Genomic DNA, 140,415 nt, shown 5'->3' on the forward strand with positions numbered 1-140,415 from the left:
AATCACACTGAGACTGTTTAAATATCTAGTGATGTCTTTTGATCTGACTAATACTCTCACAGTATTTCAGTCTTTCATTAATAAAACACTTCATACATATCTGAATATCTTTATGATAATATATCTGAATGATGTGATAGTGTACTCTGTGAAGAAGAAAGAACATACTGAGCATATGTGAAGTGTGTTAAAAGTCTTAGATAAGACAGAACTGTATATTAAGCTTACAAAGTACAACTTCAGTGTCTGCTGAATTAATTTCCTAGAATATATAATCACTGCAGATGATATTCAGATGAAATCTTTGCAGATTGAGACTATTCTATTATGATCAGAGTCAACTAGTATTCATGAGATTCAGATCTTTCTGAGCTTTGTGAATTTCTATAGATGATTTATCTTTATATTTATAAGAATCTTCTTAACTCTTACAGACATGCTGAAGAATGAAAATAAGAAGAAGTCATTCTATAAATAGAGAATGAAAAGATTGTTGAGAAGAGAGAACTGTGAGAACTTTCTTATCTCAGAAGCTTACAGAGCTTTTATAAGATTAAAATAGATATTTATAAACACAGTGATACTGTTTCACTTTAATTTCTTACTCTTAATCAGATTGAAGATAGATATCTTCTTCTTTACAATTTCAGAAATAGTCTTACAACTATAGTTAAATAAGAACTGAGTTTCAGTGACCTTTTTCTCATGAAAGATGTAACTTATAGAGATTAACTATGACATTTATAATCAGAAGCTTTTTATAATAGTGAAATTCTTCTATCACTGATATCACTACTTTAAGAGTCTTATAATAGTGATTACTGTTAGAACTGATTATAACAGCTTATAATAGTTTACTTTAATCAAGAAACTCTTACAGTAGCAGATTCACTGAGCTCAGAGACTGAGTGAGTTCTAATTCAAGATAGAATATATTAAGAGAACTAAGAACTCAGCAGACAGACTCTCTCACAGATCAGACTATATTAAGAAGGCCAGAGTGACAGACACAGAGAGACTAGAGAAGACAGAAAAACTTCACAGAATGCTTGAACTGAGTGTTGTAAAGAGATTAACTGAAGAGTCTCTTAATTCTCTATAAGAGAAGAGAGAAAAGAAAGAGAAGAAGTCTGTATAACTACTCTCTACAATACTGAGAGTTAACACTCTGAGAATCTTCATAAGAATTCTTGAAGAGAGTATCTATAATCTGAAGAATTTGCAGACTTTGAGAAGCACTGTGAAAGATCTGATATAAGAGAAAATAGAGTATAAGTCTTTACAAGATCTTCTATTCAGATTGTCTGAACTATAACTGAAGAATGAATATACTCAGTATATTCAGAAACTGCTCACAGCAGAGATCAATTCTGCAGAAATAAAGAGTTAAAGAGACTTAAATAGCCTCTTATAAAGAGAGAGTCAGATTTATATACCTGTGAATAAGTTTCTATATATAGAACTTATTAAAAGGTATTATAACTCTTCTCTAGCAGATCATTTTACAGATACTAGAACTTATAAGTTACTTATAAGAAAATACTTCTGACTAAAGATGTAAGAACTTATGAAGAAGATAGTGAATTCTTATACTGTTTATCAGAGTTCATGAATAGTGTAGTTCAGATTATATAAAGAACTTACTTCTCTACTCATCTCATAGAAACCTTGAGAACAGCTAGAAATGAATGTTCTTATAAGTCTCTCTGAAAGCAAGAACATATATAATGCCTGCTTTAACAGTATACTGATAATAGTGAATTACTTTATCAAGATAACATACTTTATACTCACTCATAAGAACTTGAAGTCAAAGAATTTAACTCATATCTTCATCTATAATATAATCTGATTACATAAGTTGTCTGCAAACATTGTCTCAGACAGAGAATTAATCTTTATAGAAGAGTTCTGATCTGATCTGATAACTATACTGAAGATCTTATGAGATCTAAGTATAGCTTTTTATTAACAGACAGATGATCAGATAGAATATCTGATGAGTATATTAAAACAGTATCTGCAGTACTTTGTCAATTACAATCAGAATGACTGAGTGTATTGATTACTACTTACAGAGTTTATATACAACAACTCAAAGCATGCTAGTACAGGTAAAACTCTCTTTGAAATGCTCACTGAAACTTATTCACAGATAATCTTAATAAATCTGTGAGAGTACACTATAGAGTGTGATAATATCTGTAAACAGACTGAGAGAATTCAGAAGATTCAGAAGAAAGCTCACAAATTCTTGAGAAAGATCTAAGAGTATCAGAAGAGATACTATGACTTCAAGTATATTATAAAGAGTTTCAAGAAAGATAATAGAGTCTGACTGAGTCTAGAAAATATCATTATATAGAGATCTAGTAAGAAGCTGAATCTCTTACAGATAGAGTCTTATAAGATTATAAAGAAAGTTAGTTTACAGTTCTACAGATTAAAACTGTTATCTGAGTTATAGATATATAATGTTTTTTATATCTCTTTACTCTGTGAATATAAGAAATTCTTAGAAGAGAATTCTGTGACTCATCACTCTGTTTATAAAGTACTAGAGAGTGAAAGAGAATATCAGATTAAAGAAATTATTGACTCAGAGAAGTGAGATTGTAAGCTCTGATTCAAGATTCAGTGATAAGAGTATTCTGATAAGATGAATAAGTTCACTTGAGAATTATTCAGACAGATAAGACATCTGCAGAAGCTGAGACATGACTTTTATATTATAAATTCTGATAAGTCAGAATAATATAGTCTTTGCTAAGAACCTGATTATAATAAAGATATTAACACTGTTATTTATAAACTCTAGTTTATAAGATAATAAGTTTCTACTGAGATGAATAGTCTGCAGTGTATATAAGAGAAGAAGAAAACATGTTCTTATTAAAGTTAAAAAACAAGAAAATAAACAGAGCTATGAATACAATTTAGAGATTAATAAAGAAAAAATAAAGAAAACTCATACTTATATCATTAATATCTGTGATATTTAATTTTCTCACAACTATCAATTTCTTTCTTCAAAGAAGCAGAGAGTATTATATCTGTGATACAGATAATTATTACATTTGATACAAAGATTATCAGAAATGTACAGACTTCAGAGAAGCTGAATATCAGAATATACACAGTTATAACAGAGTCTTAAAGACTGATCATCTATGTATATAATCAGATACTTCTTATAAAGCTGTATCTACTCTCTCAGTTATGCTAAAGTATTCAGCTCAGAAATAATGAAGATATGAAGAGAGAGCTTATCTGTTCAGATTAACTCTCATTACAAATTCATAGTATTCATATTATCTTAATTACTCAGATTTTATAAGTACTCAGAGACTCATCTCTCATTAATAATAAGATTGTGAAAATGCGCTGCAGTGTGAGAATCATTGATAGAAAACCTAGATATATTTATATATATCTGATCAGAGATTGTGCAGACAGAGAGAGAATGATCATAGACCTGTAAAATCACAGAAGACACTGATAACACTAGAAGTTTTACAAGAACTATCAGCTAGAGTCTGTAAGAAATTACTTATAAGAAGACTTATAGTAAAGAGAGAGACTATACTACTTAAAGTTAGAGACTGATCTGAGAGAGATAGAAAGTTAGCTACTGATCTGAAGATCAGATATAATAACAGAGCTGAAGAGAATAAAGACACAGTTATAAGCAGCAGTGTTTCTACTTCATCAACTAGTAAAAAGTGATCAGAGAAGTCATAAAAATGCTTATAAGAAGCTCAGTGATAATCAGATATTATTTATAAAAAGATTGAAATTGAAAAAATTTTTATTCTTGAAAAGTTCTTGAATTAATATACAGATACTGTCAGAAACACTCTCTCTCTATTATCTAAGTAAAAATACTTCACAGATAAATGAGAATACTCACAGTTTATAAAGATAAGAGCTGTTATAAAAAAAGAAAAAAGAAGATGAGATTCTACAGACAGATCTGAGATATTTATACTACTTTAAAGAGATTTACTTACACTATAAGTGATTCTGCAGAATAGTCAGATCACTCTAGTAAATAAAAATAATTATAAATCACAGATCTGAATCTTTCTATATAATTATAAAGAGTGATTATAGACTGCAGATATCTTGATTTTATAATTCTATAGAGTTAATAAAAGAATGAAAAATTCCTTACAATTCTACAGTGTCAAAGAGCAATGATTTATAAGAATGAATAAAAGATTAATTTATGAATATTTCTCTTTAATAAGAGTGATCTTATAGAGAGTAATTCATCTGTGAAATAAATCTGTGTAATGATTATATAAGAATCTTATAAAAATAATTAAGAGTCAACTGAAACTCTTTTATATAAAAGATATAAGATAAATCTGCATGATAGTTAGAGAAGAATCTATAGATTATAAAGAATCTTATAAAATAAGAAACTAAGTGATAGACTCTTTTCTCTTTATAGTAATAAGAGATTTTTTCTCACTGAGATTTTTTATAGATATGAAGAGTTTTTAGTGAGTATCACTGCAGTGCTGAGCTGACTATGAAGTCACTCAGTGAAAGACTTTACAGATAAAGTCTTAGAGAGAAGAAGATATATAAGAAATTTCACTTCTCACAGATTCTTTATCTCTATTTCTATCTCTTATATAATTAATAGAGCTAGCAGCCCTTGACTACACACAACTATATAGACTGAAGTTCATGAATACTATTCACAACTCAGCTTGAATGCTATTATATATTTGATCTCTACATTTATCTTTCTATCATGAACACTTCTAGTAGTTAACAGTACATATTACATCAAGCTGCAAACACCCGAATAATCGCCTGCGAGCACTTATTCTTACATCAAATGCCTCAGAGGCAGTCACTTTTCAGTTCATTGTTAATGTTGGCAATGATCTGTGATCTTGCATCTGCTGTTCTGATGTCTTCTCATTTCTCCGCCTTGAAGGCATGTATTCTTTCATTAAGTCAGGCGTCCCCCTGGATCTTAGATTAACCATGGGTTCAATCACTCAATAAATCATCTAGGCACGCTTGTAATGACGCGTGGAGATGTCAATTGCACATTATTTTCAGCAGTTTTCATTAGCTTAATGAGGGCTTCATAACCTCTTGAAGGATAACATTGTTGTGTTGTGTTGTAATCTAACTACACGAGTTACACTAAATGGATAGGTTGGGGTGGCACGTGACTAGGGTAGGTGTAGTAATCACCAACAGTTATTTACCCCGCTGGTCACAGACTCTCCTCCCCCCAAGTGCGCAATTGAAATTGCAGCGACCCAGATTCCTCCAACCAGCAATAACAGCGAACTCAGGCTCGTTACGCGGTTAATAAATTGGGAATCTCAACGTTGCGCCATTCCTCCTTATAGTCTGGTGTGTATAAGGCCTTGCAATACTCCCAGTATTCTGGGTACCAGCCAGTATGAGCCCAATCAACTAGAGCAAGGACACATGGGCGACCAGCTGATGAAATTAGAATATTATCTCAATACAAGTCTTGATAAGGATCCCGATATCTCTTTTGAATCAGGAAGCCAGCTTTGAGGCAGAGAAGAAAACCAGTCATTGAATGCTTTCACATTCTCAAAAGACCCTGATTGAGGGATGGTTGTGAAGACATATTGATGGATTCTATATTTACCTCAGTGGGCAACTCTGATAGAATTGCGGGATACGTGCATACTGATAAATTGAGTCACCAGCATCTGGCTCAAAAGAAATAATCTCTCATAAATGAACACAATAGTTTTGATAAACTCTCCAATCATACAAGAGTTAGGACTTCTTCAACCACCACAGACGGCTCAAATTTATGTGGGCCGTGGATGTTTGTTGAACTCCTCTGAGAGAAAGGCAGCCTCTGCAGCAGCTGGCAAGCTCTTATGGCCCGTTTTGGTGAAGAAGGAGGAGTTGAGGAAGTCCATCTCTCTGTTTGCGTTGTGTTCAGAGTCGCTGACGGTTGAATTTGTTGTTTACGGGCATCCAAAAAAAGCGAGTGGGATCCAAAGTTCATGAAGTAGTTAACTACTTGTCGGAGGTATTTATTATTATTAGTTACTCAGTCTACGCTGTAGGCTGCCGTATTCTCGGGCGGCTCTGTGCCGCAACTTGATGACAACTTGACTTGTTCTTGGGGGCGAAATTAGTTACTGCGTCTCTCTTATATTTCAATCATCTAATCTTCCATTTCCTAAATAGACATACGTATACTAGATGGAAGTAAGTCGTGGAGAGTTCCCAGTGCGCGTTCATCCTATTGACTGACTTTTCATCAGGTGTTGTCATTATTTGCTGGACCGCAGCCATCGCGCAGAGCACCTGTTGTCGGAGCCCAATGAGCCATCGATATATACACATATACAAAAAAACAGCTATGTCTTCCTGATGGACTTCTCATCATTGAAACTGAATTTTATTACGTTGTGCTGCTGCAAAGAATAGTTAAGCGGCTGGGTCACGAATCTTACGATGTAAACCACGCCCTTCCCTCTCGGGTAAATTCACAGCTGTTTCATATCCAAATGCAGTTTTACGTTCACTGGTTTTTGATTTCTTCTCTTGACTCTTAAGGGATTGCACATACAGTTAGAGGTGAGGGTTTGGTAAATTGATATTAACTAACCAATGGACTAATGTTCCTAACTATATGCCTAACATAACCAGAAAGAATCAAGGAAAAGAACAAAACAAGAAAATCAATAGGAAATGCTCGTACAAAACCCTATTTAATCTTGCTAATTCGGATGCGAAGCGTGCGATATGTGCTAGTATGGCAGCGAATCGAATCTAAAGGGGCCGAAGGCTGAAGTCCAAAGAAGCATGATACAGTAATTATAGCCGTTAAAAGGATGGGACATTTTGGAGACGATCAACAAGGAAAGAAAGAAAACGAACCAGCTCCATCTCATCATTTCTTCCCCGAGAGCCGTTGGCGCATCACCAAAATACTGTAGTAGCCCTGGCAGCTGCTTCCTTGGTCAAAGCTTCGACTGTCTCCGCGATTTCCGAACAAATGCCAACCCAGCTTCAATGGCCATGTCGCTGACTCTGGTGCCTGCATCAAATTCTTGAGACAACGCGTCTTCAAGCAAATGTGCGTGGTATACAGCATAATAACACGACTGTCGATCGACATTCAAAGATTCTTGCGGGAAGGATGCGAGTATCCGTGCGAGTTTCATCGCTTCGCCCAACGATTGACCCTTCGGCACCACCCGACTCGCCAACCCAATATCCAGAGCTTCCTTTGCTGTCACTGGACGCCCTGTTAATATGATATCTAGAGCTCGCCCTAGACCCACGATTTGCGGCAGCCTGACTGTTCCTCCGTCGAGCAGCGGTACCCCTAATTTCCGAGAAGATACTTCGAATATAGCGTCTTCATCTACTACTCTCATGTCTCCCAGTAGACTCAGCTCTAGACCACCAGCAACGGCGTGGCCGGAGATAGCACATATCACTGGTTTTCGAACATGCATTCGAGTTGGTCCGAGCGGTCCCATATTTTCACCACGAACAGGCTCGAAGTACGCCCTGGTGATACTGGAATGATGAGCTATGTTCGGTGCCGGTCCATGCCAATTCGTCAGCTGCGTCAGATCGAAGCCGGAGGAAAATGTGCCTCCATTGCCGTGTAAGACGCAGATCTTCTGAGTTGCGTCGGCTTCGAAGTCGAGGAATGCAGCGTGGAGTTTCTTCGCAGTTGGAATGTCGATGGCATTTCGTTTCTTTGGGCGGTTCATGGCTATGGTCGTTATGCCCTCATTCAGCTTGGTTATCACGATGGCACCAGGCTCCGGGTCTGCGCTCCCTGGCTGGGTGGGAAAGGTCGACATGTCCGTTGGATTGTTCATGGCTTAGAAACTTGACTTTGTTCTTATCTGATGTCACTTCTGCGGGGGATCTTTTAGCCACATTCCCTTGGGAACTTTTCGATATATTGAGGTAGAAGTATGCTGATTTAGCAAAAAGGGGCCAATGTCATATTTTATTTCCGCAGAACCCGTGGAAGCTGAGGCTGATGAAACAAGAAATGACAAAGACTCCTTTGCTTGTCTTCTCTCGTCTTTATCTACCATAATCCGTCCGTCTCACAAACCCACTGTATGCGCATGAGCCAACATCACTGTCAACAGAGGGGGTAGCACGAGAACTTACATAGCTGACGACTTCCCGACAAACCCCTGTTGGAAAACCCGTCCAGATACCCTTTAGCTTCCTCGATATCCGACTGGTGTAAGAAATGTCTTACATCCATGACAGAAATCACGAGAGCCTTACAGTTAACCATTGCATGCACTGTAACGTATTCCACAGGCGAAGCTTTTATGCTGTATTCGAGGCTCTTCCCTACACCTCTACATGTCCCAGACTAAAGACTGATATTTCCCCTCCTTTATAATTGTCTGCTTCCCCTCCCTACGCTGCTCCAGGGAACGCAGTTTGTTTTCATGCCCCCTCTCCGCTATCCTCTTTTTAGGTTTATCAGCTAGGTTTGACATAGAGAGTGACATTGATCGGGAGCATAAGGGTACGAAAATTGGCAGCACGTGGACTATAGATACATGTATGTATGTACATATACACATACAAATAGAATCTAGGTGTGCATTTTTTCCCTCAGCCTCGTCTCAGACTGAACATGCATTTTGCATATGGGTGGATCAGCAAAGGCCATTACTGCCATCACTGCTGCTCATGCAACTCTTCATCGTTTGGATTTGGATTGGAGCTATTGTACCCTCTGTCTCCGAGGATATCATAGTCTCAAGACAATATATATCGAACTATCATTTTTTTTCTGGGGTTCGTTCCTCCGCATAGTTACGACAACTAATCAAGCTAAAGAGCAGGGATATTCAGATCGTTGATTGAAGAAGAGAATTAAAAGATGACTCCTCATTAACAACTTTGTGGGGACTACAGATCTGTATAGATTATATTTTTTACTCTTTTCCCTTCATGTGACGACATTGACAAGGATTTGCTTTTAGGCGTATGCATTAGTTACATCTTACATGCGCAGGTTGACGGCGCTTAGAATAAGATCATCATCGGCATAGACGTTTTGTAAACGTATTTTTGTTCCGCCCAACGGATACGAACTGGAAAAAGGCCGCCCGTAGTTTTCTGGTTCTATTACAGATGCTGCATCCATACGAGAGGACGAGGGAAAAGATCGGAACCCTCGCGCGGTTGCGTCCCAATCAATTGAGTGCGTGTAACTCTCCCATATCGCTGCTCAGTACCCTCCGTAGCTAACCTAGGTAATGCACCAACCGGTATTCTCAAATAATATACATATAAATATGTCTATCAGATTTTTGAAGCTGATAAATAGCACTGGGAAAATAGAACACGAGGGCAAGGTAACCATACAACAGAAAACGTGCTCGGATACTTCAACACACCTCTCACAATGTCACATTCGAAGTCCTATGGGAGATGCGATAGATGTGATTGTGTAACGCATTGGCAAGGGAACACAACATGGAAACAATTGTGGAGGTTGCTACACAGAGTAGGCTCACGGGCCGCTTTTCACAGTGGTATTTAATATCTCGAATAATGTCACAGACTAGCGTTTGGCATAAGGTGACTTTCGGGAGCTGAAGTCTACGACTGAGCCCTTTGTATGTACTTACGTATACTAAATTTTATCTGGAATGAGAGTAGAGCTGCTGGGTACCTTAGTAGTCGGGGCTACATGTATTTCTCAAGCAGTCTTTTTATGTTCCCTAGGCCAGCGGAAACTGAAACGATGGTGTTGCTCCAAGGGAGCAAACCATCCTAGATTTCGTACTGCGGGGCTGCGTTCTACTCGTGTAGGTGTATATCTGGCATTGTAATGTACAGTATCTTCGTAAATTGAAACTAATCACTGATATATCGGGGAAGGGTACCCGGAATCGATGAACCATGGGTCAGGTGGCTGGATATATTTCTCACCTCCCGCCCTATTGCTATCTTTGGTCCTTGAGTGCCCGACAGGCTGACGCCGCATCCAACACCCAGATGGCAATAAAGTCGTGGATCCCCTAACAAAAGAAGGGTGGAGGGGGTTAAACGCTTGTCTTGATATTCGAGTCGCTCTGCCTCGGCCGCTGCTTTCCGCCATATTCCATTCACCATTGGTTTTCCTCATAGAAGTAGACTCCCTTGTCCGCCCCAATCATTCCATGCCGTAGCATCTGGTTTGTTCGTCTAGAATAAGTCGGGTACCCAATGCTTTCCACGCTCAAGTATGATATCATAAAATGTTTCGCTTCAGCAGCAAGGGTAGTCTATTGCCTGTATCCGTCCAAGCAGCCAAAATGAATATTGCATGCGAACCATTTTCCAGTGGCTGTAAGCGATACGAAGTCCATCGGCCTTGATTCCTTGATTCTAGACACGGGACCAAAGCCCGAGTCTGAGTTGACAGCTAGGCTGGTTTTGTGTTCCCATGTTGTTTTGGGGCTGATGCCGGTATATCGAAATTGAGATGAGGTTTATCATGGATATTTTTCGATATGTAGGCCCAGAATAGGGGATAACGAAGAGATCGTCCATGTTGATGGAGGCTTATCAAGGCCTGCCACATGAACCAAACGATATGCCCGTCCAAGCGTTTTGTAGAAACGCAATGCACCGTATTTTGATGTGCTATGATCGCATAATGTTAATAGCCAATTTGAATTGGTAGTAAGATGGAAAAGTCAGCCTGGAATCGAACCAGAGTCGTAGTCGTCATAGTGCATTCACCGACGCCCGGGTCGAATAATAGCTGGTATGACTATTATCCATTAGTCTGATAGTTAAGGAAACGGCGCTCTCATCGGGTGACAGGTTGGAGAGTTTAAAACCCAGCAGGTATTTTCATCGTAGGATTTTGATACGTTGAGAAACGAGGACCATACTTCAAACCGCCCTTTTAGAACCCTGGGCTATGAAAGGGTGTGCCGATGAAAAGTTGGTTACATGAAGCGTTTCAGAGACATTTGAGCCTTTTTCATGGATAATCAATCCCTCATAATCCAACATCACCACGAAAACCGTCATCCTGGAAGTGATTGCTGCGGGCAAGAGTGTTGTTAAGGCACCCGAATGCTATCATTACTTGAGTTGGTGAGCCAACAATGAACAATGTGATCCGACAACATCGAACCGGGTGCCGGGTACAGGGCCCCTGAACCAACATTTCACTTTGCTGATGATGGTGCTCCGTGAGTGGCTTTCGATCGGATAAATATGGCTGACGGTGCGTCTTTCGACAGGAATCGGCTACCGAGCCATAACGTTATAGCAGAACCAAGGACTTAGAGCGCGGATCCTAGGTATCTTCCACTTGCCGGAGAGCGAAAAATGTCACTGGACGGCAATAGGTATGCCAGTACAGATTAAACGAGTAGAAATCGCATATTTGATGTATACAGACTATTCAATATGGTAGTTAGCTTTTCTATTCCCCGTTATCGTGACATTTTAGCATATCCGAGGCTACGCAATACAAACATACGGTTGGTTGCATCCATGGAGTACTACAGCAGGCTTCAGACATGTATTCGCGAAGTCCCGAATTACCCATCAAAATGTTAGTTATCTGCTCAGATCGCTCACATGCTTGCGCCCTCAATGATTTCTCGTTGAACCAAGTCGACTCGATAGTGTGCGCCGATGAAGATGGGATTGGGAACATTCGGTTCCTGAGACCTGTCTGAGGAGTGAATAAAAAGCATTCGTATGGTCTGGAGCTGGTAGGGCTCTTGAAAACTTCCACGACCAAATGAATCTCGACCGCTGCCAAGTGTGCCTTCGGGGTTCGAGGAATAAAAAAAATGGAGGTTGAATCATGCTCCCCCTTGTCATTGCGCAGGTTTCGAAGCGGCCCGGAACGGTGCCTTTTTCTTTCTCCAACTTTTCGGGGCCAGGCATATCTCGTCGCCAATATATTACATCAGGCAGCAAGGCTCGAGAATGACAGCTTGTTATTCACAACTGGACGATGGTTTGTGTGCCGTGGACACTAAGCTTTTTAATTGACGGGTGCCGCCGTCACACATGCCATTGACGTTGCTGAAGAAGCGAAGATTTAACACGAACGGCTTGAAGAAAGATAAGATATTTCGCGCCCTCATGCCGGCCATTGTCCTCCTGCGCTGAAACAAATTGGAAGGATGAATACAATTCGTCAGCTTCTAGCCCATGTCTCTGAATCCAAGCTCAGCACTTCGCTGGTGCCTATCACTAATGCTCTCGACGGGTTTGAAAAGCGAGATTGGATTGTTACTTCTTATCTTTTAACCTACACTGGTAATGTACTGCATTGTCGTACGACAATTCTCCCACCACTTTTAATACTCAAACTAACACCAAGGTGTAGGATTCCTCGTGGTATACGCCAAGTTGGGAGATGTATTCGGCCGGAAAACTATGTTCCTCCTGGCCCTGGCCTTGTTTACTCTCTTCTCGATCCTTTGCGGTGCTACAAATGATGTTGTGGAACTGTAAGTCGAGATCCCCCATACTGCCCTCCCACGAGGCTAACTAGGGTTGAACAGCATTATATTCCGTGCTTTTCAAGGCATGGGAGCCTCTGGCATATACTCCATGATTTTGGCTATAGCGCCAACTTTGGTCCCACAGGAAAAGTTTGGGAAATATCTTGCGGTAATAGCCTCCGTTTTCGCTATTGCTAGTATTTTAGTGCCAATTCTTGGGGATATAATTGGCACGAATTCAGCATGGAGATGGATCTTCCTATTGAAGTATGCGGAAAAGCACTTTGCTCATTGGAGCTGATACAGTTCATATACTTACCACCTCTTCGCTCATAGAGCGCCAGCGGGATGTGTCTGTATCGGGATTGTGACATTATATTTGCCATCATCAATATCGTCCCAGACGGATGTGAAGTTCGCAGATCATTTCCGGGCCAAGGTCTCCAAATCGGCGCTGAAAAGAGTCGATGTTGTTGGCGTGGTGCTACTCCTTGCATCGTCCATTCCGCTCGTTTTTGCCTTGGAGGAGGCTGGCACTCGCTATTCCTGGAGCGACGCTGTCATTATAACCACATTCTCTGTAGGGGGCATTGCGGGTATTTTGTTCGTTTTCTGGGAGTTGTTTCTTGAAAAATCAACCTCATTACAGGAACCCGTGTTCCCACTTAGGCTCCTCAAGAAAAGAGTGGTGGCTGCTATGATGGCGTAAGTCAATCCCTACCCTCCCAGAGTTGCTTCTTAGTATGATGTGGCCAAAACGCTTATCTGTATGCGCATCTAGGACTGCTTTCTTCACCGGTTTCCCATTTGTCGCAATTGTCGTCAATATCCCCCAACGTGCTCAGGCTGTCAGTGGACTCTCCTCAGTAAAGGCAGGACTAGCATTACTCCCTTTACTTCTCACATCCCCGCTTGCCACAGCGGCTTCCGGCATATTCACCTCAAACTTCAAAATCCCTCCTTTTTACCTGATACTTCTAGGATCGGTTCTTCAAGTAATTGGCGTAGGCTTAACATGCGCGCTGCCAACCAAATCGTTTGATGTCTCGCCCCAACAGTACGGATACAAAGCTCTCATGGGACTTGGGTTTGGGCTGAGTTTGACTACCATTTTGACCCTTGCGCCGCTGGTGATAAAGGACCCTGATTTAGGTATTGTGTATTACGACGCCCATGTTAGGAACGATCAACAAACTAATGCAGTATAAATATCAGGGGTGACAATGGGTGCTCTGACTCAAGTGTGTGTTTTAGGTTTTAGGCGGCACTGAACCACTAGCAAAATGGTACGAGCGATTACCCCCGATAATTTTCCCTTCATATAGGCCACTTTTAATCCCATTTGACAATGCAGCTCGACAATCCTCAATAACGATCTCCGACCAAAGTTGGCATCCGTAATCAGCCCCTCTCAACTACGAGCCATCTCAGATTCCCTCGCTTCCATTGACAACTTAACACCCGCCCAACAGTCTGCGGTAAGGTTGGCGTTTGGAGAGGGCTATAATAAGCAGAATATATTCCTAACTGCGTTCTCAGGCGTGTCACTTTTAACATCCATGTTTATAGGGGAGAAGAAACCAAGAAGGGTGGGAGGACAGCAGCAAGCGACTAATTCATCAGAATAGAAGAAATCAAAGCCTTTCATCTATTTACTGGGGCATGTACTGGTCATATCAAGCGATGGAAGTTCAGGGAAACCTGATAATCCGCTTCATAAACCGTTGAACTGACAGAATGTTTATAGAACTATCATGTGCAACAGATCTTTGTCGTGTATCGTGATATTATATATGTTGTAATATGTAAGCCAGCCTATGCATTTACGCGTGTGAAACAATAAAAATAAATCTCCTTAATGAACGCCGCCTTCATAACCGTTGACCGTTTTCAAGCTGTAACTTGCCGAAAATCCAGGATCCACCTTCTTGCCTTGCTTCCTTTTCTACGGAACAAATGGGGAGCGACAAATGCCGACGCAAGTATCAAAGAAGAGGACAGGAACAATGTTAAAAAAGGAAAAAAATAGAAAGAAATAGAAACCACAGAGCAAGACCAATCATGGCCCATTCCGATATATCTGAGAACCACCAGATCTAAACTGAATCGTTTCCCGCCGCTGGAGAATAAGCAACGCCCGATTGAGCGCCTGCTCACTGTAATTTCTTCCATCCACAAATTCTCTCCTGAGGGTAGACAAACTCGTACTCCACCCAATCGGCAGTCGGCGTTTGAGCTCATCCTCGACCCTGCCAACCTCCTCCATTAACTCTTTGCTCCCCTGGCCCTCTCCGTGCGTGACAGCGTCCATAGTCGAGGCGAGGAATAGGCGGATCGCCTCGTCCACGTGCTCTTCCGTTGCGATGGGGGAGAGGGTGAGTTTGGCGAGAGATTCGCTGATGCGGATGATGGCTTCGAGCTGGCGGACGGTGATGGGGATTGAGGAGCGTGCGTTGGCGTCTAGTTCGGCTTTGTGTACTTGCTTGCGGATGGAGACGAAGTGGGAGGAGAGCTTTTCTGCGGCTTCTGGGGAAAGACGTGGGGCACAGCGTCTGCGAGTTGTTTTGTTAATATTGAGAGTTTGTCTGGGCATAGATGATGGTGCCGGCGGTTTATAAATACTTACGATTTACAGTAGCTGATGTATCGCTTCATTTTTTCAACTGGGATCTCAGCTTCGACCTGCTCTTCCACTCCTCTCCCACCCATGTGAATGCCCATAACGTGTCTGGCGATTCTCTCATCACGGCCCTTTTCATGCTCGTCTCTAACGATGAATATCATATCAAACCGGGACAGGATAGTAGTCTGGAAATCGATATTTTCACCAGGAGTTTTCAAGTCATCATATCGTCCGAAGATTGGATTTGCAGCAGCAAGCACAGACGTTCTAGCATTGAGTATAGTGGTAATGCCAGCCTTCGCAATGGAAATAGTCTGCTGTTCCATGGCTTCGTGGATGGCGACTCGATCTTCGTCTCTCATCTTGTCAAATTCATCAATACAGACAACGCCACCATCTGCAAGCACCATCGCACCACCTTCAAGATAGAATTCACGTGTTGTAGTGTCCCGTTGGACGGAGGCTGTAAGACCAGCAGCCGAGGAGCCTTTGCCAGACGTGTAGATTGCAATTGGCGACACCTTTTCCACGAATTTCAACAATTGAGATTTAGCGGTACCAGGATCACCCAGTAGCAGCACATTGATATCCCCTCGAAGCTTCATGCCGTCAGGCAGGATTTTCTTGGATCCACCCATGAGCAGACAGGCAATCGCCTTTTTAATATCTTGGTTTCCATAGATCGACGGAGCAATGCAATCAGCGAAGACTTGATAGAGATCCGGACGTCTGCTCATTTCCAGGAACTCCTGTTCCTCCTCATCAGAAAAGACCGAATTGCCCTTGGCTGTGTGGTCGACATCGGTACTTATCCCAACAGCACGAAGATATGGGTTTCGAATAGCCACTGCACTTTTTGTCGAGTTCTTGCTACCCTTTGCTTGGTAAATTGAAAACACGCCCATGACAGTACACCTCGAACCAGGAACAACGCGATTAGCGAGATATCGATCGGCGGATATAAGGATATGTCGAGGAAGTTCCCCTACAGGCACTTGGTCTGGGGCTTCTTGCAATTTGAGAACCTGCTGGTCAACGAACTGGGATTTCTCGTGCTCTATCACGTACGGATCGAGAGGGCATGGATCCTGGCCCTTTTCCTTGGGGCGTCTGCATTGCCTTGGGAGTGTGATGCCTGAGAATCCGCCGTCGATTGTAATATTTTCCCTCTCCCCACAGTTCTTACATACTATATGTAGACGAGTAGCTTTTGACGAAATCGTGGACGCTCCGATAACAATACCTGGGATTCGAACCAGGTGAGATATATTGGTGGCATTCAGATCCCGAATAGTGATATGAGATACGCTTGAGTGCAGTAAAAGTTGATGTTCTGGCAGTTCAATATCTCGTTCAGACGGATAGACGATTCTTTGAGTGCATTGTTTGAGAGCGGCTTCAAACTGTGCAAATTGTAATGAAAAAGAAATAAGTCACCATCCATCCAAAGTTGGTCCAAAAGAACACTCACAAGCGGGATTGTGTCAGCTGGGTCGGTAGTAAGTCTATGCGCTAGTTCTTCGTTGTATGCGATGAGATGGGCGATATCAACATCGCAGTAGAATTTTTTGATCAGCACGTTCTGTCGAATTTGGTCCCTATATAACAAGGTTAATGACCACCCATCCCAACAGTAGGCCTAGCCCATACGGTATATCGGGTAGAAATCCAGAATTTACCTGTAAATGAATGTGTTGTCTAGCTGGAAGGCCAGGATGAATTCCCGTAGCTGCGCTTGGATTCTTGTGCGCGGTTCCGCCAGGCCATCCGTTTGTGGCTGGAGCACGCTCAACGAATATGGTGTTCTTCGATCCATGGTGATGACACTCCAAAACTTGCTCCCAGAGTTGGTTGCACTAGATGTACGTATGAGTGTGAAGAGGGTTGTTCTGTCGTCGTCGGCGAGAAATCTTTCGCTATCAGGAACGCGACGCGTTGATGCTTCCTAGCGCGTAAAGTGGTTTCTTGGCTAGTTACGCTAGCGTGTCTATGGTGGATAAACTTATTCCCGCAACAAAAGCGGTGAGGCTGGAATGCGGTTCTGCCGCTCTAGCTCTGATTGGACAACACTGGCCAAGCCACCTTCTAGCGGCTCTTAGGAGCAGACAACTATGCTTCAATACCACCTGTATCACGGAGCAAATACTATCCCCGGAGCTGACAGCTTGAGTTCAAGGAGGTTGCCGACGATATACCCCCGGCGCATCTTCTATTCCCTGAATTGATGGTTTTATTTTGTTGTCGCATTCTTCCTTCGTTTCCCTATGTGTCGAGTCTCGGCCCGTATTTAGGTATGTGATGATCCGCAGTCGCGACCGCTGCCGTCTGCCTGCCGGTTCACCACCAGCTGTGGTGCCTCTTTCGATATGGCCTCTCCCGACCGGCGTAAATCTGTGGAAAGCTTGGCCTCCATCGCCTCCGTTTCCTCGTCTACACGGCTTTCCTCCAGTCAGTATGATCCTAGCAGTCGCTTCCCTCATCGACCACGCTACGATTCAAGGCGGAGCTCAACTGCTAGCTCGATAACGGGGGGGATAGGGGGAGCTTTGGACTCTTCACTTCATCATGGGTCGATAGCGGAGGCTGGACATAACGGTTTGTCCTTCATGGCGTTAGGGGCTTCTGTGTAAAATAACTAGGACAGAAATGCTGATCGATTGATTGAGTTCTGTATACAGCCATATCTACCCTTCTCCAACAACCCATAGTTCGCACCGGTATTCTACCACAGGCCTCCGTTCTATCAAGCGGGTATAAACCGCCGACCACTCGAGATATCCCACCAGTTACCTTAACCAACATCCCGCATGTGGATTCCAAGGCATTCCATCCATACATCTCCCAGGTCGGATCGTTATATGACGCCTTTCGCCGTTCAAAGGAGAATAGAGATGAAAAGGAGCCACAACTGTTTAGATCTAGTAGTTCAGTTTCTTTATCTGGAGATATAGACACGCTGTTGAGCAGCCAATTGGAAAGGAAGCAATCTGGCCAGCAATCATCTCTTGCGCCTGTCCCAGAACATGCCACCCCGCGGAGAAGGTCTTCAGGACAGAGAGGCCGAGGTCCAGCGACTGCTCCCTTGTCCACCATTCCAAACATTTACTTCGATGAAAATTTCCACCTCGAAAATCCCCGGACATTTGATGTCGTATCTGAACGATCAGAAGTTATCCGATCCCCATCAAAACCTCCTGATGAAAAAGCTGCCAATGCTACATTTGACCCACGCCCGTCATCTGGTAGAAAGGCTTTAGCGACAAATGCAATATTGCAAGAGAAATTATCATGGTATCTTGATACCGTGGAAATCCACCTTATCTCCTCAATTTCAACTGCCTCTACTTCATTCCTCACTGCGCTCGGTTCGCTACAAGAACTCCATAACGAAGCAACCGACTCAGTTAAAAAAATCCAGGCCCTGCGAAGGGACTTAGCAAAGCTAGATAACGATATGGCTTTGGGAGGCCTAAAGATCGTCAGTCTACGTCGTAGGCGAGAAAACGTCAGGAAATTGGCCGACGCTGTTTGTCAGCTCAAAGAAATAATAGCGTGCGTGTCGCAGTGCGAACAAATGGTAGAAAATGGTGATATTGAAAACGCTCTAGATGAACTGGATAATGTTGAAAGACTTACAGCCGGCGAGCAGGTTCTCGTAAATCGTGAAGATCGCAGGGACCGGCCCCAGCCCCAACTACCGGAGACTCTCATCGATCTCCGTGGAATTAAGGCTTTGGAAGGGGCATCGCATGATTTGAGCCAACTGCGACATCGGATTGGGCTCGGGTATGAGCGACGATTCCTGGATTGCTTAATAGGAGACCTTAGACGACATGTCGAGGCTGTACCTCCCGATCTCACATTACTACGTCTAGGAGACGCGTTCCAACGCTCACGGAGGGGTCATCGGAAAGTCGTTTCTGGGTTGCCAACGTATATGACTGTGGATAGTGAATTGAGATCGAGGTTAAGAACAGAATTGGCCGGGCTAGGTCGTGCTAAATACACCACACCTGCCGCAACTTCATTCAAAACCTCAGTTCTACGTGAAATGAAGAGTGCGATCCGGCGACATTTGCCCAGCTCAAGCGACGATGACAACGAATCGATAATGTCCGCATCGACTCATGGAGGTCGCCGGCTAAGTCAACAAGAGAAGTCATCAATACTGGCGCGGAATCTCCGAGCACTCGACCCCGATGACGCGTTCTTAATGTTAACAAAAATATACACTGGCGTGAGCGAATCCCTTCGGAGATTGAGTGTGCAGGTTAAAGTACTACTGGATATCACAAGTGGACTCGGTAGCCCCCCTAGTACTGGCGGCATACGATCTCCTGGCCGAAGTCCAAGCCTAAATTCGCTAGACACCATCACCCGAGCCAGAGTGTCACCTGTCATAGCACAGGAAGAGATACTGGAGGTTCTCGATATGTCAAGCCTTCTCGGCCAAGCGGTCGATATCGTTCAATCGCAAATAGTTAAAATTTTGAAAGTTCGCTCAGAGCAGATCGCCCACAGCTCACTCGAGCAGTTTCTGAGATACTTTAGCTTGAACAAGCTTTTTGCGGACGAGTGTGAAGCAATTTCTGGGCGGAGTGGCGCGTCTTTGAAAAATGTCGTTGATAGTCAGATAAAAGAATTCATCTCCAATTTCGGCGATAGCAGGAAACGTAGGATCGTGCAAGTGATGGATTCGGATAGGTGGAACGCTAAAGATTTTGGTGACGAAGAGAATATCTTGCTCTCTCGAATACTCAGAGCGAGCACGCAAGATATAGACTTTTGGATTTCAACTTCGAGGATATGGGAGTCCGAAGATGGCAGCCAGGAATCGACGACAGCGCAGGCTAACACCGAAGTAAATGGCAACGGCGTATCTAGCACAGGGAAAGATAAAGTCCGGGGCGCAATAGTGGATGAGCAGAAATATATTCTGCCTCAGTCTGCTCTTGTCATTTTAAACATCATTGACGAATTTCAACACCTGATGACGGGCATTCCAAGCATGGTGCAGGATATAGCCCTTAATTTCCTGGACTGCCTCAAACTATTTAACTCACGCTCCTCCCAACTAATCCTCGGCGCTGGTGCCATGAGAAGCGTTGGTTTGAAAAACATCACAACAAAACATCTTGCTCTTGCTTCGCAGGCGCTGAGCTTTGTCACTGCACTTATCCCTTACATCCGTGAATTCGTTCGCCGCCACCATACTTCCCCGACACTGATGGCCGAGTTTGATAAGGTCAAGCGACTGTACCAAGAACATCAGTCCGGTATCCATGAGAAGTTGGTCGATATCATGAGCTCCCGCGCCGCTATCCGTGTCAATTCTATGAAAAAGATAGACTGGGATCAACCGCAGGACTCTCCTGCCGTCAATCCGTACATGGAGACCTTGACAGAGGAGACCGGTACACTCCACCGAGTCCTGGCTAAGCATCTACCAGAAATGACGGTGATGATGATCATGGATCCTGTTTTCGCGAGCTATAGAGAGCAGTGGACAAAGGCGTTCCAGGCAGCCACTTTGAAGACGGAGAGTGGGAAGAAACGGTTAGTTGATTGAATTTTTTCAATTTTCCTCCCTGTATTTTTGCCTGATAAGATCTAGTTCACCCAACCTAACACACAATTACACAGAATGATCTCCGACGTCGAGTACTTCAAAGCGAAAATCGATAAAATAGATGGATCAGGCGATCTGGGCGACCACCTTGTAGGGATTGTACGGGCGAAATCAGTCGCTTCATCACCCAAGCCCCAATCATCACCATCACCTCCTCCAGCTCAAGAAGTAGAGCAACCGCCCCCACCAGCTGAGAAAAATGGAGACTCAAATTCGGATGAGCCGTGATGGACTTGGTCGGCAATTTCGGAGCACATCGGGGTATTGGTGGGCAACGAAAACGTTGTCTGTTTCTCAACGCGTTATACATTTCTCTTTGGCTTTTATCACCTTTCATTCCTGCCAAGGTGGTGTTGGGCGTGACAGCAACAACCTCAGATTCTCGTCACATTTTTCCAGAGATTATAAAGACCTTGCTTGGGACTAATTCATTTCTACTTCTATTTATATGAATCAACCCTTACCTTCGTCTGTTAGCGCATGATATATTATATTTCTAGAGTACCTTTTTGGGGGTTGAGGAGAGCGTTGGAGTCCCGATGATTCTTAATTCCGATTAAATAAACGAGCCCCGCCCTAGCTAGGTGTTTTGCAGTTTGCTAAATGTGTTGTCAATCTATCCTAGTACCCTACCTCTTTTCGAGATCTCGTCATTTACCGCTCTTCTTCTCTGTTGAACTTTCATGATCTGCTCACACCCTATACCCTTCTACATGTATATTACTACGCCCAACTTTTTAATCGCAGATGTCCCAGTCCCTCACTAGTGTGAGACATGCAGCATCATTGTGAAATCTCAGAGTGGCTTACATGTCAAATCCTGTGAACCAAAGCTTATGTTTTTTCGTTCTTGTTACATATTTCTTTTGTCTATCTAGAGTCATACTCACATTTATTATCCCTTTAATAAATCGCCGTAAAGCGTTGAAAGTAGACCATCATCTCCCGATACCATTGTCCCATATATTGTTTCTGCTTCAAAACCCGACCAGGACTGATCCGCCACATATGCGTAGCAGAAACCATGAAGCGCCTGAGACATTTTTGTAGAAAGATAGTTTAAAGTGAGCTGGTAGTGTTGCTTAGAAGTCATAGAGTGTTTTCGTTATTCTGAAGGAGAAATTTCGCTTTTGCCCCCTTGCTTTGCTTGGAGGTAACTACAAAAGAGGTTTAGTTGCAATATTTACTGGGACAGGTTTATTTCTTTGGTTGTATTCCAGTGGCTAAAGACATGTTATTTTCATTATTTGAAAGGACATCATTGCCCCCAGTACTCCGTACTGTAGTTTCTATGTTCATTGATACACTAGCAGATGAGGGGGTTTAGGCTCCAAGGAAAATGAAAGAACCATTCATATCATAATGAAGCTATGAGAGACTGTCCATTTATTAGATCTTATTTTGCAAGCTTTACTTTCTTACACAATATATTTTGTTTCTGTTTCATTTTGGCATGATTTTTTTGTCATGATTAATTAAACAAACCTGAAGCTTCCCTTGATACCATAACTTTCCACTCAGAACTCCATGAGTGCGAAGCCAAATTAATAGTCCACAGCGGAAAGAAACAATGCATGATTCAAATATTTTCTTTGCAGGAGACCGTGGCCACCAGCTCGAAAACAAGGGAACAATGAACAAAACATAGTTCCTCTTTGAAACATCTTCTCTCGAAAATCGAAAACGAGCGCTTATTGTTCTAGTTGCCCAGGCGGTTGGCAAACTAAGGCAATTTTTGAGCTGGGTGGTATGGCGAAGGTATTTTGCCTACTCCCTCGTATATATAAATGTCCACCCGGAAGCCCGTACTCCCTTTACATACATCTCCATCCCTCTCTACTATGGCAGCACATGTTCTAGCGTCTTACTACTACCACGCGTACGAGGTCAATTTCTAATACCACTTCACGATGGTGATACCCAACGGATGAAAGCTGGGTACCAGACATCCAGTACGAGCACCCTTTTCAAGTCCATTCCACATGGGTTAGTAATACCTATTTCCCATCCTTTCAGACTATAGAAATGCGATCTAGGACATGAATGACACATGGAAGGTCCATTATCATGCTCTAGCACCAAGAATAGGATTCTCATATGATAAATAACCCGGTATTATTCCCTTTCCATATGCCGTTTCGTGATTGTCCATAATTTGATGAATTTTCATCCATGATATAAACCCTTGTATCGGGCACCACAGTCCCAGGTTCTCTCGAGGTACCTGTCCCCCCAATTCGGCGACATCGTTTCCGCAGTGAGGAAAGGTTATGCAGAAAATGACCGATAGAAGCGTCAAAATGAAACATATCAAGAATACTATGCGAAGATTGTCAAACTGGGGATTTACTCCTCCATGAAGGGAAGATTTGGTAGAAATTGCGGAAATCTTTTCAGTCCAATCACGTCTTTGGCAACTAACAACGTCGGGGCTTCTCCCTAAAATCAAATATAATTCTTTTTAAGGAGGTAAGGCGGGTACAACTTCCCTGGGGCTTGGTAGAAATTGCGGAAGCCTTCAGATCCAATGTCAGCCTGTTCCCATATGTGCCTGTGTATATTTTTCTTTTCTTTCCTATCATATATCCGCCTTTGTTTTCACAGACTCACATACATTTCCTTTGCCATCGCCCGCTCATTTCCCGATTTTATTATTTTCTTTGGTTGTATGTTTTGTCTCATGCAGCTATCTCTTTTCTTCTTCTTTTTCTATATTTCTCTTTTACCTTTGGCTCTTGTTTCATACTTTCATATCCTCGATTATCGTCTCCCGGTCATCTGTATATTTCCCCTCACTTTCTCTGAGGTCACCTGGCAGAAATTGCGGAGGGGACCTTTTTGATTTAATGAGGTAGAGTAACAACAAACCCCATCGTCTTTCTTCACACTGGCCTGGGAGAGGAGCATGACGCTCAGCTTGGCAGAAATAGCGGAAGTTTTTGAGCTTTTTGTTTTCCACCGGCCTCATATGGCTTTGAACTGTTGTATCTTGGTTTGGTAGAAATAGCGGAAACCAAGAAGGCAGTACTAATATCTCACCTTTGGACGGATATGTTTACATATGCGACACGACGAATAACGACGTATGGGGACAGGAGCAGTTGCAGCCCAGAGTAGTGCAGGGGGCATGCAAGTTTAAAATGAGACGAGTGTTATCGTGCACAAGTTCTAGCGGAATTCAACGGGGGTCGGCCGATGATGGGAATATGGAATATCGTCACCATAGGAAAATGAGCAATGGACCGCTGACGCACTGTATTCAAGAAAACGAGTTATAATGGGACAACTGGAAGCTCCGTTTATGTCGCCCAAAACAAGGGGAAAGAGATGCGGATTAGCGAGGGAAAGACAGGGAGAGAGCAGCTATGGATAATACTCTAACTTTTGGAAAGTTCAATCGCCTTTATTTATGCGATGTGGAATGGAAAGACCACTCAGGTGAAAACAACAAAAACAACGAATGATCAGTACAATGAGAATCATCAAGTTACATACATTTCCTATCTTTTGCTCCTACACATATGTAACAATGGGATATAATTTGTGAGAATGTTGTGGAACGGAACCCCCCGCCCCACCTGGCTTGGCTATGGCTGACGGGAGATCGACAAGAGCTAAGCGCGTTCCGCCAACTACTAAGAGCCGCCAAGACCCAGTCTGGGATCTAGACGCAATCATCTTCGCTGATACTACGGATTAGTATTGGCTGGGATTTGTAGATACCTTCGACAAAAAGTCTTTTGCTATTGCACCTAAATAGAATATTTCTGTAAAAGCTGTCTACTCTAAAATTAATGCTGCTGCTTGCTTTTATTCGGATTGCGTGCTTTAAAACAGACTGAACCAAAGTCATAGAAATGGATATAGACATATATATATCTCCTCAATACAGGAAGCCCATAAGTGAAAATAACCAACACGAATGTAAAATAGCAGTATGCAAAGAACATACTAAGTTTATTTCAACAACAAAGCATAATTTCCCAGCCAAAGTTACGCCATTATTAAATTAGTAACCATTATTATAGAACAAGAAAATAAAAAAGCCGAGGAACTTGGTGCGACTTAAAATCCCGTCAACCCGAACCCTACCCTCCCCTCCGTTCATACCACGAAATTTTCTTAGAGAATGACTTGACAAATCTATCCCCATCTACCCCTAGGCCTAGGTAGAATGAGATGCCTGGAGCCCTCGTAAATCCTGCACTGCCGCAACGCGACGAAGACAAGATGGTTCCTGTAACTCTTCAAGCCACTTAATTACATTGCAACGTGGGTCATAAATTTCACCTTTTTCAATTCCACCCGCATTCTCAGAATCCCAGGCTCTGGTATGGATGGCGGAAGGCGACATCTGACAAGCAACCGTTTGCTTTGCGCCTGAGAGACGGCTTTTAGGGAAAGCAGCCAAGGACGCCCAGTCATTCAGATCCAAGTTAGCTGTAGAGGCAGTTAGGGCCAGGCCAGCTGTAGAGATAGTCGAGGGAGCAATGTGCTGGGCGACAAAGGGGCCGAATCCGGCTGTTTCAATGTTGGGTCTCGGAGTCATAGCATATGAATTTTGATATAACAGTTGCTGCTCGGTAGAGTTAAGGGATGTAGAAGAGGTGAGCTGTTTGAGGCTGGCTTCCGTCTGGGATCTGAAGAACTTGCGCAGGAATGCGAAGCCCGATCGTCGGTTTGGCTTCTCGTTCATCGCTGGGGGCTGTGGATCGTTGTGGCTGCGAGATGGTTGATGAACTGGCTTGGTTTCATCTCCCGGCTGGTCGCGAGTATCAGTGTCTTTCCGCCGGAATAGAGGGCAGATATGTCGCTTGAGCTTTGCGAATACGCTTTCATTTCTTTTGATATCAGGTATGGTTGTAGTAGAAGAGTTAGCGATCTCGACGATATGGATGCGGACGTCCGGCGTGTATGGGGAATCTAGATATTCTATATTGACTGTGCGGCGAGAAGGGCTGCTTGAACGTTCGGATGCTCTACGGCGTAGATACAATAGGCGTCTACCATTTTTCATCCGATCTGCCAGGCAGACCCTTTCTTTAGATCTTAAAGACCGCCTCATGTTCGCTTTTATGGTGCGGTAAGACGGTGGAGAGTGGGGGAGACCCAAAACAGAGCTGTCTCACTTTCTAAACGTTAGCGGATGGCTGGTATGAACAAATATCGAAATAGAGGCAATAGATGTGCGAATATCATACTATGAGCATGGTGCAAATATAGAACAAGGCGTGGAGTGAAGGAGGTCAAATCGTTGTAGTATGTGTAGTGCCCTGAGACGCCGCAAATTTTATTACTTCCTAGCCAGCGCTAATAAAAGGTGACCTCTCGCGTTTATCCTATAGTTCAAAAAATTACTTTTGTCGTCATTGTAGAAGTAGATAATGCAGTGTTTAGTTTGGCAAACAAAGTTGGTATGCGACCGTTGGAACGAGGTATCCTAGCCTTCCGACCATATCACGAACCCGTGGCACGGTTCCGCTTAAAGTTCGAACTGAACCAAAATCGGGTAGATCTAGATAGTAAAAATGATCGAAGTAAACAAAACCTGTGTTGGATGTGGACGTTAGCTATAGGTATCTCAAGGAATGCGTTTCGAGGTAGGGAGGAAAGAAACTGTACTGAGCTACGACGATGAGGGACCCAAGGGCTACCTCTGCTCTACTACAAATAGTTCTTGGGAGTTGAATTCCTCCATGGCGGTAAGAAGGGAGAGGGGGGGAATAACGCTTCGAGCGAGAGAGAAATCGATGTTGTTTTAGACGATGTGAGATAAGGAATGAGACTGTGGCTGAAAACGGTAGTTAGTGATGCCGACCGCGGCTCAACATGGTGGTGATGATCATTCAGCGACAGCACGATGAACACATGTCGGGGTTGCAACAGCAACAAGCGCGATTTAAGCTCCCACCAACGAGAAAATTGAGTAAAAGAACATAAAACTGGATACTTCTGGAATTCAGCTTTCGAATGGAATAAAAATGAAATAAATGCTATAGGAGATATGGTTTGGGACAAATTGCGCAGGTTGAAAACGTGGCAGATGACATATTCCGGCTTATTCAGGGGCTATCTTTCGAAATCGAGAGGGAAAAAAAAAATCTAGGTGAATCATCTCACCGTTACTCAATTATTATGACAAGAACAACCCCTACAAACAATTGTGGAGTGATGAGCATGTTTGCTAGACAAAATGGAGTGAATAGGAATCGAACCCAGCCCCTGGATTTCGAAGACAAGTACGCGAGGTACAAAGGGGTGACCATACAAGAGGTACATGTAGATTTCCACCCTGAATTATTGAGATCACAGGCTCAATCCACATTCAAATTAATCAGAAAGGTTGAGAGAGAATAAATTCAACTTTTCTGGAGGTGGTAAAAGCTCACAATGAGGTCTTGCGGCCTCATTGCTATGAAACTCTGCCCTGAAGGGTTGGTTTCTCACCCACCAGCGGTACCTTTTCTGAGACATCTAAATGGCGCTGTCGTGGTGTGATGCCGTATGCGTTGCTAAGTACCAGGTACTTGTAAGCCGGGCTTATACCGTGTGCATGAGTTAACCATTAGACCAGGCCGGGTAACCAGGCTGTGGAGTATACCCGTTATACCCTTAAACTGGCTTATAAGGAAAGGACCAAAAAGCAACTAAAACACCCCATAACTCACGCAGCAAGGCTCCGAAAGACACCAAAAATCGGCGAGAATATCCCCTGTGCATTTATATTCTCTTCATCATAATTAAAAACAGGAAAAGGGCCTAATCGAGCTGTTCGAAGGACGGGGGGTTGGCAAGCAGAAAACGTCTCCGTGTGTTTGTCACGTGCCAAGCAGCAATGCGCTGCTCAGGCTCCTTCCAAAAATATCGACGGTGTTCTATACCGCGTTAACCTGAGCAGAAGAGAACCTGTTACCTCAATATGAAGCAACTCAGGTGCAGGAATAAGACTCTGGATAGCAAGACTCCAGTAAGCTCTGTCCCCTTATGCTTCCCTGCTGGGGAGAGTGGACTTCTGCAACGCGTGGGACATGCCAAAATGCTGAGTTATTCGAAGTGGTGAAGATAAAGCTACCGCACGAAACGGATGAATGTGCTAACTTTTATCAACAGGTGATAGAAATGCCCCTTATCCTTGCAACGGAGCAAACCTCGAAACCTGGAAGACGCTTTGGAAATTCAAAGCCCTAGCCTGTACCGCAGGCAGCAGGCTTGACAAGATATAAGAAAATGTGGGTATATATGATAAGGAAAAACTACGTTAATTCACAATGAAAGAAATTGGATATGGCTGCTATCTCAAGTGCAGCAATATATGGATCTTTGAAAAGCCATCTCCTCCGGTGGAACAGGGTAACAAGAGACTCAGAGCAAGCAAATATGATGTGAAATAATTCAAAAAATGAACATATGTATGGACGATATCACAACATCGTCACAATCTCCATATCACTATTATATTTGGAAAGCCGGCCATTCCGATAGACGGTGAAGCCCATGAAACGGAGCCGGGTTGGCAGAGTCTGAAGACCCATAAGAAGACTACGCCCCCGCGCTCCAGGCGTCGAACTCTCCCAGGAGTAGAGTGTCTATCACCGAGTTTGGCCAAGCGAACTAATATAGAGGGAATAACAGATGAAAGGAAGTGTATAGAAGACAGGAAGCGCAGTGATTGAAATGACGTCGAAACAAGATCATCTTGTGGGATGATCCTATCCGAAACGGGCCGCGCCAAGTGTGGGGATTGACAAGGGTTAGTTACGGCGGCTGTTGGCGATCCGTGGTCGAGTCGAATCCTGAGTTAGCCGCCTTGGTACACCCAAAGCGGGGTGGAAATGTAACTTACCTATAAGTTGTGAATCAGTTTGTCCTTTTTGGGACTTTTCTAACTACTTTATTGAAAGCGGGTAAGTGTGGTGCTAAGTTTCATCACTGAAAGAAAATGTTATTATTAAGACCAAAATGGTAGAAAATATGTAGATACCTATATCATTTCTCGCGGTTGGATGCCTCCGCATTCCTCGAATACCGATACTACCTAGTACTCTTCTTAGCACATGCATCATTGAAGTCCTACCACCAAGAAATCCATTTTCTGCCTCGCCGTGGTCGTTAAAGCTCCTCAAACTCCATGCGGAAAGTTGAGTGATTTTATATTTTATCACTCGAAACCTTAATTTAGTTCGATTCAGAGCATATTCTCTGGCGCCGTGTGGAGATTTATTAGTACTAATTCTGAAGAAGGTAGGGATTCGGTTCAATTTATTTTGACCTCATCAAAACTCTTTAGATTTGCTGGGGCGTTAACAATGGTATTTTCTTACTACTATCTGGCTGGTGGTATCTTTTTAACGTCCCCATATGCATTCTGAGAAGCCATATAGTTGCGATCAGGATGAACCGTTTCATTTTTACCAAAATTAGCACCGTAAGTTCCCTCAAAATAGGTACTAGTCCGTTGGCTTGATGTGAGTTTACTATTTCTTCCTATCTCGCTCTCTCTTATGCTGACGGGAGAAACCTGCCGCATCGTCCTGCTGAGAGCGATATACATGTACATACAAGGATGGTTTTGCAACAAAAGTGACACATCGTGTTGATGAATTCAAAAGGATTAGTTTTGATATAAATTTATTTTCATCTGTCTCCTATATCTAGACGACAACGTATTACCTACGAGAGGAAAAACTTGGTTTTTTGTGGAAAAATAGTCAAACGGTGGAGCAGCAAGATATAGATGATATCATCGCGATACATAGATCATACTACTAATGGCTCCCAAGGTCCCTGATTGGTTCTAGTTATTTTAGCCCCGCTATCCAACATTTCAAGTCGGGAACTGAATTTATGACTTTGAAACAATTATCCGCCAGTTGCGAAATTTGAATCATCATTCTGATCGATGATGATATCTTACAGAGGCACCTGTTTGTTCCATTTTAGCGGAGACTGATTGTGCGTATTTCTCGTCGATCCACCCCGGATCGCTGCTCATTTTGGTGAACGATGATGCAAATGTAGCGAACTTCATCGTTTTGAGGCCCTGCCGAGGATAGCTTTTTAAGTCAAGTACAGAGTATACAGTATATATTTAGCGAATTGTTCTCGGTTGCAGCTCTTTGGCCACCAAGAGTACCTAGGAAGATAGCCCGGTGTAGGACGGGATGCAACCTAAAGCAAGTGTCTAGCGGCACACTTGAGTGTGCTTTTACGATTCTCAACTGCCAAGGTAGAAGAGATTTTGTTGATTTTCGCCACTCAACAATGAATTTTGAGAAAATCCCTGATCGTGGGAAAATGTCTGCTGCTTTAGCGTGGGCAAAGGGTGCGCCTAGATTGCGTAACTTACTATAACTATATATGGGTATGTAAAGTTGACCAGTAGTTAACTAACTATTCTAGCTAGGATTTGTGAACTGAGCTGAGAGAGCTAGCTAGTTAGTTAACTAATAACTAGCCTAACAAGCCCATTGTCAAAAGTTTGTTGAGTGCTGCTTCCAGACGGGAGATTCGTTCGCGCTGACCAGAGATGAGAGGTTTAATTGCTGTTAACTACTCCGTACTCCGTAGGTTAATGGTAGTTAACTAGGCAGGGCAGGATAACGGCCAGGTTGCTTCTTGTCATCAACCATAACGCCAGCCAACTGCCGTTGCAGAGGCTAGTAAGAGAGTTTCAACAGACTTTCAGGGCTTGGAGCTCCTACAACGTAGTAACTAGTTCGTTGAACCCTGGCCTTGTTTCTTGTCGGTGGCGGGCCAAGCGATGAGGGCATAGTATAGTTATCCAGGATGTCAACCTTGCTGCATTGGGACTGAGCACCCCTCCGCGGCTTCATCTCCGTCTTCTTCCTCTTCCCCTTCCCCCTCCCCCTCCCTCCCCCCAACCTGTCACCTTCGCTCTTCAGTTCCTCTTCTGCTGGCTATTGTTCTTGATCATCCATCCCGTTCTCAATGATGCTGTGACCACACGAAGATTGAGGTGACTGACTGGCTTTGTACTGCTCGCGATCGCACGGCAAGCTTTAGTGCAACTGAACCCCGCCTCGAGTGTACTCCAGCTCCATATTCCCCGCAGCCAACGTTCGTTGCGCATATATACAAAGTTCATTTCATACGTCTTGTGCTTTATTTGGTGCCTATACCCTATATTACTCCATTTCACCCTTTTATCCTCATCTTTTTTGGCTGGACCGTCGCGTATGTACATGTACAATCATGTCCGACCACAATAGTCCCGATATGCCCAAACGGGACATCAAGAATCATGTGCTGTTTGAAATTGCAACTGAGGTCGCCAATCGAGGTTTGTGATTCCTTAACTTCTATTTACCGGGAACTGTGCTTTCAAGTGAATGTCAGGCTGACCATTCGTCCTATGCATTACTAGTTGGTGGAATATACTCTGTCCTCAAGTCCAAGGCGCCGGTTACTACAGCAGAGTATGGCCAAAGATACACGCTCATCGGCCCTCTGAATCGTGCATCGGTATATATACATACATTCCCTTGCCCCTTACTCCAGACTCCGTTTTTTTACGTGTTTATATATTGCCCATTGTGTGGACTGAATTGACAATCTCATAGGCTGTCGTCGAAGTCGAAGAACTTACGCCCTCCGACCCCCATCTTATCGAAACTATGACCTCGATGAAGGAGCGGGGGATTGATATGATGTATGGACGGTGGCTTATTGAGGGTGCGCCAAGGGTGCTTCTGATCGATACGGGTGCGGGATACAAATATCTGGACGAGTGGAAGGGTGATCTTTGGAATGTGGCGGCCATCCCTTCTCCGGCAGAGGATAGTGAAACGAACGAAGCTATCGTGTTTGGCTATTTGGTCGCTTGGTTCCTTGGTGAAGTACGAGCCGACAACCCCTTTGTCTATAGTATTTAAACATGTACGTTGCTGCTAACTTATGACTCAAGTATATTTCAAGAGATAGAAGGAGGGCAGTTGTCGCGCATTTTCACGAATGGCTAGCTGGCGTTGCCCTCCCCTTGACCAAGAAACGACATATGGACGTCACAACAATTTTCACCACCCATGCAACCCTGCTAGGCAGATATTTATGCGCTGGATCTGTCGACTTTTACAACAATTTGCAATTCTTTGACGTTGATGCGGAAGCAGGCAAAAGAGGTATATACCACCGATACTGCATCGAGCGTGCTGCGGCGCATTCGGCAGATGTTTTTACTACGGTGTCGCACATCACAGCGTTCGAGAGCGAGCATCTGCTGAAACGCAAACCGGATGGCGTGTTGCCGAATGGGCTCAACGTGAAGAAGTTTTCTGCGGTCCACGAGTTCCAGAATCTTCATTCCAATTCCAAAGATAAGATTAACGACTTCGTCCGTGGCCATTTCTACGGACATAACGATTTTGATCTTGACAATACACTATACTTCTTCACCGCAGGCCGTTATGAATATCGGAACAAGGGGGTAGATATGTTTATCGAATCCCTTGCCAGGCTAAATCATCGACTGAAAACAGCAGGATCCAATGTAACGGTGGTAGCATTCATTATCATGCCTGCGCAGACATCGTCGCTCACGGTTGAGGCCCTGAAGGGACAAGCGGTTGTGAAATCGCTTCGCGATACATTAGAGATGGTCGAGAAGGGGATTGGAAGGCGACTATTCGAGCGCTGCCTCAGCTGGAAGGAAGGGGATAATATGCCCGATGAGAAAGATTTAATAACCAACCAGGACCGAGTGCTTTTGCGCCGTCGATTGTTCGCAATGAAGCGGCATCAACTCCCCCCCATCGTGACGCATAACATGGTTAACGATGCCGATGACCCTGTGCTAAACCAGCTGCGTCGCGTTCAACTCTTCAATCATTCTTCTGACCGTGTCAAAGTTGTGTTCCACCCCGAATTCCTCAATTCTTCCAATCCGGTCTTGCCTCTTGACTATGACGATTTTGTCCGCGGTACGAATCTAGGCGTTTTCCCGTCATACTATGAACCTTGGGGTTATACACCTGCAGAATGCACAGTTATGGGGATTCCCAGCATAACCACCAACCTGTCCGGATTCGGATGCTACATGGAGGAATTAATAGAGAACTCTTCGGATTACGGTATCTATATCGTCGACCGCCGCATGAAGGGTGTAGATGATTCTGTCAATCAACTTACGAACTATATGTTTGAATTCGCGTCCAAGAGTCGTAGACAACGCATCAACCAGCGGAACAGGACGGAGCGACTAAGTGATCTTCTGGACTGGAAGCGTATGGGTATGGAGTATGTTAAGGCTCGACAGCTGGCGCTTCGAAGAGGTACGTTTCCTCATACAGGGTTCACACTCAGGATACACATTCGCAACCTTTATCCAAAACTCAATTTACATCCTAGCGGTTAAAGCTAACTAATCTTCCACTATTTGTAGCATATCCAACTTCTTTTGATCCCTCAGAAGATTTCAGTGATATAATTGGAGGCACTGAACAGAAGATTTCCCGCCCGTTTTCAGTACCCGGTTCCCCAAGAAGCCGGACGGGGATGATGACGCCTGGCGACTTTGCTTCCCTGCAGGAGGGCCGTGAAGGCCTCAGTACCGAGGACTATATCGCCTGGAAGTTACCGTGAGTGTTTTTTCTCTTTTTGTTCTTGAAGACCATGTTCGGAACTTCGATTTGGAAATTGAACCCTTGATGTTCTCCGCTGCATTCTTTGGTTAAATACAAAACTAACCACGGCTTTTTACGAATATCCAGTGAGGAAGAAGACGCAGAAGATTACCCATTCCCACTTGCCTTGCGGAAGAAGGGCGCACCTGTCGAGCAACCACACTCACCGGACAGGGAGGTAGCTACTAACGGCGACGTTTAAAGATTACGACAAGACGAATGACTGTGACGATGAAGACTGATTTAACTCAGATATATCTTTATTTAACCTCACTCTGTTCTTTTTCTTTTTTGTTGTTGTTGTTGTTTGTTTTAGTTTTTCATTTTCATTTTTTGAAACTTGATTTTGGATGTATCTCTCGTGAAAGGAGTCGTTGATATCATATGCTTCTCGTTCACCTTCCGTTTCTTGCCTCTTTCCTTCAATTTTTGTACTTGTGTATATGCTATCCTATATTATATCTATTTAGTTATGTGTGTTCGTTACGATATATACGATGCATGTGTATATTTGCGATGTCAGTTGCAATCCTACTATTTCCCCCTTCCTTGTTGTTCTTGCCTTTTTGTCAGCTTCTTTTAGCTTTTATTTCTGGCTCCAATTCGTCTAGAAGCGAAGACATTTTTACCATATCCGCATCGCATGTCCGCCAAACAACCTGATTTTTTCTTGCCTGTCTACATCGCTGATGATCTGTGTCTTAGTTTTTTCTTATTTCACCTTGCATAATACCGATAGTGGTATAGAATCTCAGTTTCGTCACCATGCGCTAAATCATATATTCAATTACTTACAGCTGGATATTGAAATAGGGCACTCAATCGTGGATTAAGAGAGGGGCGCTGGTGAAGACTACGTGGGACGAAACAGGAAGAGACAGATTAAACAGAAATTCCTGGTGAGCTACGTGTATGAGTGTATAGTACATCGTTCAGCAGAAGGGACTTATTCAAACTATGAAGCAACCCGATTTCATCGACTTGTCTCCGTCTCCGCCAGAAACTTCATTTAAAAATCAGCAAGCGAAAAATTTTCTCCAAGATCCCTCTTCCCAAAAGTCGACACAGCCCAATAATAAATATCAGCAATATCCTTGCAATTCTCCTCCTTCTCCTTATTCTTCTCCTTCGCACACTCTTTATACAAATCACTGCGGAACAACTTATCAATCTTCTTCTTGTTGGCCTTCGAGAAGCGGCCTTGGGCCTTGTAGTTGCGATAGCCGAAATCGTGCCTGTAGCAGCTGGGGAGGAAGTTGAAGCCCGGCTTATCTGGGGACTTGGAGCAGCCGTCTGAGCGCCAGTTTAGCGAGGAGGGCCTCTTCTTGTTGCGTGCTGCTGTGAATTGGGCCATAGTTGAGGAGAAGAGGAGTCGGTCTGTGGCTTGCCGGGGGGTTTCTGCTCTCGCGGTGAGGATTGAAAGATCACCACCCGCGGGAGCCGCCGCAGTGGGGGCGGAGAGTGTGAAGGCGCCCATTGAGCAGAGGGTGAGGAGGAATGTGGTCTTCATAGTTGGTATGTCCCTTCTATACAAATCGGGGAATATGTGCGAAAAGTGGGAATCCGCGTGTATCAAAAAGTCAATATAGATAGTTATATCGGTATGTATACCTGGCAGACGGCACGAAAAGATACATATTTTCTCGCGAGGACCAGGCGAAGCAGGCCCTTATTAAATAACTCTCTGCCACTTGGTGCCTCGTCTTCAGCACCCTCCGTCCTCCTATCAGCTGGGATTCACGAGTTTCGCAAAAACCAGGCCATGCTGATCAGTGATCAGTGACTGGCTTGGACACCAGGCCCAGCAAACGCCCCATGCGGGTCATGCCACTTAATCTGCCATTTTGCGGTGGGATCTTCAGATCGTGTTGTCTCTTGACGATTCGTCCGCAGTTGCCAGTTGCGCAGCATGGAATGGATGGAACATCCTAGTTTAGTGAGGGGGAGTGCGGGAGGAGTTCGTGATTCTTGATTCTCCCTCCGCAGCAAGCCAGCGAAATATGGTGTTATGATTGGAACAAGTCCTCAAGTTCCCCTCTCGTGTTTGGCCTGCAGATTGCGAAAAGCAGACAGGGCTCAGGCACGCTAAAGCTTAGTTAATTGGTTTAGGGCGGTTTCATAATTTATGCTTACTTTCCCGGCATTTTCGAGAGGAATCAGAAGATTGTGATTCTGGATTCTGAGAGCAGAAAGAAGCGCTCTGATACACCACTCAGGCACGTTATTTAGCTAATACTACTCTTTTCACCCTAGATAGAGGGCATAATCTCATGCAACGCTACCATTTCTGAGGCGGGAAAAAAGGAAAACAACGGTTCGATGGAACATGCTCCACCCACTCCTCTGGCTCAGCCAAAAAGTCATCTCCCCCAAACATCGCGGACGGAATACAATGCTGCCGCTAACAATCTTTCGCTCCATGAAGAGAGCTACAAGATACATATCCAAACAGGCAGCCAGATGGTTTCCTCAGCAGGTTCTTTCAACTCACTCCTACGATGCCCGTGGTCCAGCAAGCATGTTGTTCGCACGACTTGTGTACTAACTGAAAATGGGTTATGGCCCATGATGATGGTACCTCATCGACAATGAATTGACCCGATGGGCATACATACCTTCATTCTCTTTTCCTTGAGATATCTGACCTCCAGTCCAGTTCACTTCTGAAATAGCCAATGCGTGCCAATATTTCACATGTTCCCGGCACCGCCCTCACTGATAATGAGGCCACAGCTCTGCAACTAGCACAAATGGCTAGAAACTCACTCGAACTACCCGCTATTGGCAGGTTTGTGTCCCAAGTATTGAGTACCTAAGTAGCAGGGCTCCCATTTGCTCTTCGAGCTGCAGCTTGCTTTGATATCGATTGAGCCAGCCTTTGGGCGCATCCGTATAGCACTTACATCCGTACCAAGCAGGCAGTCAGCGTATCTCCATAGATACTCCTTCTTGCACACAAATATACCTTAAAGCTCTATTATGTACTGCTTAGTCTGAGGGTTTTCGCAAACATATAATTTCAAATCCAATTTCGGCCTTTGCCCGCCCATTTTCTATCCAGGGGGGAAGATATAGACGTTGCATTTATCATCTGCCTAGAAGCGGTTAATTACACCGATGACTGAAGATTTCATCACCTCATGTGTCACAAACGTTCCACTTCTCGTTGAGAATCGATCCCTTGCATCGATCCGCAGATCAAGAACGGGGGAGGTTGGTACGAATATTGAGTTAGCGCACCTTTATATTTTAGGAAAAGCAAGAACAAACGGCCTTCCAAAAATGATGTCCCGTATCCGGGGCATCTGATTGGATTCCACTTCGTATACTCCGTTCCCACCTGTCAAAAAGCGGCTGTGCTACGGCTCAACGGCGATTTTCTCGAAACCACCTCGTATTTCGCTGAGTTACACTTGCACAACGTAGGCCCGAGTTCTGGCTGGGTGCGCAATCCCCTGTCCGCATTAGTGAGGTATTTGTTTCAGGCGAGTTCATTGGTTTGTCAAGTTTTTTGTTTCAGGAACAAGGAGCTGATCTCGAGTCAGAATCATGTGGCGTTTGTGAGAGGGGAGTGCGGGGGATTTTTATTTTATTTTCTGCAGGGCGATGGGCGGAGATTGCGCGTTATTAGCTTAACTGCTACTGTCCGAGCAAAGGGTTATAGCAAAGGTATCGTTGCAATTCTCATCGTATCCTGGTGGAAGTCACATGCTAATGAAAGTCATAGATGGTGGATATCTGAACAACCGAGGATCAAGAAAAGAGTTGGCGCTAGGGCGGCATAACATTGGAATCTTTGTTCTAAGCTTTTCGCTCTGATTGAGCGTGTGAACAATGCCAACACAATAATCGGAAGTCAAAATGCGGGCTGGGAATTGTCAACAGAAGGACAAGCAATGGCCCCTGTCTAACTAAAAGAAAAACAAATCTATTTGTCACGCTTATAGATTTTGGCAAGGAAAGATTCGAAAACGGCCTTCTTCAGACCCTCTGATTCGTCAAGCTTCGCGATCATGCCCCGGATCTTGCCAACCTGTTCCTCCTCGAAGTCACGATAGACTTGCTGCAGGTTAAGCTCGTTGAAAACAATTTTAACCTTAGCCTCCATGGCCGCGTCCTTTCGACCATACGACTCGTCGAGAACTTTACGCTGCTCCGCAGAGCACCGCTTCAAGGCCTGGTTGACCACCCAGGAGCACTTGTTATCCTGGATATCAGTGCCAATCTTGCCGATCTGCTCCGGTTTGCCGAACACGTCCAGATAATCGTCCTGGGCCTGGAAGTACTGGCCAAGCGGGATAAGGATATCGTGCGCCTGGCGCAAATTGGACGGTGTTGCGAGCTGGAGGTAGTGTAGCGCAAGCACAACGGGTAGGTAGAAGCTATAGTACGCGGTCTTGTAGATGACGATAAAGTTGAATTTATCCATACTGAAGTTGTTGAGGTCCACATTGTCTTCAGGGGCGGTGAGCAGGTCGCAGAGCTGGCCCAGCTCGGTTTGGAAGGTGACTTCGTGGAATAGTTCCAGGAAGTCAACGTATGCGGGGTGCGAGCGGAAGTGCTTCTTGAGGAGGACATAGATGGCGGCTTCGAGCATGAAAGCGTCGTTGATGGCGATCATGCCGACGTTTGGGCGGCGGTACCAGCATGGCTCACCGCGTCGGGTGATAGAGCTGTCCATCATATCGTCGGAAACGAGGAAGAAGGCCTGGAGAAACTCTGTCATCCAGCCAAGGGTGCAGAGATGCTTGAATTGTTCATCGTTCAGGGGTTTTTCGAGCAGAGCGAGGCCAGTATCTGGAACGGAGAGGCCGCGATTCAGTTTCCCGCCAGGGGTATTCGCATTCATAGACTATTTTTTTTTTTAGTGTTGGGTAGAATGGTTAGTGAGCATTTCAAAGCTAGTAACATATAAGAAAAAGAAAAAAAAAAAAGGGTCGAAATACAAACGTTTTCAAACCATTCCCGAGCAATAGAGGGAAGTCCATACTGGTTCGCATGGTCACTGATGTCCTTGACTAGGGAGGGAAAGACAGCCTCGAAGGCTGCACGGTCAGTTCGAGCGGCCATGGAATTCGATATTATTGTTTCCCCGAGGAAGATATAGTGGTCGCGACTCAGAATAAAAAATGAGGTGTCTAATTTGGAGATCAATGGCAGGTATTCATGGGTGGGGTGGTTGTTGGGGGGAGTCTTTCTTTGATCTAGAAGTGATGTACCAGTTCAGCGGGGTGACTTTCGCGGGCTGTTTGCGCTGTTTGCACTTCAACAGCACGTGATATCAGGTATCTTCAAATGATGTTACTCCGTAAACAAACGACATTCAACTTGAAGGAGTATATTCAACAGCCAGGCAGCTGATCTGTAGCAGTGGCTTGCAAGTGGTATACTCCATGACGATGATCCCATAATAATACGTGGTGTCCTGGTCCTCTCCAGCTCAAAACTAACCCATAACTAGCCCTGAGCTCCCAACTGCGCGTCCTGCGCATGGAGGAGTCCCCGCATACAGGGCTTTCTAAACCGCGGCGTATACCTATGGAGCTGTTTTCTGTTAACATCTATGAAACCTAGGATTAGGTGTAGCAAGGTTTAGCAATGGTAGCCAATATCAACTCTGATAGCTTGAGAGAGCTCCGGTACCGCCTTGAAGATGCCGCGATTAAATGCTCCGAGCGGTGTCTATACCAGTCCGCCAAATGGTATGCTAGAATTCTCTACCTTAAATAACACCATAGTCGCTCATACTGATCTTTTTTTACCGCTTCAATTAGGGCTGCGGAGATGCTTGACTCCTTAGTTTCTTTCGAAGATATCGATGACGGCGCAGATACTGATCCCGACTCTCTAATGGAGATACCTCCTCTCTCACCACCCAACCCATTTCTACAAACACAAGACCCCGAGGAAGCCGCCTTGGAAGCTCGGGAGGCTAGCAAATATATCCTTGCTAAATCGTACTTCGACACACGGGAATACGACCGGTGTTCTGCAGTTTTTTTACCCCCTTCGACCTCGGCCATCCCACATGCTCCCGTCTCTGCAAACAAAAAATCCAAAGCCCCAGTTACCCCCCAAAAATCAAAGGGAAAATCTGCTTCTTTTGGAGGATCAACTAGCCATGCTACGCCTCAGAACCCCTTTCCACGATTAAGCCAAAAGTCACTGTTTTTGGCTCTGTACGCTAAGTATCTAGCCGGAGAGAAACGGAAGGACGAAGAAACGGAAATGGTCTTGGGCCCAGCAGATGGAGGCATGACCGTAAACAGAGAACTTTCTGGCTTGGCGCAACGTCTCGAGTCATGGTTCTCCGATCGGAAGGCAAGGGGCTTGGAGGGACAAGGACACGGCTGGCTGGAATACTTATATGGAGTTATCTTGCTGAAGGGGAAAAACGAGGAAGAGGCCAAAACGTGGCTGATTAGGAGCGTCCATCTATATCCCTTTCATTGGGGAGCCTGGCAAGAATTAAATGACCTCCTTGCCAATACCGAAGATGTAAGTGTATCCTATTCTCCATTGATCACCATATCGACTGAAACTAACAATGGTTTTAACTCTAGTTGAAACGGATTGCTGACCAGCTCCCTCAAAATATAATGACCCTTATATTCCACCTCTATTGTAGCCAGGAGCTTTATCAGGCTACAGAAGATACACACCACATGCTGACGGAGCTCGAGAATATATTCCCCAACAGCGCATTCCTTAAAACCCAAAGAGCTCTGCTGTTTTATCACTCGAAAGGTACCCAGCCCTGACATTCTTCCGTCTCATTATCCCTTTTTAACTCAACGTGTTCCGACAGATTTCGAGGAAGCGTCTGACCTTTTCTCTCAACTCTTAATCACCAATCCTCACCGTCTTGACAGCCTCGATCATTACTCCAACATCCTTTATGTCATGGGTGCGCGACCTCAACTTGCCTTCGTAGCCCAAATAGCGACTGCTACGGATAAATTTCGCCCAGAAACTTGCTGCGTGGTAGGCAACTATTACTCTCTCAAATCCGAACACGAAAAAGCGGTTATGTATTTCCGGCGCGCCCTAACGCTAGACCGCAACTTCTTGTCCGCCTGGACCCTAATGGGACACGAATATATCGAAATGAAAAACACTCACGCCGCTATCGAATCTTATCGACGCGCTGTCGACGTTAACCGAAAGGACTATCGCGCCTGGTACGGCCTCGGACAAGCGTACGAGGTTCTCGATATGGCATTCTACGCCTTATTCTACTACCATCGCGCTGCTGCTCTGCGCCCTTACGACCCCAAAATGTGGCAGGCCGTCGGCTCATGTTATGCAAAAATGGGACGTACCGAACAGAGTATTCGAGCCCTTAAACGTGCTCTGGTTGCAGGATCATATTATGAAGCAGGCGGTGTTGGAGGTGTTGGCTCGTTTAATAGTGCGGGCTCAGCAAGCTCCCGGCATCCATCCCATGGGGGTGCTGCATCAAGTACAAAACGCTTCCTTGATCCGGATACATTACATCAAATTGCGACACTTTACGAACGTCTTGGTGACGAAGAGGAGGCAGCCGCATACATGGAACTTACCCTTCAGCAGGAAACGGGACAGGTGGATCCGGACGACGAGGCTGCTGATGACGACAATGACGATGACACCGATGGGGACGGTGGTGGAAGTAGAGCTGATGCACGTCGCGTTTCTTCGTTCACGCAGCGTTCTGGTGATGACGCGGATGATGAACCAACTGGTACGGGTGTCACTGCTACGACAAGTAAAGCGCGCTTATGGTTGGCACGCTACGCGCTGAAGCACGGCGACTTGGACCGGGCTGATTTATTGGCCGGTGAGCTTTGTCAGGATGGGATTGAGATTGAAGAAGCGAAGGCATTGATGAGGGATGTTAGGGCGAGGAGGGAGGGTGATGGGATTTAAACAATTAATAATGCATACCCCTCCCGTGTATTTGTATAGTCCCATGGTTTACAACATGACGTTTTATTTTTTTCTTATTATTGTAGGTGTTACTCAAGGTTTATTTCCAAAAAGGGAGGAGGGGATGGTGGTTTTTTTTTTTTTTTTTTTTTTTTTTTTTTGCAGATACCATGGTGCGAAGCTATTTATTCCAGGGGTTCTGGAAACTCCAAACGAATCGCGAATGCGGCGTGAGTTATTTTTTTTTATAGTATTATTAACTGCTATTACTATTAATTAATTATAGGCGCCGCTATCTTGACCCAATGCCAATTAATGCGAAGATCGAAATAAATGTGAAACTGCACTGCTCATTATTAATTATTCATTAAACATCGCCCATAGACGGATAAATTATAAGCGTCAGTATCACTCCCTGGCATCTCAGGGGAACGATCAAAGGTGAATGAATACCATGCCCTGGTAAGCTATACGGTGAACACAACATTAAATAGGGCAAGCGTCCTTTTGAACTACACCAACGATAATATCTCTCTCCAATCCCAACTGAGCTGAACATCAACGTCCATAGTTCGTAGCGACGGAGAACCGTTAGCCATGGCTCTTCCAGCTCCGTCCTTCTCCCCGAAGTCCGCATCAGTACTTCTGAATTTCCTCCGCTTCCGTTTCCCCTTCCGTGGGCAAGCGGTAATACCATACCCCCACTTCAAACATCCCGCAAACAACCGCTTGCCCAGCCTCTCCCACCTTTCTTGAATGTTTTCGAGGTGACCTGTTTGGTTATTTTCAAAGAAGCCGTGCTGTAAAATTGCTTCGCAGCGGAGGAAAATTATTTTCCCCTTTTGTGATGGCATGCCGCTAGCCCGCTGAGTGGTGGCAAGTGCGTTGCCAATTCGAGCAATGTCAGATGCTGCTTGCGGGGTGTTGGCTGTATTGGATTCGACGAGGACAATACCACTACATTTGGGAAATGCTTGTGTCCTTCCCAGGCTACTGGAATGGAGCATGGGTGTATCTGGGAATTTAGCATTAAGCACTCTTTCCAGGAAGTCTGCAGTGGAGGGTGTCAAGAGCTGTTTGGTGTCAAGCGGAATAGAGTCGACTTGATCATGAGATACACCAGTTCCTAGCAGGATTGGTGTTTCGGAGAGAAATAATGGACATTCAGGAACAGAGGGGATAGGTTTGCTGTCAAATATATCAGACCTCCCGACTGCGAGGTTGCTAACTTCCAAACCAACGGTCGGTTCAGGGGAACTTTGTTGTTCATGAGATGGATTTGGCCTGGACCCGTTCCGTTGTCTCAATTGAGAAAAATGATTCAACTTGTCTTCATCACGCTCTCCAAACGTCGTTGAACATTCTACTTCATTTTCAGGAATGGAGGTGTCGTTTACGTCTTCACGGTCGTCGGTGTTTATATAGGTTGGCATTGGAGTGGGTTGGGATAAGTTGGTAAGGTCTGCTAGGTGCCGATTCGCTGAGTTATCCTGGGAGTGAGACATGGGAGTGTCTGCTGAGGTTTGGGTATTATCTAAGTGTATTGCGATACACGGTGATCGCGATTTCGTGATTTTGGGCCTTTTCTTGCTCACTGCTCTGGAACCCTTTTGGGAAGCATCAAGTTCATTCATAGCCAAAGGCCCCAAGGATGTATCAGACTGCTCATTGTCCATATCATTGGGAGGGATAATCGAAGCCGGGGACAGAGACGAATGGTCCGATGAATCAATAATATAGCCTGACTTTCCATCTACCTCACCAAGTCGGTCCGCCAACCAGGCGACCTCCTGAGACAACTCATCTGTCGGGACTGAGTTTGCTGCTTCAGCCAACTCTTGCAGCTCTTTTAGTGTTGTAGCATCCTCCACATCCCGATCCATATGGATTTTAAGGACACGCGGAAAGCGTAGTGTGAAATAGTTCACTCCTGCAGGCTTCTCAAAACCACTACCGACCATCTCAACCACAAAGGGGTTCTTGAAAAGCACTTGTACTTTGGGAAGTTGCACCTGATCTGTTTTTATGGTAAATGGAGCATCGTCATCATCTACATCACAGCTGCAAAACTGGCCGGATTGATTAAGCGTTCGTATAAATTCAGTGTTCACATTGTGTCGATTGAGGAGGTCCACGACGCGAAATATCGGCCGCGCATCGTAGGGATTTTTTGAACTGCCATCGCGGCATCCCACGAAGAATGATGTCCATTTAACACCTTTAATAGCCCGGAGATGAGCAGCTTCACGAGCGTCATATCTTGCTCCTATCAGGGCGAAATCTGCGGTATCCCCTATCCCTGGAATATAGTCCTTTTTCATTTTAATCCAATGTCCTAAGCTAGAGTCCTCTTGCTGCCCAATATTGAAGTATGGTTCTTCGCTTGATTTTAGAACAAGTCCTTCCCAACGTTGCGATATGGCTGTGGCGAAAGAGTTTCTCAAGATCTCCTGACTGTTTGACAACGAGAAGTTGATATACTCCTGTTCCGCAATCCCAGCACGCCCATCAATAGGGTGAGAAATTTTCCTCAGTAATTCCCTGCGTTCCTTATATGACTTTAGTAAACAAACTTGATCGTCCATCAATAATACATCAAAAAGCATGATATATAGATGCTCATAGAAATGTACCCTAGTCCTTTATTAGCTATGGCACGAAATAAAATTCTTTCCAAGATCATATACATACGGCGAGTCATTTTCAGTACCAATGAATGAACCAGATCTCTTGACATGCTTCCGAAGCTTATGAAAGGGCAACAGTTTTGATTCCCTGTCACTCCAGACAAGAAGTTCTCCTTCTAAAATGCAGTTCTTAGATATTTTGCAGCCGGACTTTCCAATTCTTAAGCACTCATTCACAGTAGAATGAATACCGCTTCTGTCTGCAGTTGAGTCTTTCCCACTTTTCGAAAAGATCCGTATACAGCCCGAGTCTTTGGAAAGGTCAATATGTATCTGACAGTACTCTCCATCATATTTCCGTTCGACGCTCATTGTGCGTTTCCCTACCATCTTGCAGCAATGTTTAATGCTCCTGGCTTTATAAAACATTGCCCTTCCAACTTTCACTCCAATGGTAAGAGATATATGAGAAGACGCGAAAGAAGCCAGAAGTTTAGCATAGGTAGGATCTGGACGCCAAGGAAATCTTTTGATCGGATCACGGCTCAGCAAGTCCACGGCTGCTCTCAATGAATCCTGTAATAGAAGTAGATCGGGAAGGAGGAAATGAAAACTCCGAAGGACCAAACGAGCCGGCAGGGTTAAAGGGCTGAGATCTTTCAAAATGATCCTAGTAAACCACTTCGCATCGCGGCTTGTTAGGCGTCGTAAAATTGGTCCAAGTGCCTCATCCACGCTGGTAGCACTTCGCTGTCTCCTCACGTCTGGGCTAGAGAACCGACATCTCGACGCAATATCACTCAAGACAGCATCGACTTCTTCAACAGTTACTCCAGATTCCTCGGGGTTGTTGTTCTCCGCTTGCGTCATCACATTTTCGACACACTGGCCTAGGTCACCGTTCCCGCATATTTCGTATGAATCCAGTGCTAGCCTTCGCGAAGTCCCAAGGAGAAGACACCTGCCAATGACCTTAACGAGGGATGGCTCCTTTAATCCAAATACTATCTCCGGCCGCCTTTCTGGTAACAAACATGACAGAAGAGCAAGGCGGTCAGTCTCTCCTCCATGGATTTGTTTCCCGTGCTGGTTAAACCAGTTGATAATGGTTGAAACGTCGGGATTTCTAACCCTCGACCCCGTTGATGCCTTTAAAGTGAGGTTCGTTTCGAGGCTCGTAAAGAGGTCGCACACGTAGGAAAATTTAAACCCCATAACACAACAGTAAATGGCTATCGCATATCTTGATAGTCGAGCCGGACACTACCACAAAGCACACATGTTGCAGTAAGCTGAGGTGGAGGCCGCATCAGACCTCATGGAAGATATCAGCAATCCTGTTTAAAAGGAACCAGAGAGAACAATCAGAGAGAACATATATGTGCTACAAGGGCAATATAAATATTAGGCTGGACAAATGAAGCGTGATATTATCGAGGGCTCAAAGTCCCGCTACTACAGAAAGGGGCGAGGAGACGTGCGTGTTGGCGCGAACACGAAAGATTCCCCAAGTCACATGATAGAGAGCTCTACCCTACCCATGGTTTAAGAGTACTACGGAGTAAATCAAGAGCAAATTATTCGCCGCTAAAAAGCGCCAGAGCCCAAGAATTCGCTGTAGGGAACAGCCATTTCAGATATGAAGTGGGAACGGCATTCGTACGTGGCCAGCGCCCATAGGTTTAGCAGCAAATCCATTCTAAACGCCTAACTGTACTCCGTGGTGACCCAGCATTTCTAACCGCCAATAGTTGTTTAATAAAATACATAGATGGAAAGCTTCCGTTACAAGATACCTTGCTTCTGAAGACTGTTTTATACATCGTTAGCACATTGTCAAGTACACAGAGAAGAGCAGGCGGTATACGTACTCGAGATAAATTCGCTCCGGCATCACATTGCCTTCAGCATCTTCCATCTGCACCACGTTTTCTCGAGACTCCTTCTCCTTCTTCCTATCCTGTTCAAGTTTCTCCCATAGTCTCAGCGCTTCCTCGATTTTGGTGATCTCTCGGAACAAGCTAGTTTGTTGTGTGATCCCAAGACACCTTAACCCGTAAATATGCCTCGCCTCTGAAAAGTGCTTGTCGAAAGCGCGTCGTCCCATATAGACGAAGTTCCCGCAAATTTCACACGGCAGCTCCACCCCCAAGCCGTGCAGCTTGTAGAGCCAGTAGGGAATCGGTTTTCCATCCCAAGCCAGTGGCAGCTTAAGTGGGTTGTATATCCTCTCCTCATTATCGCTGTCGGAATCAGAATCTCCGTGACGGATTCCAGGCGGCTCTGCGGTCTCCGCAAACAGAGCATCGAGCTCCATTTGTCGCTCTCTCTCCGTCATTCCTTGCTTCCGCTCCACATTGACGCGCGTGGCTTTCCTCTCTTCCTTCAAGGTTGTGGCCAACGACCGAACACGGTGTTCTCTTTCTGCGATCGCACGCTCCTTCAAGCGACGGACTGCAGCCTCGCCGCCTGTTCGCGGTGTGGTGCCGTTGGGGGTAGTCCTAGCGGACTTACGAGTCTCTGCGGCGCGAATGTGTTTCTTCCCTGTGAGATGATTTTTGTATACGTTTTCGTTCTTGAATTCTCTCTCGCAATCTGCACACCAAATCCCTTCGCCTGTTCCTTCAGTTTTAGGGACGGAGGAGCTTTCCGTTGTGGTCGCTTCGTCCTCCCACCCAGGAACCTTGCCTTCTTTCCATAACCTTTCAAACTCTTCGTCATAACCATTAAAAAGCTTATCAAGAGGTTCCAAAGGCTTAACTCGTTTTATAAAGCTCTCTAAGTACGCAGCAAGATCACCGACATATTGGAAATACTTGTCCGTGAGCTTACCGTTTCGCTTGATGGGTAGCTGGGGTTGTGTGAACGCGTCGAATAGATCAAGGTACTGTAGGTATGTGAGCCGTTTCACACCCGGCAGATTTAGGTAGTCCTCATGGAGTTTAGTGAGGTCGAAAAACTGGCCATACGATTCTTCTCCGGTAAACATATTTTCCACTTCCATTCCAAATCCTTCACTCTCACCGGGGTGCCTTCTCTTGTACGCTCGCTCGAGATTCTCGACATGCTCATTAGGATATCGACGGTGAAAATCTTTTATTTCGTCTAAGCGTTTGTAGAATTCATCGAAGGGTTCACCGGTTGAGATGGCCTGTACCTCCTTTGCTCTCAGACCTTCCGCATCTCTGTAAATATCCAGGAGCCTTTCCGATTGTTGCTGGATACGATTAAGAAAGCCTGCAATCTGATGGTCTCGGTTTAACCGGTCTCTAATCTGCAGTGAGTTAGTTAAAATAGCTGCGCGAAATGAGGAACGGAGGGCAGAGGGCATGCATACATTACGCGGCTCATCTGCTACCCGATCACTAATCCCCTGCTCAAGTCTCTCTAGATCTTCGTGAATAAATCGCTGATCTTCTATCAACATTCTTGCGATGGTTCGGCTGTATCTTTACTTCCCGTGTTGGTCTCTAAAAATTTATACGTTCCCGCGCAAACGGGTAATTGCGATTGTATATGTATGCTTCGACGTCAAGGATGGCAAAAAGCAGCTGTTGATCACGTGATCCATCAAACAAAGCAAACACACAACTCTATTCGGCCCTGTTCAAGTTTTGCATCGAAGAACCACCAATCCAAACGGCATCAAACGGAAAATCATTGACCATTTGTGTATATTATTCCAACTCGCCGATCAAATACTTAACTACTCATTATGGCGGACGGAATTGATAGAACGGCGGAGGGTACGTATTTCCACCCATATTTCTTTTTCAGCTCCGCGCTAACAGCTGCGACAGAGAGGATGGAGTTCACGACCTCAAAAGAGGTGACTGTCGCGCCAACCTTTGAGGACATGCACTTGAAGGAAAACCTCTTGCGGGGTATCTATGCATACGGATACGAATCGCCATCAGCCGTACAGTCTCGCGCAATCGTCCAAATCTGCAAGGGCCGCGATACCATCGCGCAGGCACAGTCAGGCACCGGTAAAACTGCGACATTCTCAATCAGCATTCTACAAGTTATCGATACAGTTCTGAGGGAAACTCAAGGTTAGTTCATTTCTTCCTCGCTGTTTAGCCCTTTTTTAATAGGTTTGTATATGTATATAGCTCTTGTCTTATCGCCAACGCGAGAGCTTGCAACCCAAATTCAGTCCGTGGTTATGGCCCTGGGTGACTACATGAATGTACAATGCCACGCGTGTATCGGTGGCACCAACGTTGGTGAGGATATACGGAAGCTGGATCATGGTCAGCATGTGGTTTCGGGTACCCCCGGCCGTGTTGCTGATATGATCCGCCGTCGCCACCTCCGCACACGTCATATCAAAATGCTAGTACTTGACGAAGCCGACGAACTCCTCAACCGCGGATTCCGCGAACAGATCTATGATGTTTACCGTTACCTTCCTCCTGCCACGCAAGTTGTGGTCGTTTCCGCAACCCTCCCCTACGACGTTCTTGACATGACCACCAAATTCATGACTGACCCAGTGCGTATTCTGGTAAAGCGTGACGAGTTGACACTAGAAGGACTCAAACAATACTTCATTGCGGTGGAGAAAGAAGAATGGAAATTTGATACCCTTTGCGACCTCTACGATACCCTTACGATCACCCAGGCCGTTATTTTCTGCAACACGCGACGCAAGGTAGACTGGCTTACGGATAAGATGCGTGAAGCCAACTTTACCGTCTCCAGTATGCATGGCGAAATGCCGCAAAAGGAACGTGATAGTATTATGCAGGACTTCCGACAAGGAAACTCCCGTGTTCTTATCTCCACGGACGTCTGGGCTCGTGGTATCGATGTGCAGCAGGTGTCTCTAGTCATCAATTATGACCTCCCTAGCAATCGTGAGAACTACATCCACAGAATTGGTCGAAGTGGCCGCTTCGGACGGAAGGGTGTTGCTATCAACTTCGTCACCAGTGAGGACGTCAGAATCCTAAGAGATATCGAATTGTACTACTCTACCCAGATCGATGAGATGCCAATGAATGGTACGTCTTTTTGCCTCTTTTTGCGCGCCGATGTTGCATTTCCCCCCCCTGTGACTAACATGCTTCAATAGTTGCCGACCTTCTCACGTAATTGCGCCTTCGGATGGAGCAGAAATTGTAACGCATTCATTTTCTCTTCTCCTTTTCTCATCGCAATTTGCGAATGCGAGGCATTCGATTCTATTTTCCCCCTTTGGGTCCAAGATGGGTTGACTCACAGCTCATTTGTTCACGCTGCATTAAATGTCATGAGAGGCGAGTGACTGAAGGCCAGTGGGACTTGTGGAGGAAATGGGATATATTTTAAATTGGTGTGTTCAGACGCTCTCTTGTCCTATCCATATGCCTAACGCGATCTGTTTGCTCTATGAAATCGAAAGCTGACGTTTCACTCCCCCATAATCTATTTATCAGAGATACACTAGTTTTTTTTCGGCGAAATTAACTCTCCAGGGCCCCGGTCGATTACCGTTGATGACATCCTATCCGAGTCCTTGATCCTTTCGACCTTTCGATTTCTCACTTCTCTCAAGCTCTAATATGCAGTCTGAGACCTCTTTAAATATGCTAAGAATGAACCAGTGTCACGCTTTCCTTATTACGGGGGCTATCCGCGATCAAAATTAGGGGACGCAACCTTTTTTTCCCATTCATCAAATGCCATATCATTCCAATGATTTCTGCTACGGGGCAAGATATAACGTCAGTTAGGGTACCTACCGCGTATACGGATTAGGTAGTTAGCAAAAACAAAAGGATTCAGAACTTGACTTCGTTTATAAACTTACACCCAATTTCTCTCTCTCCTCTCTAAAACAATAGCCGAAGTGTTGCCAAGGCGGAGTAAATGGCGCGGCCCGCTCTCCCTCCCGTCTACTCGCAGTAGCCCCGGCTCCTAAAGCATGCTCCCCTACACACAGGTAAATCCTGTAGTTTGCCAAGAACCACTTCTGCGTCGAATAATCAGTGAGATGAGTTTTTCTGGTTTCATCATTCGAAACCTTGATTGACATGGTCCCTACATCTTATGTAACGTCAGCTTGGAGGGTGGAGCAGACACACCAAATGGTGTAGTCAGCTGCTTCAGTCATGACTATTGCATAAATTGTGATCTCATAGATAAGGTAGTGAGTGAGTGAGTGGTTCCTCAATCTCTGACTACCAGCAAGAAGGAAATGGAAACGCCCAGCTCTAAATTCATCAGCAAATAGCAACTACTACTATATGATAACCAACGAAACAGGAGCCTAAGGTCGGAAAAATTCAGGTGTTTGATATAACTGCGATTCTTCCCACATAACTACACATTGCAATGATGAGAACATGCATACAGTAATATATAACCCATCATTCCCCCCCATAAATACCCATCCAGCAACATAAGTATCCGATATTTAATAATATATAATTAATCTATCTTAAATAAAAAAATCACATATCATCCTACATCACACTCCTGTACGGCTCCCTACATGTTAAATCACCGCTGGCCTTAAAAAAAATTCATAACCCGCGATTATTAAATTCAGCCAGTCCCATAGTTACTTCCAGCTCCCAACTTCCAAGTTCCAACCAAACCCTCCTGTCAACTCCAATGAAGCAAATAAAATCAGAGCCCACACGGGTAGGGAGAACGAAGTGATGGGAGGGGTATGGAATAAATAGTAAAGCGATGGAGGTAGAGAGTTCAGAACGTGCCAACGAACAATAAATATAAAAAGATATGAAAATGGAAGCAGAGGCAGGTTCGCGAAATGTAGGATGGAGCTGACCAAACGTACATACATACGTGACAAAAATGCAGGAGAATCGACGGGTGCAAATTATTAAGAAGGAGAGAGAGGGGGGGGGCACAAAAACAAAAACAAAATAGTAAACCGGGAGCCAGGGTAGCCAGGGAATCAGAGAAACAAAAGATGAAAAATCCAACTAACCAATTATTAGTAAAATATAGGAAAAAAGTCACATCCTGCTCCTGTTCCCACTCCCACCTTAATCATGCACCAGTGATGCAACAGAAACTCAACCTTTGCCTGACAAGATATAAATGCCACCAAGTCAAAAGATAAAAGGCCAACGTCAAAATCTGCATCCATGAATGCCAAACTAGTGAATGAGAATGGGGAAAGAAAAAGGGTGGTATGTTGAAATCTGGGGTCGTGGAAATATGAATAAATAAAGTCATCAGGAGTTTGGAAAAATGATGAGAGACATAAAGAAAGGGATGGAATCAGGATGGAACAGGGGTGAACATGGAAATGGTATGAGAAGAAATAGAAAATGAAATGAAGAGTAAGAATGAGTATAACTATCAGATTTAGAATTTGTTAACAAAAGCAGAGGGAAGGCAAAAGGAATTTCTTATATATGTAGATAACCTCCTACTGAATGCTGTGTATATGTTTCTGGTGATCTGTGAGGGGTGGGTGATGAGCTGTGGATCAAGTGTGTCTGTGTATCTGTATGCAGGCGTGCGCTTGGACAGGATTTCATCTTCAAAATAGACTCGACTTTTTTATGTTTGTATGTTTTTGGACCCAGTTGTGGGAATTCTGTACGCCATGCATGGTAGATGTAGGGTGGATGGAGAAAAGGATAAGTAAATAATTGCAATTCATACAAAACTAGGTAGGGGGCCAATATATAGATGTCGATGAGTTTGAGGGGAATTGCCATATTGAGTTCGCCATGCAAAAGGCGGGTGGGGTGGACGGGTGTATTCTAGCATCATGGAAATGGGATGGTGTGGTCATGTATGTACGGATGATGTTGAAATTAGGCTGGATTCATGAGAGCCGGAACCACTACTTTATCCCGGACATTCAGGACGGGTTTGCAAAAGTGCATCACGATTTAACCAACTAGCTCAAAAGTTCGGAGATCGATTGAATGTAGACCGTAGCGCGCTTGTCCGTGCCGAACCGTTCGATGGCGGCATCCGTGATTTCCCAGAAACGGGTGTGCGGGTTGGCGGATCTCGTGTCCATCTAGTAGTAGAACGGCGTGGGTCAGCAGTGTTTTCATCCACATAGGGTGTGTTTTTGATATAGAACTCACATTCGAACTTTTCGGTCATCCCCTGCCGATGCGAACATTCCCGGGTCCTTTGGATTCCATGATACGGCGTTGACGCAGCCTACGCCGTGTCCCTGAAGCGTTGCAACCAGTGTGCAATTCTCCTTGTGCCAGATGTGGATCTTGGAATCTATACGATGTGATGGTTTCAGTATCGCGGAAAACAATTCGGGGCCATGGACAAAAAGATTTTCAGCCGTACCTTCACTACCACTCACGACAAAATTCTCCGCGGCGCCACCAAAACTATTTCTAATAATATATTCATCATTTCCTTGCTGCTTCTGTCCTACATACTGCCGAGCAACTTCCCTTGTTTCGATGTCTAACAACTGCATTTCACATTCGGACGTATTTAGCAACATGTATCTAGAATCTCGGCTGATATTGATGCAGGTGAGGTCAAGCTTGATAGACATGCTATATTCCTCGGCACGAGTTTCGAAGTTATAGACGTAAATCTTTTTCTCCGTGGATATGGCGATGAGTCGACGGCCGTCGGGAGATATGGAACAGTCTCGAACTCTATATTGGCCGGACCACTTGTAAAGGGATTCGCCAGCCACACTCCAATGGCAGAGTTGGGATTGGCGATCGAGAGAGCCAGTGACAAATGAGTCACCATTTGGAGCCCATGCGGCAGAGGTTACTGGTTCATTATGGTGATCGATGGTGAGGATACACCGTCCAGTCTGGAGTTTATACAGTTAGTGCCAATGACCCTGTCTGAAAGTAGAGAGGGGCTAAGCATACTTCCACATCCCATAGCCGAGCTTTGTAATCTTGAGAGCAGCTAATGAGCTTAGAATCATCAGGACTCCATGTTGCATATGCAACGGGGCCACCATGATCAGTTAGTCTATGGATGACGCTGAAAGTGGGAACATCGTATATAATCACGATGTTTTCACGGCCTGTTGTTGCTAGTTTGGTACCATCACGAGAAAATTCAAGGTACCAGACCTCGTCCGTATGTTCACTGAGTTCGAGGGATGTTCGTAGAGGGAATTGGGATCGATCGCACTGGTGATCTGAATAAAGCGAGGGGGATTCAGCCGTGTTGTGATATAGACATTGGTTGATCTGATTCTGTTTAACGTAGTCCAGTAAAACTGCTAATCTGTGATCGGGAATCATAACAGCTGGAGATATAGATCCTAGAATTAAGACAATTAGGATCAATATTAGGGTAGAAATTTTTTATTAACGTTACTCTGAAGAAACTCACTTGATAGCTCTCCCAATAGCCTCTGTCGTGATTGTAGTACTGAACCATCCCAACCCGCTTGCGCTCGTAAATTTTCTGCAGGGCACATCAATAGACTAGTATAGAAGTTAGATAAATAACATCCACTAATTAGTTTATTTCAAAGTGTCACTTACCTGGAAAGGGCATGTAGCTGTGCGATATCATGGTTTAACGGTGTCAGTTCCTGCCGGAGTACCATCAACGCCGTTGCAAGATCCCGTTGCTCTAATAATTCAAGGAATTTCTGCTGTCTGAGACAGAAGAGCATCTCATTTCTATCCGCCCCTTCTGCTAAAACGAGAGTGCCAAGATCGGTGTCGGTCCCACGGTCAATGGTATTTCCTCCACCTGCATCTGTCCCATTTCCCCCTCTATCCGGATAATATGAACCCAGCAAAATATCCTCTGCATCCGCCCACCGCCCATCAAGTACTGCTGACCGGAACGAAGCTACAGCGGGGCTCTCGAGTTCATATCCGGATTCCCGGCTTAATGTAGACGCAGCCTCGTTATATCCCAGATCATGCAAACTCTGAATCAGAATCCTCGTCACCTCCTCCCGATCATGGCCAAAGTATGTAGGTGAGATGGAAGCCGGCGACTTGCCAGAACCGTTTGCCTGGGGCTGGCCGTTAGGACTGGAATGCGAAGATCTGCCGTTAACCGAGTTGGAAACAGGGGCTTTTCGTAGTGGAGAAGAGGTCGAGCCATTCGATATGGGGGAGAACCCGTTTGTGTTTGAAGTTGAAGCTCCGCCGTCGGGACGCATGTTGCTACCAGCCAGGCGCCTGCGCTTGGGAGAAGGAGGAATGTCGTCTCTGTTGCGAACCCTACCTTGCTCTTCAAGCAACTGTCTGGGCGTACCAGGATTTCCAGACCTCGACCCGGCCCTCTCAGATTGATCAGATTGATCAGGAGGAGTTCGTTCCCGACGACGGCGGCGGTTGATTAGGCGCGATCCAAGCCCAATAGTGTCACTACGGTCGGTATGTAAACCTAAGCCTGGAAGCCTTGGGGGCAGTTCGTTGCTTTGAAGGGATAGGGAAATATTCTCGTGAGTGATCTGGGCGTTAGATGGGGTCGAGGAATGGTTTGTGACGGAACCAGTAGGAGTAGAACTAGTAGTCGTAGTAGTAGCGGTGGTAGGTACGGATTCGAGGTTTGTAGTAAGGTTCGAGGGGCCGGGGGAGGCTGAGGCGGGAGTATGTGAAGGAGATTCGTCTGCCAGATCGAAGTTTGTTATTTAGCCCCTTCAGTCTGGCTCTATACAGAACCAGCTGAATAGGCCTATATGGTGAAAGGAAGCGTAAAGCGCTTTGCAACCAGATTTGAAGCTCTGGAGCTGGCTAAACGCCACAAGCTTTTCTCAACCTATAGATTTTGTGGTGATGCTAAATTTGTTGTACCCAGTGAAACAGTATGTTGATTGGTTTGCCTTGGGTTGTTCTGGTATGAGCTCTGTCTTACGTCTGCAAAGGTGCAGCGGGCGGTTAGACGGTTGAAGTTGAGAAGAACGATAAATGACCAGAGAGAAGTAGGATGAGGTAATAGGCGTACCAGCGACTCGGAAGAACCGTGAAGGAACCCCAGGAACAACAACTGATTTGCAATCTTGAGCACGTTGGGGGGTGGAAGTGGAATTTTAGTCGATGGATGGCTGTGTAGGAGGTTGGCAAGACCAGCTGGAATATTGCTGTGCTGTCGTTGTCGTCGTGGGATGTGTTTTTGCCGATATCTGGAAAGCGAGGAACAAAGTCATGCAAGAGCGACAAGAAGTAGGTTGCTAACTGGTGGGATCAGCCTAGACTGGAGGTCCCGTCAGAAACAGCTGGACAACAGCCACTCATAAGAACCAGAGCAGGAGTCTCTGCTCGAGAGTAGTAACAGTTACAGGCTTGCAGAATGAAGATGCAGAGACGAAGTAGATGAAGCTGGGATAATTATTATTAATAGCTGGATGTCGTTTGACTGTAAGCACATGATGAGGATGTAACTGTACGGTACCATAACTGTACCTAGGTATGCTTTATAGGTTTTGTGTATTTCCTGTATTCGGAGCATGTATGTTTCATGTACTGCAATGTCTGCAGCAGAGTTTAACACTGCCAGATCACAATATCATATCAGACAGACTGACTACAAACAGCAAATTACGGAAGTACAAGGAGTGGAGGTATTATTGCTATGCAGTAGGGCCTGTCAGTGACGTAATATTACATTACACCCTCGCATCGTCGTTCAATCGTACCGTACATACGTACAACTGTATGTCATTTTTTACATTTCTCTTATTCTCTGCGTGATACTTCCGACAATATAAAATCAATAACATTAGAGATAAAGTTAAAAAAAAAGATATTTGCTGTATAGAGTATTAAAGCTCTGTTGTTTCCTTTCACAGTTACCTCTATTTGGTTTTACCATATTCCGTCCCCACGGCAGATACCAGTCACAGGATATGTCTCTTATCACCCACCCAAGCTTGAGGATCCTGTCCATATATTCTGAGCATGGAAAGAAATAAGGCATGGTCAATTTAATTTATAGTTCTGAGGGTATTTGTAACTTTTGTACCCCAGCATACCATACATGCCCCAGGGATTTGTGACTTGTTTCAAGTCTAGGCAACTTCGAAACAAACTGATGGGGCAAGGACATTGGGAGTCATTCTCTGCAATGGCTCAAGGGGCGATACTTCTAATCGTCATCCTCCCCTCAGCCCAGCACCCCAACGACTCCGCTCTCCTACTCCTCCCCTCTTGTCGTGTCACTCGGTCCGTCCCTTGACAGCCAAAGACTTGTTGTTCACGCGGGACTAGCAGTAGGGCAGGGAAGCTTGACACGGCGTGGCACTTTCCGAGGGTAGCTCCACAGCCTGGCCTCAGGTGAGTTGGTCGGTTAACACGCATACTTACGCATAGTAGTTACCTGTCCCTCGTTGTAGAACTAAAAGACTCAACGCAGTGAGATCAAGGACCAAATTCATGCTTTAGATAACTGTAAGACCTGCAGGTAAGCCCAAAACGAGAAGATAATGTGGCATATACCTGCCCAGTACTCCGTAGTGTTTCTCGTTTGATGTGGCGGCACCTGGTGATAAAAGTCCCTAGCTCCCTGTTGAATGGCTAGTTAGTTAAACCTGGCTAAAAACCTAGCGTATCTTGCCCTTATCATGTGGTCAGGGGAGAGTCTTGGGGAATTAGTTAGTGCCTGCCTCTGTGTTTCTGTATCTGTTAGGCGCTAGAACCCTTTGCAGATATCGGCGGCGCGGGGACAGTGACGATATATCACTTAGAGGGGGTTGCTTTGCACGCTTCAGTTGTGTATAAACTGCCAGCTATCTACGAATATAATAATATAGTAATATATGTGGAACTTTCCCTTCAACTTAAAGTAATGGTCTCAAAAGGAACTCTTCCGTTACCCGAAACCCATCATCGAGGCGGCTTAAATATAACTATGTAACACCGCATAGACTACCAGATTCAGAACATTGAATCCCTCTCACCCATCTCACCTTCAGCAGCATATAATTTTTCATGTACTAGATTCACCTCTGGCTGTAAATTGCCTGTCAGCATATCCTGTTGGATGATAATCCGGGGGTGAATGAAGATTAAATATCACGAGAATAAACAATGAATACATTAACCGTCCCACGGTAGTTATCTCCCACCAGTTTTCGTCGTGAGCTCGTCGTGAGCTCGTCGTTGGTGGCATTTGGCTTCAATCAACCTACCCAAACATTCATTTGGGCTGTCCGCATTCGTTAACCACAGGCAGTGGACTAGCCCCTGAGTTTGCAAATTCGATGTGCGAGTTTGACCCCTTCCAGCTTCAAGATTCATTCTCTCCTGTTCCGTTTTCACCTCAGCCATTTTTCGAATAAGACCATTTCAAGCCAGGTTAAGCTCGCAGAAGGGTTTTCCCAGGCTGACTGGGTTGAAGAGCAATCTCCTCCTGAGTCATTTGAGTACGAAACAGGCAGTTACCCGGGATTGTAAATCAACCAAACCCGCGAAACCCAGCTGTGCAGCATGTGTTAAAAGTCCCATTGGTGAAGTGGGGACCTTCAATTGTTTGATTGTCAGAGTGGTGTTCACCTGCAAGGTCTGTGACGTTGATGCTATGCTCAGTCAATACAACTTCCAGGATGCATGATGGACATGTGCAGGCAGTGCAGGAAGAAAATTTTTGTAACAAGAATCCTCACATTAAGAATTCTTTCATCTTCTCATGATAGCTCTTCCTGCCTTTTCTGAAGCAGTTTATAAGGGACGAGACGAGACAAGTACAGATGTAGGTGAACCATGTAAGATGCAGAGTAGTTAGAGCCAAGGGCTTTGAGGCTTGCTGACTAAATACGCTAGTCCCAAATAAGAACTTACCTGTTTGTTTCAGTTCCGAGATGAAAAACATTGCAATGAATATTTGAATCATTTTAAAGATTCTGTAAATTATGGATATGTCAGCCCTTTCACTTAGATTTTGATATCGAAAGGGAAAGCGGGGGACTGAAAAAGCTGCTCATAGTATACAAATAAATAACCCTGGCGGAACAATGTTAGGCTATGCTGCATGTATCATCATCAGTAACCACCCCAACGTCATTAGACCACATAGATAAGTAACTCCTCCATACACACACACCACGGGAATAAAAATCCCTGGATCATATGCTGGGCCTGGGTAGACCATCCCTGAAATCACGGCCTTCCCTCATAGAGCTCATTGTTGCCAAAGACCAAGCACACCGTCGCTTCACGCCTGTTGCTGGTGGGCTGCCAGAAGATCCACCCGTGCTCCGCGCCAACATTAGTCTTCCAAGCTCCACCCAACACCGCATACACCACCACAACCACCACCACCACCACTCCAACGGAACTGCAGCTCCCCGCTCCCCTCCCAACTCCCCTACTCCGCGCCTCGCACCTCCCACAATGCCGCCAAAGGACTCGAAGAACCCGCGGCCTGGTGCCGACGAAGGACACCATGGTTCTATTTACTCCGTCTCCGGGCCTGTCGTGGTTGCGGAGAACATGATCGGGTGCGCCATGTACGAACTGGTGAGTACCAACTATACATGTGCATTGTCCAAAGAAAATATACCGCCTAGAGTTATTTTCTAACCTCAGTATAAATATGCTAGTGTCGGGTGGGCTATGACCAGCTCGTTGGAGAAGTCATTCGAATCGACGCAGATAAAGCTACAATTCAAGTCTACGAGGAAACAGGTGAATGATGGCACCGAAACTCCCCACCAAACTCCACCTCTCAGACTCAAAACTAACTCGTTTCCTCCAACATTCCAGCCGGAGTAACCGTCGGCGATCCAGTCGTCAGAACAGGGAAACCATTGTCCGTAGAACTCGGCCCGGGATTGATGGAGACGATCTATGACGGCATCCAACGACCTCTCAAAGCCATTTCAGACGCCTCCCAAAGTATCTACATCCCCCGCGGCATCTCCATCCCAGCCCTCGACCGGAAGAAGAAATGGGACTTCAAACCAACCAACTTCAAAGTCGGGGACCACATTACCGGCGGCGATATCTGGGGTAGCGTGTGGGAGAATAGCTTGCTGAACGACCATAAGATCCTGCTACCCCCTCGCGCACGAGGGACCATCACCCGCATTGCCGGCCCGGGCAGCTATACCGTTGACGAGAAGCTCCTGGAGGTTGAGTTTGATGGCAAGAAGCAGGAGTTTGGCATGGCCCATGAGTGGCCAGTCCGTGTTCCCCGTCCGGTAAACGAGAAGCTGGCTTCCGATACCCCCTTCATTGTTGGCCAGCGCGTCCTCGATGCCCTTTTCCCTAGTGTTCAAGGTGGAACGGTGTGTATCCCCGGTGCGTTTGGCTGCGGGAAGACTGTTATCAGTCAGAGTGTCTCCAAATTCTCGAACAGTGACATCATTGTGTATGTTGGTTGCGGTGAACGTGGAAATGAGATGGCTGAAGTCTTGATGGATTTCCCAGAGGTAGGTTACTTACCCACATACCCATTTTTGGGCTCGGAACTAACTGGCAGCCCAGCTTTCAATAAACATCGACGGCCGTAAAGAGCCCATCATGAAACGCACGTGTCTGATTGCGAACACCTCCAATATGCCTGTCGCTGCCCGTGAGGCTTCCATCTACACCGGCATTACGGTTGCAGAATATTTCCGTGACCAGGGTAAAAACGTCGCAATGATGGCAGACTCCAGCTCGCGCTGGGCTGAGGCGCTCCGTGAAATCTCAGGACGATTGGGTGAGATGCCGGCTGACCAAGGCTTCCCTGCTTACCTTGGAGCCAAGCTTGCCTCATTCTACGAACGTGCCGGACTGAGTATCGCGCTTGGTAGCCCCGAGCGGAAAGGAAGTGTCAGTATTGTCGGCGCTGTCAGTCCCCCTGGTGGTGATTTCTCCGACCCGGTCACCTCCAGCACCCTTGGCATCGTCCAAGTCTTCTGGGGTCTTGATAAGAAGCTCGCGCAGCGAAAGCACTTCCCATCCATCAACACTTCCGTTTCATACAGCAAGTACACCAACGTGCTCGATAAATTCTACGCGAAGGACCATCCGGAATTCCCACGGCTCCGAGACAGAATCAAAGAACTACTCACCAACTCCGAAGACCTGGACCAGGTCGTGCAGCTCGTTGGTAAATCCGCACTCGGCGACCCAGACAAGATCACGCTGGACGTCGCCGCGCTGCTCAAGGATGACTTCTTACAACAGAACGGCTACAGCGATTACGACCAGTTCTGCCCGCTGTGGAAGACCGAGTATATGATGAAGGCGTTCATGGGATATCATGATGAGAGTCAGAAAGCCATTGCACAGGGTCAGAGCTGGGCCAAGGTTCGCGAGGCGACGGTGGAGATCCAGAATGCGTTGCGGGGGATGAAGTTTGAGTTGCCTGAGGATGAAGAGGCTGTCACCCAAAAGGTATGGTTGGACCGTGGCTTTTTCCCCCACTCTTACCCCCCGATATTACATTATTGCACATATCTAACGTTTCTTGAAAATTACAGTACGAAAAAATCCTGCAGGACATGTCTGAGAAGTTCGCGTCGGTATCTGATGTGTAGAGATATTCGGTGGTTTTAAATGTTTTATGACTGTTTACAACCATAGCTTCCTTCCCTCCTTTACATTATTTCCCTTTTGGCTTGTCTTTTTGTAAGAGTTGCACGCGCGTGTCCCTCATTTATTTAAGTTCTTTATATTTGTGTTTTCGCTGGTATGAAGGGCTTCCAAAGGGGGAGTGCCCACGGCGATACCCTCCTCAGGCTGCTATGCATTTACGTAGTCTCCAGCTTTCGTCTGTTCCTTTATTTGATTGATTGTGCTGGATGATCTAATAGATGGAAAAGTGTTTGTTGATGAGGTATACGGCTTCCAATTTTTTTCTTTAAATTTTTTTGTTAATTTCTTAAGCTTTGTTCCTTCATGTACTCCGTAAGGAGGGATGGATGGGGTTTCCGACGTGGGCTCGCCGGCGGTTTTGTATAACTGCTTGTATTAATACTTTTGGGAACAGTCTGACGAAAGAAACAGAGTATTCCGTGCTTTCTGTCCATTTCCTGGGTGAAAGCCTTCATTTCAGTTCAAAAATAGAGGTTCATTCAAATGGTTGCCTGTCACCGGCGCAATACAGAGCTTGGGATGTCAGCAATCCAACAGAATCTAGAGTATGTATCACGCTTGCATTCCCCATACACTTTTGCAGAAGCCGAGAATTTTGCAAAAAACGACCTCTCAAAACAGAATTAAAGAAAACAGTACCCCTTTCTCAAGGTCAGTATGGGGCAAGTGGGCAAGCGGGCATTTTGTGGCCGCCTCTTCTACAAAGGATATTTCCGCTCCAGCAACCATCGAGGAATATTCCGTGCATGCATCTTTCGGTTTACTCCGATGTCCTGATGGACAGCGAATTTTCTTTCCTGTAACTCTTCTTCCAACACTTTATCCATATAGTACGCGTGGTATCCAGCAAACCCCTTTTCAAAGAGAGCGCTGAGCCACACATGGTAAGACAAAAGGTTGGGAGATTGGCACCAGAATTCATGGGCTGTCCAGAATAACAATGATGTTGCAGGCTGTGATCTTATCGTTGTCGTTGAAAGAATGCAGATGCCTAATTGTTGTTTTGGTGGTGGTTAATAAAAAAGAAAAAAAAAAAAAAAAAGTGCGCGAATATATATATGCTTAGTCATCCGCTAGTAGAAGGACCAGCGAACCATCATAATCATCATGCGAGTTCATCATCCATTTCTCCATCTTCATGCCCAAACAGCTCCACACAGAAACAAAGCATTCCCTCCGTACGATAGCTGTCTTCCGCCCTACTATTCCCATACATCCCCTAGCACTGAGCTATCTTGGATGCGCCTTTCACTCGACATGTCAGCGACCCCGTCTGGTTACTCGTGGGTTCCCCCATATTGATTGTTTCCTACTCTCTTATTGTCGGCGCCTTGCTGGCCCGTACATAGATCGCTAACATTGAACGGGTGTTTTTGTTCCACCACCAAATAGCATAAACGTCAATGACCCCAGTCTTATTTCGCTGGTAAATAAGCTGCAGGATGTCTTCACGACCGTTGGAGTATGTTATCTTGCTCTAACTGCGCACCTCTTGGGGCGACACATGGGATACTGATACCGATACTGATACTGCTCCCATTTAGGTACAAAATCCCATTGATCTGCCACAAATAGTGGTTGTTGGTTCGCAGTCGAGTGGAAAAAGTTCCGTATTGGAGAATATCGTTGGAAGAGATTTGTGAGTGGCACCATTTCCAATGGTATTGCACCCGGAGAAGCCCAAACTGACCGGAGACCAACTTCGTCTTCCTCTTTTTCCTTGGTGAAAATTAGTCTCCCTAGAGGTTCTGGAATTGTCACTCGACGGCCACTTGTTCTGCAACTTATCAACAGACCAGCCTCGAAAGCACAGACGAATGGTGTTAAGGATGACAAGCTCGATACCACCGATAAGGAGGCCAACGTGGACGAGTATGGCGAATTCCTACATATCCCTGGCCAGAAATTTTACGATTTCAACAAGATCAGAGATGAGATTGTACGCGAGACGGAACAGAAGACTGGACGCAATGCGGGCATTTCGCCAGCTCCGATTAACCTGAGAATATACTCCCCTAATGTCCTGACACTTACTCTCGTCGACCTGCCGGGTTTAACCAAAGTCCCCGTCGGAGATCAACCCAAGGATATCGAGAAGCAAATAAGAGATATGGTGTTGAAGCAGATCAGCAAGCCAAATGCTATCATCCTCGCCGTCACCGCAGCGAACCAAGATCTTGCGAACTCCGACGGCCTCAAACTTGCCCGAGAGGTCGACCCGGAGGGACAACGTACCATTGGTGTGCTTACAAAGGTAGACCTTATGGATGCGGGCACGGATGTAGTAGATATTCTTGCTGGCAGAATTATTCCATTGCGCCTTGGCTATGTGCCCGTCGTCAATCGTGGACAACGGGATATTGAGAATAAAAGACCTATTTCCTATGCGTTGGAGCACGAGAAGAATTTCTTTGAGAACCACAAGGCTTATCGGAATAAGTCGACTTACTGTGGAACACCATATCTGGCAAGGAAGTTGAATTTGGTATGCTCGGATTGAAAGAATGATTATATACCCCCCGTCTCTATATAAGCTAACAATCAGTTGTTCTAGATCCTCATGATGCACATTAAACAAACCCTTCCCGATATCAAAGCCCGTATCGCAGCCTCTCTCCAGAAATACACTGCAGAACTCCATCAGCTTGGCGACTCCATGCTCGGAAACAGCTCAAACATAGTGCTTAACATAATCACAGAGTTCAGCAATGAATATCGGACAGTGCTAGATGGTAACAACCAGGAACTATCTAGCGTTGAACTCTCCGGCGGTGCGCGTATTAGCTTTGTTTTCCATGAACTCTATTCCAACGGTGTCAAGGCAGTCGATCCATTTGACCAAGTCAAGGATATCGATATTCGGACAATCCTATACAACTCGTCAGGTTCCTCGCCAGCGCTCTTCGTCGGGACAACCGCTTTTGAGCTTATTGTGAAGCAGCAAATCAAGCGGCTCGAAGATCCCAGTCTAAAATGCGTCTCTCTAGTCTACGACGAGCTAGTGCGGATCCTGAGCCAGCTCCTCAACAAGCAACCGTTCCGGAGATACCCACAACTGAAAGAGAAATTCCATAGCGTTGTCATTTCGTTCTTCAAGCAGGCGATGGACCCCACGAATAAGCTAGTTAAGGATCTTGTGGCGATGGAGTCGTGTTATATCAATACAGGCCACCCGGATTTCTTAAATGGGCATAGGGTAAATAACATATATCTCTTTTTCTCCACCTTCCTTACCCTGTCTTCTCTTATACTTACCATCCTTTCACATTAGGCAATGGCAATTGTCAACGAACGAAACGCCGCCAGTAGACCAACACAGGTTGACCCCAAGACTGGAAAACCTCTGCCTGCATCCGTAGTGCCACCACGAGCGGCAAGCCCATCTCTGGACTCCATGTCGGACACCAACAGCGGCTTCTTCGGCAGCTTTTTCGCATCAAAAAATAAGAAGAAGATGGCTGCAATGGAGCCGCCCCCACCTACACTCAAGGCCTCGGGGACATTGTCTGAGCGCGAGAATTCTGAGGTTGAGGTTATTAGTATGTTTTCCTTCCCTCCTCCTAATCCAAGCAAATTAAATATATCCCATGATTGTATGTACGTATTGTAGGTATACTAACCGTCGACACCGCCAGAACTCCTAATAAGCTCCTATTATAATATCGTCAAGAGAACTATGATCGACATGGTACCCAAGGCCGTCATGCTTAACCTCGTTCAGTACGTTTTCTTCTTCTTCTTTCTTTCTTTCATTCTTTCCCTCGACAACTCCCCCACTAAGCTTTGATTTCTCGTTTCTCGATTTTTCCTATCCATTTTCTCCTCCTTATATATATACTCACCCGCTTTTCTAGACATACCAAAGATGAAATGCAACGCGAACTCCTCGCCCAGATGTACCGGGCCGATGAGCTGGATGATCTCCTCCGTGAAAGCGAGTACACCATCCGCCGGAGAAAGGAGTGTCAGCAAATGGTGGAAAGTTTGACAAGGGCTAGTGAGATTGTCAGTCAGGTTCAGTAGAGGATAGTAGGTAGGCGTGCGGGAAGGAAGGGATGATTTCTGGTTTTTTGCTCTGCTTTGTTGATTGATACGTAGGTAGCTGTTTAGAGATTTTATGTATAGGTTCTATTTCGTTACATCATCTTTGATTGGGTTGTGTTATATTTTTACGTTGTGTTTCTTCTTATTTTTTTTTATTTTTTTTTTATTTTTATTTTTTTTTTTTTTTTTTTGCCCCCCTGTCCAAGCCTGCCATTTGTTTGCCCTTGTTCCTATCCTAGAACATTCCCTGTTGTTTTTCTTTTATTTAGATAGCCCACTTGTTGTCTGTTGTTTTTTTATTTCAATTTCATTTTCTTCTTTTCGGTTTGAGCTTTCTGTACTTCTGTCATCCTTTCCTGGTATTCATAACTTGTTGCTAATCCTTCCCACACTCTTTTCAAGACAAGTTTTTAATCTTCATCTCACAACTTATAAGAGAAATGCTGCCATTCACACTAGAAATTCATAAATTGTAACACGGAAACTGTGAAATGGGCTTTCTTATAGTAAGTGAACATCAGATGAAAGCCTTTAAACCCACTGAATCAACTAGAAACACACTCATATATTGTTAAGAGTGTATATTTCATAATGAATGTGTTTAGTGAAACAAATCTTCAGATTATATCATCTGAGATTTGAGCAGTGAGCTAGAATCTATCTGACTCTGCGGAGCGACGCGCCGGAATTGGTCTGCGCAAGTATGACCTCCGACTCCCCAGACAAAACCAGGAAATTGCTGTGGTCATAGCCACCCATACGTGAAGCCAACCTCTGCCATCGCGCATTGGGATTTCCACACGTCGAAAAATTCATTCAAGTGGTGATATTGCAAACGTAATTTACACAAAGGGGCCGACACAATTACGAAATGACTGCTGAGGGGTACGGCTGTCGTTACTGGATACGCAGCGTAAGTGCGCCTGAGGTTGAATGCACTATGGCTGCTGACTGTTCTTTCGCAGATGGTACACATCCTTCTCGATCTTACCAAGGAGGAGTATATATATCCCGGCAACTACTTTGCGAGATATGTGGGCACCTCTCCATACTCGGTAACTACCATACGACGAAGCCACGCGCGTCCATGCACTGGGTACCAGGCAAATTCCTAGGTAACCTCCTACCTTAAGTGACAGTTGAAGAAGAATGTGTAGGGCTGATAAACGTACTGGAATGATATCATGTTAGACAATGTTCTTACGGACTTTCAATATTGATTCTACTAGTTTTTGAAATGAGTTCAAAATATTACAACGTCAACATTCTCTTAACTGGGCGGAGGTACGCAACTGTCCGGGGTAAGATCACCATTAGTGCCAATCAGACTAACAAAGTCAATTTTATAGGGTAGCTGCTTGTGCTTTACCAGTGTCCCGTATTCTGCCCACACAACCCATACCTTAACCTTCTCCTGGCTGCACTCAGGTCCTTTGGTGGTCATCTCTCATAGGTGAGGTACGGAGCCTCAACATGGCGAGTCCGGAATGCCGCGCAGCGTGATGGCGTTGGCTATGAAATATCAAACTTGATGTTAAATGTCAGCATATCGGGGTTGACTAACGTACCAACCAACATGTATTTCTGTGATTGGACACCTTCCAGCAACCTGGTCTTATGGACCTTGCAAATGCAATGGTTGGGTGATCTCAGAGTGATCCATGACCTAGATGAGATGTAAAAGGTCTCCAGCTCCAGTACAATCGAACTTCAGTTCTTCGGAGATTTGCTGCCTCATGATTGGATCCCGCATTCGCTTTGCTTTGGCCAGAAAGAATTCCTTTCGACCGTGAGAACCTCTTGAGTACACGCTGGCAGCGTGAAACTTTCCACATCGTCCTTTGTTGAACTGGCCGATATATTTCGAGTTTATACCAGGCCAAGATGAACATTATGAGGGGATCTTGAAGCACATGAGTTTGTACCTTCCTAGTGAGTCCGTCATGTTCCATCTTTCGGAGAAGAGGTTTCTCTATTCTAAAACTCATAATGTTTCCATTCAGTTGGCTACCCTGGACAAAATCAGCCCCATCCTAGACGTCTTTGCTACTTGGCTGCGATTTGGCGAGATTTCTCCATGATGTCACGCCTGGGAATGTCAACACCAGGTCATCCCCATCGAGGGTGGGATTTGTGGATTGTCAGTACAACAATGGTAATTGTGGCTGGCCTCTTTGTCTGCGCTCGATTAATTGGCAGATACATACGGGGAGGATTTCAGATTGACGACTATATGATCATTGCTGCCTTGGTGGGTGATGTCTCTGTGTGCGTATTGTTTCTGGCTATATTTAACGGAATTTTAGATCAATTCTATCATGCTTTCAATCTCTGAAAACATGGGTGCGTTCCTTTCCCTTGTCCTCATATCTCTTAAAGCTTCCTCCCCAGGACTAACATGTCATAGCCGTGGCTCATGGGTACGGGAGGCATGCGTTTGATTTGACGAAGGAGGAAAAAATACTAGCTTTGAAGGTAAGGTTTCTACTTTTACGCATCCCACTTCACGCGGCTTTGGCACGACGCTAATTCTGGAAAAATAAATCGGATCGCAGTGGGCTTTTGCCGCCCAAGTGTTTTACAAAATCGTCATTACACTGGCTAAGATGTCCATACTATTCCTTTACATGCGCATATTCTATATCGAGCGGTATATGCGCTGGGCGTGTATTTCCCTCACCATCTTTATCGGAGTGCATGGAATCGCTTTTGTACTCACAACAATCTGGCAATGTGACCCCATGGCCGGCTTCTGGGACAAATCCATTCCTGGCTTTCACTGCGTGAACAACCACCAGTTCTGGTTGTCGTTTTCCGTTATCAACATCTCCACGGATGTGGTGATATTAGTTCTTCCCGTGCAAGCAGTCCTTCGCCTCAAACGCCGCTGTCGGGAAAAGTCCGGGCTAGTATTAGTTTTCTCATTGGGAGCATTGTGAGTGGTGCAATCTGGCGCCTCCGATTTTTGCTAAACGGATAAGGTCCTGATGCGTACATAATTTTCAGCATTTGCGTCACGAGCATCATCCGAGTTACCACTCTCGCTTCATCTTCCATATCAAAGGACGTGACCTGTAAGAATGCTAACTCATAATGATTTAACCACAACCCCTTTTTCTCCCATACCCTACCTCTAACCAAAGGACCCAGGGGCCGCCATTCCCGCCACAATCTGGAGCGTTATCGAATGTAACACGGGTATAATATGTGCCTGTCTCCCCATGATCCGCCAACCGCTCTCCATCATTTTCCCTTTTCTCACTGCCAGCTCCTCCAACAACGGCTCCGCAGCTCGTGACCTCCCGTTTCCTTCCCAGGGGGCGAATATGAAAGGCCTCAGTCACGCAACACACTCAACCCATTCAGCAAATTTCACGTCCAGCTGGATAGAGATAGATATGACAGACGACAACTTCCAAAACAAGCCGTCCCCGACCGACGAAGCCAACGGGAACGAGCAGGTCCCATCTAACAATAGCAAAGAAGAGATGATATCGGTAGATGTTCGGGAGGACCGAAATGGTAATGCTCAGCAGCCTGAGAGGCCTGGTTCTCAACGATGATATGTGACGAATAGCATATTTCTTTATTTCTAGGGCATTTGGTGTGCGGCTTTAGGGAGTTCTCATTTTTATTTGGGGGGGCAATTTGTCATTTTGCGTAACATATTTATACGCATATTTTGTGGTGGAATCCTGCAAGGGTTGTTTTTGCGACTGGATATGGCTTCCTTGCGCGCGATATGGGGAATTCGGTCTTCTCTCCGTCTTCAATATTAATCTAGCGTGGTATTTTAGAGGTCCCTGCTGGCACATGGGACTCTAGGACAGATCCCGAAGAAAACGAGCGAAATACTCAGCCCTTTCTTTTTCCGTTTCTTGGTGCAGCCGCTTTCGTCGCTCATCATTTTGTCTGTTTTCTCGCATTATACCGCCAGCTCAAGTCTTTGTGAGTATTCTGTGGCAGCTGTTTTCGTCGACGATATTTGCAGCATGTATGTTATGGGAGATATCCTTTCTTATATGCAAGATCATGTACGTCGGAAAAAGGATTACCTGATTGCGGGGTTTTAGGGGGCTCTCCTGCAGCCAGAAGGTCACCCGCAGATATGCAGCGGTATGTACTGTAGACACAATGTCTAGGGTGCAAGGTTAGAGTGATCTTCCTCACAATGGCCTGACCTGACCACCACTGCATTTCCAGTGCTACACAGCCTCCACTCTGATTGTTCTCATACCTACACATACATCAACACCTTCACTTCATGTGATTGGGTCAGAATGCAGAATATCATCTTGGTGCAGTGGACAGTCTGGGACAACAAGCAAGGTATCGCTGTACGTATATTCACATTAACAAAAACCCCAAGAAGAGCAGGGATGGAATCTGAAATAAGCTCTTTTGCGAATGCATATTTGGCCTCTGCGCGCCTGGTATCCACATCCCTCCTTTAATTTTCTTGAGAAGTAGATGTTACTTGGTGTTACCATCCAAGCAACTAACTTTACCTGTTGATTGAAGGAAACATTATGCAGACATTCATACACTACACATGGTAGAGATGCTTTGTTATGAATGTTTCAGCGGGGAAGCATTAAGCATCAAGTATGTTATCCTGCATTCAATCAATATCTACTGATCAATCCCTAGCTTAACTATATATTATAGCCTCCACTCCCCTCCCTCACACCCACGTTGGACGCGTCGTGCGACTTGTGCGGGTGTGACGCCCCTGAAGCACAAATGCACGTTGTCATTGCCATTCCCCGGCAAAATACGATATTTGGTCCTCGGGCCTCTTTGTGATGAACCATCATTCAAGTTTCGCGTTAACTTAAAAAAGGGGTGGCTATAAAATGCGCCTGGACACTAATGTATGTACCAACGCCACCAACTGTTGGTTGAAGTGAATAATAATAACTAACAAGTCGGCGACGGTTAAGATCATTTGATATAGCCCCCGTCGTCCATGTGGAATTCTTCAGTTAGTTAGTTAAACTTGGAATGAAAAAAAAAAACGGTTCAACCCCCAACAAGAGTGCTAGTTACTGCATATTAGTTACTGCATATTTTAACTGTTCAAAATGGAATTTTCTGGGACTTTAGTGTATAAAATAATAATGTATGTACATACATACATACATACATTGCCAAAAAAGAGTTGATTAAAAATGGATAAAGGATCGTCTGGTGTAAGCTCTTCCCAAATTGCTTGCTACATGGTCAATCCATGGACAGATGTATGTTTCTATATGTGTCATGTCATGGGATATGATCAGCTTCTTTTCTTTTCAGGCCCTGGAATCACAAGCACTATACGGAGTAGTTAGTTACATTATAACGAGTAGTTAAAAGAAAAACAAAAGGGAACTGGTTACTGTTAAGCCAACTTGCATAACAACTGTGACAACCATTAACCGGGCGGCGATCCAACCGTTAAAAAACCGTGGAACCTGAGCTGTCGAGGAAACACTGCCTAGTAAAGAATCATCAAAGACCAGGAACCTCCTGGACCAGCATTTAAAATCTCTCCTGTTTTCCTGCAAACAGTACTCCGTAGATATATAAATAATGATGATTCTCCCCGGTTTTCAACAGTCCTTGGCCCGGTTCAAATACTTGGTCTCAAAAAACGGATCATCCTTTCTCCCCCCAATCCTGCAAGAGGGAAAAACATAAAATAGAGAGCAAAGGAGCAAAGCCGGACAAATATTCCATATCCATTCCCCTCGCTCTTACTCCGACCCTATTCCATTCCTTCTTATCCAGAGATAGATTTTATAAAAAAAAATACGAACGATGAAAATTTCCATCGCTCTCCTCCTTGCGGCCGTTACCATCGTCATGGCTCTCGGGGACGGCGAACCATGCATTACCGAGGGCGCTCCCTGCGGTTACTACGACAAGTGTTGCCCGGGGCTTACGTGCCATGATTGGTATGAGGTAAGTGATATCAGCTCGCTGTTGTTTCGTTGTTTCTTCCCTTGATTATTTTTTGGAATGAAAATATAGATATATATAGAGAGAGAGAGAGCGAGATAGAGTTAAAGTCAAATCAAATCGCTAACAATCGTAAACTCTAACTACTACAGGAGGGGATCGGCAAGTGCGAGCGAGTAATTCTAAACAAACTCGAAGCAGATCGCGGCGGCGACAAGATGTGACAGTCAGGACGGGAGCTTCGTTTTTCCTCAAGTTAATGATCTTTGTCCATGCGCCCTTATTTGGGTTTTGATTTTTTGATTCTGTTACGCGCCCCTGTGGGGACTGATACACACACAATTGAGGGCCTCGAGATTGGGATTGGAATGGGAAATGAATGGGAAATGAATGGGAAATGAATGGGAAATGAATGGGAAATGAAAACACAAACATCCAACTTTAAGAAGCATGATGCGAATACACATTCTATGAAATTTGCAATGAGAGGGGGGCCACTGGGAGAACAGAAGGGCTCTGATTGTTCCAAAGGGAAAATGTATACCAGTCTTCTATAATTTTTAATTTCCAATGTATCTCTCGTGTTAACTTATTTCCTTTGTCTGCCTTCCGGCTAGTTTCTTATTAGAGGGGCAGAGAGGCATGAGATTTTGCGACCGGTAATCGCTATAGTGCATGCCTCGATATCCTAGGTAGCTGAACGCATATAATAATAAATGCGCCAGGTGTTTTACTATGAGGTGTTTTAGTGCAGTTTTGAGTAACACAGCAATACTTTCGCGCGACATACTATGCGTAACACATTTGCAGAAATCTCTATAAATGCTTTGTGTAGTAAGTGGTGGTTATAGGTTGAAGTCACGCCTTTTCTTAGAGTAGATCCCTTTTAGTAGAGTTGATTGTTTTCATATACCTGTATCATAATGATCTGTATATCGCCGGTGCTTGAAGATGAGAGAGACTTTACTTCCTTCTATTGCTTCTTCATTGACTCTTCAACTTCAGAACAGTGGAGCCGTGTCCCTCTTACGCGATTCATTTTTCTCGACTCAGATAAATTGACAAAAAGGAATCCTCTCCAGCTCTTTTCCTTCCTGGATACTTACATGCTGCTGTATGAATGAAATCCCCTGGTTTATAAAGTAGAAGCCTATACTCATGGATCACAGTCAATTTACGGCCCGTCCAGAGCCCTTTGCTGAAATGATATAGCGTCCTATCAGGATCAGAAATCGGGGCATGAGTTTGAAGAATAATTCCTCTAACAGAGGAGACACCTCATTTATCGACATAGTGGTTGAAGATAGCACCTCATGTTCCCTGTCAATATGCTGCTCATTCTGTCCTGAAAAGGACTTCCCCCCCCCCCGAAATTGTCAAGATCGCCTCAAGCTAACATGGCCAGACACTGATCTTCCATTAGCTTAAAAAAGTTCCCCTGCAGAGATGGCATTTGCCCAACAAACAACCTCCAATCAAAAGGTTGAGAATTCCCCGAAATCACCACTCCCAGGACTCCACTCCGAACCTGCTAATAATAGCCTGAGATAGCCCACAGAATTCTCGCCCGCCCTGAGATGCCGTCATTCAAGTGTCATCGTCATCTGTTCCAAGTCTCGCCCTGGAGATTCGCCTGGATGAGCGACCAGCTGTATCTTTAGCTACTGAATCCCCCCGACCACCTCCTTAGGGGGCTCTGGTTGTTGAAACTGCTTGTGCACTGTGGAAGAAAAAGCTGGACCAGACGGTTGATATTGTGAAAACCTGCGTGCAACGAGGGCAAGCGATTGTCTCTCAGGATCACAAATTACACGAGAAAGACGGTGTGCTCGCAAAGAGTAAAGACGTCTAAAGATGAATAAAGCGTTGGAGGAGTAAACAGTGGCCTCCTAAGCACAGTACCAAAGCATTATCCATACGGAAAGCAGGCTCGTTATGGCACCTCGCCACATCGCGGCTGAGCCGCCAGGGAGTGTAAATCTTATTGCCACGGTAAAACTTATCGTTCCGCCACATCCCTTCCTTGCTATGGTAGAGATGATTAATGAGGCTTGGCAGATTGAAGCATGTGGCCACTCACTTCCGCTCTTCCAGCCACCAGCCACCAGCTGCCAACGTCCAGTCTCAACTTCCCTCGATTCCTCGTTCTCTCTCCATCCTCTTGGCAACTCTCCGTATACTCAGCATCAATTCTTCTCTATCAACCTACTAGCAATTAACAATTGCCTGAGGGGCCTCTTGCGTTCACGATACACTTCCGTAATGTCTTTTTTTCCATGCGCTCGAGTTGACGTGCTTGCTGGCTTGGGCACGAAGGTCTCCATTACGACGCCTGTGGGATAGTATACAACTGCATTCTGTGATCTGCTAACTGCTATCTCCAGTTAGCTGATCTGCGGATACGACTTTTTGGTTTGTCTGGCCCTTTTCCGTGGGAGCCTGTTTCCAGATCGCGGATTATAGCTACTGTCTCCCCAGCAGAGTTTGTTGCTTTACGTGAATCCCAGCAGTCCGGCTCTCCCCGTGATTCCATCTTCAAAGCACCATGACGTTCCGTTCTGGTCTTGCAAAGGTGAGGCGGGCTTATTGGAGCTTGCTTGAGGGCTTCATGGATGCCATCCAGGTTCTGGACTCAATCAGGAGCCGAATACCCGTGATTTCCAGTATCCGAATTAATTTTTTGTCCCTCCATTACGCCTACATTATCGTCTGTGCCCTCGCTTGCTCCATCGTCATCTATCCGAATGGGAACATGAGATATATCGATGCGCTGCTGTTCGGTACAGGTTCTGCCACCCAGAGTGGTCTCAACCCCATCGACCTCAATCTCCTGTTCACCTACCAACAGGTCGGGTTATGGTTCGTTTCCATGATCACCAATCCCATCGTCATTCATTCATTCGTTGTTTTTATGCGGCTCTTTTGGTTCGAAAGGCGCTTTCAACATGTCGTTCGTGAGGCCAAAACCCTGCGACGTATTAAGACAAGGCAAAGGACTATGACTCGTGACGCTTGGGGCCGGGAAGGAGTGGAGACTGGACCCAATCAAGATCGAGAAGGGGTGGGGGTGCGCGGAAAGCGGATAGTCCTTGTAAGAGATAGTGACACTGGACAAGCTCAGGGTGGTTCGGCGGTTCCTGATGTTATGAAGAAGTCAGACCCGGAATCCACCTCTGACAGTGACAAGTCACCCAAATCGACAACTGGTGGCAGATCCAGCTCTCAGATGGAGGATCAAACTGAGAGAGAAGAGCGAGGTGAACTGGCTAATACGAGTGAATCTCCTGTTGCGGATGACAATGATAGGAGTGTAGAGTTCAGAACACCTCAATATTTGAGCCCGGAGCATCATATTGCGTTCCTAGAACACCAGCGGAGACAGACAGGGGCATTGCGTATTCCAAGCCCGCGAGAGTATGACAGAGGCAGGGTCCCACAAACGGTGGACAATACAGATGGCGGAGATTTGACCCGAGCACAGACATTGCAATCGGAGCGGCCTCTTCAATCATCTCCTTTTTCGCCTTTTACTCCACCTTCCCGAGGACGCCGTATCACCATTGATGAGCCTAATGCTGTCCGGATGCGTTCGCGGACCAGAACGTTTCCTCGAACTAATTCTCGTCGTGGGCGAAGCCAAGGGGCCAGCGAACCGGATACAGATTATGCCCCATCAGAGAGAACGAGAAAGGGAACGTTGTCGAGCCTTTTTCGGTCTACATCAGCGCAAGGAGCCGACGTTGATTCTAGCCCCTATCTTAGTTGGCAACCGACAATTGGCCGGAATTCTGCGTTCGTGGACCTTACCGAGGAGCAAAGGAATGAGCTAGGGGGAATTGAATACAGGGCCCTGAAAGCTCTAGCGGTAGTGCTGATTTGTTATTTCTTCCTCTTCCATCTATTAGGCATTATATGCTTGGTACCATGGATTCTGAAAACAGAAAGATTCGGTAATGTTGTTAGAGCTGCAGGGGTAGGCCGGCCGTGGTGGGCCATTTTCACCTCTGGCTCCAGTTTCAACGACCAAGGATTCGCACTCACCCCAAACTCGATGATACCGTTCTATGATGCAGTGTTTCCTCTTCTTTTACTGACCTTCCTTATTATCATCGGAAATACTGGATTTCCTTGCATGCTGCGATTTATAATCTGGGTGCTTTCCCTCCTTGTTCCCACTGGCAGCCCTGCTTGGGAAGAACTGCGGTTTTTATTAGACCATCCGAGAAGATGCTTCACGCTTTTGTTTCCCCGGGCAGCTACGTGGTGGCTATTCGGAGTGCTTGTGATCCTTAATGGGGTAGATGTGATATTTTTTATTATCTTAGATGTAGGTCCTCTCGTGCATGAGTCCTGCCTGCCTTCTTGGCTTTCTACTTGCTAACTTAACTCTATCAGTTGAGTGACCCGGATATCACCAGGATTCCTGGTGGAATACGCTTTGTAGATGGTTTATTCCAAGCGGCCGCGACGCGGACCGCTGGTTTAGCGGTTGTCAATCTGTCCGAAATCCATCCTGCGGTTCAAGTTTCCTACATGATTATGATGTATATTTCCGTGTTCCCTATTGCCATTTCGGTCCGTCGGACAAATGTTTACGAGGAAGGCAGTCTGGGGATATATTCCTATCCTGATGAAGATGAAGAAGATGAAACGTTGGGGTCGAAGAAAATCAACTATGTGGGGGCCCATCTTCGAAGACAGCTCAGCTTCGACCTGTGGTACATCTTCCTTGGATTGTTCATCATTGCCATTGTCGAAGGCAATAGGCTGGACGACACGGGCGAGAACGGTTTCACCCTGTTCGCCGTCATGTTTGAGATCATCTCAGCCTACGGAACGGTGGGTCTGTCGCTTGGTTTCCCAAACACCAACACCTCTCTCTGCGCACAGTTCAAGCCCTTATCGAAACTCATTATTATCGCCATGGAGATTCGCGGCCGCCATCGTGGCTTGCCTTACGAACTCGACCGTGCTATCATGTTACCGTCTGAATCCCTCAACCGGAAGGAACTCCTGGACGCCAACAAACGGGTGAGGCGTAGTGGATCCGCGGCCAGCACGTTGTCAGGGGTTATTGGGCAGCAGCCACTACCAAACCCGCTACAGCAGGAGTCTGGATCTTCAAGTGCATATCAGCGAGACGGGCCTGCTAGCCCACGGTCGTTAGAGCTAACGAATCGACCCACCGGAGCGGCAAGTAATAGGCCTCCTTTAGAGACACATCATGAGGATGTTTAGCTCTGGTAATTAGCAGTGTAGGTGTTTTCTCCAGTCTTCAGGAGAGTAACCCTAATCATTTATCATCAGCACTTGATGAGACTCCATAGGTATTTCATAACTGCATTTTTTTCTTCTTGTTTGTTTGTTTTCGGCGATTTAGCGAGCGATCATTGTACGGTACTGTATTTCCCTTCTAATTGGCACTTGTAGTGTATTCGGTTTTGGGAGGTTTGTGTCTCTTTCCTTTCCGGTAGCGAACACTTATTGTGTCGTGTTAATGGGATGTATGTATGTACATGTAATGTACAGACATAGTAGGGATGGATATGGGGAATCCTTCCCATATTATTTAATATATAACTACATTATTCCCAATCCCGAGTCAAATTAATCTTCAAATTCGGAGGAAGACATGGGGAACAACGTTCCTTGTTCTCAAAATACCCCCTTCTGCCTCAAGGAGCACTCTCGCTGCTCCAAGCGATTGGAAGGTGGATTAACTTACCTTATTTATTATTCAATTCAATCATCTTCCAGGCATTCGGCATGGCAATCAAAAACTAAGTTAACAGATTAAGTTACGTACGAGAGAAAAGGCCAAGAAATCAAGAAACAACTGATTTCGGAGATAAGAAATAAGAAATTCCCACTTCCCTCACAAGCCCAAAGCCAGCGAGCGGCATTAACTACGGGCTGGAGTTAACTTAAAAACAATACGATCCCCGCAGAACTTCCAAGTCCGTAGAACGTAGTTAAGTAGCGTGCATGACTTCAAACTCCGAAAATAATTTTTCATATGTTCGGTTCGATGGTCGCCTTGAGGTCTTGGAAATGATGCAAGCGGCTTGATGGCTCATGAAAGTCTACTCCGTATTCTTTTTGTCTGCAGGATTGCTCAATAAAACAGGAAACCCCGAGAGCGATTTCGGCACAGAGGGTTTCAATTAATTATGATGTTGACATTCATTGCATTCGATTCGATCAAGAATAATGAATGACTATCAGATATCTTGAACCATCGGAACGAAGAAACTAATCGTCGTTGCATTGAATCCCGCGGGCGATAAAAGTAGCCCCGATAAATGACATCGACAAGCGCAAAATAATGAATGCAGATCGAGTATTCGCTTCCTCCACGCTCGCCAGGGGACGCGCTGCGAGGCCGGGACCAGGGCGAATGATAAGCTTCTGGAGAAACTGGAAACTCCGTGGGGAAAGTTATTATTCCCACGGAACCTCTAGTTACAAGCGTGATGACAAATGGAGGGCTCTCGCGCCGAAGTTCCACGGCGATATTGGCTGGACATTGCACATAGATCCGATACGGACTTACTAATTATTATTGATATCGATGTGAAGAAACTTAGAAACCCAATTCAGGATAAATTTTTGTGTATATATAGCCGGGTCGAACATCTTCTTCTCACGATGGATATCAAGAAGAAAAGTAAAGAAATTATCAGCCAGCCCATACCAATACCCAATATACCTCCTCTCCTCTATCTAAAAAAGTTACTACCGCCTTCGAGCCTACAGAAGCCAAGAAAATGGCATCGCACGCTGAATTCGGACTCAAAACCACGGCCACAGAGGTTGCCAAAGTGTTTTCTGATCAGATTAAAGGATTGACCGGTACCTACCTACCTACCCGGCCCCCCCATAGGTCTTTAAACTGTCTTCACAGATTGCTAATGAATCTCCCTCAGTCCTCATAACCGGCGTCAACCCCAAAGGCCTCGGCGGCGCCCTCGTCAGGGCAATTGTAGAATACAGTCCAGCCCGCATAATCATAACTGGCAGATCACAAGAGAAACTCGATGAGATCTCCAGCGACCTGAACGCCAGGTTCCCAGCGGTACTGATCACATCAACCGCCGTGGACCTGTCCTCGCTCCTCTCAGTCCGCAAAGCCGCCGTGAAGATTAGCAAGGAGGTCGACGCCATCGACGTCATCCTCAACAACGCCGGCATCATGGCCGTCCCCGAGCGCGAGCTCAGCGAAAACGGCTTCGAACTCCACCTCGCCACGAACCACATCGGCCACTTCCTCCTCACCAACCTACTCATGGATAAGATTCGGCAGGCCGCCGCGCTGCGCCCGGGCTCCACGCGCATCATCAACGTGGCGTCCGACGCCTACCTGTTCACCCCCTTCCGGTTCCAGGACTACAATTTCAACGGCAAGCCCGTCGCGGCGGACGAGGTGGGTACCGAAGACTGGCTGAAGCGCTTTGGGTATCCGTTGGAGCCCATTGTGGGGTACGATTCGATGATTGCCTATGGACAGTCGAAGACGGCGAATTTGCTCTTTACGACGTATCTGGCGAAACACCTTGCAAGCGAGGGGATTGCTTCCTTCGCGCTGCATCCAGGAGGTATATACCCCTTTTAGAAACCGACTTTTCAAGATGGTACAGTACTAACGGTTCAGCAGTGATCCACACAGAGCTGGGACGATATATGTCCCCAGAAAACTTCGGTGCCCTGGCCGATGTCATTCCACACTGGAAAACCACGGACGGAGGAGCTGCGACATCAGTGGTTGCGGCGTTCGATCCTGCGCTAAAAGGTATGTACAGTACAGTACATTTCTCGTTTATTTTTATTTTTATTTTATTTTTATTTTATTTTTATTTAACCGCGCAAAAATGGCCAAAAACACCTAACTAAAAATAACACCTCAATATAGCTCATTCCGGCGGCTTTCTTATGGATTGTCAACTCATAACTCCAACACCGTATTCTACCGATATAGAGAAGGCGGAGAAGCTGTGGAAGCTGACGGAGAAGCTTGTGGGGCAGGAATTCGCCCTGTGAGAGATGGGGATGAGGAGTATGACATGACATGACTATACGGTACTCTATACAATGCGACATAGATGTAGATAGATATTTCTTTTCTTGGTGCGTGACGAGGGGAGCGGGCGTGGGATTTGGGTGATGAGGTAGTCAGTCCTATTCATCATCTCGGCATAGCATGGCAATTGTTTAGTTCCTTTCATTATAATATATAGTTATATCTATTTATGAAATCATGAAAATCTTATAATTAGAAGCGCACCCTGTCAAATGTGCTCTATCTCATTAAATCTATACGGCTTGTCATCATTGACATAATATAGTAGTTAACATCACACCGTGGGTCATGATACTCAATTTGTTTCCTCCCCACCCAAACCAACCCCCACCAGTCCACCGACGTCATAAACCTACAACGCCCGTTCCCTAACCAACATCCATTCAACCTCCCAACACACAAGACATATACTAGACAATAACAATTTTTTAAAAATGCAACAAACCGCCCTCATCACAGGCGCCACCGGTCTTCTCGGGCGCCAAGTCCTAAACGCCTTCCAGCGAGACAGTGCCAATTGGAAGGTTTTCGGCCAGGGTTTCTCCAGAGCGTCGGGAACGGCGGATTCGGGGGTGGAAATCGTCAAGGCGGATCTGTTGGACGAAGGGAACATTGTAGCGCTGCTGGAGCAGACGAAGTGGGTTTTTTCTTTTGTTTTCGTTTCGTTTGGTTTGGTGGCGGTTGGTCTTTGATATTTTGATAATTATGCTGATTGATTGCTGATGGGTATTCTAGACCCAATGTTGTTGTGCATTGTGAGTGATCACGGTTTCTATTTTATTTATTGAACACATAGTTACCCAATTGCAGAAAAGGCTTTGTCCCACACCTTTTCCCAATCTCACAATCTAGTATTCCACTTCCACTAACCATCCTCTGCAGGCGCCGCCAACCGCTTCCCAGATAAATGCGACCAAAACCCCGCCGCAGCCCGCAAGATAAACGTAGCCGCCACCCAATCCCTCGCACAGGCCACCTCCTCCCGCTCCATCCTGCTCATCTACATCTCGACCGACTACGTCTTCCCCGGACGCCCCGGCGAAGCTCCCTACGCAGCCTCCGCGCAAACCGACCCGCCAAACATCTACGGCGAGACAAAGCGCGATGGCGAGGTAGCCGTGCTGGAGCAGACGCGCGAGTCCCGGCTGGGCGTGGTGCTGCGAGTCCCCGTCCTGTACGGGCCGGCTCAGCAGGCTAGCGAGAGCGCGGTGAACGTGCTTGTGGACGCGGTGTGGAAGGCGCAGGATGCCGGGGCGGGGATTAAGATGGACGATTGGGCGATTCGATACCCGACGCACACGGCGGATGTGGGGAGGGTTTGTCGCGATATTGCTGTCAAGTATCTTGCTGGGGCGGGGGCGGTGGGGGCGGGAGCGCCCAGTAACGACGGCGAGCTGAAGTCCCTACCTAGGATTTTACAGTTCTCGTCCGAAGATAGGATGACCAAGTATCAAATCTGCCAGAAATTGGCGGAGATTTTGGGGCTGCCGTTGCCTGGTATGATTCCTGTGAGGGAAGGGCCGAAACCGGGCGAGGTGCAGAGGCCGTTTGATACGCACTTGTCAACGGAGGAGTTAAAACGAATTGGGATTGAGGTTGGAACGCAGTCGTTTGAGGCATGGTGGTAAGTTTTGTTACTGTATTTGCTTTTGGTTTACCTAATTTCAGCTTCCCTGTGAGGTTGGTCGCTGACCCGCATATCTAAATATTAGGAGGAAAGAACTGCATGCATTCCGCCACTAGGGGGGTTTATGATATCGTATTGAGCGGGTGAGATCTGAAGAATGAGGACAAGGTGGCGGGGCTGATTCTGATTATCTCGATTATTGTTCCCGCCGCCTGTGTCCTCTCCAGAGTCGATGGACAAGTAAATAGGAGGCGAGTTTGGGAAAAAAAAAAAAAAAAAAAAAAAAAAAAAATACATATGTAACTATATTGAGAAACGCAGAAAGTATTTGTTAACTATTTGTTAGTGATCAAACCCAGCTTCAATGCCAGTCATGATGATTGGCCTTGTGGGCAAGAGGAGGGCCATCTGCGATCAACAAGATATTAAATAAATTATTCAAGGTCAGCTTGTCAGGCGGGATCTAGATAAACTCGGAAAAATAAAAGCCATTAGCTTAATCCCCTGCATTCTGGCACGGTCTTGATAGCACTGGCTGGTCAGATGATATATGACCAGTTGTGACAAAGAGATTCCACAAATACAAATGAGACTGAGAGATACAAAAAACAGGATAGATACAGCAGTTTATAGTAACAAATGTGTCAAATGAGTAACATAATCAACCACTCAACGCCCGCTCAATCTTCATTTTTTCATCCATCTTTAAACACTTACAACATGCATCAGTGTAACATGGCGGAACCGAAGCGGTGGCTAGTCGGCGGTGTCACATAGGGGTAGTTGTTTGGGAAGCTGTATGAGTGGGCTTGACTATCTTGCTTGAATAGCGAGCTTGTAGACTACAGGGTTATCATAAGAATATCACAGATATAGTACTTAGTATACTAAGAAGATTGTATGAGACACACAGTAACTCTTGTATATATTTCAGTAGAAGAAAAATGAATCACTGACTTCTTTGATAAGAAGTCAGTATCTAGCTATTCTATATAGATAATGAGTAGATACTCTTCTTTCATTTCATAAGTAAGAATAGTCAGAGTGATATCTCAGCAGTATTTCACTATCAAGAAAGAGTAATCTACTGATCTTGTATAGAAGCAGAGTTCTTATATTTATTAATCAGATCTTTCTATAATATATCTGAATAATATTATAGAGTGATTAAAAATCAGTTTAAATAGAATAAAATCATTTATATAAAAGTAATAAGCTGTATAAAACTGTAACAGAGTCTTGATATAGTTAGAAGTATAATAATACTCTTCTCTTTAAAAGTATAGTCTCTATACTCTTAAGATTACTGAATTAGAAGTTATCTTTATTATATAGTAATAGTTATTAATTAATTAACAGTACATGTACTGTATATAATATAAAGAAATAGATGAGTTTTTCTACTAACTGTATAGATCTTTCTTTACTCATCTTCATTTAAATCAAATGTATAATAAGTGAGTTTCTTATATATTGATTTAAAATGTGAAAAATATAGTTAATAAGTGACTTACAGATCTCTCAAGTGATATATTTTAGAGATAAAGTTAACAGTAGTAGTAGAATTTTTTGAAAAGATCTCTCTCTGTGGCGGGCTGCGCCCGATCAATCATATAGACTATTCCGTTACACTCCACAGATTCCACGTACGCTCAGATCCTCGGCCATTCTCGATTGCAGATCCTCGGCCATTCTCGATTGCCGATCCTCGGCCGCCACCCCGATCAATCATATAGACTATTCCGTTACACTCCACAGATTCTACGTACGCTCCGATCCTCGGCCATTCTCGATCGCCACCCCGATCAATCATATAGACTATTCCGTTACACTCCACAGATTCAGCGTATGCTCCGATTCTCGGCCATTCTCGATCGCCGATCCTCGGCCGCTACGAACGCGCGTATATTCTTCCGCCCCGAAGCTCCACCGCGTACGCCACCACATATGTGTATAAATATCCACCTCAATCGCTGATTCTCGCACTTTCTCTTTCTTTCCTTCTCTAGCGTTTTTATCTTTGTTATATAAGACCTATCAATATTATACCGATCTAATCGGCGTAGGCCTCTTACACTCTCTCTATAACATATTTTTCTTTCTCTCTCTCTCAATTATAACAGTGAGTGTATGAGAGTATTATTCTTAAAGAATAATAAGAGACTTATTCTGATATTTTCTAGTAAATAAATATCTTTATGATACAGCTGCAGTCTCTGTGACTGTTAAGAAAGTCAGATTAAAGATAGAGATAATAATGTTAATAAGTTATAAAAGTACTGCTTTTATTATCACATCTTCTTCTACTTCTCTTATAATCATGATAATAGTTACTATATCTTATAGTAAGGTGTTATTTCTTTTATTAATTAGTTTATTTATATTCAGTTCTTTTTCTATCTCTTTTATTACTATTGTAATACTGCTTTCTCTCTCAGTCAGTATAATAGTATATAACTCTGTATAATCATTCAGAGAGAAATCTGAAAAGAGCTTAATTCTGAGAATAGTAATTCTGAAAACAGTAATTCTAAGAAGCTTAATCTGTAGTTTCTCTTCTATAGTATATTCAAGCTCTGCTTAGAATACTACTGAGTTAAGTCTGTAAAGTTCTACAGTTTCTTTATCTTCTCTCTGTAAGAAGACTCTGATATAGTCTCTGACTAATATTACTATTTATGTAAGAATAAGTACTTACAGGCAATTATTCAGATGTTTGCAGCTTGGCATGATATGTACTGTTAACTACTAGAAGTATTCACAGTAGAAAGATAAAATATAGAGATTAAATATATAATAGCATTCAAGCTGAGTTATGAATAGTATTCATGAACTTCAGTCTATATAATTATATATAGTCAAGAGCTGCTAGCTCTATTAATTATATAAGAGATAGAAATAGAGATAAAGAATCTATAAGAAGTGAGATTTCTTATATATTCTCTTCTCTCTAAGACTTTGTCTATGAAGTCTTTCACTGAGTAACTTCATAAAATCAGCTCAGTACTGCAGTAATACTTACTAAAAATTCTTTATATCTATAAAAAATCTCAGTGAGGAAAAATCTCTTATTACTATAAAGAGAAAAGAGTCTGTTACTCAGTTTCTTATTCTATAAGATTCTTTATAATCTATAGATTCTTCTCTGATTATTACACAGATTTATCTTGCATCTTTTATATAGAAGAGTTCTGATTAACTTTTAATTATTTTTATAAGATTCTTATATAACTATTACATAGATTCATCTTACAGATAAATCACTCTCTATGAAATTATTCTTATTAAAGAGAAGTATTTATAAGTTAATCTTTCACTTATTTTTATAAATTATTATTCTTTAATACTGTAGAATTGTAAGAAATTTTTCATTCTTTTATTAACTCTGTAGAATTATAGAATCAAGATATCTGTGATCTACAATCACTCTTTATAATTATATAGAAAGATTCAGATCTGTGATTCATAATTACTCTTATTTACTAGAGTGATCTGACTATTCTGTAGAATTATTCACAGTATAAATAAATCTCTCTCAACAACCGCTCCACCACGAACTCGCTCGATTTTTCGAATAAGAACCCGCCGATAGATCCATCGAAAAGCCCTCGATCATACGAGCATTCTGACCCCATCGCCGACCGCATACCCTGTGTGGTGGTGGAGTTATCCAGCCAAACGTGAACCGGACGTTGTTCGAAGCTCCTGTGTGGGAATATCCCCCGTTCTCCCCTACCACACCACAACCCCGGGCCAGAGTGCCATACAAATTGTAAGGTGAAGTGACCTAGCCATATGCACCAATCTTCTCGATTTTGGAAGATCCCCGACCTGTAGTTGTGGAGATATCCGAGGAGCGACCTCCGCGAAAACCCTGTCCATCTTTGATGTTCCAAAACACCAGCGCCAAGTCTCACCCTCGTACCGCCCTTCCCAATCTGGCCCATCCCCGGCAGAAAAATACAAAAAGATACCTCGGTGATAATATCAAGCACATAATCACTGGACTCTTCTGAAGTGCAATCTCCACAGTCCGTCGCCAGTGTATCTAGACTTCAACACCAAGTCTCACCCTTGTACTACCCCTCTCAATCTGGCCCATCCCCAGCAGAATGATACAAAAAGATACCTTGGCAACAGCATTCAATACATAATCAGTGAACAACAAGTCAACAGCATATCAACAACTATAAAATCAGTATACTTCAAGATCTGACTGAGCCTTTGATCCCTGTACAGTGAGATATATTAAATCTAGTTTTAATATCTCAATATTCAATAGATTCTGCAAGGAATTGAGAACAGCAATACTAGATTTCTATTGAATTTGAGAATTAACTCTATATTGATATAATCATTGACAAAGTCTTCTATTTTGAGATATAAATAACCAGTTTCTCTACATCCCGCTGGCAATATTTACATTATCATATAGAAACAGACTTATATTCTCTATAATATCAAGACTCTGAAGAGGGAAAGTCTTGATAGAGAATATACAGTAGTGTATATCTTAGCAGTTTCTATCTCATTCTTCTGCAGCAGTTAATGCAAAAAAAAAGATCTTAGAAATAGTTTTTTACTTCTCTTGAAAAAGTAAGGTGTTTTTCTCTGGGTTTTACACAATATTCTTTCAAAGAATTAAAAACAGAGTTATTTTCTGTCATAATTTCATATTCTTTTAAGTAAGAATTACTTTTTCAGTGGCTGAAGAGCTTTCATTAATACTTAATTCTTTTTTACACTCTTTATTAACTGATTTGAGTTGCACACTTGTTGTGTGAGGAGAATTGAATAATTTAGTGTAACGTGGCGGAACCGAAGCGGTGGCTAGTCGGCGGTGTCACGTAGGAGTAGTTGTTTGGGAAGCTGTATGAGTGGGCTTGACTATCTTGCTTGAATAGTGAGCTCATAGGCTACAAGGTTATTGCGAGGATATCACAGATATGGTACTTAGTATACTAAGAAGATTGTATGGGGCATGCAGTAACTCTCATATATATTCCAGTAGAAGGAAAACAAATCGCTGGCTCCTTTGATGAGGAGCCAGTATCTAGCTATTCTATATAGACAATGGGCGGATACCCTCCTCTCATTCCATGAGTGAGAATAGCCGGAGCGATACCTCAGCGGCGCCTCATTGCCAAGGAAGAGTAATCTGCTGACCTTGTATAGAAGCGGGGTTCTCATATCCATCAATCGGATCTTCCTATGATATATCTGAATGATGTCATAGAGTGGTTGGAAACCGGTTCGGACGGGATGAAATCATCCACATGGAAGTGATGAGCCGTGTGGAACCGCAACGGGGCCTTGGCGCGGCCGGGAGCGTGACAATGCCCTCCCCCTTAAGGGCATAGTCCCTATGCCCTCAAGATTACCGGATTAGGAATTATCTTTGTTGTATAGCAACGGTTGCCAACCAATTGGCAGTGCGTGTGCTGCGCGTGGTACAAAGGAATAGGTGAGTTGTTCTGCTGACTGCGTAGGTCTTCCTTTTCCCACCTTCATCCAAACCAAACGCGTGGTAAGTGGGTTCCTTATATATCAATTTGGGATGGGGAAAATGTAGTTAACAAGTGGCTTGCAGATCTCCCATCATATTCCATCCTACATATGGAATTCCCTGCAAAAGTGGTGTGTTTTAGGGGCAAAGCTGACAGTAGTGGCAGGAGTTTTCGAAAAGATCCCCCCCCCCGTGAAACATTTTTCTTCCCCCCCCCCCAATCACAACAGTGAGTGCATGGGAGTATCGTCCTTGGAGGACAATCAAGGGCTTATTCTGACGTTTTCTAGTGGGTAAACGTCTTCGTGGTGCGGCAGCGGCCTCTGTGGCCGCCAAGAAAGCCAGGTTGGAGGCGAAAGCGTGGGTCTCCGAGGTGGAAAAACACCTCAGGATGGCTGGCCCCAAGAAGGGGTCAGCCGGCGCCGCCGTTGGAAGCGCCGCGGAGACCAATCACTGGTTGGAGAGGATCTCGCTCCAATTGAAGCAGATGACTGAGGTGCTTTGCAAGTTGGTAAGTTGACATTTCATGCATTTCTCCTGCTCTCCTGCAGCGCCGCAGCGCTAACTTCTCAGCAGGCAAAGGTGCCGGTGCCGGAGACTTCAATGGTGGAGGATGAGTTTGGTGGGGGTGTGGTTGTTGATGAGTAGGCCCTGGTCCCCCTTTTTACTTTTTCAGCAGGCTGCGGCCCCATTAGAATAGCAGCAGCCTGCGGGTCGGTAATATTAATCTTTTTATTAATTTCAAATATCCCTTTTCTTTTAACCGCTTCAGAAATGTTACACTTGTATAGTCTCATTAAACTTCTAAAAACCCTTTGAGAGAAAATAGAAGAAGAGTGCTACAGAGCCTACAAGGCACTGGCTCATCACTGCAAGATCATCTCTAAAAAACCCTTTGAGAAAAATGAGAAGTCTCAAGCAGCATTTCTTGCTCAATATCTCTGATGTGTAACAGGGCAGTCTCTACTAGCTGTCTCATAGGTTGCAATCTCTTTCTCAGCATTTTTCAAATACTCAAGCAGTTCTTACAAATTCTCTGATGATGAATAATCTTCTCATTTAACAAGATATTGAAGCTTGCTGTAATGTGTTCACTTGTTCAATATTTTCTTCACAAGATATTCAGTATCACTCTTGATCTTAATATCATCTGACTGAGGTGACTCTGCCTCAGAGCATTGCTTATAGAGCTTTAAATAGAAAATGTGAAAAACAGGATGAATTAATTTCAATTCTGTGAGTAATTTCAACTCATATGCCTGCTTACTCATCACTCTTGTTATCAGAAAAGATTCTAGTCATCACTTACTAAGCTTCTTATATAATCTTATTATCTTGATATTCTTTGCTGAAAGTAGCACTTAATTCTCTATTAAGAACTTCATTGAAAGATGTTTTCAATTATAGTATTTCATCTGCTGCTTCTGAGCACAGTGAATACTTTTCATCATCTTCTCATGAATTTTGTTCAAAAGTTTCAATCTCACTTTTACTTCTGACACTGAGAAATACTCTGTTCTCTGTATCTGTCTGATATTCTGACTGTCTATTCTTCTCTTTGAAATGTTGTCCGCGATGTCACTGAATAATGAAGAATTATATTCATAATAAGTATAGAAAGAAGATATCTTTAAGATTGCATTCTTTGCATTATTATATATGAATTCAGCAGTCAGAAGATGTTTAAGTCAATCATTCTGATAATATGAACAGAATACTTAAAGATGCTGTTCTAGTATCTGATTCTGATATTCAGTCTGATTATCAGTCTGCAGATGAAAAGTAGTACTGAGAAGACATCTTATTATAAGATGATAGTAAAAAGCTGATCAGTACTTGCTAGTGAAGAGGGATTCTTGATCTGTTATTAACAATTTCAGAGCACTGTGATCATGAATGATGATATCTAAAAATAGATCAGTCAATTCAGAGGCTTTAACCTTTTTATGAGTAGAAATATATCTGATCATCTTCATGAAGCAGTCAATAATAATCAAAATTGAGTTATATTCTTTAACTCTTGTTGACTTTGGCAGGTCAACTATGAAATTCATTGATAGATTCTATCATGAGCTCTTTGAAACAGACAGTGATATTAACTCACTGTATTGCTTATACTGCAGAATCTTTATTCTTTGATAGATATTGTAAGTCTTAATATACTCTTTGATATCTGTCTGAAGCTTGTTCTAAGTGTATTTATATTTTAGAAGCTTCTCAGTCTTCTCTAATCTGAAGTACTCTGTATGAGAATTATTATGATGAATTCTCAATAACTTCTGACACACTGCTCTACTATAAGAGACAAAGACTGAATTATTCAGCAGTAGGAGTTCACATTCTTCTAGTTATCAGTGACTTGATTTCTTAACAGCATCACTCTGCTCAGAGTCTGTCTCTTTCAAGTTCAAATCAGACTCTTTCTTCTTCAACTTCTGAATTTAAGCTGCAGTAGAGACATTCCTCTTCTGTAACTTATCAATGAATTTCAAAAGTAGTCAGATTGAAAGATTGTAAACTGTTTTATTCTTTATTAATTCAATAGTTGTAAGACATGACATAAGAAGCTCATAATCTTCAGTGTCAGTTTCTCATAAGAATCTGAGTTCTCTTTCATCTTCTATACTGAGTTGCACAGCTATCTCTTCAGCACTGTTTCTGAGCTTTAGAGAATCTCAACTCTCTACAGCCAGCTTCTTCTGCAGTGATAACAGAGATTCTTTTGTAGAATTCTTCTCTGTATCAATGATATTATAATCAGACTGTCTAGACAGTGTATCAGTGAGGTTAAGCTGACCTGAATAGTATTGAATATAGAAATCATACTCTGAAAGCAGCTCTGCTCATCTGGCTTGACATTCTATCAAGCTCTTTGTTGTCAAGAAGTAATGCAGATTTGTATAATCAGTGAGAACTTACACTGAATACTTACTACTCTGAAGATAATGTTATCAGATCTTAAAGAATTTAATAATTACTAACATCTTCTGATTATAAGTATCATATCTTCTCTGTGTGAGTGATAACTTCTTGAAGAAGAAGGTCACTGATCTTTATTTACAGTGTCTTGTAGACTCTGTGAAAAAGTCTTCTCTTACAGACAATTCATTGTCTGTTTCTTCAGAGATAATTATTCTCTAATTCTTTCAATGTTGAAAGATCTTCAGTGTCAACTGTGAAAAGATTTCACAGATCTCATTTCTGAATATGTCAGTCTCACACTGACTGAATAAGTCAGAATTAAAGTGATTCAGTATTATGATATCTGTGAAAGCTTGTTTCAATTCTGTAAACACCTGCACAGTGTCTTGAGTGAGAGTAAATAGTTCTGTTTTTCTGTCTTTCACACTTCTCTTCAACAGATCTGTAAGAGGAGCAGTAATCTGTGAATATGTATAGATGAATTATCTGTAGAAATTCACAAATTCTAGAAACACCTGCATCTCATGATACATCCGCAGTGCTGGCCAGTTCTCAATGACAGAGACCTGGCTTCTGTTCATTGAAATGTCATTCATCTCAATAATATAATCTAAGAAATTAATCTTCTGCATGTAGAATGAGCATTTTTCAGTGTTTGTATAGAGTTAATACTGTCTCAAGTGACTCAACACTTCTTGAACATGGATATCATGTTCTTTCTCTGTTTTTGAGAAGATTAGAATGTTGTTCAAGTATACTATGCAGGAGATGTTGACAAGGCTCTGCAGCACCTCATTTATATAGGCCTGAAAGATGGCTGAAGTGTTACAGAGATCAAAAGATAAAACAAGATATTCAAAATTACTGTACTTAGTATGAAAGACTGTTTTTCAAATATTATCTTTATTAACTCTGATTCTATGATAGACATCTTATATATCAATCTTTGAGAACATCTTTGCTTCAGATAATCAATTGATCATCTTGTCAATCAACAGTAGTAAATAGCAATTCTTAATCATCATCTTATTGAGGCCTCTGTAGTCTACACATAGGTGTAGTCTATTATTCTTCTTAGATATAAAGAGTATAGATGTCTCTGCTGAACTCTTTGATAAACATATTCAGTTCTTTGATTGCACTTCTTCAAGATATTTATACAGAACATTCAACTTCTTTACAGACAAGTTGTAAAGAGATCTGTACAGTGCTGTTGCACTGTCTTCAAGATGAATCTTATATTGTATCTTGATATCAGGAAACTTTGCTGCTTTTCTTTTCAAAAAGACATTCTTAAAATCTGTAAAGAGACATTATGTACATTCACCTTCAATGATGAATACTGCTGCTAATCTTACAGTAAGAGTGATGACTTCTTCATCTGTTCTCAAGTCTCAATCACCTGCTACATAGTATATTGACTCAATCTTTTTCTCAAGATTCTTCTGATGAAACTCTTCAGGTTTCTCTATCACTATCTCTTCATCAGTGAGACAGTATCATCACACCTGAGTAACTCAGTCAATGAGAGAATTGTTTTCTCTCAATCATGAAAGACCTAGAATGACATTCTTATCTATGATGTTGACTGTGTGAAGAAGCAGACTGCTCTTCTTGAAGGTTTCTTCTAAGTCTGTGATCACACACTTTGCTTAAATTATGTCAAAACAGTGATATTTTATTTCATCTGTAAATTTCACATGATCTGACAGGTCTATCTTCTTTCAATTCTTCATCAAAGAAAAGAAATAGAATATGAAGTTAATATTCACTCTGAAGTTGAGTAGGCATCTCACTGATATCTTCTCATTCAGAGTATGTATTATAATTGTAATATGAACTTAGAGATATGAGAATTGTCAATTCTTTTCTTTCTCTTCTTTATCTTCTATGAATATGTTTATCAGAAGAGAAGTTGACTTTGAGAAGATGTCTTCTCAGTTTCTTCTCTTCTTCAGCTTCTTACAATTACTAATATAGTGATTATCAGCTCTGCAGTTGAAACAGAGATCTTTATCAAATCTTTTTTAATATTTCTTTGCAGTGAGTGAAGAATCAGAATACTTGAAATTCTTCTTTACTTTCTTCACACTGAAGTTATCATGATACTGTTTAGATTCTATTATTGATTGCTTAGAAGAGATCTTATTGATCTTTTTCTTGAAGAATTGATTATTCAAATAGATTCAGAAAGTCAGGTTAACAAGCTCAGTGTAATTGATTGATGAACTCTGATATTGTGATATTATTGTTCACACCTTGTGAGTCAGCTTCATGAGATAAAGCTGTGTTTTTAATTGATTCAAATTATCAGTCAGTTTCTCTCAATATTCTTCAAATCTTGTATTGAAATTGAAAGAATTTTCATCATCTCATTAATATAATAAGTTGAACTACTGTGCTGCTGTGAAGCTGTGATTGCAGTGATCTTTGATTTGATTCAGTAGAAAGTTCTTGAATTCTTTTCAAGTTATGATAGTATTGATACACTCAAGCTCTCTCTTCTTGATAACTCAAGTAGTTGCAGAGATGTCTTCAAGAAGGTTGACAGTGTATATTACTCATATCTTATGAGTATTATACTGACTTGAATTAAGGCAGAATTTCTGTTCAAGAATACAGATAAAGCTGTGAAATTCAGACAAGATGTTTCTCTTGTATCTTGATAAATCTCTGATCTTAATCTCTCTATCTTCATGATAGATGTAGGTGTGTAGAGGCTGCAGTGATAACAGGGTGATTGAAGAGCTCATGTCAAAATGTGCAGTGAGTTCAGGAATCTCAGATTCCTGCTGAGATAGAGGTGTACACACTCTAGGAAATAGTGTAGTGTTTCCCTCAGAGAGTGGAATTGAGTCAGTCTCAGTGCAGATGTGTGAGGTCATATCAGTCTATTAGAGCTTGACTGATTCAAACATGTAATCAGATTGAGTGATTCAAATTATAACATGACAGAATCAAAGTGATGACTAGTCAGTGATGTTATGTAGAAGTAGTTGTTTAAGAAGCTGTATGAATGAGCTTGACTATCTTGCTTAAATAGTGAGCTCATAGACTACAAGGTTATTATGAGGATATCACAGATATAGTACTTAGTATACTAAGAAGATTGTATAAAGCATGCAGTAACTCTTGTATATATTTCAGTAGAAGAAAAATGAATCACTGACTTCTTTGATGAGGAGCCAGCATCTAGCTATTCTATATAGACAATAAGCGGATACCCTCCTCCCATTCCATGAGTGAGAATAGCCAGAGTGATACCTCAGCGATGCCTCATTGCCAAGGAAGAGTAATCTGCTGACCTCATATAGAAGCGGGGTTCTCATATCCATCAATCGGATCTTCCTATGATATATCCGAATGATGTCATAGGGTGGTTGGAAACCAGTTCGGACGGGATGAAATCATCCGCATGGAAGCGATGGGCCGTGTGGAACCGCAACAGGGCCTTGGCGCGGCCGGGAGCGTGACATTTAGAATAAAATTGAATAGTTTTAATCAATTTCTCTGCAAAAAATTGATTTATTTTTTGTCAGTTTTTCTCTCAAAAACTGTCATATCATCTGATTTACTATCAATTGATATCATACTTTTCCTCACTGTATTTCAAGAAAGAGATTGTAAAGATTTTATTGATTTATCTTAAAAATCAATTTTAGTTTATTAGATTCTCTTTAAAAATCTAATCTAGTTACTGAACTAGTGTGAAAAAAATCAGGTGTTTTATACACAAAAGTCTGCTATTCTTCTTTTGAAATAGTCTGACCAACTTTTCAATTGAAAACAGACTTAGAAATCTCTTAATTGAAACAGTCTGACCAACTTTTCAATTCAAAAGAGTTTAATAAATATCTCAATTGAATTAGTCTGATCAACTATTCATTGAGTAAGAACAATGAGTTCAAAAGTACACTCAGTTGATGTGAAAAAAGATGCTTTCTCAAATGCTATTCCTGAGATTAAAATTCTGAAGAGAAGAAAGAAAGAAGAAATAGAGAAATAACAAGTTCTTGAAATACAGGAACTGGAAAAAGCAAGCAAAATTCTTGAAAAACAGTGTCTGAGTGAGGAGAATGAAGAAGTTCTGTTAATTCTTCATACTCAGACTAGACAACTACAAGAAGTGATCAAGTTCAAACTTGGAATTTCAAACACAATTCAAAAAACATTGAAATCTTTCAGTACAGTCACTGACTCTTTTTCATCTTCTACTTCTTCATCTTCTTCTTCAAATCAGAAGAAAACATATGCTCAAGTAGCAGAATCTGCTGTCTCCAAACCTGCTAGTTCAAAATCTGCTCAAAATTCTGAGAAAACTGAGAAGAATATTTCTCAGACCTCTGTTCATAGAAAGGAAAAAAAAGAAATGCAAAAAGAGAAGAACTTTCAAATCTTCAGAAATAGAAGACTTATTCTCAAAGTCTCAAACCAGGAGAGCTTGCAAAAAAACAAGCTAAACTCAAATCTCATTTTCAGAATTAGAAATGAAATTAACCAGCAGTTCTTTTCTCAGTTAATGACTGATATTGAAGTTCAAAAACCAGTCATAGCTTCAATTGAGCCATCTTTCTTTGAAAACTCTATTATTTTGACTACAATGCCTGAATTCAGTGCAGAATTCCTCATTCAGAATGAGAATCTCTGAAAATCAGCAATAGAATCTCTACTGAATACAACAATTCTATCTGAAAGAGATGAAAAGTGAGATAAATTCATTCTTTATAATATTCCAGTTGAAATTTTTGACTGTGAGAAAGAAATGCTGCTTCTCAAAAATGAATTAGAAGAATACAATTCTATTCAACTGAGAAAAGAGCCTGTATGACTTAATTCAATTGAGTTCAGACAGAGCAGAAGAAATGCCTCTGTTCTAGTATATACAAAGACACTTGAACAATCAAGAATCTCTGAAGTAAGAGTAGCAGGTTTGAAAATGAGAGTTCATGAATACAAAGATTCAAGAATGAATCTCAAAGCTCAAACACAGTGTTCAAACTGTCAAAGATATGAACACTTTGCAATCTCTTATTTCAGAGACTCAAAATGCGCATTCTGTGCTAGAGATCACAAAACTAGTGAGCATAAATGTGAAACATGCTCAAAAGAAGATGAAATATGTCAACATACTCTGCTTAAGTGCTTCAATTGCAAAGAAAAACATGCATCTAGCTCAAAAGAATGTGTATTTGCTCTAAGAACTCAGAAGAACTGGAGAAAAGATGAAGCTCAAAGTGAATCTAAAACTGAAGAGAAAAGTCAAGCTAGTAAATCCACAACTGCAAGCTCAAAAAGAAGAAACTCTCAACTATCTAGGTCTTCAAACTTCAATTCTCCAGCTAAATGTAAACAGAATTTGAATTCTCAAATACCTGTTAAGATTAGAGAATTGAGAAATGACTCTGATAATAAACTAGATAGAATGTAAGCAGTTGAGATTCCTGCTTTTCAAAATAGTTATAATCTACTATCTGGTGATAGTGATTAGATTCTACTATATCTTCACTCTCTTTTAGTATGAATGTACAACAAAAACAACAAAAAAAGTTTAAAAACTCTTCAAAAATCACATTTATTCAAAATAATGTGGATAGAAACTCAAATTGCATTTATTCTTGTCTTCAGATTGCATTTGAATAAAAAGTTGACTTTGTACTTCTTCAAGAACCAAATTTTGATACTGAGCAAAAGTACATCATTTCTCATTCAAGCTATTACTGCTTTCTTCCTGAAAAATCTGAGATAAAATCAAGAGTAGCAATCTATGGGAGAAAAAGATCAAGATATCAATTTAATCTGAGATTTGATATCATATCTGACTCTGACATTCTAGTGGGTGACATTATAGATAAAGATAATGAGTTTGATACTATTCAACTTATAAATATCTATAATGAAAAATCATTGAAAGAAAACAACAATACCTGGACAATTGATAGAGGATTTTTGAATATAACTTTCTTAAAAAACTCTATAATTGCAGGAGACTTCAATGCACATCATCTCTGATGGAACTCAGAGTGCACAAGAGCAGTAAGAGCAGATAAACTGGTTGAATGAACTTTTGAGCATTCAATGGATTTAGTTAACAAGTCTGATCAACAAACATTCTTTAGAAAAGGCATGAAACAGAAATCTATTATAGATCTAACTTTCATGTCATAAAATCTAATTGAAAAAAGACTTATAAACTGGTTTATTGATTCAAATGAAACCTCAGGATTGGGTCATGAGATCATTCAATTTGATATTGAACTGAGTGAAAAACAAAGAAGTGAAAATCCTCTTCTCTCTAATCAGTATAACTTTGAAAAAGCTGATTGAAAAGCAGTTGAAGAAAGAGTAAAACAGCTGAAATCTGAAAGACAGAGTGAGCTCTATTGAAATCAAAGTCAAGATATATCAAATGAAATGCTTGAGAATAGAGCAAAGCTGATTACATCTATTCTTCTAACATATATTGGAGAAAATATTCCAAAGAAAAAGTCTTCTGAGTATTTCAAACCTTGGTGAAATGAGAATATCACTTCTAAAAGAAAGCAATTAGCCACTGCTAAGAGAGATTGGAAGAATCACTTAATATCTGATGAAGAGTTCAAAGCTATTCGAAATGAATATTTTTCAGATATTAAAAAAGCCAAAACAGATTACTGAAACAAATTTCTTGAAGAAGCACAAGGAAAAGAAGTTTTCAAAGCCTTCAACTATACTAAAACAAGAAGTGTAGCAAAGCTTCCAACCTTAGAATATGAATTTCAGAATGAATTATATACAGCAAATTCTTTTGAGGAAAAATATCAAGCTTTTATAAGAATTCTCTTCCAAAACTCATCATCACATTTAGAAGAGGAGAATATGTCATTTCATGAATATATTGATGAAAATAACTGGGAATGGCCTGAGCTTACATATGATGAACTAGAGTCAGCAATATTCTCAAGTTCAATTAAAACTGCTGCAGGGCCTGATTCAATTAATCACTCAATTATTCAAAACACATATTCCTACTTGAAGAATGAATATTTTGAGCTCTTTTTCAATCTCTTAAAAAATGGTTATCATCCTGAATGCTGGAGAGAGGCTACTGGAGTAATCCTTGCAAAACCTAATAGAAAGACTTCAATTCCTAAGTCATATAGAGTAATATCTCTGTTGAACTGTTTGGGAAAAATTCTAGAAAAGATAATAGCTACTAGATTATCTTTTATAAGCTCTATTAGTGATTCTCTTCTATTTAATGAACAAATGGGAGGTAGAAAACAATGTTCTGCAATTGATACTGTTCTCTCAGTTATTCATGATGTTCAAGTAGCAAAGCATGAAGGCCTAGTCTCAACTGCAGTTTTTATTGATATAAAAGGTGCATTTGATCATGTGTCAAAGTCTAAGATGATTCAAACTTTGAAGATGTTAAAACTGCCACTTTCTCTAATAAAATGAGTCAATTGTTTCATGTCTAAAAGAATTATACAACTATTCTTTGATGGAAGAAAACAAGATAAAACTGAGATAAAAATAGGAGTATCACAAGGATCTTCAATCTCACCTGTTTTATTTGCAATATACACTGCATATCTATTCAAGAATAGAGAGATGAAAATAGTGAGATCTTCAAGTTATGTAGATGATATTGGTCTACTCTACAGTTCAAAGACAATCAAAGAGAACTTAGAAGTGATTGAGAAAGCAGTAAAGGAAATCTTTGTTAGAGCAGATATCAATCTAATTCAATTTGATATGAATAAAACTGAGTTAATTCACTTTTTTCCCAGGTTTAATGAGAAAGAACTAAGTCTAACTCTTTTGAATAAAGAGATTAAACCCAGTTTAAATGTCAAATGGCTAGGAGTATGATTAAACTCCAAGCTGAATTTTAAATATCATATTCAACAAAGAATCATCAAGGCAGAGAGACTACTGAATAGTATAATCAGACTATCAAATACTGAGAGAGGTCTATTCTTTCAGGCTATGAGACAGTTATACATAGCCTGTATTACCTCAGTAGCTGATTATGGAGTTCAAGTTTGATGGAACAATCAAGAAAACTTCACTGAACTCTTTCAAAGTCTACAAAACAGAGCTTTGAGAAGAATTCTGGGTGTATTCAAGTCATCTCCTATTAAAGCAATGGAAATTGAAGCTTCAATTCCACCTCCTGCTATTCGATTTGAAAAGGCCTGTATGAACTATGCTCTGAGAGTCATGAAGATGAGCTCAAATCATATAATCAGAGAAAGAGTCTCTTCTTCATTTCCATCAGTTAACTCAGGAAATGAACTGGATTGAAATAGATTTCTTGATTGAAATGAGAATAATACTTTAAAGAAAATGCTCTCTCAACTGTATAAACTATATTCACTTATTAAGAATCAATTTTCTTCATTAAATGTTGAGAAAATTGATCATGAGAAGATATCTCTCTGGAGAGAAAAGCTGGAATCTCTCATAGACTTACAAATAAGTGAACTATCTAAAGAGAGAGAATATGAACAGCATTTGAAGAAGATCTCTACAATTAATATAAAAGACTCTATTCTGATCTACTCAGATGGCTCAAAAAGTGAGAATTTGAATAGATTAGGCGCAGGCATTGCTTATACTGAAGATAATATTAATTTTATCTCAGATTTCTGGAATTTAGGCTGTGAATCTGAAGTCTTTGATGCTGAACTATTTGCAATAGTGAAAGCTTTCAAACTCATTGAAATAAAATCTCATAAAAGAGGAAATGATTTGAAAGAGGCATGGATATTCTCTGATAGTCAAGCTGCTTTAAAAAGACTTAGAAATAGTCAGATTCATAATGATCAAATGAATCTTGAACTGATTTTAAACTCTGTTTTGAAAATTCAAAAGAGAAGAATATCAAAACTGATAATTCATCTGCATTGAGTTCCTGCTCATATGAATATTCATGGCAATGAATTGGCTGATTCAGCTGCAAAAAAGGGTTCAGAATTAAGCAGATCTATTCAAAAAACAGTGTCCTGGTCTTTCATAAAGAGAAAGATAAAAGAATCTTGTTTAAACAAGTGGAATGAAAGCTGGCAGAAACAAAAGAAGAGTATACATTATTCAAGATTTGAGACAAAACCAAAGTGGAAATCTTGTTCAATTAAATGTAAAAAGAAAATATTCTCATCTATAATTCAGCTGAAACTAGGACATGGTTATTTCAAATCTTATATACAAAGATTTGATGATAGATTTGATTCAACAGAGTGCTCATTCTGCAATGTGAATGAAAATCCTGAGCATATTGTAATGCATTGTGCATTATATAATAGTCTCAGAGTCAGATTAAAGAAGAAGTATGATTTAAATCAATTAAATATGAGGTTCTTATTCTCAACTGAGACAGGAACTAAATACTTAATAGACTTTCTATCAGAAACTAGAGCAGCTACAAGAAAATGGCTGAATTCAGAAGTATCTGAATATGAAGAGGTGGAAATTGACTAGATATAGTCTGTTAAAACAGCTATACATCATCTTTTAATAATTTTGTTTTGTTATAGTCTCTCTTTACTGTACTTGTTTCCTTCTGTTCTTTTCTCTATCTATTTAATGTGTCTATCTTTAAGACTATGTTCTCTTTTCTTTTGTCATAATATTTTCAAATGGTTTCAAACTATCAGAAGGTGTTGAAATACTGCAATTTGTAAACAGTTTTTGTATTCTGGGCTGGAATTTTCTGATTTTGCATATTTGAAATTGATAAATGTATAATAGTTGACTCTATAGATATAGGAAAAACCCTGAGAACTAAAGATTCTCAGGTAGATGTCATAGTCTCTGACTGCATACATCTATAATTGAAGAATAATAATAATAATAATAAATCTCTCTAAAGTAGTATAAATATTTCAGATCTATCTGTAGAATCTCATCTTCTTTTTTCTTTTTCTGTAACAGCTCTTATTCTTATAAACTGTGAGTATTCTTATTCATCTGTGAAGTGTTTTTACTCAGATAATAGAGAGAGAGTGTTTCTGACAATATCTATATATTAATTCAAGAGCTTCTTAAGAATAAAAAATTTTTAATTTCAATATCTTTATAAATAATATCTGATTATTATCAAGCTTCTTGTAAGTGTCTCTATAACTTCTCTGATCACTTTTTACTGACTGATGAAGTAGAGACATTGCTGTCTATAATTATATCTTCACTCTTCTCAGTCTCATCATTACATCTAATCTTCAGATCAGTGATTAATTCTCTGTCTCTCTCAGATCAGTTTCTGACTTTAAGCAGTGCAGTCTCTCTCTTTACTGTAAGTCTTCTTATAAGTAATTTCTTACAGACTCTAGCTGACAGTTCTTACAAAGCTCTCAGTGTTATCAGTGTCTTCTACAGTTCTGTGAGTCTATGATTATCTTCTCTCTACTCACACAATTTCTGACTAGATATATATGAATATATCTAGATTCTCTATCAATGATTCTCATATCACAGCACATTTTCACAATCTTATTATCAATAAGAGATGAGTTCTCAGATACCTGTAAAATCTGAGTAATTAAGACAATGTAAATGCTATGAATTCATAATAAGAGTTGATCTGAGCAGATGAGCTCTCTCTTCATATTTCAATTGTTTTCAGACTGAATACTTCAGTATAACTAAGAAAGTAAACACAGCTTCATAAGAGATATCTGATCATATACACAGATGATCAGTCTTCAAGACTCTGTTACAACTGTATACACTCTGATATTCAGCTTCTCTGAAGTCTGTGCATTTCTGACAGTCTTTATATTAAATATAACAATTATCTGTATCACAGATATAATACTCTCTGCTTCTTTAAAGAGAAAAATTGATAGTTATAAAAGAATTGAGTGTTACAGATATTAAGAGTGTGAGTGTGAGTTTTCTTTATTTTTTCTTTATTAATCTCTAAATTGTATTCACAGCTCTGTTTATTTTCTTGTTTTTTAGTTTTAATAAGAATATAATTTCTTCTTCTCTTATATACACTGCAGACTGTTCATCTCAGTAGAAATTCATTATCTTATAGACTAGAATTTATAAATAATAGTGTTAATATCTTTATCACAATCAGATTCTTAGTAAAGACTGCATTATTCTGACTTATCAGAATTTATAGTATAAAAGTCATGTCTTAGCTTCTGCAGATGTCTTATCTACTTAGATAATTCTCAAGTAAACTTATTTATCTTATCAGAATATTCTTATCACTGAACCTTGAATCAGAGCTTATAATCTCACTTCTCTAAGTTAATAATCTCTTTAATCTGATATTCTCTTTCACTCTCTAGTACTTTGTAAACAGAGTGATGAGTCACAGAATTCTCTTCTAAGAATTTCTTATATTTATAAAGTAAAGAGATATGAAAAATATTATATATCTGTAACTCAGATAACAGTTTCAATCTGTAGAATTATAAACTAACTTTCTTTATAATCTTATAAGACTCTGTTTATAAGAGATTCAGCTTCTTACTAGATCTTTATATAATAATATTTTCTAGACTCAGTCAGACTCTATTATCTTTCTTAAAACTCTTTATAATATACTTGAAGTTATAGTATCTCTTCTGATACTCTTAAGTCTTTCTTAAGAATTCACAGACTTTCTTCTGAATCTTCTGAATTCTCTCAGCCTGTTCACAGACATTATCACACTCTATAGTATACTCTTACAGATTCATCAAGATTATTCACAGATAAGTCTTAGTAAGTATTTCAAAGAGAGTTTTATCTATACTAATATATTTTAAGTTATTATATACAAACTTCATAAGTAATAATTAATACACTCAGTTATTCTGATTATAATTAACAAAGTACTGTAAATACTATTTCAATATACTTATCAGATATTCTATCTGATTATCTGTCTGTTGATAAAAAGCTATGCTTAGATCTTATAAGATCTTCAGTATAGTTATCAGATCAGATCAGAACTCTTCTATAAAGATTAATTCTCTATCTAAGACAATATTTATAGATAATTCATGTAATCAGATTACATTATAGATGAAGATATAAGTCAAATTCTTTGACTTCAAGTTCTTACAGATAAATATAAAGTATGTCATCTTAATAAAGTAATTCACTATCATTAGTATACTATTAAAGCAGGTATTATATATGTTCTTACTTTCAGAGAGACTTATAAGAGTATTTATTTCTAGCTGTTCTCAAGATTTCTGTGAAATAAATAGAGAAGTAAGTTCTTTATATAATCTGAATCACACTATCTATAAACTCTGATAAATAGTATAAGAATTCACTATCTTCTTCATAAGTTCTCATATCTTCAGCTAGAAGTATTTTCTTATAAGTAACTTATGAGTTCTAGTGTCTGTAAAATAACCTGCTAGAGAAGAGTTATGATATCTTTTAATAAGTTCTATATATAGAAACTCATTTATAGACACATAAATTCAGTTCTCTCTTTATAAGAGATTATTTAAGTCTCTTCAATTCTTTATTTCTGCAGAGTTAATCTCTGCTGTAAGTAGTTTTTAAATATGCTGAGTATATTCATTCTTCAGTTGCAGTTCAGACAATCTGAATAGAAGATCTTATAAAGACTTATACTCTGTTTTCTCTTATATCAGATCTTCTGCAGCACTTCTCAAAGTCTATAAACTCTTCAGATTATAAATACTCTCTTCAAGAATTCTTACAGAGATTCTCAGAGTGTTAACTCTCAGTGTTATAGAGAGTAGTTATACAGACTTCTTCTCTCTCTTCTCTCTCTTCTCTTACAGAGAATTGAGAGACTCTTCAGTCAATCTCTTTATAACACTCAGTCTGAGTATTCTGTGAAGCTTTTCTGTCTTCTCTAGTCTCTCTGTATCTGTTATTCTGATCTTCTTAACATAGTCTGATCTGTAAGAGAATTCATTCACTGAGTTCTTAGTTCTCTTGATATATTCTATCTTGAATCAGAACTCACTCAGTCTCTGAGCTCAGTAAATCTGTTATTATAAGAGTTTCTTGATTGAAGTAAACTGTTATAAGCTATTATAATCAGTTCTAACAGTAATCACTATTACAAGATTCTCAAAGTAGTGATATTAGTAATAAAAGAATTTCACTATTATAAGAAGCTTCTGATCATGAATATTATAGTTAATCTTTATAAGTTACATCTTTTATGAGAAAAAGATCACTGAAACTCAGTTCTCATTTAACTATAGTTATGAGACTATTTCTGAAATTACAAAGAAGAAGACATCTGTCTTCAATCTGATTAAGAGTAAGAGATTAAAGTGAAATAGTATCACTGTATCTGTGAATATCTGTTTCAATCTTGTAAAGACTCTGTAAGCTTCTGAAATAAGAAAGTTCTCACAGTTCTTTCTTCTTAATAATCTTTTCATTCTCTATTCATAGAATGACTTCTTCTTATTTTCATTCTTCAGCATGTCTGTAAGAGTTAAGAAGATTCTTATAAATATAAAGATAAATTATCTATAGAAATTCACAAAGCTCAGAAAGATCTGAATCTCATAAATACTAGTTAACTCTGATCATGATAGAATAGTCTTAATCTGTAAAGATTTTATCTGAATATCATCTACAGTGATTATATATTCTAGAAAATTAATTCAGTAGACACTGAAGTTGTACTTCATAAGCTTAATATACAGTTCTGCCTTATTTAAGATCTTTAATATACTTTACACATGCTCAGTGTGTTCTTTCTTCTTTATAAAGTACACTATCACATTATTCAGATATTGTAAGAATAAGTGCTCGCAGGCGATTATTTGAGTGTTTGCAGCTTGGCGTGATATGTACTGTTAACTACTAGAAGTATTCATGGTAGAAAGATAAAATATAGAAGTCAAATGTATAATAGCATTTAAGCTGAGTTATGAATAGTATTTATAAACTTCAGTCTATATAGTTGTGTGTAGTCAAGGGCCGCTAGCTCTATTAATTACATGAGAGATAGAAATAGAGATAAAGAATTCATAAGAAGTGAGATTTCTTACATACTCTCTTCTCTCTAAGGCTTTGTTCATGAAGCCTTTCACTGAGTGACTTCATAGAATCAGCTCAGCACTGCAGTGATACTCACTAAAAACTCTTTATATCTATAAAAAACCTCAGTGAGAAAAAAAATCTCTTATTACTGTAAAGAGAAAAGAGTCTATCACTCAGTTTCTTATTCTGTAAGATTCTTTATAATCTACAGATTCTTCTCTGACTATCATACAGATTCATCTCATATCTTTCATACAGAAGAATTTCAGTTAACTCTCAATCATTTTCATGAGATTCTTGTGTGATTATTACACAGATTCATCTTACAGATGAATCACTCTCTATGAGATCATTCTTATTAAAGAGAAGTATTCATGAGTTAATCTTTCACTCATTCTTATAAATCATTGTTCTTTGACACTGTAGAATTGTGAGGAATTTTTCATTCTTTCATTAACTCTGTAGAATTGTAGAATCAAGATATTCACAGTCTGCAATCACTCTTTATAGTCACATAGAAAGATTCAGGCCTGTGATTTACAATCACTCTTATTTACTAGAGTGATCTGACTGTTCTGCAGAATCACTCACAGTGTAAGTAAATCTCTCTAGAGTAGTATAAATATCTCAGATCTGTCTGTAGAATCTCATCTTCTTTTCTCTTTTTCTGTAATAGCTCTCATTCTTATAAACTGTGAGTATTCTTATTCATCTGCAAAGTGTTTTTATTCAGATAACAGAGAGAGAGTGTTTCTGACAATATCTGTATATTAATTCAAGAACTTTTCAAGAATAAAAATTTTCTAATTTCAATATCTTTGTAACAATGTCTGATCACTGCTGAGCTTCTTATGAGTGTTCTCATAACTTCTCTGATCACTTTTTACTGACTGATGAAGCAGAGACATTATCACTTACAATCATATCTTCATCTCTTTCAGCTCTGCTACTGTATCTGATCTTCAGGTCAGCAGCTCATCTCATCTCTCTCTCAGATCAGTTTCTAACTCTAAGCAGTGTAGTCTCTCTCTTTACTGTAAGTCTTCTCACAAGTAATTTCTTACAGATTCTAGCTGACAGTTCTTACAAAGCTCTCAGTGTTGTCAGTGTCTTCTACAGCTCTGCAGATCTACAATCACCTCTTTTCTGCCTGCACAATCTCTGATCAGATATATGCAAATATGTCTAGATTCTCTATCAATGATTCTCATACTGTGATGCATTTCTGCAATCTTATTATCAATGAGAGATGAGTTCTCAGATACTCACAAAATCCAGGTAATCAAGGCAATGCAAATGCTATGAATTCATGACAGAAGTTAATCTGAACAGATGAGCTCTCTCTTCATATCTCAATTGTTTCCAGGCTGAATACTTCAGTATAACTGAGAAAGTGAACACAGCTTTGTAAGAGATATCTGATCACATGCACAGACAGTCAGTCTCTAAGACTCTGCTACAACTGTATGTATTCTGATGTTCAGCTTTTCTGAAGTCTGTGCATTTCTGACAGTTTTTATATTAAATACAATAATTGTCTGTACTGTGAGCATGATGCTCTCTGCTTCTTTGAAGAGAAAAATTGATAGTTATGAGAGAATTGAGTGTTATAGATGATAAGAATATAAGTTTGAGTTTTCTTTATTTTTTCTTTATTAATCTTCAAATTGTGTTCACAGCTCTGTTTGTTTTCTTGTTTTTTAGCTTTAATAAGAATATGATTTCTTCTTTTCTTGTGTACACTGCAGACTGTTCATCTCAGTAGAAACTCATCATCTTATAGACTAGAGTTTATAAATAACAGTATTAATATCTTTATTACAATCAGGTTCTTAGTGAAGATCACATCATTCTGACTTATCAGAATTTATAATATGAAAGTCATATCTCAGCTTCTGCAGGTATCTTATCTACTCAGATAATTCTCAAGTGAACTCATTCATCTTATCAGAATATTCTTATCACTGAATCTTGAATCAGAGCTTGTGATCTTGCTTCTCTGAGTTAATAATCTCTTTAATCTAGTATTCTCTTTCACTCTCTAGTGCTTCATGAATAGAGTGATGAGTCACAGAATTCTCTTCTGAGAATTTCTTATATTTATGAAGCAAAGAGATATGAAAAATATTGTACATCTGTAACTCAGATGATAGTTTCAATCTGTAGAACTGTGAGCTAACTTTCTTCATAATCTTATAAGACTCTGTCTACAAGAGATTCAGCTTCTTACTAGATCTCTGTATAATGATGTTTTCTAAACTTAGTCAGACTCTATCATCTTTCTTGAAACTCTTTACAATGTGCTTGAAGTCATAGTATCTCTTCTGATACTCTTGAGTCTTTCTCAAGAATTCACAGGCTTTCTCTCAGATCTTCTGAATTCTCTCAGCCTGTTCACAGATATTATCACACTCTATAGTGTACTCTCACAGATTCATCAAGATCATCTGTGAATAAGTCTCAGTGAGCATCTCAAAGAGAGTTTTACCTGTGCTGACATGCTTTGAGTTATTGTATATAAACTCTGTGAGTGATAATCAATACACTCAGTCATTCTGATTGTAATTAATAAAGCACTGCAGATACTGTTTTAATATACTTATCAGATATTCTGTCTGATCATCTGTCTGTTGATAAAAAGCTGTGCTTAGATCTCATAAGATCTTCAGTATAGTTATCAGATCAGATCAGAACTCTTCTATAAAGATTAATTCTCTGTCTGAGATAATGTTCACAGATAATTCATGCAATCAGATCACATTGTGAATAAAAATATGAGTTAAATTCTTTAACTTCAAGTTCTTGTGAGTGAGTATAAAGTGTGTTATCTTGATAAAGTGATTCACTATTATCAGCACACTGTCAAAGCAGGCATCATATATGTTCTTACTTTTCAGAAGACTCACAAGAACATTCATTTCTAGCTGTTTTCAAGATTCTCACAGAATGAGTAGAGAAGTAAGTTCTTTATATGATCTGAATCACACTACTTATGAACTCTGATAAACAGTATAAGAATTCACTATCTTCTTCACAAGTTCTTGCATCTTCAGTCAGAAGTATTTTCTTATGAGTAACTCATGAGTTCTAGTATCTGTAAAATAACTTACTAGAGAAGAGTTATGATATCTTTTAATAAGTTCTATGCATAGAAACTTATTCACAGACATATAAATTCAGCCCTCTCTTTATAAGAGACTATTTAAATCTCTTTAATTCTTTATTTCTGCAGAGTTGATTCCTGCTATGAGCAGTTTCTGAATATACTGAGTATATTCATTCTTCAGTTATAGTTCAGACAATCTGAATAGAAGATTTTATAAAGACTTATACTCTGTTTTCTCTTGTATCAGGTCTTCTGCAGTGCTTCTCAAAGTCTGCAAACTCTTCAGATTATAGATACTTAGACTGACCGTGTGGCCGTGTCTGGGACTAGGACCAGATTTTTTGATAGTCTCATTACCAATTCGACTGATCCCATTACACGCTTTTAACATTAGATAGTAGTCCCATACTGTTTCAGTGGGACTTACTGTCTACTCTTGTCACATTTTCCAAATGGGACCATGATTTCCACTTCTCATTTTAAATTATTTTTATTGCTTTAAATGACTTTAAATCTCATTTGAGTGTTACCAAAAAGCGTTACTTTTTAAAAAATTAAAAATAGTCTAAAAAAAACCTTAAAATGTCTAAAAATAGTAACTTTATGCCAAGAATGGGACTAAATGGGACCAAATGGGACCACTTTCTCATTTTTTTCAAGTCATGGTTCCATTTTAAGATCTGATATATAGTCACTTTACCTGTTTTTTTGATAGCCAGTCCCAGCGGGATTCACGTCAAGAAATGTATGAGACCAGATCAAATGGAATCAAACGTGAAATTCATGGTCCCGGCGGCCAGTCTATAGATACTCTCTTCAAGAATTCTCACAGAGATTCTCAGAGTATTAACTCTCAGTGTTATAGAGAGTAGTTATATAGGCTTCTCTTCTCTCTCTTCTCTCTTCTCTTATGAGAGATTAAGAGACTCTTCAGTCAATCTCTTTGCAACACTTAGTCTGAGCATTCTATAAAGCTTTTCTGTCTTCTCTAGCTTCTCTGTATCTGTCACTCTGATCTTCTTAATGTAGTCTGATCTGTGAGAGAGTCTGTTCACTGAGTTCTTAGTTCTCTTGATATATTCTATCTTAAATCAGAACTCACTCAGTCTCTGAGCTCAGTAAATCTGTCACTGTGAGAGTTTCTTGATTAAAGTAAACTATTATAAGCTGTTATGATCAGTTCTAACAGTAATCACTGTTATAAGACTCTCAAAGTAGTGATATCAGTGATAGAAGAATTTCACTATTATAAGAAGCTTCTGATTATGAATGTCATAGTTGATCTCTGCAGATTACATCTTTCATGAGAAAAAGACTACTGAAACTCAGTTCTCATTTAACTGTAGTTATGAGACTATTTCTGAAATTATAAAGAAGAAGATATCTGTCTCTAATCTGATTAAGAGTAAGAGATTAAAGTGAAACAGTATCACTGTGTCTGTGAATATCTGTTTTAATCTTATAAAAACCTCATAAGCTTCTGAGATAAGAAAGTTCTCACAGTTCTTTCTTCTCAATAATCTTTTCATTCTCTATTCATAGAATGACTTTTTCTTATTTTCACTCTTCAGTATATCTGTAAGAGTTAAGAAGATTCTTATGAATACAAAGATAAACTGTCTATAGAAATTTATAAAGCTCAGAAAGATCTGAATCTTATGAATACTAGTTAGCTCTGATTATGATAGAATAGTCTCAATCTATAAAGGTTTCATCTGAATATCATCTGCAGTGATTACATATTCTAGAAAATTAATTCAGCAGACACTGAAGTTGCACTTTACAAGCTTAATATACAGTTCTGCCTCATCTAAGACCTTTAACACACTTTATATATGCTCAGTATGTTCTTCCTTCTTTGTGAAGTACATCACTACATTATTCAGATATATTATCATGAAGATATTCAGATATGCATGAAGTATTTTATTGATAAAAGACTGGAATACTGTGAGAATATTAGTCAGATCAAAAGATATCACTAGATATTTAAACAATCTCAGTGCAGTTCTAAAGACAGTCTTTCATTCATTCTCAGACTGTATTCACAGCTGTGTATATGCATTGATCACATTCAGTTGTGTGAATATAACAGCTCTCATGAGACAGTTGATTACATTCTCAATCAGAGACAGAGAATAACAGCTCTTTATTATCTTAAAGTTCAGATTGTGATAATCTACACACAATCTGAGACTTTTATTCTTCTTCTTCATGAATATCACAGGGGCTCCTGTGGAGATCTGTGAAGGTCAGATAAAGTCATTCTTCAGATTCTTCTTCATATAGGTTTACAAGATCTCTGTCTCATAATGAAAGAGCTTATAGATTGATTTCTAGAAGAGTTTCTACTCTTCTATCAAATCTATTATCAGATTCTTCTTACAGTGAGAAGAAAGCTCAGCTATCTTAGCTGAGCTGAATATCTCTGCAAGATCTCAGTATTTCTCTGATATCTGAAGCTCAGTTTTCATAACTGTGAGATTCTCAGATACTTATAAAGTCATTATATAGATAGGCTTGTCTTCTCTAATTAACTCTGCAGCATCAACTGATTCTATCTTTATAAGTGAGTCTGTCAACACTGATCAGAAGTATAAACCTGACTTACAGACAGCTATGTATGAATTGTATCTTTGAAGTTATACAAGTTCTAAGTACATGTTATCTGTGATATTCATAATAATCACAGTTTCTATAAATCTTCTTCAGATTTCAGAGAGATCTTACAATTCAAAGATAACTCTTATAAGTCTCTCAGTTCTCAGGTCTGAGTTCTTGTGCTCTGCTTATTGCAAGAGCAGGTTTTCAGTTTTCATCTTTCAGCTCATTCACTCTGTAAGCTTCAGAGATATCACAGTGACCTGAGATTCTGAGTTTATCAATACTTCTCATACTTGTAGAACAGCAGCACTGCAGTGCAGTCTCTCTCTATAAGTAAGTATTTTCATTAGAAGAGCAACAGATTCAGATATCAGCTTCAAGACTCTTAAGAAGACTGTTGCTGACTCTGTTCATAACTCTTCAAATTTCTATTTTAATTTATCTGAACAGTTTGCACAGAGATGTTCTAATTTAGAATAGATGAAGTAGAGTCTCTTTTTCTTAGTCTCTCTGTTATTTACTCTATTTATAAGAGCTTATGAAGCTCTCTCTCTCTACTCAGCAGTCAGATACAAATCTCTCTATATCTTATTATCTTTTTCTGATAAATCTGTTCTCTGTTGTTCTGACTCTTGCAGAGCTGATTGATGATTCACTCTTTATAAGTCTGTGACTCTCACAGTGATCTGTAAGTAATGAATGAGAGTCATCAGTTTCTTTAGAGTTAAGAGTTTAAAGTTTTACTCAATGAGCTTGTTCTGCATATTTTTATTCAGTCTCTTTATGAATATCATCATTCAGGTCTTATTTCAGAGCTCTGTTTTCACAGACTTCAATTCACATCACAATTTTATGAAGTATTATAAGTAGTCTTCATCAGATTTCTCACCTCTTTTTCTAATATTGATGATTACAGCTCAGATGTTCTCTGTTCAGCTCATGAAGTTTCTCAACTTATTCTCTAGATAAATCTTGAGAATAGATCATTAGAATCTCTTATAATCATTCTCTAGATGATTCAGCCAGTTCTTGACTTCAGTGTAATAGAGATCTGTTATTACATAGATAACAGCTTCTTCATCTTTCATATCACACAGTCAGACTTGTAAATCAATTTTAAATACAAACTTATAAAAGCTTTTATAGATTGTGATTTGATAGATAATCTTAAGTAATCATAGCTTAAGAAAGTTTCTTTTCAATTTATGAGTATCTCTGAAGATCATGTCTAGAGACTTGGTTCAAGAGTGTTTACAGACAGTAAGCATTTCTTGTAGAAAAATAGCTTGATTCTGTGAAAGATGCTCAAGAATGTTCTTCACTGAGATTGATTTATTCATGAGTTCAGAGAGTTTCTCTGTCACAGATGTAGAGAATGATGTCTCACAAGTGATTGATAAGTTCTCTGAGACTTCTTTTATGAAAGTTATTCATGATTCAGGTGGCTGCTCCTGAGTGCCTGCAGTAGAATTCACAGAGATTGAAGTATATAAGTTTCTAGTTCTTTCAGTCATAACAGATGATTGCTGACTGACTGAGCTTGAAATGTAAGAATAAGTGCTCACAGGTGATTATTCAGGTGTTTACAGCTTGACATGATATATACTGTTAATTACTAGAAGTATTCATGATAGAAAGATAAAATGTAGAGATTAAATGTATAATAGTATTCAAGCTGAGTTGTAAATAGTATTCGCGAACTCCAGTCTATATAGTTGTGTGTAGCCAAGGGCCGCTAGCCCTATTGATTACGTGAGAGATAGGAATAGAGATAAAGAATCCGCGAGAAGCGGGATTTCTTACAGATATATTATCATGAAGATATTCAGATATACATGAAGTGTTTTATTAATAAAAGACTGAAATACTGTGAGAGTATTAGTCAGATTAAAAGACATTACTAGATATTTAAACAATCTCAGTGCAGTTTTAAAGACAGTCTTTCATTCATTCTCAGACTGTATTCACAGTTATATATATATATTGATCACATTCAGTTGTGTGAATATAACAGCTTCTGTAAGATAATTGATCACATTTTTAATCAGAGATAGAAAATAGTGACTCTTTATTATCTTGAAATTTAGATTGTGATAATCTATACATAATCTGAGATCTTCATTCTTCTTTTTTATGAATATTACAGAGACTCTTACAGAGATCTGTGAAGATTAGATGAAGTTATTCTTCAGATTCTTCTTTACATAGATCTGCAAGATCTCTGTTTCATGATAAAAGAGCTTATAAATTAATTCTCAGAAGAGTTTCTGTTCTTCTATTAAATCTATTATCAGATTCTTCTTACAGTGAGAAGAAAGCTCAGCTGTCTTTACTGAGCTAAACATCTCTGTGAGATCTCAGTATTTCTCTGATATCTGAAGCTTGATTTTCATGATTACAAGATTCTCAGACACTTGCAAAGTTATTATATAGATAAGCTTGTCTTCTCTAATCAACTTTACAGCATCAACTGATTCTATCTTCATAAGTAAGTCTGTCAACACTGATTGAAAGTATAAACCTGACTCATGAATAGCTATGTATGAATTATGTCTTTAAAGTTATACAAGTCTCAAGTACATGTTATCTGTGATGTCTGTAATAATCACAGTTTCTACAAATCTTCTTCAGATTTCAGAGAGATCTTTTAATTCAAAGATAACTCTTATAAGTCTCTCAGCTCTCAGATCTGAGTTCTCACACTCTGCTTATTATAAGAGCAGGTTCTCAGTTTTCATCTTTCAGCTTATTCACTTTATGAGCTTTAGAGACATTACAGTGACCTGAGATTCTGAGTTCATCAATACTTTTCATACTTGTGAGACAGTAGTATCATAGTACAGTCTCTTCTCATAAGTAAGTATTTTTATCAGAGAAGTAACAGATTCAGATGTCAGCTTCAAAACTCTTAAAAAGACTGTTACTGACTTTGTCTATGACTTCTCAAATTTCTATTTTAGTTTATTCAGACAGTTTATGTGAAGATGTTCTGATTTAGAATAGATAAAGCAGAGTCTCTTTTTCTTAATCTCTTTATTATATACTCTATTCACAGAAGCTTGTGAAGCTCTCTCTCTCTGCTCAGTAGTCAGATATGAATCTCTCTATATCTTATCATCTTTTTCTGATAAATCTGTTCTCTGTTATTCTGATTCTTACAGAGCTAGTCAGTGATTCACTCTCTACAGATCTGTGACTCTCACAGTGATCTGTAAGCAGTGAATGAGAGTTATCAGTTTCTTCAGAGTCAAGAGCTTAGAGTCTTACTCAATGAGCTTGTTCTATATATCTTTATTCAGTCTCTTTATAAATATCATTATTCAGGTCTTGTTTCAGAGCTCTGTTTTCACAGATCTCAATTTATATTACAATTTCATGAAGTACTGTGAGTAGTCTTCATCAGATTTCTCACCTCTTTTTCTAATATTAATAATCACAGCTCAGATGTTCTCTGTTCAGCTTACAGAGTCTCTTAACTTATTCTCTAGATAGATCTTGAGAACAGATCAGTGAGATCTCTTATAATTATTCTCTAGATAATTCAGTCAGTTCTTGACTTCAGTATAATAGAGATCTGTCATTATATAGATAACAGCTTCTTCATCTTTCATATCACACAGTCAGGCTTGTAAGTCAATTTTAAATACAAACTTATAAAAGCTTTTATAGATTGTGATTTGATAAGTGACCTTAAGTAATTACAGCTTAAGAAAGTTTCTTTTCAGTTCATAGATATCTCTGAAGATTATGTCTAGAGACTCAGTTTAAGAGTGTTTACAGATAGTAAGTATTTCTTATAGAAAAATAGCTTAATTTTATAGAAGATACTCAAGAATATTCTTCACTGAGATTAATTTATTTATAAGTTCAGAGAGTTTCTCTATCACAGATACAGAGAATGATACTCTATAAGTAATTAATAAGTTCTCTAAGACTTCTTTTATAGAGATTATTTATGATTCAGATAACTGCTTCTGAGTGTCTGCAGTAGAGTTCACAGAGATTGAAGTATATAAGTTTCTAGTTCTTTCAGTTAAAATAAGCAGTTGCTGACTGACTGAGCTTGAAATGTAAGAATAAGTGCTTATAGATAATTATTCAGATATTTGCAGCTTGACATGATATATACTGTTAACTACTAGAAGTATTCACAGTAGAAAGATAAAATGTAGAGATTAAATGTATAATAGCATTCAAGCTGAGTTATGAATAGTATTCATGAACTTCAGTCTATATAGTTGTGTGTAGTCAAGGGCCGCTAGCTCTATTGATTATGCAAGAGATAGGAATAGAGGTAAAGAATCCGCGAGAAGCGGAATTTCTTACAATTTATCTGCACTGTGCTAAGCAGCTGAAGAAGAAGAGAATTTTATATACTTACTTCTTCTCTTACTTCTATTATTTCTATTATATCTGTAATAATGACTTCTGTCTTTCTATAAGTATTATCTTATAGAAAGATATCATATGAGCGCTGATAAGAAGTTCAGATACTTAAATAGTACAGAGTGAGAGTCTCAGAGCTTTAAATATTAATAGATTTTATCAAGACTGAGAAGATTTCTCTTACTCATCTACAGATAGACTGGCCGCCGGGATCATGAATTTCACATTTGGTCCCATTTGATCTGGTCCCATACATTTCTTGGCGTGAATCCCGCTGGGACTGGCTATCAAAAAAACAGGTAAAGTAACTATATATCAGATCTTAAAATGAAACCATGACTTGAAAAAAATGAGAAAGTGGTTCCATTTGATTCCATTTAGTCCCATTCTTGGCATAAAGTTACTATTTTTAGACATTTTAAGGTTTTTTTTAGACTATTTTTAATTTTTTAAAAAGTAACGCTTTTTGATAACGCTCAAATGAGATTTAAAGTCATTTAAAGCAATAAAAATAATTTAAATTGAGAAGTGGAAATCATGATCTCATTTGAAAAATGTGACAAGAGTAGACAGTAAGTCTCACTGAGACAGTATGAGACTACTATCTAATGTTAAAACCGTGTAATGGGATCAGTCAAATTGGTAATGAGACTATCAAAAAATCTGGTCCTGGTCCCAGACACGGTCACACGGTCAGTCTATCTACAGAAGAAGATGAAAGTATAAATCTCTGAGATAAAAAAACATCTTAGAATGACTGATCTTAAGAAGAGATTAGTTAGTATTATTATTAAAAGTATTATAAAGATTAATCACTAATTAAAGAGAATCTCACTTTAATTAAAGTAGATAACTGAGATATTTTATAAATTAATAAGTTAATACTTTAAGTATCTCTTATACTCTTCTATAGCATACTTCTCTACAGTACTGCAGTGCTAACTTCTCAGCAGATAAAGATATTAATACTGAAGACTTCAATAATAAAGAATAAGTTTAATAAAGATATAATTATTAATAAGTAGACTCTGAGATTTTCTTTTTTTACTTTTTCAGTGAGCTGTAGTCTCATTAGAATAGTAGTAGTCTGTAGATTAATAATATTAATCTTTTTTATTAATTTTAAATATTTCTTTCTTTTCTTATTAACTGCTTCAGAAATTTTACACTTGTGTAATCTTATTAAACTTCTAAAAAACTCTTTGAGAGAAAATAGAAGAAGAGTGCTACAGAGCTTATAAAATATCAGCTCATTATTATAAGATTATCTTTAAAAAAAATTCTTTAAGAAAAATAAGAAGTCTTAAGCAGTATTTCTTACTTAATATCTCTGATATATAACAGAGTAATCTCTACTAGCTGTCTTATAGCTTATAATCTCTTTCTCAGTATTTTTCAAATACTTAAGCAGTTCTTATAAATTCTCTGATAATAAATAATTTTCTTATTTTATAAGATATTAAAGCTTACTGTAATATATTCATCTATTCAATATTTTCTTTATAAGATATTCAGTATCACTCTCAATCTCAATATTATCTGACTGAGATGACTCTATCTTGAGATATTACTTATAGAGCTTTAAATAGAAAATGTGAAAAATAGAATAAATTGATTTCAATTCTGTGAGTAATTTTAACTTATATATTTATTTACTCACTACTTTTATTACTAAGAAAGATTTTAACTATCACTTACTGAGCTTCTTACACAGTCTTATTATCTTAATATTCTTTACTGAAAGTAGTACTTAATTCTCTATTAAGAACTTCATTGAAAGATGTTTTTAATTATAGTATTTTATCTACTACTTCTGAGTATAGTGAATGCTTTTCATCATTCTCTTATAACTTTTATTTAAAAGTTTCAATCTCACTTTTACTTTTAATACTGAGAGATACTTTATTCTCTATATTTATTTAATATTCTGACTATCTATTTCTCTCTTTAAAATATTATCTGTGATATTACTGAGTAATAAAGAATTATATCTATAATAAGTATAGAAAGAAGATATCTTTAAGATTGCATTCTTTATATTATTATATATGAATTTGATAGGTAGAAGATGTTTAAGTTAATCATTCTGATAATATAAATAGAATACTTAAAGATGCTATTCTAGTATCTAATTCTGATATTCAGTCTAATCATCTATCTGTGAATAAAATACAGTACTGAGAAGATGTCTTATTATAAGATAATAGTAAAAAGCTGATCAGTATTTACTAATGAAGAGAAATTCTTGATCTGTTATTAATAATTTCAGAGTACTGTAATTATAAATAATAATATCTAAAAACAGATCAGTCAATTCAGAGACTTTAATCTTTTTATAAGTAGAGATATATCTAGTTATCTTTATAAAGTAGTTAATAATAATTAAAATTGAGTTATATTCTTTAACTCTTATCAACTTCAGCAGATTAACTATGAAATTCATTAATAGATTCTGTTATAAGCTCTTTAAAACAGACAGTGATACTAACTTACTGTATTACTTATATTATAAGATCTTTATTCTTTAATAGATATTATAAGTCTTAATATACTCTTTGATATCTATCTGAAGCTTGTCTTAAATATATTTATATTTTAGAAGCTTCTCAGTCTTCTTTAATCTAAAGTGTCTTATATAAAGATTATTATAATGAATTCTCAATAACTTCTAATACACTGCTCTATTACAAGAGATAAAGACTGAATTATTCAGTAGTAGAAGTTTATATTCTTCTAGTTGTCAGTGACTTAATTTCTTAGCAGTACTGCTCTATTCAGAGTCTGTCTCTTCTAAGTTTAAATCAGATTCTTTCTTCTTTAACTTCTGAATTTAAGCTGCAGTAGAGATGTCTCTCTTCTGTAATTTATCAATAAATTTTAAAAATAGTCAGATTGAAAGATTATAGATTATTTCATTCTTTATCAATTCAATAATTATAAAATATAATATGAGAAGCTTATAATCTTCAGTGTCAGTTCTCTGTGAGAACTCAGATTCTCTTTTATCTTCTATACTAAGTTATACAGCTGTCTTATCAGTGACTGTTTCTAAGCTTTAGAGAACTTCAATTCTCTGCAGCTAGCTTCTTCTGCAGTGATGACAGAGATTCTTTTATAGAATTCTTCTTCATATTAATAATATTATAATCAGGCTGTTTAAATAATGTATTGACAGAATTAAGTCAATCTGAACAGTATCAGATATAGAAATCATACTTTAAAAGCAGCTCTGCTCATCTGACTTGATATTCTATTAAGCTCTTTGTTATCAAGAAGTAACACAGATTTATATAATCAGTGAGAACTTACACTGAGTACTTACTATTCTGAAGATAATGTTATCAGATCTTAAAGAATTCAATAATTACTAATATCTTCTAATTATGAGTATTATATCTTCTCTGTATAAGTGATAACTTCTTGAAGAAGAAGATCACTGATCTTTATTTATAATATCTTATAGACTCTGTGAAAAAGTCTTCTCTTACAGATAATTCATTGTCTGTTTTCTCAGAGATAATTATCTTCTAATTCTTTCAACATTGAAAGATCTCTGATGTCAACTGTGAAAAGATTTTACAGATCTCATTCTCAGATACATCAGTCTCACACTGACTGAGTAAGTTAAGATTAAAATAATTCAGTATTATGATATCTGTAAAAGATTAATTCAATTCTGCAAATATCTGTACAGTGTCTTGAGTGAGAATAAACAGTTCTGTTTTCCTGTCTTTCACACTTCTCTTTAACAGATCTGTAAGAGAGATAGTAATTCATGAATATGTATAGATAAATTATCTGTAGAAATTCATAAATTCTAGAAATATCTATATCTCATAATACATTCACAGCACTGATCAGTTCTCAATGACAGAGACTCAGCTTCTGTTCATTGAAATGCCATTCATCTCAATAATATAATCTAAGAAATCAATCTTCTGCATGTAGAATGAGTATTTTTCAGTATTTATATAGAGTTGATACTGTCTCTAGTGACTCAATACTTCTTAAACATGAATATCATGTTCTTTCTCTGATTTTGAGAAGATTAAAATGTTATTCAGATATACTATACAGAAGACATTAACAAGACTCTGCAGTATCTTATTTATATATATCTGAAAGATGACTGAAGTATTACAAAGATCAAAAGATAAAACAAGATATTCAAAATTACTGTACTTGGTATAAAAAGCTGTTTTTCAAACATTGTTTTTGTTAACTCTGATTCTATAATAGATATTCTGTATATCAATCTTTGAGAACATCTGTGCTTCAGATAATCGATCAATCATCTCATTAATTAATAATAATAAATAGTGATTCTTAACTGTCATCTTATTAAGATCTCTGTAGTCTATGCATAGATATAGTCTATTATTCTTGTTAAATATAAAGAGTATAGACATCTCTGCTAAACTCTTTGATAAGTATATTCAGTTCTTTAATTGCACTTCTTCAAGATATTTACACAGAATATTCAACTTCTTTACAGACAAGTTGTAAAGAGATCTGTATAATACTGTTACACTATCTTCAAGACAAATCTTATATCATATCTTAGTATCAGAAAACTTCACTGCTTCTCTTTTCAAAAAAACATTCTTAAAATCTGTAAAGAGACATTGTGTATATTTATCTTCAATAATGAATACTGCTGTTAATCTTGCAGTAAGAATAATGACTTCTTTATCTATTTTTAAGTCTCAGTTATCTACTATATAGTATATTGACTCATCTTCTTCTCAAGATTCTTTCAATGAAACTTTTCAGATTTCTCTATTACTATCTCTTTATTAGTGAGACAGTACTGTCACATCTGAGTGACTCAGTCAATGAGAGAATTGTTTTCTCTCAATTATAGAAGATCTAGAATGACATTCTCATCTATAATATTAACTATGTGAAGAAGCAGACTGCTTTTCTTGAAGATTTCTTCTAAGTCTGTGATTATATACTTTGCTTGAATTATGTTAAAACAGTGATATTTCATTTCATCAGTAAATTTCATATGATCTGACAGATCTATCTTCTTTCAACTCTTCATTAAAGAAAAGAAATAGAATATGAAGTTAGTATTCACTCTGAAGTTGAGTAGATATCTCACTGATATCTTCTTATTCAGAGTATACATTGTGATTATAATATAAACTCAGAGATATAAGAATTATTAATTCTTCATTTCTTTCTCTTCTTTATTTTCTGCAGATACATTTATCAGAAGAGAAGTTAACTGTGAGAAGATATTTTCTCAGTTTCTTCTCTTCTTTAACTTCTTATAATTACTGATATAGTGATTATCAGCTCTGTAGTTAAAATAGAGATCTTTATCAAATCTTTTTTAATATTTTTTCACAGTGAGTGAAGAATCAGAATACTTGAAATTCTTCTTTACTTTCTCTATACTGAAGCTGTCATGATACTGTTTAAATTCTGTTATTAATTACTTAGAAGAGATCTTATTAATCTTTTTCTCAGAGAATTGATTATTTAAATAGATTCAGAAAGTCAGATTAACAAGCTCAGTGTAATTAATTAATAAACTCTGATATTATAATATTATTATTCACATCTTGTAAGTCAGCTTTATAAGATAAAGCTGTGTTTTTAATTGATTCAAATCATCAGTTAATTTCTCTTAATATTTCTCAAATCTTATATTGAAATCAGAAGAATTCTTATCATTTTATTAATATAATAAGTTGAATTACTGTGTCACTGTGAAGCTGCAGTTGCAGTGATCTTTAATTTAATTCAGTAGAAAGTTCTTGAATTCTTCTTAAGTCATGATAGTATTGATACACTTAAGCTCTCTCTTCTTAATAACTCAAGTAGTTGCAGAGATATCTTCAAGAAGATTGACAGTGTATATTACTTATATCTTATAAATATTATACTGACTCAGATTAAGATGAAATTTTCATTCAAGAGTATAGATAAAGCTGTGAAATTCAGATAATATATTTCTCTTATATCTTAAAGAATCTCTGATCTTAATCTCTCGATCTTTATAATAGATATAGATGTGTAGAGGTCACAACAGTGACAGAGTGATTGAAGAGCTTATATTAAAATATATAGTAAGTTCAGAAATCTCAGATTTCTGCTGAGATAGAGATGTATATACTTTAGAGAATAATGTAGAGTTTTCTTCAGAGAGTGAAATCAGATTGATCTCAGTACAGATATATAAGATTATATCAGTCTATTAAAGCTTAACTGATTCAAACTTATAATTAGATTAAGTGATTTAAATTGTAATATGATAAAACTGAAGCAGTAACTAGTTAGCAGTATTATATAGAGATAGTTATTTAACAAGCTATATAAGTGAGCTTAATTATCTTACTTAAATAGTGAGCTTATAGACTACAGAATTATCACAAGAATATCACAGATATAATACTTAGTATACTAAGAAAATTGTATAAGATACACAGTAACTCTTATATATATTTCAGTAGAAGAAAAACAAATCACTGACTTCTTTAATAAGAAGTCAGTATCTAGCTATTCTATATAGATAATAAGTGAATACTCTTAGACTAGCTGCTGAGATTATGAATTTCATGTTTAATCTCATTTAATCTGATCTCATACATTTCTTGGCGTGAATCCCGCTGAGACTGGCTATCAAAAAAACATGCAAAGTAACTATATATCAGATTTTAAAATGAGATCATGACTTGAAAAAAATGAGAAAGTGATCTCATTTGATCTCATTTAGTCTCATTCTTAATATAAAGTTACTATTTTTAGACATTTTAAGATTTTTTTTAGACTATTTTTAATTTTTTAAAAAGTAACACTTTTTAATAACACTCAAATGAGATTTAAAGTCATTTAAAGCAATAAAAATAATTTAAATTGAGAAGTGAAAATCATGATTTCATTTGAAAAATGTGATAAGAGTAGACAGTAAGTTTCACTGAGACAGTATGAGACTACTATTTAATGTTAAAATCATGTAATGAGATCAGTTGAATTAATAATGAGACTATTAAAAAATCTGATTCTGATTCTAGACACAGTTACACAGTCAGTCTAAATACTCTTCTCTCATTTTATAAGTGAGAATAGTCAGAGTGATATCTCAGCAGTATCTCACTATTAAGAAAGAGTAATCTGCTGATCTTATATAGAAGCAGAGTTCTTATATTTATCAATCAGATCTTTCTATGATATATCTGAATAATATTATAGAGTGATTGAAAATCAGTTCAGACAGAATAAAATCATTCATATGAAAGTGATAGGCCGTGTGAAACCGCAACAGGGCCTTGACGCGGCTAGAAGCGTGACAATTAGAAAGCAGTTATACAGGTAGCAATTGATAATTTTAACATACAATTGATCTCTAATTACTAGACTGACCGTGTGACTATATCTGAGACCAGGACTAGATTTTTTGATAGTTTTATTATCAATTCAACTGATTCTATTACACAGTTTTAACATTAGATAGTAGTCTTATACTGTCTCAGTGAGACTTACTGTCTACTCTTATTACATTTTTCAAATGAGATCATGATTTTAACTTCTCATTTTAAATTATTTTTATTGCTTTAAATGACTTTAAATCTCATTTGAGTGTTATTAAAAAACATTACTTTTTAAAAAATTAAAAATAGTCTAAAAAAAACCTTAAAATGTCTAAAAATAGTAACTTTATACTAAGAATGAGACTAAATGAAATTAAATGAGATCACTTTCTTATTTTTTTCAAGTTATGATTTCATTTTAAAATCTGATATATAGTTACTTTACATGTTTTTTTGATAGTCAGTCTCAGTGAGATTCATGTCAAGAAATGTATGAGATCAGATTAAATGAAATCAAATGTGAAATTCATAGTCTCAGTGGCCAGTCTACTAATTACACTGAGACTGCTAAAAAATATGAAATCAGTTGATATACATTATCACAGTATTATAGAGATATTCAAATATTAAGAAAGAAAACAAGCTCTATACACTGTAAAAATCTTATAGATTTATAAGAAGAACACCTTCTTTTTCATATTAATTAATTAATAGATTACAGTTTTTCTTATATATTTTAAATTCTTTATAGTCTTATCATTAAGATTTTAAAAGTATCTATTAAAATTAACTGAGTGCTATAATTCTGCTAGTATTATAAGAGTATAATCAAGTTACTCTATCTTTAAAATATTAATTAAAAACACAAGATTGTAAATAATTTAATATATTTTATATCAGATTCTCTTTCTACAGACTGACTACTTCTGTATAAGCAAGGTGTTTATTGATTACTTGATAAATACCTATTACATATAAAAGATTACATAATAGATAGATCTCAATAATTAATTAACTACTATATTATATTATCTTTATCAGATTATGTCTCTTCTTGTATATAAGAATCTACTAATTCTATCTTAAATCAAATTCTTACACTTTATACTTAAATTAAAGAACTAATTATATTCTGAAATACTATATTAGTAGTTCTGCAGTTACTTATAATAAATTAAAAAGAACTCTGTTAATTTTAAAATTAATCAAGCTGTTATAGACTTCTACAAGTTTGTAAGCAATTTCTATATTCTTATATAAATAGAAGTGTAGACAGTTGTAGCGGGCTGCGTCTGATCAATCATATAGACTATTCTGTTACACTTCACAGATTTCAACCACTTCATTCTCGAACGCGTACACTCCGATTCTCGGCCATTCTCGATCGCTGATCCTCGGCCGCTACGAAGCGCGTAACATACACTCCGATTCTCGGCCATTCCCGATCGCCGATCCTCGGCCGCTACGAACGCGCGTATATTCTTCCGCCCCGAAGCTCCACCTAGACTGGCCGCCGGGACCATGAATTTCACATTTGATCTCATTTGGTCTGGTCCCATACATTTCTTGGTGTGAATCCCGCTGGGACTGGCTATTAAAAAAACAGATAAAGTGACTATATATCAGATCTTAAAATGAAATCATGACTTGAAAAAAATGAGAAAGTGATTTCATTTGATTTCATTTAGTCTCATTCTTAGTATAAAGTTACTATTTTTAGACATTTTAAGGTTTTTTTTAGACTATTTTTAATTTTTTAAAAAGTAATGCTTTTTAATAATACTTAAATGAGATTTAAAGTCATTTAAAGTAATAAAAATAATTTAAATTGAGAAGTGAAAATCATGATTCTATTTGAAAAATATGATAAGAGTAGACAGTAAGTCTCACTGAGACAGTATGAAACTACTATCTAATATTAAAACTGTGTAATAGAATCAGTTGAATTGATAATAAGACTATTAAAAAATCTGATTCTGATCTCAGACACAGTTACACAGTCAGTCTAGCTTCACCGCGTACGCTACTACATACGCGTATAAATATTCATCTCAATCACTGATTCTCGCACTTTCTCTTTCTTTTCTTCTTTAACATTTTTATCTTTGTTAAATAAGACTTATCAATATAATACTGATCTATTCAGCGTAGGCCTCTTATAACAGTGAATATATCTCTGTAAGCAGCTTTACTATTAAAAATAACACTGTCTCACTGTAAGAAATCTCACTTCTTATGAATTCTTTACCTCTATTTCTATCTCTTATATAATTAATAGAGTTAGCGGCTCTTGACTACATATAACTATATTGACTAAAGTTCATAAATACTATTTATAACTCAGATTGAATACTATTATACATTTAATCTCTATATTTATCTTTCTACTATGAATACTTTTAGTAGTAATCAGTATATATCATGTCAAGCTGTAAATATCTGAATAATCATCTGTGAGTACTTATTCTTACACTTACTTGAATCTGCACTAATTACTAGAAGTAGAAGATATTTAACACAGTCAATGTATATATATAATATCTCTGAATGAGAGCTGCTTGAGCTGTAATTATTATCTTGAACAGTGTAGTAAGCTGCGCCCGATTAATTATATAGACTATTTCATTACACTTCACAGATTTCAACTGCTTTATTCTTGAATATATACACTTTAATTCTCAGTTATAACTCATTCTCAATCACTGATTCTCAGCTACTATAAATGCGTATAGATTCTTTCACTCTGAACTCTCACTATGTATATTATCACATACATGTATAAATATTCACTTCAATTATTGATTCTCATACTTTCTCTTTCTTTTTCTTCTCTAATATTTTTCTCTTTATTATATAAGATCTATTAATATCATACTGATCTATTCAGTATAGATCTCTTATACTAGAAAAATATTCATTATCTTCTTATTAGAAATAATTATTCACATATTATCTTCTTATTAGAAATAATTATTCATTGAGAGATATCTGAATGTGTAATAATATATAAGAAAGAGAAATAATTAGTTAAAGTAGATACTAAGTTCTTAGATAGAAGCTTACTCACTAGTCATTCTGACTAGACTGACCGTGTGATCATGTCTGAGATCAGAATCAGATTTTTTAATAGTTTCATTATTAATTTAACTAATCTCATTACATAGTTTTAACATTAGATAGTAGTCTTATACTGTCTCAGTGAAACTTACTGTCTACTCTTATCATATTTTTTAAATAAGATCATGATTTCTACTTCTCAATTTAAATTATTTTTATTGCTTTAAATGACTTTAAATCTTATTTGAGTGTTATCAAAAAGTGTTACTTTTTAAAAAATTAAAAATAGTCTAAAAAAAACCTTAAAATGTCTAAAAATAGTAACTTTATATCAAGAATGAGACTAAATGAAATTAAATGAGATCACTTTCTCTTTTTTTTCAAGTCATGATTTCATTTTAAGATCTGATATATAGTCACTTTACATGTTTTTTTAATAGTCAGTCTCAGTGAGATTCATATCAAGAAATGTATGAGACCAGACTAAATAAAATTAAATATGAAATTCATGATCTCAGCAGCCAGTCTAATTCTGACTCTGTAATAAGATCTTATGAAGAGAGTAAGATTTTATAAGAGAATATCAGTGAAAGATCTGAGAGTTCTAATATCTAAATATATGAGATATTTATATAATTACACTTCTTCAAGATTTCACAGATATTATACACTCAATGAATGACATGTCTATCAATAATATAAGAGAACTCTTAAACATGAGTATAGAAGTAATATTACAGTGACTCTGAGTAATATTAAAATTATAACAGTAACAGATAGCTGATATGCATGCAACTTAACAACTTCAATACAAAGAGATTTAATAATTAACTTAATAAAGAACTTGTAAGAGGCCTACGCTGAATAGATCGGTATAATATTGATAGGTCTTATATAACAAAGATAAAAATGTTAGAGAAGGAAAGAAGAGAAAGTGCGAGAATCAGTGATTGAGGTGAATATTTATACGCGTATGTGATGATGTATGTGATGAAGCTTTGAGATGGAAGAATATACGCGCGTTTGTAGCAGCTGAGAATCAGCAATTGAAAATGGCTGAGAATCGGAGTGTATGTTCGTAGTGGCCGCGGATCGGTGATTGGGAATGGCTGAGAATTGAAGTGTACATGTTCATAGCGGCTGCAGATCAGTGATCAGAAATGGAAGAATCTATGAAGTGTAATGAAATAGTCTATATGATTGATCAGGCGCAGCCCGCCACATTAGTCCCCCCTTTTCAGAAGCAGTTCTCATCAGTCAAGGGCCGCTGTTTCAGATAACACAGAACTCAGAGTTCAGGTTGATTGATTGTAGCTGACTCATTTCATCAGATATTGTTGGCCACAGCCGTGGGATCTCTCATCAAGAATGTCTTCAATCTCTCACTCAAGCTCATTATCTTCTTCTATGATGCCTGGTGACTGTCAGTCAGAAGTCAGCTGAGAAGAGAACAGGTCAGTGACAGCGCAGCAGAGCAAGCTTGTATGAAATACATCATGAATCTCTGATGATGTGTCAAGATAGTAGTTGTGACTATCTAGAACTTCTATCACTTTATACCTGACATGATGATAGTCTAGTGTATGAGATGAATGTATGATTTGTATATTCTTGAGATTTAATCACACAAGATCTTCTATCTTATACTGCTCTGTGAAATCTTGTCAGATGTTAATTTGATCTTCTTGATCTTGTTTTGCAGTTGTCATGAAGATCTCTGCTCAGTTGCAGGTGTCTCAGAGCTTTGTTACTATATTATCAGTAATCTGAATCAGACTGCAGAGGTTCAGTGTGAACTGTGTGATCTCTAGAAGATTCAACACTTTCATGTGATATCTGTATGTAAGGAAGAATGAGCTTATACCTGTTGAAATAGCATCTTGACTGTTGATAGTGACCTCTGTGTGTAGAAGAAGATCATGTCAATCATCTTATAAGTGATTGCAGAACTTATAAAGATAATTCTTTACAGTCTGAATTATTCATTCTGATGCATTATCAGTCTCAGAGTGATAGACAGTTAATAGACAGTATATAATCTTGAGAACTTGACAGATTCTTGTTCAGAGAGTACTCACAAATTGACAGCTCTGATTCAATACTATTGATCTCAGTAATTCATATATCTGATAGAATAGACTCTGTAAGAAGACTTTAATGACTTATTCAGTGTTCATCTTATCATAAGATTTCAATATTACACTCTTACTCAGTTGATCAATAATGATCAGAATGTTTCTGCAGCTCTTGCTCTCAGATAGGTCAACAGTGAAGTCAATTACTATATCTCATCAGATTCTATCAGAGATATCAAGTGATTTCAGTAGATCTTTTCTACAGTTCTTTCATGAGATAATAGAAGAACAGTGATTGCAGTTTCAGATAAAGCATCTGATGCTGTTTAATATCTCAGATCAGTAGAATTCTTGAGAGATCATTCTATACAGTTGCTCACAGTCTGAATGACTGATTATACACAAATCATGCATCTCTTGTATTATCTGAGTGTGTAAGAATTCAGAGTGAGAGACTCAGTATTGTTCATGAAATTGTAGAGTGTTATTATTATCAATTGAGTATTCTGAGATATTGATTCTGATATATAGTTCTGGGGGAAATCAGAGTGCTTCTTGATATACTGCTTCAGTGAGAATCTGAAGAAGTTCATCAGTCTGAGCTGTCATATACCATAGTTTATTCAGTGTAGAGAAAGTGAAGATATCAATATTAGTTCTAATTAGAGAAGCATGTATGATGCTGTGAGCTGTTCTATCTTAATTAATTAATATCTTTGAGTTTAAGAGCTGATGCTCTTAGTTCATTCAGTGAGTATCTGTTACATCAGATGATATATCTTGCTCTTGTCATGAGAAGGCATCTGTCATTGAGTTCTGACTGCCAGAACAGTAGTGTATTGTAAAATGAAAGTGGCTTAGAAACTCAGATCATCACATCTGTTGTTTGATAAGTTTATAAGTAGTTGTGAAGTATTTGAGGTTCTTATGATCTGTGACTATCTCAAATTCAGAGACACTTCAGAGTTCAGAGTCTCATTCTTCTAAACAGCATACAATTGTAAGAAGTTTCTTATCATAGATCTCATAATTGCATTCAGCAGAACTCAGTTTCTTAGATATGAAAGCACATGATCATAGAATATCTTCATTATTATATTGCAATATTGCTTCTTCTGTTATGTAGTCAGAGAAATCAGCTTTAACAACTATCTCATGATCAGAATCAAATATTATCAGCAGAGAAGTATTGATGAATATCTTCTTTATCTGTGTAAATGCAGCTTCAGTGTTCACTGATCATTGAAATACTGAGTCTTTCTTAGTAAGATCTGTAAGTGATCTCACAATATCTGAGAAGTTTTATATAAATTGCTGATAGAAGTTAGTAAATCTGATGAAGCTTTGTACATCTTTCACAGTACATGGAGCTTTTCATTCAAGAATGATGAAGACTTTCTCAGAATTCATTTAAATTTCTTTATCAGCTTCTATAATAAAACTCAGATACTTGGTACTCTTGACTTCAAAATCACACTTGTTAATATCTATTGATAGTTCTGCTTCTTGTAGTCATTGTAATATCTTTTGCATATATTTCTAGTGTTCTTTTCTGAATTCATCAGTGAAGATGAGAATGTCATCTAGATAAGCAGATACAAACTTATTAAGAAAGTCTCAGAGTGCTCAGTTAATATACTTCTGAAATGTACTGAGAGTATTAGTCAGTTCAAAGAGTGTGACTATTCATTCAAAGAGACTATAATGTGTTTGAAATGCTGTAAGTCATTCATCTTCTTCAGTGATATGAATCTTATGAAACACAGTGATAATATCTAGTTTTATAAATCATTGAGCTTATCTGATTCATGCTAGAGTTTCATTGATAAGGGGTAAGAAATATCAATCTTTCTTTGTCAATCTGTTCAGATCTCAGTAGTTCACACAGAATCAGAGTTCTTCACCTGGTTTCTTTGCAAAGAGAATAGAGGCTGCAGTGAAGAAGTTGCTAATATATATGAATTCTTTATTCAACAGATCATTGAGTGTCTTTTGAAGAAGAAGAAGTTCATCTCAGAACATGTTATAAAGAGAATTCTATGACAGTTCAGAGTTCTTATCATTCTTTTTCTCTAACTTGATACTGTGATTCACTTCAGAATCTTGTAAGAGAAGTATGTTCATAATATTATCTTATCAGAAGATATCTAGATATTCATGATATTATTAAGAGAGTTTTGTATAAGAATCTGTTATTATAACATAGAATAACTTTTCTAGAGTCTTTTTAATATCAGTCAGACTGACAGAATAGATTGATACATGGTCTTACTGTCAGTGACTCTATCAGTGATTTTGATAATGACTTCTTTTTCAGAGTATTTCATATGCATTGGCAGAGATCTGTGTCAGATCCATGATCTTGTAAATGTCATCTTCATAGACTCTATCATTGTTAGGAAATATCAAGCTTCTGTTTCAAGCATTTAATAAGATGTCTTATTCAGATAGTCAGACAAGTTCTAACATAAGATTATAATCAAGATTATCAACTTTATATATGTAGACATCTTCACATTGATGTTCTTCTACATCTATGATCAGCTTCATCATGTAATGAGTACAAATGTCTTTTGAATCATCAAATTCTGTGAGAAGTTGAGGTTTTAATAGAGGGATATGCTGAAGATTATAACATCTTATGACTGAAGATTTTATCATTGCATAGTAGCATAGACCACTGTCTATCATGGTCTTCATATTATACATGTTATTAATCACAGTGAATACAAGAATCACATTCATTGTCATCTTGTCTTCAAATTGTTGTTGTTTGATCTCTTCAAGCTTCTGTTTATGAATTTGAATAGAAGCTAATCTTTTCTCTGTTTCATCAGAGTATTCTTATAGTTATTCTCTGAATCTTTCTCTAATGCAATGTGGTTGGCGCGGACAGGCGCTGATTCATTCTTTGAATAAGAAGGCACATAGGTTGATCAGCAGTTGAAAGCAATGTGTTCTGATTGATTACAGTTAATACACACTCTATGTTGATGTTGATCAGCGACTTCTTCAGAAGTGATCTCAGGAACTCAGAAGCCTGTTCAGATGGCAGAGATTCTTGCTTGTGTATAGACATTTGAGTCTACTCAATTCATAGCATCTGTATCATTGTTATTTCTTGACATAAGTGTATAAGTCACTGAGATGTAACATCTTCTGTCACTGTTCTGTATATTCTTGAGCTTGATAAGATGATCATTTATTATTCAGAGCTGTGTGTAGAAGTCTTCATAAGTTGAGTCTTCATCTGCACTTACAAGAGCCTGTAAGAGTTTGAAAGTCAATGTCTTCTTAAGCATGCTAATCTTCATTCAATTCTCTCAAGACTGATCACCTGCTTCTAGAATCTTGGTGTTGAAGTCAGGAATGAATGTTATAAGAGAAGTGTTTCTCTGTCAGATACTCTGTAATCAATCTAATGCTTTCTGTTGCATAGCAGTGTCTCAGAACAGAATATCAAGATGTTTCATAATATTATCAGAAGTTTGTAACACTGATTCACATGCTTTCATTCATGAATGAAACTTCTATTTTATATGATTCTTCAATTGTTCATTGATATATCAATCTTGATTGATTAATGAACTGATGAAATCTTCATCTACACTCAGTTTCATGAGCATTTTCATTCTCCATGATGAGTAGAGAGTGAGATCAGAAGTATTAAAATATATGAGAGCATCTAAGTGTTCTTTCAGTGCTTTTATATTCAATTCTGTAAATGTTGAAATTGCATGAGTTTCTTGTTATGATAATTGTTGAATCTCTTCATATTAATGTTGTTAAGTTGCATGCATATCAGCTATTTATTGTTGTTGTAGTTTCAACATTACTCAGAGTCACTGTGATACTGTGTCTATGCTCATGTTCAAGAGTTCTATATTATTGTTAGACATGATTATATTGATTGTTAAATATATAATATCTGTGAAATCTGAAGAAGTGTAATTGTATTCTTATATATCTGAGTGTCAGAACTCTTGAGTCTTTCACTGATATTCTCTTATATGTAAGATCTTATTCTCTTTGTAAGATCTTGTTGCAGGGTCAGAGTGACTGGTGAGCAAGCTTCTATCTGAGAACTTAGTGTTCACTTAACTGTGTGACTGTTTCTCTATTTCTTATGCATTGTTATGTGTTTGAATATCTCTTGATGAATAATCATTTCTAATAAGAAGATGATGAATGTTTTTATAGTGTAAGAGGCCTACGCTGAATAGATCAGTATAATATTGATAGGTCTTATATAACAAAGATAAAAATGTTAGAGAAGAAAAGAAGAGAAAGTGCGAGAATCAGTGATTGAGGTGAATATTTATATGTGTATGTGATGGTGTACGTGGTGGAGCTTCGGGGCAGAAGAATATACGCGTGTTCATAGCAGCCGAGGATCGGTGATCGGGAATGGCTGAGAATCGGAGTGTACATTCGTAGCGGCCGCGGATCGGCGATCGGGAATGGCCGAGGATCGGAGTGTACGCGTTCGTAGCGGCCGCGGATCGGCGATCGGGAATGGAAGAATCTATGGAGTGTAATGGAATAGTCTATATGATTGATCGGGCGCAGCCTGCCACAGAACTCATGTGATTTCAACATCTACAGATTTGAATATAAAAGTATTAAAAGAATACTTAGATACTCTCACATATTTTAATACTTTCAATATCACTCTCTACTCATTATGAAGAATGAAAATACTTGTAAAACTGAGTGTAGATGAAGATGTTATCAGTTCATTAACTAATTAAGATTGATATATCAATGAACAATTGAAGAATTATATAAAACAGAAGTTTTATTCATGAATGAAAGTATATGAACCAGTGTTATAAATATCTGATAATATTATGAAATATCTTGATATTCTGCTCTGAGACACTGCCATGCAACAGAAGATGTTAGATTAATTACAGAGTATTTAACAGAGAAACACTTCTCTTACAACATTTATTCCTGACTTTGACATTAAGATCTTAATTATTATTATTATTATTCTTCAATTATAGATGTATGCAGTCAGAGACTATGACATCTACCTGAGAATCTTTAGTTCTCAGGGTTTTTCCTATATCTATAGAGTCAACTATTATACATTTATCAATTTCAAATATGCAAAATCAGAAAATTTCAGCTCAGAATACAAAAACTGTTTACAAATTGCAGTATTTCAACACCTTCTGATAGTTTGAAATCATTTGAAAATATTATGATAAAAGAAAAGAGAACATAGTCTTAAAGATAGACACATTAAATAAATAGAGAAAAGAACAGAAGGAAACAAGTACAGTAAAGAGAGACTATAACAAAATAAAATTATTAAAAGATGATGTATAGCTGTTTTAACAGACTATATCTAGTTAATTTCCACCTCTTCATATTCAGATACTTCTGAATTCAGTCATTTTCTTATAGCTGCTCTAGTTTCTGATAGAAAGTCTATTAAGTATTTAGTTCCTGTCTCAGTTGAGAATAAGAACCTTATATTTAATTGATTTAAATCATACTTCTTCTTTAATCTGACTTTGAGACTATTGTATAATGCACAATGCATTACAATATACTCAGGATTTTCATTTATATTGCAGAATGAGCACTCTGTTGAATCAAATCTATCATCAAATCTTTGTATATAAGATTTGAAATAACCATGTTCTAGTTTCAGCTGAATTATAGATGAGAATATTTTCTTTTTACATTTAATTGAACAAGATTTTCACTTTGGTTTTGTCTTAAATCTTGAATAATGTATACTATTCTTTTGTTTCTGTCAGCTTTCATTTCACTTGTTTAAACAAGATTCTTTTATCTTTCTCTTTATAAAAGATCAGGACACTGTTTTTTGAATAGATCTGCTTAATTCTGAACCCTTTTTTACAGCTGAATCAGCCAATTCATTGCCATGAATATTCATATGAGCAGGAATCCAATGCAGATAAATTATCAGTTTTGATATTCTTGTCACGCTCCCGGCCGCGCCAAGGCCTCGTTGCGGTTCCACACGGCCCATCGCTTCCATGCGGATGATTCCATCCATCCCGCAGGCCGTCCGAACCGGTTTCCAACCACCCTATGACATCATGTGGATGTATTATAGGAAGATCCGATTGATGAGTATAAGAACCTCACTTCTATACAAGGTCAGCAGATTACTCTTTCTTGACAATGAGACGCTGCTGAGGTATCACTTCAGCTATTCTTACTCATGAAATAAGAGAAGAGTATTCACTCATTGTCTATATAGAATAGCTAGATACTGACTCCTTATCAAAGAAGTCAGTAATTCATCTTTTTCTTCTACTGAAATATATATGAGAGTTACTGTGTGTCTTATACAATCTTCTTAGTATACTAAGTATCATATCTGTGATATTCTTGCAATAATCTTGTAGTCTATAAGCTCACTATTCAAGTAAGATAGTCAAGCTCACTCATACAGCTTCTTAAATAACAACTTCTATATAATACTGCTGACTAGTCACTACTTCAGTTCTGTCATGTTATAATTTAAATCACTTAATCTGATTATATGTTTGAATCAGTCAAGCTCTAACTGACTGATATGACTTCATGCATCTGTGCTGAGATCAATCTAATCTCACTCTCTGAGAGAAACACTATATCATTCCCTAGAGTGTGTACATCTCTATCTCAGCAGAAATCTGAGATTTCTGAACTCACTGCACATTTTGATATGAGCTCTTCAATCACTCTGTCACTGTCACAGCCTCTACACACCTACATCTATTATAGAGATAGAGAGATTAAGATCAGAGATTCTCTGAGATATAAGGAAAACATCTTATCTGAATTTCACAGCTTTACTTATACTCTTGAACAGAAATTCCATCTTAACCTGAGCCAGTATAATACTCATGAGATATAAGTAATATACACTGTCAATCTTCTTGAAGACATCTCTGCAACTACTTGAGTTATCAAGAAGAGAGAGCTTAAGTGTATCAATACTGTCATGACTTGAGAAGAATTCAAGAACTTTCTACTGAATCAAATTGAAGATTACTGTAATCACAGCTTCACAGCAGTGCAGTGATTCAACTCATTATATTAATAAGATAATGAGAATTCTTCTGATTTCAATACAAGATTTGAAGAATATTGAGAGGAATTGACTGATGATTTGAATTAATTAAAAACACAGCTTTATCTCATGAAGCTGACTCATAAGATGCAGATAATGATATTATAATATCAGAGTTTATTAATTAATTATACTGAGCTTGTCAACCTGGCTTCTCAGATCTATTTAAATAATCAATTCTCTGAGAAAAAGATTAACAAGATCTCTTCTAAGTAATCAATGATGAGATCTAAACAGCACTATGATAACTTCAGTATGAAGAAAGTAAAGAAGAATTTCAAGTGTTCTGATTCTTCACTCACTGTGAAGAAATATTAAAAAAGATTTGATAAAGATCTCTGTTTCAACTGCAGAGCTGATGATTACTATGTTAGTGATTGTAAGAAGCTGAAGAAGAAAAGAAACTGAGAAGACATCTTCTCAAAGTTAACTTCTCTTCTAGTAAATGTATTCATGAAAGATAAAGAAGAGAAAGAAAAGAATTGATAATTCTCATATCTCTGAGTTTATGTTATAATTACAATATATACTCTGAATAAGAAGATATCAGTGAGATGTTTACTTGACTTCAGAGTGAATATCAACTTCATATTCTATTTCTTTTCTTTAATAAAGAGTTGAAAGAAGATAGATCTGTCAGACTATGTGAAATTTACTGATAAAATGAAATGTCACTGTTTTAGCATAATTCAAGTGAAGTGTGTGATCACAGACTCTGAAGAAATCTTTAAGAAGAGCAGTCTGCTTCTTCACACAGTTAATATAATAGATAAGAACATTATTCTAGATCTTCTGTGATTGAGAGAAAACAATTCTCTCATTGACTGAGTCACTCAGGTGTGATGATACTGTCTTACTAATGAAGAGACAGTGATAGAGAAATCTGAAGAGTTTCATCAGAAGAATCTTGAGAAAAAGATTGAGTCAATATACTGTGTAGCAGGTGATTAAGACTTGAAGACAGGTGAAGAAATCATCACTCTCACTGCAAGATTAGCAGCAGTATCTGTCATTGAAGATGAATGTATATGATATCTCTTTACAGATTTTAAGAATATCTTTTTGAAAAGAAAAGCAGTGAAGTTTCCTGATATCAAGATATGATATAAGATTTATCTTGAAGATAATGTAACAGTGCTGTATAAGCCTCTTTACAACTTATCTGTAAAGGAATTGAATATTCTGTATAAATATCTTGAAGAAGTGCAATCAAAGAACTGAATATGTTTATCAAAGAGTTCAGCAGAGACATCTATACTCTTTATACTCAAGAAGAATGATAGGCTATGTCTATGTATAGACTACAGAGGTCTTAACAAGATAATGATTAAGAATTGCTATTTATTACTATTGATTAACAAGATGATTGATTGATTATCTAAAGTAAAGATGTTCTCAAAGATTGATATACAGAATATCTATCATAGGATCAGAGTTAATAAAGATAACATTTGAAAAACAGCTTTTCATATCAAGTATAACAATTTTGAATATCTTGTTTTGTCTTTTGATCTCTGTAATACTTCAGCCATCTTTCAGATCTATATAAATGAGATGCTGTGAGGCCTTGTTAATGTCTTCTGTATAGTATACCTGAACAACATTTTAATCTTCTTGAAATCAGAGAAAGAATATGATACTCATGTTCAAGAAGTGTTGAGTTGCTTAAGACAGTATCAACTCTATATAAACACTGAAAAATACTCATTCTACATGCAGGAGATTGATTTCTTAGATTATATTATTGAGATAAATGATATTTCAATGAACAGAAGCTGAGTCTCTGTCATTGAGAACTGGCCAGCGCCGTGAATATACTGTGAGGTGCAGATGTTTCTAAAATTTGCAAATTTCTACAGATGATTCATCTATACATATTCACAGATTACTGTCTCTCTTACAGATCTGTTGAAGAGAAGTGTGAAAGACAGAAAAACAGAACTGTTTATTCTCACTCAAGGCACTGTGCAGATGTTTGCAGAATTGAAACAAGCTTTCACAGATATCATAATACTGAATTACTTTAATCTTGACTTATTCAGTCAGTGTGAGACTGACATATCTGAGAATGAGATCTGTGAAATCTTTTCACAGTTGATACTGAAGACCTTTCAACATTGAAAGAATCAGAGAATAATTATTTCTGAGAAAACAGGTAATGAATTGTCTGTGAGAGAAGACTTTTTCACAGAGTCTATAAGACACTGTGAATGAAGATCAGTGATCTTCTTCTTCAAGAAGTTATCACTCATACAGAGAAGATATAATATCTATGATCAGAAGATGTTAGTAATTGTCAAATTCTTTAAGATCTGATAACATTATCTTCAGAGTAGTAAGTACTCAGTGTAAGTTCTCACTGATCATGCAAATCTGCATTACTTCTTGACAACAAAGAGCTTGACAGAATGTTAAGCCAGATGAGTGAAGCTGCTTTTGAAGTATGATTTCTATATCTGATACTGTTCAGGTTGACTTAATCTCATCAATACACTGTCTAGATAGCCTGATTATAATATCATTGATATAGAGAAGAATTCTATAAAAGAACCTCTGTCATCACTGCAGAAGAAGCTGGCTGTAGAGAGTTGAGATTCTCTAAAGCTTGAAAACAGTGCTGAAGAGGCAGCTGCATGACTCAGTATAGAAGATGAAAGAGAATTCAGATCTCTGTGAGAGACTGACACTGAAGATCATGAGCTTCTTATATCATATCTTGCAATCATTGAATTGATAAAGAATGAAACAGTCTACAATCTTTCAATCTGACTACTTTTGAAATTTATTGATAAGTTGTAGAAGAGGGACATGTCTACTACAGCTTGAATTCAGAAGTTGAAGAAGAAAGAATCTGATTTGAACTTAAAAGAGACAGGCCCTGAGCAGGGCAGTGCTGCTAAGAAATCAAGTCACTGATAACTAGGAGAATATGAACTTCTACTACTGAATGATTCAGTCTTCATCTCTTGTAGCAGGGCAGTGTGTCAGAAGTTATTGAGAATTCATTATAATAATTCTCATGCAGGGCACTTCAGATTAGAGAAGACTGAGAAGCTTCTAAAATATAAATATATTTGAGATAAGCTCTGAACAGATGTCAAAGAGTATATTGAAACTTATGATATCTGTCAAAGAATAAAGATTCTGTGATATAAGTAATATGATAAGTTAATGTCACTGTCTGTTTCAAAGAGCTCATGATAGAATCTATCAATGAATTTCATAGTTGATCTGCTGAAGTTGATAAGAGTCAAAGAATATGACTTAATTTTGATCATTATTAATCACTTTATAAAGATGATCAGATATATCTCTATTCATAAAAAGATTAAAGTCTCTGAATTGACTGACCTGTTTTTAGATATCATCATTTGTGATCACAGTGCTCTGAAATTATTAATAACAGATCAAGAATCTCTCTTTATCAGCAAATACTGATTGACTTTTTGCTATCATCTTATGATAAGATGTCTTCTCAGTACTGTATTTCATTCACAGACTGATGATCAGACTGAACATTAGAATCAGACATTAGAACAGCATCTTTAAGTGTTCTATTCATATTATTAGAATAATTAACTTAAATATCTTCTAACTGCTGAATTCATATATAACAATACAAAGAATGCAATCTTAAGAGTATCTTCTTTCTATACTTGTTATGAATATAATCCTTCATTACTCAGTGACATCACAGACAACATTTTAAAGAAGAGAATAAATAGTCAGAATGTTGAACAGATACAGAGAATGAAGTATTTCTCAGTATTAGAAGTAAAAGTGAGATTGAAACTTTTGAATAAAATTCATAAGAAGACAGTGAAAAGCATTCACTATGTTCAGAAGCAGTAGATGAAATACTATAATTGAAAACATCTTCTGATAAAGTTCTTAATAGAGGATCAAGTACTACTTTCAGCAAAGAATATCAAGATAATGAGATTATATAAGAAGCTCAGTGAGTGATGACTAGAATCTTTCTCAGTAATAAGAGTGATGAGTAAGCAGATATATAAGTTGAAATTACTCACAGAATTAAAATCAATTCATTCTGTTTTTCACATTTTCTATTTGAAGCTCTGTAAGCAACACTTCAGAGCAGAGCTGTCTCAGCTGAATGATATTGAGATTAAGAATAATATCAAATATCTTGTGAAGAAAATATTGAATAAGTGAATATATTACAGCAAGCTTCAATATCTTGTGAAATGAGAAGAATATTCATTATCTGTAAGAATAAGTGCTCGCAGGCGATTATTCGGGTGTTTGCAGCTTGGTGTGATATGTACTGTTAACTACTAGAAGTGTTCGCGGTAGAAAGATAAATGTAGAGATCAAATGTATAATAGCATTCAAGCTGAGTTGTGAATAGTATTCGCGAACTCCAGTCTATATAGTTGTGTGTAGCCAAGGGCCGCTAGCTCTATTGATTACACAAGAGATAGGAATAGAAATAAAGAATTTACAAGAAGTGAGATTTCTTACATACCTCTTCCTCTCTAAGACTTTGTTCACAAAGCCTTTCACTGAGTGACTTCATAGTCAGCTCAGCACTGCAGTGATACTCACTAAAAACTCTTCACATCTATAAAAAATCTCAGTGAGAAAAAATCCCTTGTTACTGTGAAGAGAAAAGAGTCTGTCACTCAGTTTCTTATTCTGTGAGATTCTTTATGATTTACAGATTCTTCTCTGACTATCACACAGATTCATCTTGCATCTTTCATACAGAAGGATTTCAGTTAACTCTCAATCATTTTCATAAGATTCTTGTGTGATCATTACACAGATTCATCTTGCAGATGAATCACTCTCTGTGAGATTATCTTCATCAAAGAGAAACATTTACAAGTTGATCTTTTATTCATTCTTACAAATCATTGCTCTTTGACACTGTAGAATTATGAGGAATTTTTCATTCTTTTATTAACTCTGTAGAATTGTAGAATCAAGATATTCACAGTCTGCAATCACTCTTTATAGTCACATAGAAAGATCCAGGCCTGTAATTCATAATCACTCTTGTTTACTAGAGTGATCTGACTGTTCTATGAAATCATTCACAGTGCAAGTAAATCTCTCTAGAGTAGTATAAATATCTCAGATCTGTTCATGAAATCTCATCTTCTTTTCTCTTTTTCTGTAACAGCTCTCATCTTCATAAACTGTGAGTATTCTCATTCATTCACAAAGTGTTTTCACTCAGATGACAGAGAGAGAGTGTTTCTGATAATATCTGCATATTGATTCAAGAACTTCTCAAGAATAAAAAATTTTTTCAATTTTAATATCTTTATAAACAATGTCTGATTGCTGCTGAGCTTCTTGTGAGCATCTCTGTGACTCCTCTAGTCACTTTTTATCAGCTGGTGAAGCAGGGGTGCTACTGTTCACAACTGTATCTTCATTCTCTTCAGCCCTGCTACTGCACCTGATCTTCAGGCCAGCGGCTCACTTCATCTCTTTCTCAGGCCAGTTTCTGACTCTAAGCAGTGTAGTTCTCTTCTTTGCTGTAAGTCTTCTCATAAGTAATTTCTTACAGACTCTAACTGACAGTTCTTGTGAAGCTCTCAGTGTTGTCAGTGTCTTCTGCAGCTCTGCAGGCCTACAATCATTTTCTTTCTGTCTGCACAATCTCTGATCAGGTATATGTGAATATGTCTAGATTCTCTATCAATGGTCCTCGCACCGCGGCGCATTTCCACAATTCCATTGTCAATGAAAGATGAGTCCCTGAGTACCTGCAAAATCTGGGTAATCAAGGCAATGTGAATGTCATGAATTTATGACAGAAGTTGATCTGAGCAGATGAGCTCTCTCTTCATATTCTCATTATTTTCAGGCTGGATACTCCAGCACAACTGAAAGAGTGAACACAGCTTTGTGAGAGATATCTGATCACACACACAGATAGCCAGTCTTCAAGACTCTGCTACAACTGTGTATATTCTGATGTCTGACTTCTCTGAAGTCTGTGCATTTCTGATGATCTTTATGTCAAATACAACAATTGTCTATACTGCAGACATGATGCTCTCTGCTTCTTTGAAGAGAGAAATTGATAGTTGTGAGAAAGTTAAGTGTTACAGATATTGATAATATGAGTGTGAATTTTTTTTATTTTTTCTTTATTAGTCTCTAAATTGTATTTACAGCCCTGTTTGTTTTCTTGTTTTTTAGCTTTAATAAGAATATGTTTTCTTCTTTTCTTGTGTATGCTGCAGACTGTTCATCTCAGTAGAAACTCATCATCTTATAGACTAGAATTTGCAAATAATAGTGTTAATATCTTTATCACAATCAGATTCTTAGTGAAGACTGCATTATTCTGACTTATCAGAATTTGCAGTATGAAAGTTATGTCTCAGCTTCTGCAGATATCTTATCTGTCTGAATGATTCTCAAGTGAACTCATTTATCTTATCAGAATACTCTTATCACTGAATCTTGAATCAGAGCTTACAATCTCACTTCTCTGAGTTAATAATTTCTTTAATCTGATATTCTCTTTCACTCTCTAGTACTTTGTGAATAGAGTGATGAGTCACAGAGTTCTCTTCTGAGAATTCCTTATATTTGTGAAGTAAAGAGACATAAAAAACATTGTATATCTGCAACTCAGATGACAGTTTCAATCTATAAAACTGTGAGCTAACTTTCTTCATAATCTTGCAAGGCCCTGTCTGCAAGAGATTCAGCTTCTTACTAGATCTCTGTGTGATGATGTTTTCTAGACTTAGTCAGACTCTATCATCTTTCTTGAAACTCTTTGTAATATGCTTGAAGTCATAGTATCTCTTCTAATACTCTTGAGCCTTTCTCAAGAATTCACAGGCTTTCTTCTGAATCTTCTGAATTCTCTCAGTCTGTTCACAGGCATCATCACACTCTATAGTGTACTCTCACAGGTTCATCAAGATTATCTGCAGATGAGTCTCAGTGAGCATCTTAAAGAGAGTTTTGTCTGTGCTGACATACTTTGAGTTATTATATATAAACTCTGTGAGTGATAATCAATACACTCAGTTATTCTGATTGTAATTGACAAAGTATCACAGATACTGTTTCAATATACTTATCAGATGTTCTATCTGATTATCTGTCTGTTGATGAAAAGTCATGCTTAGATCTCATGAGATCTTCAGTATAGTTATCAGATCAGATCAGAACTCTTCTGAGAAGATTGATTCTCTGTCTGAGACAATATTCACAGACAACTCATACAATCAGATCACATTGCAGATGAAGATGTGAGTTAAATTCTTTAACTTCAAGTTCTTGTGAGTGAATATAAAGTGTGTTATCTTGATGAAGTGATTCACTATCATCAGCACACTGTCAAAGCAGGCATTATATATGTTCTTGCTTTCAGAGAGACTCACAAGAACATTTATTTCTAGCTGTTCTCAAGATTTCTGCAGAATGAGTAGAGGAGTAAGTTCTTCATATAACCTGAACTGCACTACCCGCGAATTCTGATAAACAGCATAAGAATTCACTATCTTCTTCACAAGTTCTTGCATCTTCAGTCAGAAGTATTTTCTTATAAGCAACTCATGAGTTCTAGTATCTGTAAAATGACCTGCTAGAGAAGAGTTATGATACCTTTGAATGAGTTCTATGTGTAGAAACTCATTCACAGGCACATAAATTCAGTTCTCTCTTCACAAGAGATTATTTAAGTCTCTTCAATTCTTTGTTTCTGCAGGATTGATCCCTGCTGTAAGCAGTTTCTGAATATGCTGAGCATATTCATTCTTCAGTTGCAGTTCAGACAATCTGAATAGAAGATCTTATAAAGACTTATACTCTGTTTTTTCTTATATCAGGTCTTTCACAGTACTTCTCAAAGCCTGCAAACTCTTCAGGTTATAGATACTCTCTTCAAGAATTCTCATGAAGATTCTCAGAGTGTTAACTCTCAGTGTTATAGAGAGTAGTTGTGCAGGCTTCTTCTCTCTCTTCTCCTTCTTCTCTTATAAGAGATTAAGAGACTCTTCAGTCAATCTCTTCACAACACTCAGTCTGAGCATTCTGTGAAGCTTTTCTGTCTTCTCTAGCTTCTCTGTATCTATTATCCTGGTCTTCTTAATATAGTCTGATCTGTGAGAGAGTTCATCTGCTGAGTTCTTAGTTCTCTTGATATGTTCTATCTTGAATCAGAACTCACTCAGTCTCTGAGCCCAGCAAATCTGTCACTGCAAGAGTTCCTTAGTTAAAGTAAACTATTGTAAGCTGTCATGATCAGTTCTAACAGTAATCACTGTCATGAGGTTCTCAAAGTAGTGACA

The 140,415-nt window shown here is 39.6% G+C and overlaps 23 protein-coding genes across 24 annotated transcripts; 13 read left to right on the forward strand and 10 right to left on the reverse strand.

Annotated features, from left to right (window-relative positions):
• Positions 1 to 6,592: 6,592 nt before the first annotated feature.
• BDCG_04514 (enoyl-CoA hydratase) lies at positions 6,593 to 8,515 on the reverse strand. Its single transcript, XM_045420175.1, has 2 exons — positions 8,170 to 8,515; positions 6,593 to 8,113 (listed from the first exon to the last, which is right to left on the reverse strand). The coding sequence occupies exon 2, from the start codon at positions 7,863 to 7,865 to the stop codon at positions 6,990 to 6,992; it is 876 nt and encodes a 291-aa protein (XP_045276330.1). The 5' UTR covers positions 7,866 to 8,113; positions 8,170 to 8,515; the 3' UTR covers positions 6,593 to 6,989.
• Positions 8,516 to 12,167: 3,652 nt separating this feature from the next.
• On the forward strand, positions 12,168 to 14,053 carry BDCG_04515 (MFS multidrug transporter; the record flags this gene model as incomplete). The annotated part of the gene is made up of 8 exons (XM_045420176.1): positions 12,168 to 12,321; positions 12,374 to 12,497; positions 12,552 to 12,758; positions 12,828 to 13,196; positions 13,273 to 13,666; positions 13,746 to 13,777; positions 13,846 to 13,969; positions 14,031 to 14,053. The coding sequence occupies 8 exons, from the start codon at positions 12,168 to 12,170 to the stop codon at positions 14,043 to 14,045; spliced, it is 1,419 nt and encodes a 472-aa protein (XP_045276331.1). The 3' UTR covers positions 14,046 to 14,053.
• Positions 13,322 to 17,059, reverse strand: BDCG_04516 (DNA replication licensing factor mcm5). The gene is made up of 4 exons (XM_045420177.1): positions 16,794 to 17,059; positions 16,586 to 16,712; positions 15,118 to 16,517; positions 13,322 to 15,043 (listed from the first exon to the last, which is right to left on the reverse strand). The coding sequence occupies exons 1-4, from the start codon at positions 16,928 to 16,930 to the stop codon at positions 14,551 to 14,553; spliced, it is 2,157 nt and encodes a 718-aa protein (XP_045276332.1). The 5' UTR covers positions 16,931 to 17,059; the 3' UTR covers positions 13,322 to 14,550.
• Positions 17,060 to 17,224: 165 nt separating this feature from the next.
• Positions 17,225 to 22,171, forward strand: BDCG_04517 (GARP complex component). Its single transcript, XM_045420178.1, has 3 exons — positions 17,225 to 17,709; positions 17,793 to 20,670; positions 20,758 to 22,171. Exons 1-3 carry the CDS (start codon positions 17,481 to 17,483, stop codon positions 20,969 to 20,971), a joined length of 3,321 nt encoding a protein of 1,106 aa, XP_045276333.1. The 5' UTR covers positions 17,225 to 17,480; the 3' UTR covers positions 20,972 to 22,171.
• A 2,300-nt stretch (positions 22,172 to 24,471) lies between these two features.
• Positions 24,472 to 28,846, reverse strand: BDCG_04519 (uncharacterized protein). The gene is made up of 5 exons (XM_045420179.1): positions 28,725 to 28,846; positions 28,587 to 28,672; positions 26,366 to 28,507; positions 25,945 to 26,291; positions 24,472 to 25,871 (listed from the first exon to the last, which is right to left on the reverse strand). Exon 5 carries the CDS (start codon positions 25,806 to 25,808, stop codon positions 24,909 to 24,911), a length of 900 nt encoding a protein of 299 aa, XP_045276334.1. The 5' UTR covers positions 25,809 to 25,871; positions 25,945 to 26,291; positions 26,366 to 28,507; positions 28,587 to 28,672; positions 28,725 to 28,846; the 3' UTR covers positions 24,472 to 24,908.
• A 794-nt stretch (positions 28,847 to 29,640) lies between these two features.
• On the forward strand, positions 29,641 to 38,367 carry BDCG_04520 (glycogen [starch] synthase). Its single transcript, XM_045420180.1, has 8 exons — positions 29,641 to 30,065; positions 30,147 to 31,043; positions 31,128 to 31,225; positions 31,324 to 31,599; positions 31,668 to 33,030; positions 33,141 to 33,336; positions 33,469 to 37,050; positions 37,109 to 38,367. Exons 2-7 carry the CDS (start codon positions 30,956 to 30,958, stop codon positions 33,581 to 33,583), a joined length of 2,136 nt encoding a protein of 711 aa, XP_045276335.1. The 5' UTR covers positions 29,641 to 30,065; positions 30,147 to 30,955; the 3' UTR covers positions 33,584 to 37,050; positions 37,109 to 38,367.
• Positions 34,391 to 34,891, reverse strand: BDCG_04521 (secretory phospholipase A2; the record flags this gene model as incomplete). The annotated part of the gene is made up of 1 exon (XM_045420181.1): positions 34,391 to 34,891. One exon carries the CDS (start codon positions 34,889 to 34,891, stop codon positions 34,391 to 34,393), a length of 501 nt encoding a protein of 166 aa, XP_045276336.1.
• On the reverse strand, positions 37,310 to 38,451 carry BDCG_04522 (farnesyl pyrophosphate synthase; the record flags this gene model as incomplete). The annotated part of the gene is made up of 2 exons (XM_045420182.1): positions 37,310 to 38,233; positions 38,332 to 38,451. The coding sequence occupies 2 exons, from the start codon at positions 38,449 to 38,451 to the stop codon at positions 37,310 to 37,312; spliced, it is 1,044 nt and encodes a 347-aa protein (XP_045276337.1).
• Positions 38,452 to 38,667: 216 nt separating this feature from the next.
• On the forward strand, positions 38,668 to 41,667 carry BDCG_04523 (anaphase-promoting complex subunit 8). Its single transcript, XM_045420183.1, has 4 exons — positions 38,668 to 39,083; positions 39,156 to 39,879; positions 39,945 to 40,128; positions 40,190 to 41,667. The coding sequence occupies exons 1-4, from the start codon at positions 38,980 to 38,982 to the stop codon at positions 41,287 to 41,289; spliced, it is 2,112 nt and encodes a 703-aa protein (XP_045276338.1). The 5' UTR covers positions 38,668 to 38,979; the 3' UTR covers positions 41,290 to 41,667.
• Positions 41,668 to 41,801: 134 nt separating this feature from the next.
• Positions 41,802 to 45,131, reverse strand: BDCG_04524 (DNA ligase (ATP); the record flags this gene model as incomplete). The annotated part of the gene is made up of 2 exons (XM_045420184.1): positions 41,802 to 43,923; positions 43,981 to 45,131. 2 exons carry the CDS (start codon positions 45,129 to 45,131, stop codon positions 41,802 to 41,804), a joined length of 3,273 nt encoding a protein of 1,090 aa, XP_045276339.1.
• A 610-nt stretch (positions 45,132 to 45,741) lies between these two features.
• On the reverse strand, positions 45,742 to 47,343 carry BDCG_04525 (splicing factor 3a subunit 3; the record flags this gene model as incomplete). The annotated part of the gene is made up of 2 exons (XM_045420185.1): positions 45,742 to 47,190; positions 47,254 to 47,343. The coding sequence occupies 2 exons, from the start codon at positions 47,341 to 47,343 to the stop codon at positions 45,742 to 45,744; spliced, it is 1,539 nt and encodes a 512-aa protein (XP_045276340.1).
• Positions 47,344 to 47,453: 110 nt separating this feature from the next.
• On the forward strand, positions 47,454 to 50,393 carry BDCG_04526 (translation initiation factor 4A). The gene is made up of 5 exons (XM_045420186.1): positions 47,454 to 47,662; positions 47,717 to 47,971; positions 48,032 to 48,925; positions 48,997 to 49,236; positions 49,340 to 50,393. The coding sequence occupies exons 1-4, from the start codon at positions 47,632 to 47,634 to the stop codon at positions 49,014 to 49,016; spliced, it is 1,200 nt and encodes a 399-aa protein (XP_045276341.1). The 5' UTR covers positions 47,454 to 47,631; the 3' UTR covers positions 49,017 to 49,236; positions 49,340 to 50,393.
• Positions 50,394 to 51,791: 1,398 nt separating this feature from the next.
• Positions 51,792 to 57,127, reverse strand: BDCG_04527 (WD domain-containing protein; the record flags this gene model as incomplete). Its single annotated transcript, XM_045420187.1, has 10 exons — positions 51,792 to 51,912; positions 51,983 to 52,130; positions 52,203 to 52,692; positions 52,754 to 53,157; positions 53,229 to 53,323; positions 53,384 to 54,470; positions 54,775 to 55,036; positions 55,404 to 55,431; positions 56,165 to 56,195; positions 56,989 to 57,127. The coding sequence occupies 10 exons, from the start codon at positions 57,125 to 57,127 to the stop codon at positions 51,792 to 51,794; spliced, it is 2,805 nt and encodes a 934-aa protein (XP_045276342.1).
• A 798-nt stretch (positions 57,128 to 57,925) lies between these two features.
• Positions 57,926 to 60,324, forward strand: BDCG_04528 (V-type proton ATPase catalytic subunit A; the record flags this gene model as incomplete). The annotated part of the gene is made up of 5 exons (XM_045420188.1): positions 57,926 to 58,315; positions 58,399 to 58,483; positions 58,562 to 59,229; positions 59,285 to 60,181; positions 60,268 to 60,324. The coding sequence occupies 5 exons, from the start codon at positions 57,926 to 57,928 to the stop codon at positions 60,322 to 60,324; spliced, it is 2,097 nt and encodes a 698-aa protein (XP_045276343.1).
• Positions 60,325 to 61,402: 1,078 nt separating this feature from the next.
• On the forward strand, positions 61,403 to 64,578 carry BDCG_04529 (vacuolar protein sorting-associated protein 1). Its single transcript, XM_045420189.1, has 8 exons — positions 61,403 to 61,665; positions 61,775 to 61,844; positions 61,927 to 62,021; positions 62,117 to 62,867; positions 62,937 to 63,578; positions 63,654 to 63,921; positions 64,018 to 64,102; positions 64,237 to 64,578. The coding sequence occupies exons 1-8, from the start codon at positions 61,490 to 61,492 to the stop codon at positions 64,403 to 64,405; spliced, it is 2,256 nt and encodes a 751-aa protein (XP_045276344.1). The 5' UTR covers positions 61,403 to 61,489; the 3' UTR covers positions 64,406 to 64,578.
• A 1,761-nt stretch (positions 64,579 to 66,339) lies between these two features.
• BDCG_04530 (uncharacterized protein) lies at positions 66,340 to 67,989 on the forward strand (the record flags this gene model as incomplete). Its single annotated transcript, XM_045420190.1, has 7 exons — positions 66,340 to 66,358; positions 66,430 to 66,677; positions 66,733 to 66,769; positions 66,834 to 66,901; positions 66,982 to 67,361; positions 67,433 to 67,500; positions 67,577 to 67,989. The coding sequence occupies 7 exons, from the start codon at positions 66,340 to 66,342 to the stop codon at positions 67,987 to 67,989; spliced, it is 1,233 nt and encodes a 410-aa protein (XP_045276345.1).
• Positions 67,990 to 70,225: 2,236 nt separating this feature from the next.
• Positions 70,226 to 70,590, forward strand: BDCG_04531 (uncharacterized protein; the record flags this gene model as incomplete). Its single annotated transcript, XM_045420191.1, has 2 exons — positions 70,226 to 70,369; positions 70,519 to 70,590. 2 exons carry the CDS (start codon positions 70,226 to 70,228, stop codon positions 70,588 to 70,590), a joined length of 216 nt encoding a protein of 71 aa, XP_045276346.1.
• A 678-nt stretch (positions 70,591 to 71,268) lies between these two features.
• BDCG_04532 lies at positions 71,269 to 76,182 on the forward strand. Of its 2 annotated transcripts, XM_045420192.1 has the most exons (5): positions 71,269 to 71,480; positions 71,536 to 71,848; positions 71,918 to 72,358; positions 72,425 to 74,693; positions 74,762 to 76,155. In XM_045420192.1, exons 4-5 carry the CDS (start codon positions 72,912 to 72,914, stop codon positions 75,602 to 75,604), a joined length of 2,625 nt encoding a protein of 874 aa, XP_045276347.1. In that variant the 5' UTR covers positions 71,269 to 71,480; positions 71,536 to 71,848; positions 71,918 to 72,358; positions 72,425 to 72,911; the 3' UTR covers positions 75,605 to 76,155. The 2 variants fall into 2 exon arrangements, with proteins under 2 accessions (XP_045276347.1, XP_045280912.1); XM_045420193.1 differs by lacking the exons at positions 71,269 to 71,480; positions 71,536 to 71,848 and having other exon boundaries at positions 71,861 to 72,358; positions 74,762 to 76,182.
• A 164-nt stretch (positions 76,183 to 76,346) lies between these two features.
• BDCG_04533 (short-chain dehydrogenase) lies at positions 76,347 to 78,668 on the forward strand. The gene is made up of 4 exons (XM_045420194.1): positions 76,347 to 77,218; positions 77,293 to 77,961; positions 78,021 to 78,155; positions 78,276 to 78,668. Exons 1-4 carry the CDS (start codon positions 77,134 to 77,136, stop codon positions 78,401 to 78,403), a joined length of 1,017 nt encoding a protein of 338 aa, XP_045276348.1. The 5' UTR covers positions 76,347 to 77,133; the 3' UTR covers positions 78,404 to 78,668.
• Positions 78,669 to 78,877: 209 nt separating this feature from the next.
• Positions 78,878 to 80,071, forward strand: BDCG_04534 (dTDP-4-dehydrorhamnose reductase; the record flags this gene model as incomplete). The annotated part of the gene is made up of 3 exons (XM_045420195.1): positions 78,878 to 79,080; positions 79,179 to 79,198; positions 79,326 to 80,071. 3 exons carry the CDS (start codon positions 78,878 to 78,880, stop codon positions 80,069 to 80,071), a joined length of 969 nt encoding a protein of 322 aa, XP_045276349.1.
• Positions 80,072 to 83,579: 3,508 nt separating this feature from the next.
• BDCG_16952 (uncharacterized protein) lies at positions 83,580 to 84,061 on the reverse strand (the record flags this gene model as incomplete). Its single annotated transcript, XM_045426132.1, has 1 exon — positions 83,580 to 84,061. The coding sequence occupies exon 1, from the start codon at positions 84,015 to 84,017 to the stop codon at positions 83,580 to 83,582; it is 438 nt and encodes a 145-aa protein (XP_045280913.1). The 5' UTR covers positions 84,018 to 84,061.
• Positions 84,062 to 85,967: 1,906 nt separating this feature from the next.
• BDCG_04535 (uncharacterized protein) lies at positions 85,968 to 86,224 on the forward strand (the record flags this gene model as incomplete). Its single annotated transcript, XM_045420196.1, has 2 exons — positions 85,968 to 86,087; positions 86,153 to 86,224. 2 exons carry the CDS (start codon positions 85,968 to 85,970, stop codon positions 86,222 to 86,224), a joined length of 192 nt encoding a protein of 63 aa, XP_045276350.1.
• A 41,111-nt stretch (positions 86,225 to 127,335) lies between these two features.
• BDCG_16953 (uncharacterized protein) lies at positions 127,336 to 128,336 on the reverse strand (the record flags this gene model as incomplete). Its single annotated transcript, XM_045426133.1, has 4 exons — positions 127,336 to 127,408; positions 127,490 to 127,840; positions 127,917 to 128,107; positions 128,283 to 128,336. The coding sequence occupies 4 exons, from the start codon at positions 128,334 to 128,336 to the stop codon at positions 127,336 to 127,338; spliced, it is 669 nt and encodes a 222-aa protein (XP_045280914.1).
• Positions 128,337 to 140,415: the final 12,079 nt, after the last annotated feature.

The sequence above is a fragment of the Blastomyces dermatitidis genome (genome assembly GCF_000003525.1).
Source record: "Blastomyces dermatitidis ER-3 genomic scaffold supercont1.4, whole genome shotgun sequence".
Lineage (NCBI taxonomy): Eukaryota > Fungi > Ascomycota > Eurotiomycetes > Onygenales > Ajellomycetaceae > Blastomyces > Blastomyces dermatitidis.

Coding starts and splice junctions, on each gene's coding strand:
- BDCG_04533 (XM_045420194.1), top strand. CDS start 77,134: ATGGCATCGCACGCTGAATTCGGACTCAAAACCACGGCCACAGAGGTT. Junction 77,219..77,292: donor TCAGATTAAAGGATTGACCG/GTACCTACCTAC, acceptor AATCTCCCTCAG/TCCTCATAACCGGCGTCAAC. Junction 77,962..78,020: donor CTTCGCGCTGCATCCAGGAG/GTATATACCCCT, acceptor ACGGTTCAGCAG/TGATCCACACAGAGCTGGGA.
- BDCG_04514 (XM_045420175.1), bottom strand. CDS start 7,865: ATGAACAATCCAACGGACATGTCGACCTTTCCCACCCAGCCAGGGAGC.
- BDCG_04529 (XM_045420189.1), top strand. CDS start 61,490: ATGCGAGTTCATCATCCATTTCTCCATCTTCATGCCCAAACAGCTCCA. Junction 61,666..61,774: donor GCGACCCCGTCTGGTTACTC/GTGGGTTCCCCC, acceptor ACCACCAAATAG/CATAAACGTCAATGACCCCA. Junction 64,103..64,236: donor GTCATGCTTAACCTCGTTCA/GTACGTTTTCTT, acceptor CCGCTTTTCTAG/ACATACCAAAGATGAAATGC.
- BDCG_04532 (XM_045420192.1), top strand. CDS start 72,912: ATGACGTTCCGTTCTGGTCTTGCAAAGGTGAGGCGGGCTTATTGGAGC. Junction 74,694..74,761: donor TATTTTTTATTATCTTAGAT/GTAGGTCCTCTC, acceptor TAACTCTATCAG/TTGAGTGACCCGGATATCAC.
- BDCG_04516 (XM_045420177.1), bottom strand. CDS start 16,930: ATGGATCGAAGAACACCATATTCGTTGAGCGTGCTCCAGCCACAAACG. Junction 16,713..16,793: donor GACAACACATTCATTTACAG/GTAAATTCTGGA, acceptor CTTGTTATATAG/GGACCAAATTCGACAGAACG. Junction 15,044..15,117: donor TACATCAGCTACTGTAAATC/GTAAGTATTTAT, acceptor AACAACTCGCAG/ACGCTGTGCCCCACGTCTTT.
- BDCG_04520 (XM_045420180.1), top strand. CDS start 30,956: ATGTCCGACCACAATAGTCCCGATATGCCCAAACGGGACATCAAGAAT. Junction 31,044..31,127: donor AACTGAGGTCGCCAATCGAG/GTTTGTGATTCC, acceptor ATGCATTACTAG/TTGGTGGAATATACTCTGTC. Junction 33,031..33,140: donor ACAGCTGGCGCTTCGAAGAG/GTACGTTTCCTC, acceptor CACTATTTGTAG/CATATCCAACTTCTTTTGAT.
- BDCG_04523 (XM_045420183.1), top strand. CDS start 38,980: ATGGTAGCCAATATCAACTCTGATAGCTTGAGAGAGCTCCGGTACCGC. Junction 39,084..39,155: donor CTATACCAGTCCGCCAAATG/GTATGCTAGAAT, acceptor CGCTTCAATTAG/GGCTGCGGAGATGCTTGACT. Junction 39,880..39,944: donor TCCTTGCCAATACCGAAGAT/GTAAGTGTATCC, acceptor TTTTAACTCTAG/TTGAAACGGATTGCTGACCA.
- BDCG_04517 (XM_045420178.1), top strand. CDS start 17,481: ATGGCCTCTCCCGACCGGCGTAAATCTGTGGAAAGCTTGGCCTCCATC. Junction 17,710..17,792: donor AGCGGAGGCTGGACATAACG/GTTTGTCCTTCA, acceptor TTCTGTATACAG/CCATATCTACCCTTCTCCAA. Junction 20,671..20,757: donor ACGGAGAGTGGGAAGAAACG/GTTAGTTGATTG, acceptor ACAATTACACAG/AATGATCTCCGACGTCGAGT.
- BDCG_04519 (XM_045420179.1), bottom strand. CDS start 25,808: ATGAGGCGGTCTTTAAGATCTAAAGAAAGGGTCTGCCTGGCAGATCGG.
- BDCG_04526 (XM_045420186.1), top strand. CDS start 47,632: ATGGCGGACGGAATTGATAGAACGGCGGAGG. Junction 47,663..47,716: donor AATTGATAGAACGGCGGAGG/GTACGTATTTCC, acceptor CAGCTGCGACAG/AGAGGATGGAGTTCACGACC. Junction 47,972..48,031: donor AGTTCTGAGGGAAACTCAAG/GTTAGTTCATTT, acceptor ATATGTATATAG/CTCTTGTCTTATCGCCAACG.